Source organism: Dromiciops gliroides, chromosome 1 (assembly GCF_019393635.1).
Source record: "Dromiciops gliroides isolate mDroGli1 chromosome 1, mDroGli1.pri, whole genome shotgun sequence".
Classification (NCBI taxonomy): domain Eukaryota; kingdom Metazoa; phylum Chordata; class Mammalia; order Microbiotheria; family Microbiotheriidae; genus Dromiciops; species Dromiciops gliroides.
Genome location: NC_057861.1, coordinates 454,045,049 through 454,189,227, shown reverse-complemented (window position 1 = coordinate 454,189,227; position 144,179 = coordinate 454,045,049).

Below are 144,179 nucleotides of genomic sequence, written 5' to 3'. Positions count from 1 at the left end.
GATAAACCTCCTAAGGTGACTGAAAGTGATCATTCTAAGAGGTAACAAGAGCCCTACAACAGAGCATCATCACAAAACCTCCAGGAAAAAAATAATAGCTGGAAGGAAAGAATGACCATCACTGAAAAGAGGTCAAGAAGAATGAGAATTGAGAAGCTAAGTACAATCTTACATTCAAATTATGACTGGAACTGAGGAAATAAGATTGAAGGACCAGACCAAATGATAGAGACATTGGGCGTGAGGTTGATGGGGATGCTAAGTGTAGGTTGAGATTTGGGAATTATATGACTAATGGCACAAATTAAATTAAGATAGTAATAAGAGTCAGACTTGACTGAATGACTGAACAAGAAGAAGTGAGATAATGGAAGAAATAACAATACAGAAGCTCCTAAACCATGGCTCATGGCAAAGCTCCCTAGGAGCATAGTATGCTGTCTTTCTTTCAGGATCTTGGATTGAGTAGAAAGCTGAGATTAAGGAATATTGAATATTTAGAAAGAATGGCAGTTTCATCATATTTTCATATATGTGGCATTATCCAATGCTTTATTGAAATATCATTTTTTAAAAACAATTAGGATGGAGGTAGCTAGGTGGCACAGTGGATAGAGCACTGGACCTGGAATCAGGAGGACCTGAGTTCAAATGCAGCCTCAGACACTTAACACTTACCAGCTGTGTGACTCTGGGCAAGTCACTTAACCCCAATTGCCTCGCCAAACAAAACAAAACAAAACAAAACATATTCCTAAAACAATTAGGATGCATAATAATTCTGTATTTGAAGCAAGAGATAGATATTTTTACTTAATGTTTGTGATTCCTCCACATCCTAGTTCAGGCCAACAGAATCTTGAACCTGAAGATGATAAATTCCTTCCTTTTTCTAAGTCTCCACTCTTCCCAGTGTCGTCATTTACTCCAAAGTCCTTCCCTACTCACACATCTCATACCTGCATTATTATGAGCTTCCTAATTGTTCTCCCTCACTAAAGTCTCCAATTTAATCCATCCTACACATTGCTGCCAAAGTGGTTTTCCTTAAGCAGAGGTCTATGTCACTTCCTTAATCCATAAATTTCAGCATTCTCTATTGACATTAAGATAGGTGGTGCAATGGATAGAGCACTGACCCTGAAGTTGGGAAGATCTAAGTTCAAATCTCACCTTAGACACCTGCTAGCTGTATGACCTTGGGCAAGTCACTTAATGCCAATTGCCTTAAACATCTGGGGCCATCTCCAATTATTCTGATATATATCTTGCCACTGGACCCTGATGGCTCTGGAGGAGAAAGTGAGGTTGGTAACTTTGAACAGCCCTTCCTCATCTAAATCCAATTCAGTGCAAGTTATGATATCACCCAGTTGTCATGGTCCTTTCTGAGAATAAAGAACAAACAATAACAGCAACAAAACAAAAACAAAGATAAAATATAGACAAAGAGACTATAAATATATAAAGATATAAAATATATAAATATATAAAGAATATATGTTTAACTTTTAAATACCTTTACAACCTGACCACAAACTTTCTTTCCTGCCTCACTGCACATTCCTCTCCTCTCTTATAATCTGTTACTGTTAATTCTTTCTGTATCCCATACACAATATTTCATTTCCCATATCCTGGCCTTCCCCAGTTCCAGGAAAGCACTCATCTCAGCCTTATGGAATCACTCTCTTCCTTCAAGACATGGCTCAGGCTTCATCTGTTACATAATGGGTTCTCAATCTTTTTATGCCATGGATCCCCTTAACAGTCTAGTGAAACCTATGGATCCCTTCTCAGAATAAATCTCTTATGTACATAAAATAAAATGCATAGGACTATAAAGTTAACTACATTGAACTTCAGTCCATCAATTTTTTTTTAATTTTTAGAGCCCTCCTTAAGTCTTTCTATAGACCCCCTGCAAGTTTATGAACCCCAGGTTATGAATCCCTTTTCTGTACAAAGCCTTTGCTAATCCCCACCCTACAAGCTACCAGTGCCCTCCCTCCCAAATTATCTTGCATTCGACTACTTTGTAGTCAAAGCATTGTCTTTATATTTATTCTATATCTATATTTATATGTACAGGTTGTCTAACCCATTATGCAAGCTCTTTGAGAGTTAAGATTCTTTCTTTTATGTATCTCTAGAGTCTAGTGCATTACCCAATGCATAGTTGTTGCTTTAAAATGCTCATTGATTGAATAAACTCACCTAGCTTCAGTTTTACCTTTTTGTTCTATCTTTGTGGGACTGGGAACAAAATGAAACCATGTCTCCCATCAAGAAGATTGGGGGTGGGAATTAAGAGAGCTTAGAGAATCAGAATGGAGTAATTCTACTTTGTCCTCCTTGTCCCATCCAGGCCAAGCACTGGTCTTATATTTTCTTTATTAAAACTAATTTCCCCGGGGCACAGTGGATAAAGCACCAGCCCTGGATTCAGGAGTAACTGAGTTCAAATCCGGCCTCAGACACTTGACACTTACTAGCTGTGTGACCCTGGGCAAGTCACTTAACCCCGATTGCCCCACCAAAAAAAATACAAAAAACCCAACAACAACAACAACAACAACAACAACAACAAAACTAATTTCCCCAGCATCCAATAGGGAAATCCCTTTTTGTTGTCCCATAGTGATAGCTGACATACACACACACATATACATATATACACATATATGTATACAAACATATATACATATATGTATATGTTGGCATGTGTATATGTATCTATAGATATAGAAATATATCTCCAAGAAATTTAATGACTATTTACATTTTTATCACAACAACCTCTTATAAAGGGAAATGTTAATTTATTATACCATTGGGGAAACAGAGTCACAGAGAAGTGGTAGGAATTTTCCTAGGTTTAGATCTGGCAACACTAATCAAAGGAAGCTAGACTCAGATTGGTCATGTTGTCAAGGAACAGAAATAGTCTTCATGTTAATTGCTAGATGACCAAAGTATTAACTCTCATGTATGCAAGACACCTCAAAATTTAAGGATTATTATTAGCTTAGAGGGGAAAATAATGTTGGTAGTGTTTTCAAAGTATTTTATACTTCAGGAAAGAGTAAAATAAAAGGTTGAAAAATGAAAGAAGATTAAAAAAGGAAAAAATAATAATGATAATAATAGCTAGCATTTTAAAAGTGCTCTCTTTGTGCCAAACACTGGGCTAAACACTTTCCAATTTTCATTTGAACCTTGCAACAACCTTGGGATGGAGTTAGTAGTATAATCCCCATTTTACAGATGAGGAAACTGAAGCAAATAGAGTCTCAGTGATTTTCTCAGGATCATGTAGTAGGGTATGTAAGAAAATTAAATCTGATATTTTAAACAAAATGAAATCAAACACATACAAAAGAACTTTTGAGGTTTTCGTTTCATATTTGGAGCAGAAAAGGAACTGAGTACATGCACAGAGAAGCATGTCCAAGTCTCTCAGTTTTTCCCAGAGCTCTGACACCAGCTGACTTCGATTAAATAGCAGTGAGCTGGAAAAGCATTCTGGGTATTGGTATGCAAATGAACCTACCAAGCATTTCTTCTTATTGCTTTGGAATTCCCACAGCCACTACTACAGTGAAACATATTTTTAAATTGTATTTGTAGCATACGAATATAACACTAAAACTGTCATTTCTATGGACCAGCTATGATTCTAATCCAGCTGAAAAAAAAAAATCTCCAAGAGGAACTCAAATAACTTTTTAAAAAACCCTATTATTTACAAAGAATCTCTGAAGATATTTGGGTCTATATGCATATTTGGGTAATTCTTAATCCGTAATTACTGACACAATGCACTATAATGAGTCTCTTTGAATTAACACATTTCTATTAAGGCATTTTTAAGGAAGACCATAATTGGCATATGTGCAGAGCAGCTAAATCTCAATGATGGCTTAGATAGCAAGAAAATGATGCTCATATTTAGCATCTGCTTCACTTTTAAAAGAAACATTCTCTCTCTCACACACACACACATGCACATACATACACACACACAAAAACGCACACATGTATACTCACAGAGAGGCACACATACAACACACCCCTCCCTTCATCCCTCTCCTTTCCACCCAAGAAACTAATTGTGCTTCAAAATAGACTCTAATTGGAGGGAGAAGGAACGAATGTTCCTATGCCTCTAAGGACGTCCTCACAGGGTCTAGAAATTTTTAATTGACTTAGCTTTGATTAGAGGATAACACTTTGAATAGGGGCATCACTTAGCCATACCCTAAATACAGGAAATTATACATTCAAGCCAATCCAGTAGAGCTGCAGTCACACAGAGGTTTGGCTTCAGTAATGTGTTGAATGTTCTAGGTTTCTCTCATTCTCTGACACATTTTTCCCCCAAATAAGCTATCACATTCCCAAATTATAAAACCCAACTGCAAGACTCATAATGAAAATCATCATTTTACTGAGTAAGCCAAGACCACTTTGCAGCACATCCCTACAGGGGACCTAACAGGGAATTTCCAAAAATATTAATGTATTCAGGAGATCTGTCAAAATAAAAAAAAGGCTGTAAACATTGTCTGCAGGAAGCCTTTTTTTTTTTTTTGGCCTTGCTAAATGTAAAACACACCCTGATCTTTTCACAGAAGTGGGATGTGTTTCTGCCATCTAGTGACAATAAGGCTAATGAGTGTTAAAGTAAAGGATACATTTTCTCAACTCAAGAGATTTGATCAATGAATTTAAAGCTTACAGGGTGATATACGAATACATACACACACAAACACATACACACACACACACATTTGTGCATCTATTGAAACTTTCTGTTTTTGATCCAAACCAGTGATTTCACCAGTATTTCTTATATGGAATCTCCCTTCAATGAACAGTCAGCGACTCATCATGGTCTCAGAAGGTTGCTTCAGAGAATGAGAAATTAAGTGATTTATCCACAGTCTCTCTGGACATGAATCCATATAGTCTGACTCAAATTCTAGCCCTCTATCCACAACAACATACTGCTTCTCACATGCCTACCTATATAAACCAATCATCATACCTTTGTCCCTGGGATATCAGGAAGATCAAATGATACAACTACACTTTTATGCCTCATCTAATTTTACATATATGTATAAAGAAATATATACAGATGTAGAAGATGTTTAATAACTGGTTGGGATGGGGCAGAAATGTACTCTTCATACGCTTTTAAGTTTATTCTGCATTATTAATACTTTCTTAAGTCCAGAAAAGAAACAAAACAATAAATCAAACCCTTATTTGTGGCATTTACAGATTTCTAAAAAGTGAATGTTCACAGTGAAAACTTCACAATCAGCTGTGAGGTAGCTGCAGCACAACTGAGTATATAGGAATGCTACACATCAAAGGTACATAAAGAATTTGTCTTTTCTCCCTGTCATTATACCCAGTACTCATGGTGCCAGCACACTTCTAAATGAAAAAGATCAAATAATAATGTCACTATGAATTCATTTGTATAGTGCTTTATACTTTTTTAAGGAATTTATTTAAACTATGTTTATTCACTTGATGCAAGTCATTGATAAAAATCATAAAAAGCACAGGGCCAACCACAGAGCCTTAGGAATCTATGATATAGACTTTCTGCCACATTGAAATGAACCAATAAAAAGTACTCTTTAAGTCTGTCTATCGAATCAGTCCTGAATCCATCTGATTGCATTATTGTCTATTTCATTGCCCTCCATTTTTTCTGAAAGAATTGTATTTTTAAAAGTTTGAAAGCTTTGCTAAAGTCTAGGCAAACTATATACACGGAATTTCCTTAATTTATTGGTTTAGTAATCCTGTTAGCAATAACAGCTAATAATTATATATTGCTTTAAGGTTTGAAAAGTGCTTTACAAATATTATCTGATTTTAGCCTCACGATAACCCAGGAAGGTTTCACATTTTACAGATGAAGAAACTAAGGCAAACAAAAGTTAACTGACTTATCTAAGGTCACATAGCTAGTAAGTATTTAAGGCTGTATTTATCCTCAGGTCTTCCTGACTACAGTTCTAGCTCCTATCATCTGTGCTATCTAGATGCCTCTTTTAAAAAAGTAAATGAAATTAGTCTATTATTTGTTTTTGATGAAGATGTGCTGGCTCTTTGTAATCACTCATTCCCTTCTATATATTCAACAATCATCTCTTTAATGATTCATTCTGGCATTGTCCAACTAATCAAAGTCAAGTTCATTGTTCTACAGTTTACAGATTTTGTCTACACTGTTTCTTCTATGTTATTTGTACTTTGTCATCTCTGTGTGTCTCCTCATGTGGTACTCATCCTTCAAACAGTATTTCAAAGGTGAAACTTTGGAAGTTATCCATTCAAACTTAGATATCGGGGCAGCTAGGTGGCGCAGTAGATAGAGCACCAGCCCTGGAGTCAGGAGAGCCTGAGTTCAAATCCAGCCTCAGACACTTGACACATACTAGCTGTGTGACCTTGGGCAAGTCACTTAACCCTAATTGCCTCACCGAAAAACCCCCAAAAAACAAAAAAAGATATTCATTCAAACTTAGATATCAGTAGGAATCTTCCTCAAAACCATCACTAATAAGTGCTTCATGAGCCCTTCAAGGCATCCTGTTCCAACTTGGGATAATGCTAATTGATGGAACATTTTCAGAATTCTTGTAGGTAGCATCTTTTAGCACTTATGTGACACCTTTAACATAGTGCCTTGTGGTAAAGCTATTTGCATAGGTATCTTTCTACTCTCCTTGATTAGCTCCTCAAGAGTAGGAGTCCTTTCATTTATCTTTGGATTCCCTATAGTTTCCATCAAAGTAATTATGAATAAAAGGTATTCAACAAGTATGTGTTGGTGAATGAATGAATGAATGAATGAATGGATTATGAGTTACATAGTGATAGGCAGAAAAATCCAAGTTTGGGTCATTCCATTCAATAAAAGAATGAAAAATCCATTTCCTAGCAACTGCATTCTGAGATTATCTGTTAATAATCACAACCTAGTAGTGAGTTCCATGAGAATGAGTTATACACTAGGAAATCTCAGGATGAAAATCTACTTTATAAACCTTACAGGCACACACATACACACACACACACACACACACACACACACACACACACACGCCTGTCCTTTTCAATGTAAACTTACTGTCTCCCTAGTTACTAGCATCCAGATTTGCTCCCCAAACCTGGGAACAAGTTTAATAATGGGTTCACATTTTACTTGTGGATTCCTTATCCTATAAAGGTAAAAACAATGTGTTTTTTTCTTCCCTGAACCATCCTTGCAACAGTAGGCTTTGTGCAATGCTGCTTGATATATGTGGTGGTGGTGTACTATATACTGCAGTATTTTTCAACCATTAGATAAGGATCAATGGGAAGTAATATGGTGTACTAGATAGATAAATCATCCTCAGAGTCAGTAATGAATCAATAAATAAATCTGTAGGCATTTAATAAGTGCCTACTGTGTACTTAGCACTATGCTCATCACTAGGGACAAAATGACCAAAAAAATGAAAGAAAACAGAAAAGAAACAGCAACTTCTCCCTAAGAACCAACATTCTAACCAGTAAGACAATATGTACATCAATATGAATATGAAGGATATGTAAAAATAGATACATATTGAAATATTTGGAGAGACCATGAAGGCAATAATAACTGTGAAAAATCAAGAAAGGCTTTGTGTCAGTGGATAGAATTATGGGCCTGGAGTCAGGAAGACTCATCTTCCCGAATTCAAATCTGACTTCAGATGCTCACTATCTGTGTGACCCTGTGCAAGTCACTTAACCCTGTTTACCCCAGCTTTTCATCTATAAAATGAGCTGGACAATGAAATGGCAAACCACTCTAGTATCTTTGCCAAGAAAACACCAAATGAGGTCAGAAAGAATTAGACACAACTGGAAATGACTGAACAACAACAACAAAAGCACAGAGGACTGGGAAAGAGCAGAGACACCCCTGTTAGTTAAGAAATCATTATCATTTTTAAAAATGGCACTTGGACAGAGTTTTGAAGGAAATAAGGAAACCTTAAAGGGAAAGGTGGAAGGGGACAGACATTATAGTAGCACAGAGAAGGCATATCTTAAGACCATAGATTTAGAGATGGCAGGAATCTGAAAGGACATTGAAAATAATTTCCTCATTTTACAGATGAGAAACCTGAGGCTCAACTAGGTTGTGACTTAGCTCTGTTGACCTAGCTAATCAACATTAGAGGCAAAATTTAAGATATAAGTCCAGCACTTTTATTCTTAGAACCCATTTCTTTATCTAGTATATTAAGAGACTGACATCAAGAAAACCAGTTTCTCTGGATCATAGAAATCTAGAAGCAGCATAAGTGAGAATAAGGTTGAAAGAAGTAGGTTTGAGTCCGGCCTTGGACGATTATTATCTATGGCACCCTCTACATGTTATGGAACTTTTAAGGGTCCTAGGCAACTCTCTTAGACCATAAATTGTAAAAAATGGTCTATATTAATCCCCACCAAGAGTTCCTTAGATGAAGTTATAAGTCAACATTTTTTTTTTAGTGAAGCAATTGGGGTTAAGTGACTTGCTCAGGGTCACACAGCTAGTAAGTGTTAAGTGTCTGTGGCCGGATTTGAACTCAGGTACTCCTGACTCCAGGGCCAGTGCTCTATCCACTGTGCCACCTATCTGCCCCATAAGTCAACATTTTTAAAAACTATTAACTGAGATATTTTGGTCTCTTACCCAAGAGATGTGTAAGTAAAACCAAGAAAAGAATACATACCATAACTACAGGGGGGAAAAAAAAACTACAAAAAGAAAAAAGTGAAAAAACTAAACAGAAGGCAATCAAATATAAATGTGGCAAAATTGCAAAGAATAAATATGGATTCAAAGAAGAAAAACAGAGAAGATACCTTCCTCACCTCCCCCTTCTTTGCAGCAGTGAGAAGTCCATGAGTGTGGATCATTGAATACATTTTTTTATTTTTGTCAATATATTATTGGTTATGGGGAGTTGTTTTTTCTTCTCCATCTTTTTTTTAACCATTCTTTGTCGCATGCAACTGTTCTCTGGAAGTGGGAGAGGTAAAGTTACAGGGCAAATTTTAGGCAATATGAAAACAAAAAATTCAATAAAATACATTTTAAATTTTTTTTTTGGTGGGGCAATGGGGGTTAAGTGACTTGCCCAAGGTCACACAGCTAGTAAGTGTCAAGTGTCTGAGGCCGGATTTGAACTCAGGTACTCCTGAATCCAGGGCTGGTGCTTTATCCACTGCACCACCTAGCCACCCCCAATAAAATACATTTTAAAAAACAATACCCTTGTATTCTAATCCATGAACATATGGAGAAGAAGGAGAAGGGATGGACGAGGCTGATTATTGGAATATCTAAAAGGATGCCTACATCCTATTATGATGTCTACCAGTGAATGGGCCTACTGGAAAAATGCAATTTTGATCCAGGCCCTAGTCAAATCCCAACTGTGAGCAGACTAGATATTTCAACATAATCCTATATAGTACAGGTCTATCTTAAAATAAAACATAATAAAGCAGGATTTCTAATGAGAGATTTTTTTTTAAGTATTATTTAGCTTAAAGAAGGGAAAAGACATAATGAAAGATTATCTCATAGGGAATGCTGAACTGCTGTCCAGGAAATGAGATTAAATATTAACAAAAGTGATTCTGATTAGAATAGAACTTAAGTGCAGTGAGAAACAGTAAGTCTCTCAGCATTTTCATTGTCAGCCAGTCAAGGACATTTATGGAACATTGTTCGAAACACTTCAGAAATTCTTGTTAGTTAGATGTAGTACACAGTTGCCAATCTCAAGAAGCTTCCTTATAATTTAAATGTGCAATGGACTAGATTTCCTGAAGAGTCTAGGGCAGGAGTTTGGGGAGGGGAAAGAAGGTTTTCCAGAAGAAAGGAATCCATTCAACATTTGGTGGGGAGGCCTGAGATAATGCAGAGGAGAAAAGCTAGAAAAATCCAATGCCATTTCTCAAACCATTTCAAGTAAGACATTCTTTAGGAGGGAGGAATAAATAGTCCAGGACCCTTAGCTAGAATTCAAGGATAGATATTGGGTATGTGATGAGAAGTATAGTTCAGGAAACTGAATTTCTTGGTTCAATAGAATTCACTTCCCAAATAAGTTTCTCCTACTTTACTTCTTTTCAAACCCCCTACTTCTCTGGTTAATAAATCTGAGGTTAAATAATCTGAGTTTATTCCCTGCTCAGGGAGCTCACAGAATTCTGGGAAATAGCCACAGACATTCAACCTCTATCACCTGAAATGAAAAAGCTCATTTTGAGCAAAGGCGTTAGTCGAATCATCATCTCCCTCTATTATTGTCCTGAAACCCCTTATGGAAGTCAATTTTCACATTGTGGAAAGGGCTGTGCCATGCTTGCTAATGAGCTAATGTAGATGAACTAGTCTTGGTTCCATCTGCATGACTGTTTGTTTATTTTAAATTCACTTGTTACAGCATGCTGAGTGAACCATTAATGACATTACCTTAAAAACTAGACAAGTAGAAATGACTTATTCCCCATCTCCCTGCCCCCTGCCATGAGACAGCAAAATAAGTGATTCAGTTAGTGGGAATCAGCTAGCCTGGGTTGTGATCCTAGTTCTTCCCTTAATATGCTATGTCACTCCAGAGTCCCTTAATTTTTCTGTTTCCTCCCTTGGTAAGGTAAGGATATTGGGTGAGAAAATCTCTAGGACCCTTTCTAGTTCCAATGCTCTATAATTCCATGATAATCTAACTCTAGAATAAAATTCTACATGTGTCATTTTGAGCGAAGCCCTACCTCTCACTAGATATCAAGTTACGGTAGAAATTTAGCTAAGAAGACTTGAGCATTCTGTATCATATACCAAATTAATTTCCTAATTTATCCAAGTTCATTGCTTATTTAAGCATATACTTGGACTCTTCAAAGGTATGGGATTCTATGCTTCAAGATATAACCTCCACCCACATGGATCAGAATCCTTCCACACCAGGGAGTCAATGGACACACATGTATATACATACATATATACACATATGACTGAATAGGAATATGTATGTTTTTGCAACTCTGGTCCATATGCATACATAAACACATGTACTATGTATCCAAATATTATATATGATATATGTGTGTTCATGGATTCCTGGTACATACATGTATATATACATACTTACACATCTATATTTGTATGTATAACTGTACCTAAATATAATTGGCTTCCTTTGTAATCATTTGGATTTAATAAACATTGCAAAAAGAGGTCCATAGGCTTCACCAAGTTGCCAAAGGAGTCCACAACACCAAAATTATTAAGAACTCTTCACCTTAATAAATAGCTTTTATGAACTGCTCTGGCTCTGGCTAAAAGCCTTCAGCTCCCAGCAGCCCACCTTTCTGTGGTAAGCCTCTCTGAACTTGCTAGGCCGGTTTGAAGATGAGAGTTACACAGTCCTTTGTCTGTTACTTGGGCCTGGTGTATGAGACCTTAGGCAAAACAATTGATACATCAGTTTTCTGAAAGATTGTCACTCAGAGACATCACATGCACTGTTTATACAATTATACTTTCTTTTGCATATTATGCCTGACAAATCACAATTCATTCTGGGTAAATTCCCTCATGTTACTCCTAGTCTCATATTCTTCCAGTCACGGAAATATCGGGATGAAGCAATAACCCCATAATCAATACAGAATGGGAGAAACACTACAACCAAATATTTCTAGAGTCTGATTTATTAATTTATTAATGTTTGAGGACGTGATACATTTCTTAAATATCATGTAATTTATTTTTTCCAATAAACAAAATAGTCTTTTAAAAATCACTTTGAAACACACCTAGATTCAGAGATTAAAAAATATTCAAAAGAGCCTTTATTTACATAAATGCAGAGATTTCCTTGGAAAAGTTAAATTAACAAGCATTTCTTAAATGCCAAACTCTGTATTAAGCATTGGTTTTACAAGAAAAGGCAAAAGACAGTCTTTGCTTTCATACTCACAGTCTAAAAGGGATGATAACATGCAAACAATGCAGTGCAAACAAGATAAAGAAAGGATAAAGAGGCAGTAATAAACCAAAAAGAAGACACTAGAATTAAGGAAGATCAAGAAAGGTCTCTCACAGGAGATGGGATTTTAGCTGGGACTTGAAAGAAGCCACAAGATGGAGTGAGAATAGCCAATAAAAATGAAAGGAGTTGGAAGATGAGATGCTTTTGAGGAACAGGGTCTAGTATTACTGGATAGCAGGTATGGGTTTTTTTGTTGTTGTTTTTGCAGTGCAACAGGGGTTAAGTGACTTGCGAAGGGTCACACAGCTAGTTTCAAGTGTTTGAAGCCAGATTTGAACTCAGGTCTTTTGAATCCAGGGCCGGTGCTTTATCCACTGCAACACCTAGCTGCCCCTGGATAGCAGATATGTGAAGGAAAATATAACAAGCTTTGAAAGGTAAGAAGGAGCCATGTTACGGAAGATTTCAAATGCCAAACAGAGGAATGTGTGTGTGTGTGTGTGTGTGTGTGTGTGTGTGTGTGTGTGTGTGTGTGTGTATAATTTATTTTGATTTTTGATTGATTGATTGATTGATTTTGGTAGGGCAATGAGGGTTAAGTGATTTGCCCAGGGTCACACAGCTAGTAAAAGTCAAGTGTCTGAGACCAGATTTGAACTTTGAACTCAGGTCCTCCTGAATCCAGGGCCAGTGCTCTATCCACTGTGCTACTTAGCTGCCCCTATATTTTCTTTTCAAGGTGTTAATGAGCCACAGAAATTTATTTTGGGATGGGGGTGATATGGTTAGACGTACATTTTAGGAAAATGAATTTTTTATCATTGTTTTATTATATTTGTATTTTTTATTAAACATTTCCCATTTACATTTTAATCTCTTAGGGGGAGTGTTGAGGGTCTCATTATCTTCCCTCTCAGAGCTGCTTCTTCCTGGATTCCTCATTACATCCTATTGGCCCAGTGGGAGTGAACGACAAGATACATGATACTGTTTTGTAGAAGTGACGATGAATCTTATGAAGTTTTTAACCTCCACTACCCCCATCCACCACCCACCCAGCCCAGCAGCCTTCATTCAAGTCCGTTCTTCTCACAATAACAGTTTGTTATTGTTTAGGAAAATCAAGTTAGTAGCTTAGTGGAAGATGGACTAGAGAAATAAGATGACGATGATAGAAAAAAAAATTATGCAACAAGGTTCAACTGAACATGGAAAGAATTTCCAAGCATATAATCATACCAAATTTTATAACATGAGGCATAAAGACAATATTTTAGTTTCAGTAATTTCATGAAGTTCTGAAACCAAGGTTCTAATAAACAGCAGTGCAACCAATAACTTTGAACTCAGAATTCTAATTTCATAATGATGATCTCAGCACATAGGACAGAAATCAGAGAAACACTTCTATCATTGCATCCAATCACCTTGGATTTATATTGATCAATTTCCTTATTACCAATTTGGCTGGATCAACATTTATAAGAGGGCTTTGTAGAAAAGGAAACCATAGAATGATAATTTGCTGCTTTGTCATCTCCACCTCAACCCCCTTTCTGGATGGGAAAACAATAAGCAGAACTCCTCTAAGCATCAAAAGATCACTTGAAGATAATAGAGGTTAACATAAACACTTCAGAAATGGCATTCCTATTTATAGCCAATGACATGGAGAAATAATTAACAATATGTTCTAAATCATTTGATGTGGGACTTAAGCAGTTCTGAACATATGGGAAACAGACATTTATATAAAAGTACTTTGTGTGTCATGAAAAGTTAGCATCGATATAATTCTCTGAATGACTTCTTTTTTTAAATTATGCTCATCATGAATTGTTACACTTTTGATAAACACCTACCTCTATAACCACAACATGTGTCTTGGAATATAAATTCCAGATCAGATACTAGGATTTTCCTTGATGAGTTCAAAATAATATTGGAAAGACTGTTGTGTCCATGAAGATGTTTCATAAATATTCTTTTCACTTTATTGCTAAATGTAGATGGAGAAAATAATACTAATGACCAATTTATTTCCTATTTAATTTTCATACCTATATTTAAAAAATTAATCTAATTGATATAAACTATTTCTAAAGCTTACAGCAGTTCAGAAAAGATAGTCTCCTTTAGGAGTTTGATGTCATATAAGCAAGTTTTAGATTTTTTTTTAATTGAAGAAATCTCCTAATATTTTAAGTAAGCTGAGTAACTTCCACAATTCCATTTTTAAATTAAGAGGAACACAAAAAAAGATTGATAGCAAATAAATGTCTGACTTTTTATAACCATTCTTTATTCAAGATGTATCATTCAATCCATAAAAAGGTTTTAGAAAGGTACTTTCTCAAGTTTAAACTGAATAGTTGGTAGATTTCCCTTTAATTAACAAATGGAGTGAACAGTTTTAATTAAGACAACTATTACTATCTTCAAAATAATGCTGAAAAGTCGATTTTTTTGATCAACTACAACCGCCAAGAAGAAGAATTTCATGACCTGTATTTTAATATATCATTTTTATGAGCACATGACTTAACCATGTTGCAAACAATCTATTTTCATTCAATCATAATAAATATGAAAAGAATCATAAAGTTTTATTCAATTTTGGTTCACAGACTTTAAATATAAAGCATGATTTAATAACAATTAACAAGGTAAGTTGGTCAAAATATTTTCAGGAAATTTCCACAGTCTAGAACTAAAAGAGGTATAGCCAAGTTACTTATAGTTATTAATGTAATAAATCACATTTATATTGTCATAATAGAAATTGATGATTCTCATTGGTATTTTGCCATAATATTTTATTAATATTAAGTTTTTACTAAATGATGCAACTAAAAGTATATGGATTGAGGCATTTTCAAATGAAAAGGCTACCCAGAGATACCTATGTGTATATATTTCTTTATACTTTTTCCCAAAAAACTTTTTCCCATTTTTATATCTATTAATTCATTTCACTTTCAAAACATATTTATGAAATCGATACAGTAACTATTTTTGCCATTTATATGAACTTTGGTGAAAAATGAAAGAGCACTAGACTTGAAGTTACTAGATTTGAATCTTATCTCAATACTCACTATCTGTCTAACCTTAGACAAATCAGTTAATCTGGCTAAATCTTTGTTTCTTAATCTGAAAAAAAAAGCATGCATCGAGCATGAGCTGGGTATGGCAGAAATAACTGAGCCTCACTCTATGCACATTTTTGGAAGGGAGGTTGATGATAATTGTGCTACTTACTTTTAAGTTTATTTTCAGGAAAATTATATGTAAATGTAAGTAGTTGTTATTATCATCATCCTATAAATAAACTATGTATTCAAAATTTCCTTTATCTACAGTACAGTAACCCTGTCCCAACCAATAAACATTTTTTGTGACCACTATTTGCCATTTACTGTGTTAAGTGATGGGAACAAAAAAGACCAAGATGATATAGTCTTTGGCATGGAGTTTATATCACACTGGAGACAGTATGTGCATACATAAGTGTATAAAAAGGACACCCCCAAGTGGTATTTTGTCTCATGATATGCATATTTTTAAAACATTAATGCAGATTTAATGTACCTCAAATATTTTTTCAGGACACTGAAGAATTTTTGGCCATGGGGAGAAATGTAATACCAACTTCAATAGCTTCTCCTATAGAGAATGCAGATATTGTTATTGTATCTTTAACATACAAGGGAATATTGGACAAGACATCAAATCATTCTATGAGGAATCTGTAGGAGGAAAGTTTTAATTGTCATATACAAAGAAAGATGAGCAAATAATTGTGGGAAAATAGATTTCTCCAGTTTATTGACTAGCATTTGATAATAAATACTATTTAATAATATTTAACAAATTGGGTGGGGCTTAGCTAATTGCTTTATTAATAAGAGAGATGTAATATTAAAAATAAATATGGGAATTTAGAATGTGGAATGGGAATGAATAAGGAAAATTACCTAGTATGAGGTGGACAGAGAGATGATCACCCTATAAAGCCTAAATAGAGAAGTGGGCCACCCACTAAAATCCTGCTATATGAGTTTATGCATCACTTGTACAAAAACAAAAACAACTGGTAGGACTGGAGGAAACATAATAGATGGGCAAATCAAGAAAACTTCCATTTAGAAAATGGTCTTAATTTGAGTTTTGAAAGATATTAGGAATTCTCAAAAGGCAGAAGTGAGGAAGATCTACATTCTAGGCATGGCAGAGGGACATGGAACATTATGTGTGAGAAACATAACAAAAAACCTCATATACAGAATTTATACTTGATCCTAAAACAAACAGGGAGCCACTGAAGTTTACTGAGTAAGGGAGTGACATGGTCACATTTACTTTAGGAAAACTGCTTTTATTCGAAAAAGCAATGAGCTCAGTCTGGAATTCCCTATGCTTCAAATAATGATACTGGCTCTTAATGAGTACAGCTTTCCTTTCTAGATGTCCACAAACCATCTCCTTAATAATTTGTTCTAGGATTTTGCTAGTAATAAAGTTCAAAATCATTGGTTTGTAATTTGTAGTGTCTCTACTCTTTTTCTTTTCTTTTTTGAAAATTGAGACATTTGTCTGGCAGTAATATAGCATATCTCCCATGGTTCACATATGTCTTTATCACTTTATGTAAATTATCTCATCTGATGCTTACAATAGCCCTGTGAAGTAGCACAAGTATTATCATTCCCATTTTAGAGATAAAATGGCAAGATTACAGAGATTAAGTGACTTGTCCAAGGGAATAGTACTAGCTGGTAAATGGCCATGGTAGGATTTGAAACCAATTTTCCTAATTGGTTTCTAGATGGGCAACTGAAGCATAGAGAACAATGTGGACCAAGGCACAGAAACAGGAAAGCATAGTCCTTGAGGGGTCAACAGTCTAATTTATAGGACAGCACACACAACCATGCACAATATACAAAGACATTCATGCACACAAACACACACATGCATACATATACAACAGCAACACAAATGATATGTTGATAATGAGAAATTAATGTATATTAGTACATATTATTTCATTTGTCTTCAGGGCCAAATCATTCATCATTTGGTGACTAATCTGGTAATGAGTCACTTCTTAGTGGTGCAAGCACTCCACTTTTTTTTTTTTTTAAACTTTAACCATATTCTCCCAACAGAAAAATAACCAACATGGCTTGAATATATTCCTTCCAAGTCTGGTAAATCTCATTACTACCTTTACTTTAGAATTTTGTTAGTGGTGGACTAAGGGATATTTGCTGGACTAAATCCCACTGAAGATAAATAGACATTTTTTCTCAAGAGACAGGGAAGGTAATATGGAATAGGCAGGACATGGACTTTTTCAGGGAACATAATATAAATATAAATATTTAAATGTATACAAAAAATATACAAATCTGTAAAAATTACTTCTCCACATTTCAAATATTAGTATCACCCATAAAAAAATAAGAAATGTAAAGGTTTGGTTTGGTTTTTAAGAAGATATAATAGAATTACCTCAATTGAACCCAGTTAGGCCTCTCCTGACTTCAAGGCCATGTGTACTTCCAAATTAATGAAAGAGAAAGAAACTGAGAGATGAAAGAAATTGACAGAGACAATGCTATATGTGGAGTCAGAGAAGCTGAGATGGGGAGAAAGAGGGAGAAGGAAAGAAGAAGAAGACGAGAGTAGAAGGGAAAAAAGAGGAGAAAAAGAGAAAGGGAAAGGACAGCTGGGTGACACAGTGGATAAAGTACTGGCCTTGGAGTCAGGAGGACCTGAGTTCAAATCTAGCCTCAGACACTTGACACTTACAAGCTGTGTGACCCTGGGCAAGTCACTTAACCCTTATTGCTCTGCCAAAAACAGAGAGAGAGAGAGAGAGAGAGAGAGAGAGAGAGAGAGAGAGAGAGAGAGAGAGAGAGAGAGAGAGGGAAAAAAAGGGGGGAGAGACAGAGACAGAGAGACAGACAGAGGGCCATAATGCACCCTGTTCTTCCGTTCATTAGAAGATGAAAAACAAAAGTGTTCATAAAGCAGAACCCTCACAGATCTATTTTCATGTATTTCTCGCTACTTCTAGCCTATTCAGTTCACATGAAAATCTTCATGCTTACTCCTAATTTCTTCCACCTAGTATACTAGATATGACCTTCTGCCTTCTACATCTCAAGATCTGTGTTGGATCTGTGAGACAGTAGAAATGCCCTTTCTTTCAAGTGAGAAGTCAGTTTTTATTCACCCTGTTAATATAGGGTCACTCCCTCCATCCAGTAATGTGTCACTTTCTGTCCCCCTTCACACATGAGGGATAAAAGGATACTCTATTATGCTCCCATCAAATCTCTCCAACAAAGAGATAAGAGGTCATTGAAAGTTAGTTAATAATTTTGGTATCTCCAATGAAGGATGGCTGAGTAGACAATTACCTAACAGCAGGCTGGTCCTTCAACTACATAATCACATACTCTCAGAACTTGAAGGAACTTCAGAGGCCACCTATTCTAATCCACTCTACAACATTAACAATAAATGGCAATTCCACCTTTGCATCAAAACCTGTGGTGAGAGGAGGTTTTTACCTTGTCAAGCAGACCATTTCAGTTTTGGATACCTAAAAGTCAAGGATTCTTAACCTTTTTGTGTATTGAATCCCTTTACAGAATAATGTTTTTAAATGCATAAAATAAAAATATACTTGGATGACAAAGGAAACTAATTATATTGAAATAAAAATCAAAATGTTTCACATCCAAGTTAATGGACATCCTGAAATCTATCCAATATTCATTGCAGGTCCATGGTTCTCAGATGAAGGACCACAGCTCTAAATGTGAGGAAGTGTCTCCTTAGATAATGCTCTCCACAATCTCCACCTGCTGCTTCTATTTCTCACAACTGAGGCAAAACAAAACAGGTCTAATCCCTTGAACAAAAATCATTTTTTTCAGTCACGTCTGACTCTTTGGGACCTCATTTGGTATTTTCTTGGTAAGGATACTGGAATAGTTTGCTATTTCCTTCTACATCTCATTTTACAGATGAAGAAAACTGAGGCAAACAGCATTAAATAACTTTTCCAGGGTCATATTTTAACTCAGGAAGATGTGTCTTCCTGACTCCAGACCCAGCACTATATCTTCTACACTACTGAGATGCCAAAACAAATGGTAGCCCTTCAAATATTTGAGAACAACTATTAGAACTCCTTCAAATCTTCTCAAGGATAAGCATTTTTCAGTTCCTTCAACCAATACTAACATCTTGAGACCCCTCGTAAACCCCAGAAAGGGGTTGTTTTTATGAGAACTGATTGTTAAAACTCCAGTGTGAGCACCAACACCTCAGAAATCTACAAATGAGTAGATGATTTATTGTTTTGTTGATGGTCTAGACTTTAGAAAGCAATAGAGAAAATGTTAATAATGCAAATTAAACTTAAAGCATGACAAGTATACAATTTTTTGAGACAAAGATTAAACAGTTACCAGCACACCCCTGAATTTGGTTATTTTTGTAATGCTATCCAACTGGTCAATGTCCATTTCAAGATCCAAAATATGAAGACAATTGTTCACATTCAGTTTAACCAGAGAAAGCACCATACTTGGTTAAGATCTTGTACAGTTGTCTATTGCACCCTAAGATTATATTAGCTTTCCTGTTTGCTCTTTTGCATTTTAGAATCTGATTGAGTTTATAGGCAACTAAAACACACTCCTGGCTATGTACTCTTTGATGTAGTGACATTAGCCTCTTAGCTGTTCCATGAACAACACACTCCATCTTTGGGTTCCAGGCATTTTCATTGGCTATCCTCCATGTCTGGAATGTTCTCTCTTCTCAACTCAACTTAGTAACTTCCCTGGATTCCCTTAAGTTCCAAATAAAAGGGGGTCATAGAGTGTTAAAGATATCAGGGTTTTTATAGTACCTATAAAGATTAACTTGGCTACAGGGACTCTAAATGGGATATTTTATCCATTAATCATAAAGGAAACATGCTATTTAAAGAACTAAATTGTGTCTATTTAACATTATATTGATGAAAGAATTAAGACCAAAAAAGTTGCTGCTAAACGGAAGGAACACTCAAATATTATAGCAGGTTCAGTTTTATCAATGTGTCTAAAAGCAACAAAAACAGCATTTCATGGGATAGTCACTCATATTTCGGTGCTCATGATTGATAAATATTTTCAAAAAGACCACCATGGAAATAATTGCAGCTTATGTGCCAACATCTGTTGCCAAGGATGAGGAGGCAGATAAATTCTATGGAGAACTCAATAAGATCCTTGAAATGAAATTATCATAAATTGTGATACTTGGGAACTTGAATACAAAGGTGGGCAGACAAGAATAGTGAAAATTGTTGGGAAATATCATAATAAATAAGAAAGATCAAAGGACTGTATGCTGTACAGAACTTTTACCTCTATATATCATGAATAGTTTCTTTGAGGAAATGAATTTGGAGGTGACGAAAATGGCAAGAAGCAAATAATATGTAAAAAAGAAATTGGTTATACTTAACAGCCTGAAAATAACTCATTATTCATGCAGATATTCCAAAACAGCTATATGTTTCCAGTAAGGTCTATGACTAGTTTTTGGTTATTGATTAATATTTGTTAGAACAAATATTAAAATAACTACAAAACTAGAAGAAAAATTATGATTTTTTAGAATATATCCTTCAACTAACATTCAAACCTGATCTTTTGAACCAATCTATGTAACATTGAAAAATGGGACAGCAATCAAACAGTAGCCTTTATTTGAATGTTATCGCTTCTTCTGTAGACTCATTGAACTTATCATCTTCAATACAAACCCAATAGCAGCCAGAGTGACAGGGGATTAGACACGGCTTGTCCTGTTCCTATTTAGTTTTAATATCTTCTGCTTTGTCTTTATGTTTTGAAAGCTTTTCATTTCTTGCACTTTGGATATTATGAGGATTTTGCATGTTGCTATTTATTTTAGAAGGCTTTTTCAAATTATGGATATATTTCCACATAGTTGTGGTCAATGCAAGTTGTGTCTACAATTATGCTCTAGCTTCTATACAATTTACATATTAAATACTTCAGGATATTTTGAGATTTGTATTTATAGTCCAGTAATTTGTCATCTGTTAGGATATAATATATAACAAGCTTCTAGTGTATACTTATAGCTAACTGATTATATCTTTCTAGGTATCCAATAGATCCTAATTTTTTTGCAGCCTATAGTGATATCTAAACAGACTGTCCTTTCATTCCATAATGTGCAACAATCAATAAACATAGTCTCTTGAAGGATAGATAGACTTTATGTATCTTGGAGGTGATAGGGAACCACTGTAGTTTATTGAATAGGTGATGACATATGCTTTAGGAAGATCACTTTGACAGGTGAGTGGAAGACGGAGTAGAATAAGGAGAGAATTATGGCAAGGAGACCAACCAGTAGGCTTAGTAGCCCAAGAGTGAGGTTATAAGGGCTTGTATCAAGGTTGTGGTACTATCAGAGGAGAGAAGGGGCGGTATACAAGAGATATGGATGTAAAATCAATAGGCCTTGAGAAAAAGGGGGGCAGCTAGATGGCACAGTGGATAAAGCACTGGCCTTGGATTCAGGAGTGCCTGAGTTCAAATCCAGGCTCAGACCCTTGACACTAGCTGTGTGACCCTGGGAAAGTCACTTAACCCTCATTGCCTTGTTAAAAAAAAATTAAAAAAAAAATACCAGAGCATATGGAATATGATATTCCAGAGGGCAAAGGAACTGGGACTACAGCCAAGAATCACATACCCAGCATAACTGATTATAATCTTTAAGGGGAAAAATGGGACTTCAATGAAAAAGAGGATTTTCAAGCATTTGTGATAAAAGGACCTGAACTAAATAGAAAATCTGACTTTCAAATACAAGACCCTAGAGAAGCATAAAAAAGGTAAACCTGAAAAAGAAATCATGAGGGATGCTAAAAGATTGAACTGTTTACAATCCTAAATGGGTAGATAATACTCCTAACTCATAAGATCTTTCTCAGTATTAAGGCAGCTTAAAAGAATATAGTTAGAGGGCACAGGCATGAATTGAATATGATGGGATGATACCTATAAAGCATTTATTTTTTTGTTTATCCTTGGTTTTTGTGGAGCAGACAGGGTGGGGTGGCTTATGTCTAGGGACGGATGTGGGCTTGGGGCCTCCTGGGTCCAGGGATGTTGCTTTGTCCACTGTGTCATCTAGTTGATCCATGATGATATCTTCAGAATAAAGTTAAGGGGTAAGAAGAATGCACTGGAAGAAAGAGAAAGGGAGAAGCAAATTGGGGAAAAGTCATTCACATTAAAGATATAAGAAAAAGCTTATGGAGTAGAGGGGAAGATAGGGAAAGAGCAGGGGAGTGAGTCAGCCTAACTCTCATCAGAATTGGCTCAAAGAGGGAATAATTTACACACTCAAGAGGGAAGAGTATTATATCTTGCCCTGTGGGAAGTTGTGAGGGGAAGGGGATGGGGGCAGGGAGAGGCAATGGAAGGAAGAGCAGATTGGGGGAGGGGGCAATAAGAAGCAAAACACTTTCAAGGTGGGAAGGGGGTGAAGGAAGTTCAAATTAGATAACAGAGTAAATATCAAGGGGAGGGATCAAGATGGAGGGTAATATAGTTAACAATAGTAACCGTGAAAGAAATGATGAGCAGGATGCTATCAGAAGGACATATGAAAAATGCAAACCATCAACAGAGATAGAACTGATGTTATCTGAATACAGATTGAAGTATTTGCTAGCTGCTCTTTCTAAAAGTATTTTGTCTATTTTCTTTCACAACCTGACTAATGAGAAGATGTTTTGCATAACTGCACATGTATGACATATTGAATTGCTGGATTTCATAGGGAGGGATGAGGAGGGAGGGAAGAAAATTTAGAACACAAAGTTTTTTAAAAATCAATGTTAAAAATAATAATGAGCAGGGCGAGTTTGGAAGGACTTGGAAGGACTTACATAAACTGATGCTGACTGAGAGGAGCAGAACCAGGAGAACATTGTATACAGTAACAGCAGCATTGTGTGATGAACAGTGGTGACAGACTTGGCTCTTTTTAGCAATGTAATGGTCCAAAACAATTTCAAAGAACTTCATAATAGAAAATGTTCTCAACATCCAGAAAAAAGAACTATGGTTTAGGAATGCAGATTGAACCATGCTGTTTCTGCTTTTTGGCTGTTTTATTGTTGTTCTATATTCTTTTTTGAGGTATTTCCCTTGTGCTCTGACTCTTCTGTCACAATACGACTAATGCAGAAATATGTTTAATGTGATTGCACATATATAACCTATATTAGATTGCTTTCTGTCCTGGGGAGGAGAGAGGGAAGGGAGGGTGGGAGAAAAATTTGGAACTGAAAATCCTATGAAAACAAATGTTGAAAACTATCCTTATATAACTGGAAAATAATAAAATACTGAAAAAAGAATATCAACAGCAAGGCTATTATTGCTTAGCTTGAAAAAAATACTAAACTGTGGGGCAGTCTTTAAAAAAACACATGCATGTCACATTGGATGTCCAATCATTTTTTTTTATTTTGATGGTTATAAATGGTAAAAAAAAAAACTATTCAAAAAGATATGTTGTTTAAAAATGAAAGAAAAATTTCTACAACTTGCTTTACAAGGTAAGAAAGATAGGGTTATCTAAAAGCATCTGGATTCTCTAAGACTTTTTGAGTTAAGCTTCAATTTCAGTCATTTTTCGCCCTAAGATCAATGATTTCTTTGTTAGCTAAGTCAATATCTTTGATATTGTTTATATCAAATGAAAAGGATTTTGAATCTATGGTTCAATTTTAATGCCACCAAGAAAGAAATAATGTTTGAAAGTTCTAAAATATTCTTAGGTGCTTTCAGATTTCTTTTTTCACAGAAATTGTCAGAAATTTTTGGATTTCAACTCCATCTAAGTGAAGCACTTATTTCATCATTGAAAGTTTACAGTGATGCTGACCTCTACTCTCCTCTTCCATATAAGCAGCCTGGCCAAGAAAGTTTAAAATATTTTAGTGGCATTCAACGCGGTAACTTCAGGCCCATGAATTGAAAGATTTATGTTATTCCTATGGTTAAAAAAAATCATCCAAGTAAAATAAACAGTGGATAAAATTCTTTCTTCCAAAGGTATGTTTTCTTTTTCTTAAAAAAAAAAATTCTCCCCCTAGTTTGAATAACTTCAAGACTTGCCCTCTTGAAAGCTAACAAAATTCTGTGTGGTAGAGAAGTACTGATTTCTAGACAAAAATATTTTTAAATTGTGATTACTCAGAGTCCTGATTCTGATAGAGTTGATGACTTCTATGGCTGTTCACAAAACATCTTTAGGACATGGTTGAAGAATGATTGTTTGCCAGTGCATATCTGTGTAAAAAGCAATGAATGATGTCTATTTAAAGAGCTTCCTTTTTCCATTAAAGTTTCAAAACCAGATGCATTACCAAGCATCACAGGAACTCCATCTGTGCAAAGAGAAGGATGCCTTTCTGCCTTTCCAAAGTTTTGTTTGCCAAAAAAAAAATTCTTTTTACAATTATAAAACGCCAATGGCCTTTGTAATATACAAAAGGAACTCACAAAATAAAAATTCTCCTATGGCATCAGCATGCAAGTAGCAAGCAAAATCAGATAGCTGGCTACATTGTAAAGTGTCTGTAAGGGAAGCATGAGGTTGCCAATTCTCAGTGATCTACTTTAAGATGCTAAAAAAATCAACTATTCTAGAGCAAATTACATGGTTTGACAATGAAACTATTTTTTTCTTCTCTTCCACTCAACAAACCAACTCAACCAAGTCCAGCGAACATAGTTTTACTAAAGTTTTTCCAATAGGGTTAGGCTGCTGCTTCTCTTTCTCCTCCTCTTCTTTCTCCTTCTCCTTCTCCAGCCTCTGCTTCTGCTCCTTCAGTCTTCTTTTCATTCTAATAATCAACTTTGATGTTGCTATTGTTGTCCTTCATTCTCAAAGAGGACTGATGACACCACAAAGTTGATGTCCTGACTTGAGCATGAATTGGATTTAAACTGGCAGAGGTGTACAAAGTAATCACCCTCACTCTTTCCTCCAGAGTCACTGAAGTTCAGTAAGACAAAAGTCAAGATGACTGGTAATGGCCCAGGATGCAGTGGCTGACCTTGGCCTTTCTAAGTCAAGGTCTTTTCCCAGGTCTGTATATGTTTGAGGCAATGCTAATTCAATGACTAAGGGCTAGGTAAGAACTGAGACTAAAGATGGCCTAGTTACTTCCACAAAAGTATCAGTCTGAGAGGGGAAGACCCCTAGAGTTTCTGGACAAAACAAAAAACAATTGCTACTTATACTTATTCTAAGCTATTAAAACCTAAACAATGAGCAACAAAGGCTTAGGCTGGAGGGCTATTATTGGTCATTCAATGAAGACCAAAGTGATTTGGGTTTAAAGGCATAGTCAGGTAGCCCCATTTAAATAGCAATAGGCTTTTAAAGACTATTTTTCTAAAGTTTAATTTCAGGAAATCATAAATGAAAACTGCACTGGGCCAAAAGCAAATTGTCCCAGCTTTTCAAGAACAAAAAATAATGAAAAAAAAAATAAATATTGAGCCCCAAATTCTCTTACAAAATAATAGCCACCAAAAATTTTATTCCTATGAACAGAGCACCCACATGTAAGGGGATGGTGTCCCAAGTGGAGAGGGATAGAGTGAGGGAAGAAAAAAGAGGAGAAGGAAGAGGAGGAGGAGAAGGAAGAGAAGGAGGAGGAGGAGAAGAAGGAGGTCAGACAGGGAATAGGGAGGGGGATACATAATAATAATGAGGAGAAGAAGGAGAACATAAACAAGAACAACAAGAAGCAGCACAAGAAGCAGCACAAGAAGGAGGAGGAAGAGAAGGAGGAGGAGGAGGAGGAGGAGGAGGAGGAGGAGGAGGAGGAGGAGGAGGAGGAGAAGAAGAAGAAGAAGAAGAAGAAGAAGAAGAAGAAGAAGAAGAAGAAGAAGAAGAAGAAGAAGAAGAAGAAGAAGAAGAAGAAGATTAGTTAAGTTTGACCTTGGACAATAAACATGCTATAGGAGAAATAGATGGGGGTTTGAGATAGGGATAGGGGTTTGGGGTAGGGGTAAGGGTCCTTATTAATTTCTTTTTAAATAATTACACCCTCTTGCACACAAATCCAATTAGAATAAAATAATAGTTTATTTAGGGTGCTAGGGAAAGGAGACCAAGAGAGAAATCCTTGGACTTCTTCTCATGGGGAGAAGGCATGGCACAGAGCATGGCTCTGAGATACCAATCTCCTGGAGCAGGAGATAGGCAGGTACTTTTATGGAGAACTGATGGGGGTGATCATCTGACTGTGGCATATTCTCTTATTGAGGGAGGATCATCCCCCACTGTTGGTGGCTGGGGGAATTGGGTGAAGGGTGGCTGTGGATTTCTCAAGCCACCTCTTCACCTCCTGCCACAAAGGCAGCAGCTACTCTTAATCTTATCTCCCCAGGGGTGGGGGAGACTGGAATGAAGGTTGGTGGTCCTGGAGCTAGCTCAGTCCTGATCTGGTTCCACTTATCTCTTTAGGTGTGTCTGTCCTCTGTATTAGTTTCTCAAGGAGAAGGTTCTTTGATGTACCCCAGAGAACTTCTGGGGTGCTAGGCCTATAACAAAGATAAATTCCATCAAAGACCCATACTTAAAGCCTTTTCATCTTAGCAGAACCTGCGAAAACATGGGTTCAACTGGTAGAGCCTTTGAAAGTCCAATATCCTTTCCATAACAGGATGAGGCATCAAAGTAGCACTTTAGTGGAGGACTATAATTAAATATAACGTTAATATTTATGCACCCGTACTTACATGGGTATCTAGGTGGCAGATAGAGTGCCAGGTATGAAGTCAGGAAGGCTTATCTTCCTGAGTCCAAAACTTGCCTCATAAACTTACTTAATAGCTCTGTAACCCTGGGCAAGTCACTCAACTCTATTTATCTCAGCTCTCCATCTATAAAATGAACTGGAGAAGAAAGTGGTAAACTACTTCAGTATCTTTGTCTAGAAAACCCCAAATGGGGTCAGGAGGAGTCAGACATGACTGAAACAACTCAACAACAATAACAATAACTTATATGGAGTAATACAAAGGGTTGACCTGTCAACCCTACTTCCATCTTATACACAATACTCCTGAAAATAAGAGAATTGTTAGATTAAAAAAAATATATGTTTATACACACACACACATATATATACACACATATATATGTTTGTGTATTATATATACACATATATATTCAACGATTTTGTTTTTCTGGTTTTTGGGGTTTTTTGCGGCGCAGTGGGGGTTAAGTGACTTGCCCAAGGTCACACAGCTAGTAAGTGTCAAGTGTCTGAGGCCGGATTTGAACTCAGAAACTCCTGAATCCAGGGCTGGTGCTTTATCCACTGCACCACCTAGCCGCCCCTATTCAACGATTTTGTATATATACATGTGTGTGTGTGTGTGTGTGTGTGTGTGTGTGTGTGTGTGTGTATATATATATATACACATATACAGAATATATATATATTCTATATGTATGTGTATATATATATATATATATATAATATATATACACATATATACATATACAGAAAGAGAGAGAACTATTTCAACATAGGAATTCCCCACTTTTGAATTGGCAAATCCAGGTTTGGGAACCATTCTAGATTTTTAAAATTGAAATTTCTTCACAGAAAAAGAATCTACATCTTTATATGTATTTTTATTTATAGACACGCAGAAAGTACTCTCAGTTTTGCTGACTTCATGCAATTCACAAGAATTTATACACATACACACAAACACACACGTCACTTCTTAACTTTTGTGTCCCATCAAGTCTCTTAATGAATGTCAAACCTAACATACATAGTCTTCATCATACTAGTTTCTTCCATATTTCAACTATATTATATATATATATATATATATATATATATATATATATATATATATATATATATATATATATATATATATATATATATATATATCTTGTCATGGGGGGAATTGGGGGGTTCCTTAGGTGTTCTTCTTTAAAGGATTACACTTTCTTGCACACAAATCCAATTAGAATAAAATTGTCTTTTATTTAGGCACTAGAGAAAAGAACTGAGAGAGATCAAACCTCCCAACAGGAGATAGTTCAGAGACATGATTCTCTGAGATTCCTATCTCCCCAAACAGTAGAAAGGCAAAAGCTTTTATAGATGGTAGATGGGGTGATCATGACCTGACAATGGAAAGTTCCCTTTGCCAGGTGAGGGAAGGCTTGACTGAAAAGTGGTGGTGCAGACTTCTGGAGTTTTCTGTCCCCTGGCACCAAGCAGGCATCAGCCATGCCTAATGGGCTTATCTCTCTTACTTCTCAAGGTGTGTTCATCCTTTAGCTTGTAGGCAATTTTAAACCTTAATAGTCCCAAATTCCTTGATATATGTCCCAACCACATAACACACACACACACACACACACACACACACACACACACACACACACACACTAAAATATTTAATTCAACTGATATTTTAAAGCTCAATATTTTATATAGGTTTTTTTAAAGTTATTTGATAAATCTGTATGTGAACAAGTAACTGGTCTGTTAATAAGTGTACAATTTTCGAGAAAAACAAATGGCAAGTAAAACAAGGCAGGTTTTACAATTTATCCAAAGTTTCAACACTTTTGTTGGCTTTTAACTCTCTGATAGACACTCAGATTATAGCAGCAGCTCAGTAGTGTGTCCTTCCTTAAATTGAGCTATTATTGTATGTTGTCACATGGTTTTTGTGCCTTCTTAGAAATAATGGTTCTCATTTCTGATATTTTTCACATTTTTATCACAAAGCTATTTTTAAAATGCAGGGTATTTTTATGGAGCAATAAAACACAAACAGCACTTGTAAAACATATTGTGTGTGCATGTCATATCATAAGTGTATAAAGGTAAAGAAAAAACAAATAAAAGAATCTCTCTTCTCACAGAACTTATAACAATGTGCATGACCTATGTAACTGTGTAATCTGTTAGTAATAATAAATTACTTTAAATAACACACTTCAGCAGTTATCTCAACTGTCAGATGTGTTTGAACTTGCCTGGTCTATACTCATTGCCAATGGAACTATCTTGATTAATGAAAATGACTCACCGCCCTCAGTGTCTTAAACAACAGAGGATTTTAGGTAGGAAATATTGGAAAGCAATGGAAATGACTGGGTCACCACTTTGGGAACACAAAACTTTACCATTTTGTGGCTGAACTAGTAGCAGGCACAGTTCTGGCTCAGTAGTTGGCTCCTATGTCACATGAACATCTGTGGACAAGAACACTATGATCATAGTAAATTTTGGCATTTCTCATAACTATTGTAATTTTGGAGTAGTGGTGAGCATAAATGATAGTTTCAGATGTTTCCGACAGCTGTAATGTAACAAGAAAATATTTGTGATTTCTTTTGGTGACAGAGGCAGCTAGGTGGAAAAGTGGATAGACCAGTATACCTGGATTTGATAAGACTTGAAGTCAAATGTTGCCTCAGATACTTATATATAACTGTGTGATCATGGGAGAGACATTTAACCTTTGCCTCAGTTTCCTCATCTGCAAGAGAGGGTTAATAGCAGTCATTTTCCAAGATTGTTGGGAAAATCAAGAGATATTTGCAAAAAATGCTCTGCAAACATTAAAGCTCTATATAAATATTGTTATTAAAATCATAGGTACTGCTAATACTAGTGATTTATTTGACTACATTGTAATTAAAGTAAATGTTAAATTTCAGTCAGAAGCAAGTGAAAATAAAGTTGTGATTTTTTTTTTCCTTTCCAAGAGTGTAATTTAAAATTCTAAATGTGGGTTCTAATCTGTCCCCCCAGTTTTGGGGGGAAAACTGACTAAAATCACTGATAAATGAGTTTAGGTTTTTTAATGGTTTATTGAAAAAATAGTAAAAGAAAAGAAAGATTGAGAACAGATTTCCTATAACCTAATCTCCCCCTTCTGAAGTTCTCTGCCACCAGGCAATGTCACGCAGCCAAAGAGGAAGAACTCTCTCCCCAGAGTCTGCTTCCAGCTTCATGTTCCCCTCCCAGAAAAGGAAGGTTCTTCAAGCTGATTGGCTAGTGTCATTCAAATTCATTGGTTCACTGGACCTGAAAATGGTCTCGAAGAAAAGTTCAAAGTCTTTAAGCTTCTGAGAACAATGACTTTCTTAAGTACCCTTAAGTACCAGCCATATGTGTTTACAATCTAGTTAAATGGAAGTAAGCCAGTAATCCAGTCACCAGTCAATCACCTTATCCAATTCAATCAGTTTAAACCAATCTCCAGGTGGGCCCCTGAGTATCTGCTAAATCTCATCTATCACATTCCATTATCTTGACACACAAGTTTATGGACTCTTGAAATCAGTCCATGGCACTCAGGCACTAGAGGCACACTTGTCTGGGAGTGGCTGCCCCCAGACTCATGTCAGCTTCTTTGCCCCTATTTCTAGTCACAATTTATGAGGCAACTAGGTGGCACAGTGGATAAAGTGCTGGCCCTAGAGTCAGTAGAACCTGAGCTCAAATCTCACCTCAGACAGTTACTAGCTATGTGACCCTGGGCAAGTCATTCGACCCTTATTGTCTCAAACATCCAGGGCCATCTCCAGTCATTCTGACATATATCTTGCCATTGGATGCAAACAACTCTGGAGGAGAAAGTGAGGTTGGTGACCTTTTACAAGCCTCCCTTACTTAAATCCAATCCACTGCAATTCATGACATCACCTCCTGATGTCATGATCCTCTTTGAGAACAAAGGACAAACAACAACAAGAAGTCACAATGGATAAGGTTTGCTCTCCACTCCTGAATTCTCAGTATCCAACAGGAAAGATGATGCAGCACATAGCTGTGACAAATTATTCATGATCACATGGATTTGTAATTTGCAAAAAATTAATAAACTTCAGAGTAAAAATTGTAACCAATTTGAAAGTAAAAATGTTAACCTACCAGTTCCTTTGTCCTGAAATAAGGGCTAATTTAGTCCAGCTCTAATTTAGGTTAGAATCAGATATTTCCCAAGATCAGTATTGTGATTAGAAATAGAATTATCAAAAAAAACCCCACAACAACAACAGCATGACAGCTTAACAAAGGTCGGAACTCTCCACCTATGGGGAAATGATATATGACTTTTTTTCACTAGAATCAATACCAAAGGTATGTTTTGTAACGATTGCCTTTTACCAACTAGATTTACTTGTGCCTTTGGGCCTTAACTTCAGTAGGACATGTGAGTCTCTGGTGAATGAAAGAATGCTTGAAATTGGAGAACATCATTAGTTCAAACCTTTGAAGATTAGAAAATATCATCTCAAGGGCAATTAAACACAGAGAAGAGGAATCTCATTCAAGTGGCCATCTTCAAATAATGTTTGTGATTGAATTATGGTAGATTACCTAATGCCCTTTAATGTCTTGCTCAGCAGTGCACCCTAACATTGAAAAACAAAACACAGAAATATATAAATCACATTAACTTCACCCATCAAAGAATGAAGAAACTTTTTACCATTATTGCACTTCTGTTCACAAGTGACCAATTTCACAATTCAAGTAGTGTAAATAATGATCTCAAAACCTTAGAGCAACATGCAGAATTTTTAAAACATCTGTTTCAGTGTGCTTAGAAAATATGCATTTTTTAGATTTTAAAAAGTGCCTAAGTGATATGGAAAGGAGCCAGGTGAAATATGAATAGAGAAATCTGTTCTCTTGAACTAACTCTGATGTTCTCTTATCACTAGGGAAGCAATAAATTCTGGGAAATCGAAGGGTTCTTGAATTCTACATACAGCATGATTTCACTGGATCTGATTATAAAGAAAAAAATAGAATAATAGTTTTGAAAAAAAATGTCTCAAGCAAGCTCTCTAATCACTTCTTTTGAGAAATCCTTATACAGGGCCTCTAGAATCAAAAAATGACCTTGAAATTTATACAAATGACATAATTCTTTTCAGCCTCAGTTTGCCAATTTGCTAAATGGAGATTATAAGAAGTACCCTATATTGCTACGCATGTCATCCTGAGGAAAGTACTTGGTAAACTATCAAGTATTTATTATTTTTATCATTATTTTAAATTTATTATTATTATTATTTCATTTTGCCCTGACTAGGCCTTCTCTTTAAGGTGTCTCCCTTTACAAATCAAAGGCATATGCCAAAGGAAGACAAGAACCCCCCTTTATGTAAAACATCTTCTAGTATACTGCTGCTCAGCCAAAAAGATCATGGAGACATGTGACAGAGGAAGGGAGAAACAGAGAAATAACTTGTTTGGGATGAAAATCTAGTTTCTCAATTTATTCCTGATGTTCTCTTCATTGGCTGGTTTTCTTTTTCTTCCTTTAATTACCATCATCTTCTTCCAATTACTGATTTTGTAAATTGTTCTAGGACATCACAGAGGTAAATTATACTGATGACACATCACCTCCACTGAATCCTAGTGGCTATGCAGTCTAATTGTAATAATGAGGCAGCTAGGTGGAATAGTGGATAGGGCATTGGGCCTAGAGTCTGTAAAGCTCATCTTCCTGAGTTCAAATCTGGCCTAAGACACCTAATGACCCTGGGCAGGTCACTGAACCCTGTTTGCCTCAGTCTCCTCATCTATAGAACGAGCTGGAAAAGGAAATGATAAGATTTTAAAGTGCTTAGCACAGTACCTGGTGCATAATAGGTGCTACAGACGTAGCTAGTGGTTCAGTGGATAGAGCACTGGGTCTGGAGTCAGGAAGACAAGTCCAAATGTGGCCTCAGACACTTACTAGCTATGTGACCCTGGGCAAGTCACTCAACCTGTTTGTCTGATCCACTGAACAAGGAAATGGCAAGTCTTTCACATATCCTTGCCAAGATAATCTGATGGGGTCATGAAGAGTTGGACACAACTGAACAACAACAACTACAATTATAAATGCTAGGTTTTATGATTTATTAGTAGCATCCTTATTAAACAATCAGTTATTTAACTTTCAAAGATATAATATGTTTATATAATTGACATAAGATAGTGGGAAGGAGAAAGTTATAGTGGATAAAGGGCCAAGTTTGAACTCAAGAAGATCTGGGATTGCATTTCATGAGACAATGACTCACTTAAACACTTAGTTTCTCCAGTCATTACAGAAGAGTTGCCTTTCTGCACTGGTGGTGTAAAATCTCCCTACTAGGAGTTCCCTATGCCAACAAAATCAAAAGGCTTGAATCCTGCCCACTCCAATCCCTAAAGGTATTAACACTAACTTAATTTTCATTAAATGTAAAATAGAAAAGAAATTATTAAAAAAATTGATATTTATTTCCAAATATACTCTGAATTTTTTGGTGGGGATTTAGATTTTTCATTACCTGAATTTCTGCCAAAAAAGGGGAGTGAGGGACTTCACTACTGACAGATATAGGTAATAAAGCCAAGAATGTGGGCCAGATAGGTGAAAAGTCATGACCTCATCTTCTTACCTTATTTCTTATTTTGGCTCAGCATCATTCAAATGATAGGTTAGTCTAACATTGGTGGGCTCTGTCCCACTATCTGAGGACCAGATCTATTACATTTCTTCTGACCCCCAAACCTACCCTAAAGGAGTTAGGGGGTGGAGGTCATATATTCTCTTTGTGGTTGTTGTTGTTTTTGCAGGGCAATGAGGGTTAAGTGACTTGCCTAGGGTCACACAGCTTATAAGTGTCAAGTGTCTGAGGCCAGATTTGAACTCAGGTCTTCCTGAATTCAGGGCCGGTGCTCTATCTACTGCACCACCTAGCGGCCCCAGTAATATATTCTCTATCATTAACTAGAGCCCTGCCAGTGTTTCCCCAATTTAAGCACCCAATGAGTTGCATTTACAATTCCATGTAACCACTTCATGGTTGTTAGCTCTCAAAAAGAAATATTTGTTTCAAAGAAATACAACTAGCAAAAGCACAAATATTTCCACTCAACGCCTCCAGGCCATAATTCCTTATACAATACCTCTGTCTCTAGAGAAGAATAGGTTTATAGATGAACTTAGTTCCTACATAGCATTAGTCCCACCAAATTCAAGTCCCGGGACTTCTCCTGTGCTTGCCTCCCAGGAGCCAGGCTTCTGAGTTTCCTTGATAGACTGACTACAACAGACAGCCTGGTATTCTGGACTTTAGATTCCCTGAGACTTGAGCTCTGTGTTAAGGATTGTGACAGTTCAGACAGGGACTAGGGTATAGTAGCAGCCCATTGGATGAACATCAAGAATTCAGAGGAACATTGAGAAGACATGAGCTGATGCAGAGTGAACTAAGCAGGACCAGGAAAGCAATTTATACAATGTGTTGCACAAAGTAAGTACATGATAAATGTGTACTGACTGATTGTGATATATTCTCAAACTCAATTAAGATATTGGTTAGTTTTACTGAACTACTTTTTTTGTTTTATTTTTTTTTTCTTCATTTTAAGGGATGGTTATCTAGAGAGGGGATAGGAATATTTTAGGTTGTGAAAGTGATATCATAAGTCTGCTTTTGCTTTTCATTTTAAAGAAAAGGCAATCTTAGCCTGGGAACATTCTACCTAGCTTTTGTTAGCTGAGTATGGTAGTTAAAACTAAAAAGGTGTCAGCAAACTCTAATTAAGAGCTTCCAGTAGACTGGAACCGAGATGTTTGTCAGGGGGCCCTAAAGAGATAAGCCTAGAAGTTCATAGTATAGATGGATGTTCAGCAGAGATGATGTATGTGCTCAGAAGCTAATAAACACCAAATATCATGGGACCAGTGAAGATTAGTGGAATAACTCTCACCATAAGCAGATCCGAGACAAGTATAGCAATTCAGAGCAAAGACTATTCTCAACAGATAACAGCAATCACCATGAGACCAATAGGGACCAGTGGGAAAAGGAGACTACCAGACACATCAAAGCCAGCAAGAAGCAGGCCCAGTGAGAGCAGTGTAATGATATCAGCCGAAGATGGCAATGTTCCTGCAGGATGAGAGGTATGAATTGTCCCTTCCAAACATGAACTTAAGAAGGAAATGGCAAGTCAGTTCAGTGTCTTTGCCTAGAAATCCCAAAAGGGGTCATAAAGAGTCAGACATGACTGAAAACAACTGAACAGCAACAAACAACAAAGTTCATGAAGGAATCAATAAATGAATGTTTACAAGAAAAAGAGTATAAAGATAAAAACCAAGATAGTCCCTGTTCCCAAAGAGCTTATATTCTAATAGGGAAATATAATACATAAAGGGGGCGGTGGCTAAGGAGTAGTGAGTGGACTCATAGGTAACTGATTAATGTGGTCTTTTAGGAATGGTAGTGCTGTTTTGGTTACTGTTCTCAGGTCAAAAAGTAAAATTAAGTATATGGCGGTGGTGCCAGCAAATTGGAAAAGAGGTTGGTGCCCAGTAGCATGAGCATGGAATGCATTGTGGAGAACTGAGTTGGTGGCTGGAAGTGGCAGTGGACTTAGCAAGAGGGGAAGATGGTTTTTCTTATTAACCTGAAATCATACCACAATTTCAACCTATGTTTAATTATAAAATCAATTCTGCATGCAACTGATATATAAGAAGAAATGCAATAAAAATATATAGCAAGGGGCAGCTAGGTGGCACAGTGGATAGAGCACTGGACCTGGATTCAAGAGGACCTGAGTTCAAATCCAGCCTCAGACACTTGACACTAGCTGTGTGACCCTGGGCAAGTCACTTAACCCTAATTGCCTCACCAAAATCAATCAATCAATCTATCTATCTATCTATCTATCTATCTATCTATCTATCTATTTATTTAGCAAGATAAGTCAATCAGAGCCATAGAGAGCGCAATAGCTGAATTCTACATCCTCTGTTGTACCCACTGGCAGAAAGGTTCATAGGGATTTTAATGCATTCTCCATAACTTTTTGGGAAATAATATTCATGTAACATAGTTAAATTACTTTCTAGATGTGTAGTGTAGATAAATATCTACCTTACAAAATTGTTCTGTACATCAAATGAGATATTTGTAAAGTGTTTTGGAAATCTTAAAGCACTATGGTGAATGAGAACTACCATTATCTAGGCCTCTCAGATAGAGTGCTGGACCTGGAGTCAGGAAGAACTAAGTTCAAGTGCAGCCCCAGATACTTACTAGCTATGTGAACCTGCATTAGTCTCTGCCTCATTTTTCTCATCTGTACCTACCTCCCTGGTTTGTTGTGGATATAAAACGATTTCTTTTTAAGTGCTTTGCAAAGTTTAAAGTCTTCTATGAATGACAGCCATTATTATTTTAATTGAACTGATTAGAAATAACTCTGGGAACAATCACATAATCAGCTAAGGTATAATTGATACAATTAATAACTGTAGAAAATACTTTCCATAAAACTATATTTGGAGCCAGAATTGGAGACCACATTAAAATAAAAATTAACCAGGAAATAAACATATATGTAGCATTTGGCTTAACAAAAATAAAGCCATTTCACCAAAATTATGTCAAAAAACCAGTCTCCTGCTTTGCAAACAAATGTTTTGGCTTCCCTTCAACATTTCCAGGGTTTAGCAGCAGGAGACCATTACCCTGTGACAATGTTCAGCTCCGCAGACATTATCTCCAATTAACAAGTTCCAACTCTAACGATTTCTCCTTTCCTGAAATAGGTGTAACTTGTGAATTAAATAAAAACTGAAGTTATTTTTCTAATGTTTTTGAGGGAAGCCTACACTACGTCCAAAAAAGCTTTACAATAAAGCTAGTCAAGAGAATGCTTTATAGCTTGCGAGCCTTTTTTAAACCATGACAGGCAAACTCCAGTCTTTATATATAGTTCTTCTCAGAGACAGCTTTCTTAAACCAAAGAACCTAACTAAATAAAATCCTCCCCAAGTTGACTTCGCCAAGACTGTATGAATGTTTCAAATTTACAAAATAAAGTAAGTACAAATGAAACATTTATCATTTATAATACATGATGTTTTCTGTCTCATTTCAGAAGGTATTATGGTAATAATTTTGGATTTTGGCCAAGTGTTTAGTGCAGGAATTTTTACATCCTCTGAATAGACACATTTATAGCTTTTAACTACACAGTGCATTGGTCTTATCAGTGCATAGCAGGAAAATGATTAAAATATTCCAGGCAAACTTAAACTTGGTCGTCTTTAGGTAGAAATGAAGCATCACTCTGGGCTGAAACCTCCAATTATATAAGATAGGAAGTCACAGAAAGACATCAGATCCTACACTGTCAGTCTACACGACAGATGGTGGTGTCTGGCAATGCCTTTTTTATAACAGAAAAATATTATTATAAAAATATCCACAGAAGACATTTTTAGTTCCTTAACTAAATCCATGGAAGAATTAGAGATTTCTACAGAAATTGGAGGCTTAATATTGAGTAGTATATGGCAGTAGTTTTCTATGAAATCCAATGGTTTAGAATACTGTCATTTCTTAGAGTGTCTCTAGCAAGCTCAGGTCCTTAGCATTCTCGTCTGTCTTTCTTGCTATCTACTTAAATTCAACTAGGATGTATATCTTCTCCTACTAGATTTACTTTCCCCCATACTGTGATGTGATGTGACGAACATCACATTTTAGCCCTTCTACTTCGTTCTTAGAAAGGAATGACAAACATCACAAAGGACATTTTTCCTTATAGATGAAGTTTTTTGAAGGTGGAATCCTCCTGAGAACCACACTTGTGACTGACATGTTCTTACACGTGTCCTATTTTATGTGAGGACAATTAGCATATTCTTCTGATTTGTAAAAAGTAACAATGGCTGACAGGTGAACATGTATGTAAATGGTCTCTAAAAATGACTGTGAGAAAGCCAAACTAGTCCTTGCGTGGAACAAGCTAGAGGAACTGATGGAGTACATGGAAACTCCCGTGTGGTTAGGTCCCATTCTCCACTCCCGCTCAGAAATACCAACATGTTCAGTATTTATTGCTAGAGTGGGGGAGGAAGAATCCCAGGGGTGTGCTGAGGAACAGGAAGAGGAATGGAAATGATCTCCACCTGCTTTTGGGAAAGTCTATACGTGACCTATCAGTACAGCAGCCTTGACAAGGTCCTTAGAAATTTTGTTTTGTTTAGCTTTGTTTTGGTTTGTTTGGTTTGTTTGGGGTTTTTTTGCGGGGCAATGAGGGTTAAGTGACTTGCTCAGGGTCACACAGCTAGCAAGTGTCAAATGTCTGAGGTCACATTTGAACGCAGGTCATCCTGAATCCAGGGCCAGTGCTTTCCCCATTGTACCACCTAGCTGCTCCCAGTCCTCAGAAGTTTTCAAAGTCTCTCTTTGACTCTATGTGCCTTAATTTTGCATAAGCATTCTGTGTATTATGTGAATCTGTAGATCCAACTGATGACATAACTGTGAGCCTACCAGCATTAGCCTCCAGTACTAGAAGTTAGGCTGCTGGGTAGAATGCACATCCAATCTTTAATTCAATTCAAAAAGTATTTATTAAATGCCTACTATGTGTCAGGTGCTATGCTAGGCACCAGAGTACAAACACATTACAAAACATAAAAAGCAAACCCAGTCTCTCTCTTCAAGGAAATTGATTTCTACTGGACAGACATAACACAAATATAAATAAGTAAATACAAGTAATTTGAAAAAAGTAAGAGCACTAGTAATCAAGGTGAGACAGGGAATGAACTAGGAAAAAATTTACCAAGGATGTTACATCTGAGCTGAATCTTTTTTTAAAAATTTTAGTTTATGGAATAAAATAAGCATTTCTACAACATAGTATAATAAAAAGATGATTGCACAAGAAACTTCAGTTCTATTATGTACCTGTTATTCCTTTTAAATATGTAATAAAGTTATCATATCAATTTCTTCTTTTTTCTTCCCTTCCCCCCAACCCTGAATCTTGACAAAGACTATAACAGGAGACATTGAAGGTAAATTCTAGACATGGAGAAGAATCTTAACTTCTTCTCCGTTAAGAGTCTTCAAAGACTCAAAATATAGAAACTGAACATATAGGCAAAGGAGCAAAGAAATAATGTTCACAGGAACAATTTTGTGAAATTTTTGGGCAGTGATATGCTGGTATATGCTTATAAACTATATGTATGAAAACAAAACAAAAATATGTGCCTATGATACACTTTTAATTTTAAGCTCTATTATTCACATTTTCTCTATCACTTTCTTAAGTCTGAATAATCAACAAAACTTTTTAAAGGGTTCTGATGTGTAGTTTTTGTCAATTTCCAAGGTATAAATGCTCACATTAAAAATTTAACTACCAGCTCTCCAGCTGGCTCCAGCACACCATATATGTTGGGGTTCACTGAGGTGTTTAAGATCCTATTAAAGAAGGAGAGAATTAGGAACTCAAAGCTTTGAATATGAATGTTTATTTTTTTAAAGATCCTAGTAAAGGATCCAATAAAGCATTTGCCTCCATCATGGGACAGGAGCATTGCTTTCATTCAGTACCATATCATCTCTTCTTTGACATACAGAAACTTCAATTCAAGTACCAGTAATGGGAATGCTTGAGAGCTTTCCTCTGGTTTCTATAAGTCCTAGCATTTACATTGGTGAAGAGAGATACTGAAGCAATTTCAGGTTACAAAAGTGTAAATTAAATTTTAGTGGTAGTAACTACTGGACATAAGTAAATGATGAAACTGAGAGCTTTCTGTTTTCAAGATAGTGTGAAGAAGACCATAAAATGTTAATTATCTACTTATATATGTTATATCTTTCCTTCCTCAAGAAAAAAGAAAAGAATAAAAGGGTGCCTTATATATTTATAGCCCTAAACTAAGTAAATCAGCCTGTCATGTGATTGTCCTCTATTACTATGTATATAATGGCTAACTGCAAGCTTTCTTTCTATTTACATATCATGCCTATTTTCCAGACCCCAACCCTATCTGTGTTGCAACCAAAATAAAGCCCATGCCTGAAGAAGCTATAGTAAAGACCCTCTGTATTCGCAGCCTGATACTTGAATCGAAATTAAATTTGTACATCAATAAAACAAAAACACAACTCCTATAGCCCTGCAACTTCCTTCTGTGTTCAACACAGTGTTCACTCTCCAAATCCCAACTATGAATTGACTTTAATCACCCTACTGTGATCCTGCTGCTTGAAGTTGAACAGTGACAGGGACTGGGCTAAGCCAGGCAGGTCACTTGTCTACTGGACTCTTTATAGGGTCAGAGTAGCTCTGCAGGATGAGTTAATCTGCTAGGCTCCCTGGACTCATTGTTTGATGCTCATCTACAATCTCCACCACCTCCAGGCTCTTGCTCAGTTGGGTACTGGGGTCTTTTCAGCTGGAGTTTTATAGTATTCTTTTCATTTGGAGAGCTACTGTTCACTTTCAGTATGCCCAGTGACCATTAGCCTAGGACTGACAGAAGCCTCTCCTCTCCTAAGGCCTTGGTTCTGAGGTTTGTCACCTCCATGTAGAGGTCTCCTTTTTTACAATTATTTCTAGTTCAGAGCAGGTTCTCCTTTATAAGAACCTCGTTTATGGTAACCAGATTCATACTGGGATCCTATGCAGATAAGTATCAGGGTACAAAAAAGTATGGAGACATTGTGTGCCCTCTGACAAATTCACTGTCTTTGCTGACCCCTTCATATACATTAGAATTATTCAAGTCTCAGGGGTCTTTCAGAGCACGGAATTTTCCCTTTACATCTGAAAGAAATTTACTTTTCAATGTCTCTCTTTTTGACCCTCATGACCTTCGACTTTGTTGAATTCAACTTTAACTTGTATTTTTTTTTTTTACGGGGCAATTGCGATTGTGACTTGCCCAGGGTCGCACAGCTAGTAAGTGTTAAGAGCCTGAGGCCGGATTTGAACTCAGGTACTCCTGAATCCAGGGCCAGTGCTCTATTCACTGTGCCATCTAGCTGCCCCTTTTAACTTGTATTTTATTCAATTAACAAATATTTTTTTTCTCTCTCTCCTACCTGATACACACATATCAAACAAAAAGAAAAACCTTTTAAAAATATGCATAGTTGGGGCAGCTAGATGGCGCAGTGGTTAAAGCACCGGCCCTGGATTCAGGAGTACCTGAGTTCAAATCCGGCCTCAGACACTTGACACTTACTAGCTGTGTGACTCTGGGCAAGTCACTTAACCCCCATTGCCTAAAAAAAAAATATATATATATATATATATATATATATATGCATAGTCGAGGGGCGGAGCCAAGATGGCGGAGGAGAGGCTGTGACCCCCACAAGCTCCAGATAAACCCATCCATTCACGCCCAAATAATGCGGTAAAAATCAAAACCCAGAACAACCTTATGCACATAAGAACAGAGTGAGACTGTTTCTTTGCAAAAGAGGGCAATTCTGATCACCTACTGATCAGGCTGAACAGCTCAGCTCACGGTCCGGACCCAGCCAGGGACACTGCTTCCAGCGCATGTCAGAGTCTTCAGCACCGGCAGCTTCTGAGGCTCCAATCACAGACTGGTGAGGGGGTTCGGCGGTAGGCCGGGGTGAAGTGGAGGCAGTATCTACTGGAGTTGGAGCAAAGCGCCCTGGGTCTGAACCAGTGGGCTGAATCGAGTGGTGGTGGCCCAGTCAGGGAGGGGTAAAAGCACGCCAAGCTTCTGACCATAGAGAATCAGAGTTCAATCAGACTTCTGTTTCCCGGTCGAAGAGAAAGCGGCTGTGATTACTCACAAGCCAGGCAGGCTGAGAAGAAGCCCAATCACCCCCTGGGCCACACTGTAACACGAAAAGTGTGTCCTGGAAGCAGCGCTACACTTTAAGGAGTAAAAAGCCAAGAAACAGTAAGCCAGGATGAGTAGGCAGAGAAAGCAGAAGACCATCGAAAACTTCTTTGGGGGAAAGGTAGACCACAATACATCCTCAGAAGAAGAAGATAATAATAGGGTCAAAGCTCCAACATCCAAAGCTTCCAAGAAAAATATGAACTGGTCTCAGGCCATGGAAGCTCTCAAAAGGGACTTTGAAGAGAAAGTAGGAGAGATAGAACGAAGATGTAGAGAAAGAGAGGAAGGAATGGAAAGAGAAATGAGAGCAATGCAGGAGAGTCATGAGAAAAAAGTCAACAGTTTGAAAAGCCAAATGGAAAAGGAGATTAAAAAACTATCTGCTGAAAATAATTGCCTAAGAATTAGGATTGAACAAATGGAAGCTAGTGATCTTATGAGAAACCAAGACTCAGTAAAGCAAATCCAATTGAATGAAAAAATAGAGGGCAATGTGAAATATCTCCTTGGAAAAACAGCTGACCTAGAAAATAAATCTAGGAGAGATCATTTGAAAATCATTGGACTACCTGAAAACCATGACCAAAACAAGAGCTTAGACACCATCCTCCAAGAGATTGTGAGGGAAAATTGCCCTGATATTCTAGAAGCAGAAGCTAAAATAGAAATTGAAAGAATACACCGATCACCTCCTGAAAGAGATCCCAAAAGGAAAACATCCAGGAATATTATAGCCAAATTCCAGAACTCCCAGGTCAAGGAGAAAATATTGCAAGCAGCTAGAAAAAAGGAATTTAAATACTGTGGAGCTCCAATAAGGATAAAGCAAGATCTAGCAGCTTCTACATTAAAGGACCAGAGGGCATGGAATATGATATTCCAGAGGGCAAAAGAACTGGGACTACAGCCAAAAATCATGTACCCAGCAAAACTAAGCATCATCTTTCAGAGGCAAACATGGAACTTCAAGGAGAAAGAAGACTTTCAGGCATTTGTTATGAAAAGACCTGAACTGAATAGAAAATTTGACTTTCAAATACAAGGCCCTGGAGAAGCATAAAAAGATAAACAGGAAAAAGACTTCATGAGGGATATTAAAAGATCAAACTATTTATATTCCTACATGGGAAGATAATACTTCAAACTCATAAGAACTATATCAGTAAGGATTTAATAGAGGACACAGGTCTGAACTGAATACGAAGGGATGTTATGTTTTGTTTTGTGTGGGGTGTCTTATGTCTGGGGCCGGATTTGGGCTTGGGGCCTCCTGGGTCCAGGGCTGGTGCATTGTCCACTGTGCCACCTAACTAACCCATAATGACATCCTTAAAATAGGGTTGAGGTGTAGGAGAAATAGACTGGGAGACGGGGAAGGGGAGAGATGGTCTGGGGAGAGGTTGTTCACATAAAGGAAACAAGAAAAAAGCTTATGGAGGGGAGGGGAAGAGGGGGAAGGAATTGGGGAGTGAGTGAACCTTAATATCATCAGAATTGACTCAAAGAAGGACTAACATACATACCCAAGTGGGTATAGTAATATATTTTTGCCCGAAGGGAGGGGAGGGAGATAAGGGGGTGGGGAGGAGGGAAGGGCAGATTCAGGGAGAGAGTAGTAAAAAGCAAAATACTTTCGAGGAAGGTAAAGATGTTCTGCATAACAGCACAAGTATGAAATATTGAATTGCTTGATTTCATAGGGAGGGTCGAGGAGAGAGAGAGGAAGAAAATTTGGAACAAAGAATTAGCTCAAAGACCTTAAACTCATCAGAGTTGGCTCATGGAGGGAATAACATTCACACCCAGTCGGGAGGAGTAATCTATTTAACCCTAAAGGAAAGTATGAGGGGAAGAGGATAAGGAAGGAAGGGTGAAAAAAAAGGGAGTGCAGAGTAGGGGAGGGGACAGTCAGAAGTAAAACACTTTTGAGGAGGAATAGTTTACAAGAAGATAGAAAATAGAGTAAATATCATGGGAAGGGAATAGTATGGAGGGAAATAGTTATGATGACTTTGCTGGGCTAATATGAAGAAAATTCTTTGTCAAGTTTAAGGTACTTTATTTAGGTTATGATGAACAGGATACTATCAGAAAAACCTGGAAAGACCTACATGAACTGAAGCAGAGTGAAATGTACTGTATACAAAATAACAGCAATAGTGTAAGATGATCTGCTGGGAAGCATGTGATTATTTTCAGCAAGGCAATGGTCCAATATAACCCTGAAGGACTTATGAAAATGGCAACCCATCTACAGAGAAAGAAGTGATAGTATCTGAAAATAGATGGAAACATATTTTTTTTCTTTTCTTTCTTTTTTTCTTTTTTGGTGAGGCATTTGGGGTTGGGTGGCTTGCCCAGGGTCGCACGGCTGGTGGGTGTTGGGTGTCTGGGGCCGGATTTGGGCTCGGGTGCTCCTGGTTCCAGGGCTGGTGCTCTGTCCACTGCGCCACCTAGCTGCCCCTAGAAACACATTTAAAAAAAAATTTTTTTTTTTCTCTTTGACAATTCCTGAGTCTGAAGTTTTGGGAGTTTTTTGACTGTTTTCTCTCGCAACCTAGCTAATGTGGAAATGATTTCCATGACTACTCATGTATAACTTATTTTGAAATGCTTGAGTTCTATTGGGTAGGTGGTGGGAATGGAGGAGAAAGAGAAGTTGGAACAATATTTTTTAAAAATTGATGTTAAAATTTGTTTTTACATATATTTTGGAAAATAAAATTCTATTAAAAAAATTAAAAAAAATAAAATTCTATTCAAAAAAAATATGCATAGTCAAGCGAAATAAGTTCCTACTACATCTTGAATCTATCACCAGTGGGGAGATGGGATGCATGTATACTTGTGGCTGCTCCTGAAATGTAGCTGGTCACTGCATTGATCTGAGAACTTTTCCAAAGTCTAAAGGAAGCATCCTCTGATTACCTATCTCTATCTCTGTATCAGTCTCTCCCTTTCTCCATCTCTCTCTTTCTCTCATTTTCCAAGCCCGATTGTTGTCTGGGTAAATAAGTGTTTTATTTTGTTTCATCCAATTTGCTTTTTCAGTGAAAATGGATTGGTTGACCACTTTCTTATTGTGATTCTGCAGAGGAATACTTGTAATATTTAAGGCTTGGTGTTATTTGTAAAAGGGGAGTATTTTGAACATTATCTTATCTTATTTGGACCCTATTTACAATATCTTTCATTATCCTAGCAGACTACTTTGCAGAGCACAATATCTTGCAACTCTTCTGGATTTCTTTTCATTTTCATGTTCCATAGAACCTCAAAACATCCTTTAAAAATCTTATGACTGGTTGTTCAATAGCGCAACAATTTTTCCTAGGAGTTGTGTTTACAAGGGACACACATTTTGGAAGACTAGATTTCAAGGAGTTCAGATAAAGGACAGATATGATCACACTATCTAAACATTCTCCGATATCCAATGATAGGCCTTCTCTCTCCACACTTTCTCCTCTTTTCCTCTCCCAGTTCTGTTTCTGACTTTTTAACAATGCCTCCTCTACTGCCAGTTCATTCTGAAAATTCCCTCAGCACCTGGTGCCTCTTCACTCTGGAACAATCTACCATGGCCCATTCATCATAGAACATCCCTCTGTAAGGCCCTCTCATCTCCTCCCACTGATGATTTCCTCCTGTAACCCCCATTTGGTGAAAGGCCACAGATTGTCCTGTCTTTGATTCTTCTTCTAGATGTCTTATTGACTTCCTCTGGACTTTAAAATTATGATCTACCAGGTACCTTGATCCCCACCCATTTTGTGTGTTATTTTCTGCCATTATAATGTCAGCTCCTGTGTGGGCAAGGACTATTTTTCTTTTGGTTTGTATTTGTATCTCTAGCATTTAGCACAGTGTCTGACAGTAAATATAATTAATGTGTTTCCTTCCTTCCCTTCCTTCCTCCTTCCTTCTGTTGCTGACCTCATCAATTTCTAAGTTTACTTACCCTATGCAGATGACTAAATGACCTATATATTCTGCCACAGTATCTCCCTCAAGCTCTGTATACCCATTACCACCTGCCTTTTAGACATTTTATTTTTTTTTGGTGAGGCAATTGGGGTTAAGTGACTTGCCCAGGGTCACACAGCTAGTAAGTGTCAAGTATCTGAGGCTGAAATTGAACTCAGGTCTTCCTGAATCCAGGGCCAGTGCTTTATCCACTGTGCCATGCAGTTGCCCCCTTAGACATTTTAAATAACATATTTTAGAGACAACTTGAACTCATGCCCAAAAGAGATATCATGATCTTTTTCACCAAACTGTCCCCTCTTCCAAATATTCTTATTACTCTCTAGGGTACCAACATCACAAAGGGAGAATCTTCATGATTATTTCATTAGAAGGCAGTGTTGTATAATTGAAGGAACAGTGATTTGGAGAAAATAAAAACAAGAACCATTAATTCCTGAGGCTACCCATTTGTAAAACTCCAATTGTCAAGAAATTTGTCTTTATATCAATCCAAAATTTATTTCTTTGCAACTTCCATCCATTGCTCCCATTTATATGATCTAGATTAAACAAAAAAAAATTCATGCTTCTAAATTGATAAAGGAGGACCTAAAATCAATAAATATAAGTATTCAATCAGTGATAAGTATTTACCAAACTGTCTTCTTTTTGCTTTGTTGTTCAGTCATGTATGACTCTTCAAGAACCCATTTGGGGTTTCCTTGGCAAAAATAATGAAGTGGTTTGCCATTTCCTTCTCCAGTTCATTTTACAGATGAAGAAACTGAGGCAAATGGGGTTAAGCAGCTTGTCCAGAGTCACATAGCTAGCAAGTGTCTGAGATCAAATTTGAACTCAGGAAAAAGAATCTTCCTGACTCCAGGCCCTGCAGTCTATCCACTGTACTATAGCTGCTCTCATTGCTTAGCACTTGCTAAATTGTATATTCCATGAGAACAGGTATTATGTCTTGTCTATTATTTCTATTTTAATCTCCTAGCATCAAGCATGGTGCTTTTTGTATACAGTAAATACTTAGTAAACTCTTGTCAAAATTTTCCTATTTGTGCTATAAGTTATGAAGAACACACAATAGAAGTATTAGGTGTGGTCCCTGTCCTCTAGGAATTTGAAATCTAGTTGGAGAAGGAAATTATTTGAGTTCAATTAATCAATAAACCACAAAGTAATTACCATAAGCACAAATGTAATTTGGAGAAGGAAAAGATCACTGTGGGTTGGTTTAGTAAGATGAGATACCATGACAAGGGGAAGACTTGAGCTGGATCCTGAGGGAAGAAGATAATTTGACAGCAATGGTGTGGAGGACATCCCAGGGAGGGCATAGAGAACAGAAAGAAACACAAAGAATATAGGTACTGAGGCTGACTCTCTCAACCCAATTTGACAGGCAGGTCTGGTAGGAATCAGCACCCTGTGTGCAGGGGTTGTTAGGGAACAGTTTGGATGGAATGAAAGTCCCATTTTAAAGAATAATTGGGGGGGGCAGCTAGGTGGAGCAGTGGATAGAGTACTGGGTCTGGATTCAGGAGTACCTGAGTTCAAATCCAGCCTCAGACACTTGACACTTACTAGCTGTGTGACCCTGGGCAAGTCACTTAACCCCCATTGCCCCACAAAAAACAAAAACAAACAAACAAACAAAAAAGAATAATGGGAAAAGAAGTTGGGTAGTTATGGTGGGCCCAGATGAAGGATGTCTTTGACTTCAAGAATAGAAAATAAAAATAAAAATATTTAAAAAACAAAGACAAAAAACCCTACCCTTCTCTATCACTTACTGATAAGGTTGGTCCTACTATTTTTATACATGTAGCAGTCACATAAGAGTAAACTTGTGGCAGTTAGGTGCCACAGTGTATAAAGTGCCAGCCCTGGATTCAAGAAGACCTGAGTCCAAATTCGGCCTCAGACACTTGACACCTACTAGTAGTGTGACCTTGGGCAATTAACTTAGCCTTCATTGCCTCAAAAAAAATTGATTAACAAGTAAGACATTTTGAAACCCTCCCCAAAATTGTTTTTCCTAAGATAATACTATTTAGGCTACAGATAGATAGAATATTAGTCTGGTACCCCCTCTCTAAAGAAAACAGAACTGCCAGCCTTGTAACACCAATTTCCTGCTCCCCTTCAGACAAGAATCCAAGTCTCCCTTAGAGAGGCGTGGGCAAAATTCCAAAGATAACTATTCATGCCTGCTCAAGAGGCACATTTAGACAATCCATGCAGACATACACGAAACCTAAAGGGGCCACACACTCACACAACCTACATATAAATGTTATTGTTATTAAAATGTCTGTTTAATTAATGGATAGGAGAACAAACAGTAATGTTGATAAACAACAATGCTAAAAATCATTTTTACAAATATTTCCAGCTTCCCTACTGGGGCTGCTAGATTGTTTCATTGTCTCATCCACACCTGTAAAAAAATAAAAAATTTTAAAAATTAAAAAAAAAAACACCCTGGTCCCTGATTTCCATCTGCTGTTTGTCTGAGGCTCCAACTCTGTTTCCCTTGTGAGTATATTCCCAGGCTTTGTCTGCCTGTCCAGTTGATTAAGTCCATTGTTCAATTGGGCCCCAACTGAGCAAGGAATCAGTCCTGTGTCCCCCAGCACATTTTTGGTGCACGACGATCATAAATAATTATTAACAGAAAAATAAGGAGACACAAAAGACAAGAGGATGCTTTTCACCTGAACCATTTCCTAGTCCTATTATAAACCTTTGTTTTTCCTCTGCTTTTCCACATGGCATATGTGATTTTTTCACACTCTGGTAAAAGCAACTTGACAGTTGGTGGCTGTCTGGCTGTTTACACAACATATGTACCACTTAATGCACAGGTCTCAGTGATACAGTCCCTAAAGTCAGTCCAACTGGGATGAAAGTCAACACAAATAGAGCTTTACAAGGGGTATGTAGACTTGGTGGGGGAGAATTAAATATTTGAATTGAATTTAGCAGCTAAAATTTAAACTTAATGTCAAAAGCATTTAAAGGGTCAGTGTCTTCCCCAGAGTGGAATTCTGTCCTGATTCCACATAGGAGCTCCATATGTTAGGAAATCACCTCTTTAATTAGATCTCTGTAGCCTGATTCTAAGCTACCATGGTTTCAGATCTTGGATAAAGTCCTATTCTCAGGAAACCTCTCAGTAAACAGCTGTAGGTTCTTAGAGGAGAATATTGAGACAGATTCTTCCAGATTGCAAACAATTTAAAGTTAGGTCCTCTGGAAAGTACATTTATTCAATCATCTATAGTAGGTGAGATGTCATTTCGGCATCTTTACAGAGTAGGAAATCACTCCAAAGATATTTTTACCCTTGCAAATGGGTCCATCTCAGTCGTCCAGAGCTAAAAAGAAGACCATATTTTTCAAGCCATCCTTCATTATTCTGGAGTTGATTGGGGGCAGGGGGAAGAGAGGGACTAGACAATAGGAGAAAATTCTGAATGGGGGCAGCTAAAGAGCAAATTACTCATCCAGTCTAATTCTTCTCTTCACGTCCCCTAAAAGGTCTGGAGGATGTCTGATACAAGGATTGAGAGGCCTAGTGTTCCTCAAGATTGGATTAGACTACTTGAAGGGGCTTGAAGGAATGAGGACTACTTGGCTCTGTTCCTAGTGGACATTTAGATTGGGGTGTCCAGTAGGAATTTCAAAATCAATGTGTCCAAAACCAACTGGTTATCTTGCACCCTGAACCCAACTTTATTCTGAATTTTCTTATTTTTGTCAAGAGGAACACCATCCTTCCAGTCACCCAAGATCACAACTTTGACATTATCCTCAATTATTCCTTCTCCCTCAGTTAGCTTTGGAATTTAATTCCATATTAAAATTTCCCCATCCTCAATATTAAAATATGAAATAATCCATCTCTCCTACTTCTCCCCTCCATTAAACAACAACAACAATATTTTAATAGAATCAAATAAACACAAAAACCAAATCCTTCAATACATTTCTATGTACATAGTCTGGGGAAAGAAATTCCTACATTTGCCATGATTGGAGATGTATGTGAATAAATCATACTTTGTTATAAGTGCTTTATAAATACTATCTCATTTGATCCTCACAACAATCCTGGAAGGTAGACACTATCATGATCCTCATTTTAGAGTTGAAGAATCTGACGCAGACAGAGATTGAATATTTTTCCCAGGGTCACACAACTCGCTAAGTTTCTAAAGTAAGATTTGAACTCAGGTCTTCCTGACTCTAGGGCCAGTACTCTATTCACTTTACCACCTGGCTATCTCTGAACTAAGGGTTCATATCAGGAGACCAGCCACATAAGTAAAACTGGTGACCAACACCAGGAAGTTGTACTCAACAGAAATCTGTGAATATCTTTCTTTCTTTCTTTCTTTCTTTCTTTCTTTCTTTCTTTCTTTCTTTCTTTCTTTCTTTCTTTCTTTCTTTCTTTCTTTCTTTCTTTCTTTCTTTCTTTCTTTTCTTCCTTCCTTCCTTCCTTCCTTCCTTCCTTCCTTCCTTCCTTCCTTCCTTCCTTCCTTCCTTCCTTCCTTTCTTTCTTCTCTTTTTTTGCTCTGAATAGCCTAAATAAACCTTTTGCTAAGAGTTCAATAGACTTCCAAGGTTCCCATTTCATTTCAGTAACAAACCTGGACAAATGGACCAGCATGGTCAGCTTTGCCCTATCACATCATCATCCCTCTCCCACCCAATTAGAGTAAGTTTGACCTAGGACTTTATTCTAAATATATTTCTCTTCTCTGTCTGTCTCTGTCTCTGTTTCTTTCTTTCTCTCTCTCTCTCTCTCTCTCTCTCTCTCTCTCTCTCTCTCTCTCTCTCTCTCTCTCTCTCTCTCTCTCTCTTGCTCTCTCGCTCTCTGTCTCTCTCTCATATTGATCCCATTTCTATGGACAATTCCTAATCTCACTTGTGATTTCCAGTCATGCATTATTTACTACAAGATGTCAGTCTCTTCCTGGATGTCCCAGAGATGTTAAACTCAACATGTCCAATCTTGTCCCTGCAACACCTCAAACAACCTGTCCTTTAAATTTCCCTATTTCTACTGAGACTACCATCATTCTCTTAGTCACCCAGGTTTGTAACCTTAGCATCATATTGCACTCTTCCATTTCTTCCACCCCACCTTATCCTATGAAGTTCCCAGCTTTATGGATTCTACTTCTATATCATCATTCTACTTCCATATCATCATTCACAGAGCCTAGTCTAAGCCCGCATTACTTCTTATATGGATTAGTTAAATGGTTTCCCACTGGTCTCCTTACTTTCATTCTCTACCTACTCCAGTTCATCCTCCCAATATGATCTCACCATAACCTTTTTTATTTCATTTTTTTATTAAGAAGCATTTATTTGCTTCCCTTATCTCCCCACTCTTTATAATAAAAATGTCTAGTTAAGCAAAATAAATTCTCATATTAGTCATGTCTAAAATTATATGTCTCATTCTTCACCTTGACTCCACAGCCTTTCTGTGAGGAAGTAAGTAGCATTCTTCATCATTGGTCCAATGAAATTATGGTTCTTAAATCAGAGTTCTTAAATATTTCAATTTTTGTTTCTTTACAAATTTTCCTGGTTCTGTTCCCTGGTATCTGAATCATTTCATAATTAATAACTTCACTTTGAATCAGTTCATACAAATGTTTCCAATTTTCTCTGAAACTGTGCCTTTCAACATTTCTTTTTTTAAAAATTTTTCTTTCCAACTTCCCTCCCAAAGCGGGGGGGAAACTTTATAAACTCTCACAATATGTGTACTCCAGCAAAACAAATTCCTACAAAGGCTCTCTCCAACTACATATCTCATTCTAGATTTTAAATACATCACCTGTCTGGCAGAAGGTGGGTAGTATGATTCAACATGACAAAATTCTTTAGGCAAATGACTGACCATCTCACTGCCCTACTAAAAAACATTCACTGGTTCCCCATTGACTATATAACCTAGCTTCTTAAACTGTGGTTCATAACCCCATATGAGGTCATGTAAATGAATGTGGGAGTCATGAAAAATTTGGCAAAAGAAAAAGATTCTGTATATCTATTTTATATACCCAGGGTTGCATAAAAATTTCTCTGAAAAAAAGGGGTCATGAATGGGGAAAGTTTAAGAAGCCCTGAACTGTAAAACAACAAAAACTAAATGCCTTAAAAGTCAACTATACCATACTAGTAGCTTTGTACCAAACTCAAAACTCTATTTCCTCACTCTGTGAGTTCATACAAGCCACACACTCTTCTTCATTTTTGCCTTTCAGAATCCTTGCCTTCAAGACAAAGGTCAGGCATCCCCAACTCCCTGAAGTGTTCTCTGATTCACCCAGTTGTTAGTGAGTTCTCCCTCTTAAAATTTTTCTAGTGCCACACTATACTAAGCTATATACTATACTATATTTGTGTTCCTATTATATCCCTCCTGTAGAATGTAAACTTCTTGAGGACAGTGATTCTTTTGTGTCCTAGTATCCCCAGGGCCTATCTACTAGAGGGTGTATGCAATCAGAGCAATGTTTATTGAATTGAAAGGAATCTCTTCAAAACATCTACTCTATCATCCTTAAGGGGGAATAACAGATTGTAAGGGGAAAGTCACTCTTGCAGGAACTGAGGAATCTTCCTTCTGTCAATGAAAGCATCAAACAATAATGTTCAAATGAATATTAAAGAAGGAGATTGAAAGTTTCAGACACAGTTCTTCAGTGGTGATTAGGACTGGGGACTCCTAATTGTCAGCTTTCTTTCCAGAGTTAGAAAAAGGTGTATTTTAATGAAAAATGTCAGCTGATTGTCCTCTAATTGATAAGCAGTGGAGGAGAGTGCATGCCTGAAATACAACAATGGTTCTTCTCAATGCAGACCATTCCCTTTTAAGTACCTGATCAATAAAGGACCCCTTTGATCAGAGAACACACTGAAACCACCTCCATGTTTTGCTTGTTTCTTTCATTTTTCCCTCTGAAATAGATGAAGCCACTTAAGGAGGAGACCATAAAAGCCGTATGACACTTTCATCCCAGTAAAGAGTTCAAAAGGTAAACAACAGTTTCTGAAACTTATTCTTGAGAACAAAGGTACCACCAAATAACTCAATACCCCTTTGGGGTTAGAAGTAGATTCAGAAACTCAGGAATGAGTATTTCCATCTAGACAGACAAGTGATCTAAATAGCATTTAAAGCACTTTAAAGGATTCTTTGAAATAGAAAGTAGAACAAACTACAAAAGTACAAATTTCAGGTTTTCCGACATCTCTCCTACTTTGTAGAACATTTGGTCAGATTGAGGGGTTTGAGGGCATAACATATCAATCAGCTTCAGAAGAGAGCTCTGGTTCCTATGACCAAGGTACAGGCTAGACTAATGAGAAGCAAGCAGCGGGCTTCTCCTCTTCAATTAGCTTTCTGTTGGATTGTTACAATCCAACAGAAAGCTAATTACATTGGTGAGGAAGCTCTGGGTGTACATTTTGCTGCAGGCATCTATGCTCTCTTACTCCAGTGCAGGGGTTTTGAACCTGGGTCCCATGAACTTTAAAAAAAATATTTTTTCAAAAACTGCAGTTCAGTATAATTGGTTTCCTTTGTAATTCTATTTTATTTTATGCATTTAAAAACATTCTTCTGAGAAGGAGTCCAGAAGCTTTACCAGACTGCCTAATGCTTCCAAAGAATAAACAAAAAACAACAACAAAGATGAAGAATTCCTGCTTTAATGGAATGGAGGGCAGTTAAACCCAAAATGCACCAAAAAAGATAAACATGAACCAGGTGAATGTGGATGGGGACAAAAACAAATCTTCCACCAAAATTCCATTTTGGTGGACTGACTGACCATCTGCAAAACTGACATTTGTTTTAGCTTACAAGGTAATGTGGAGCATGCAATAGGTAATGAGATGAAAAGGCTTGGGATTGAGTACTCTCACATTCATCCCACAGTGGATTCTGATTTACATGACACAAAAAATATTTTTTAAAAAATACATAAATAAATATGTATATGTATATATCAAACTTGATGCACAAAGTTACCATCCTAAAAATACTAAAGATAACTTATATAACGAAAAATAGTGGTATAGTAGAAAGAGCCCTGAGCTGAGCGACAGAAACTGGGGCTCTAATCTTGTCTTTCTAGGCTATAACCTATGTGACCTTGCATAACTCAGCCTCTGTAGGTCTCAGTTTATCTAAATACAAATTGAGAGGGTTGGACCAGACAGACTTCTAGACTGAAAAGATCAGAGAAACCTGGACAATTCATGCATTGACTTTGTACACGTTCTATCTGGTTGTATGTGTAAATATTGATTCCTCTGATAGAAAGTAAGTTCTCTGAGGGCACAAAACTGTTTTGTTTTTGTCTTTGTATCTCTAGTGGGTAGCACAGCGTCTGCTAGATACTATATGTTTAAGAACTGGTGGGTCCCTTAGCAAGTCTACTGTTATGATGAATAATAGTATAAAATATTAATAATAAAATCCACTTACACAAAAGGAAGAGAAGCAAAAAAATGAAATAGAATTTGAATTTTTAAATTAACAGGTGCTTTTGTATTGATTTTGATGTAGTGGGAAAAGAGCAGTATTTGGAGTCAGGGAACTTGGGTTCAAATCCTACCTTTTCACTTATTCTCTCTGAGTGACTTTGGACAAGTATCTCTATGCATCACAGTTTTCTCAAAAGTAGAATGAGCTCCGTCTCTAAATTCTATGATCTAATGATCCTTTCCCTGAGCAAATACACTAATTATTGAGGAAAATGAGCTTTCCATCACAGTGGGTATTTGCAAAACTATTCAAGTGTTTTTGTTCCAGTTGCACTCAGGTGGTTCTTACCTGCTAAATCTGAGGTTTCCTTTGAGTCTGAGGCTCTGGCCAAATGGCCTCCCTGCACATCCTTCTGTTTGGTTACAAGATTATTTCTTCCAGCTGTAGCATTCTATTGACAAAATGTAAGAGACGCTCATCCCATGCATGATTTGGTAGGCACTAGCTGTATTAGAGAATAAGCAGGACTGCAGGGAATACATCCAGGATGATCAAATGCTGAATTTTGATTACTTGTTATTTTTGCCCTCCTAGCCCTAAGCAGATCCACGAGCTATCCTGCTCTCCATCACCCCCCTCAAAACTCCAAACTCACACACAGATGTACCCAAACATTGGGTGCTGAAATCTAGATAGAAAAAAATGCATGGATATTTATATCCAGTTATGTACCCTGAGGAAAAAGCCACTGTAATGTCAGGATTGAAAAATGGAAAGCTTGCATTTGAGCATTTCTTATTGAAAATGTTAATTGCTAAATATGCCAACTAAGATTTGCTGTATCATTACCAGTTTGAGTACGTCTCATTTGGTCTTTTGTCTCACATTATGTCCACATCACAGTCTGCATGAGTGATGTTCTCCTGAAACACTCCTTCCAAACAATTTCCTTCACTCCACTACATTCCTTGGCTTGCTACTTCACAAGTTTCAGTCTCTATTGTTCCCCTTGTCTGCTACTCCTTCTGGAATTCTAGCTTTAGAAAATGCTATAGTGAAGGGTTGAAGGATTTTTTCCCTCCCACTTGTACACTGCCAAGGGACTCTTTTTGAAGACCTCACTTTCACCATCAAGAACTAGGGAGGCAGACCCAGTAGCCTTATGGGATTTAATTAGAGTTCACCAAGTTAGAATCTCCAAGCTCTCAAAGCCCTCATTTAAATACAGGTTCACTCACTTTTCAACTGTTCCTTAGGTCCTTATTAAAATTTCAAGTTATTAAAGGGAACATTCTAAGTTTTGCAATACATAGAAAATAAACCTGGGATATACAGACATTGAAATATCCACTGGATGCCAATGCAAAATCCTGTCAATTGCCAGGAAAATAAAAATAAAGAAAAACATAACCTACAAATTAACAAGAAAAACACTGTGAGGCATCTATGATCACGAATAGCCATAGGTCACACTGGTGTTGGCAGAGGGGACATATCAGCAGTGGCGTACTAGGGTTGTGAAATAATATATCTTTGGGCAATTGACCAAATAGTGTCTTGTATACAAATTATGATTATTACAACTACTCTTATCTCTAGGTGGTGTAATATTCCTTTTGTTAGGCTGTCAGTCAGAACTCTTGTTATACACTGATGACGCATCAGATCCATTTATAACAAACTTTCTTGTCAATCAAAAGCTCTGTTACACATGGATATGATAAGAGATCTGCGTATAACAAGGTATCTGATTGACAACATAGCAATTTGAGAGGGAAAAACATGCTGTTTCGTTTCTTTCCTTTTTTTTCTCCTTTCCTTTAAAAAAAAAAAACAAAACAACTCTGTTTTTAAAAAATGGAACTGTTGGCTGGAATATTGACCGAAAGGGTATTCTGGCTTCACTAAAAAATGGGACGTTAAAAAGATGGCATTATTGAAATATACTTGGCCCCTTTGCCAGACCAGAAGGCAAGACTGACTTAGCAGTGTTTCCTCACCCTGACTACTGTTCACAGGATGTTTTTTACTTACTCAGTTTTAAAGTTCTTCCAGTAAAACTCATTGAAATAATAACTAATAAATGGAGGAAGAAAGGGAAATCATGTCAAATCCACAATCATTTATCAAGTATCTGTTTGGTAAAAGGCACAGTGCTAAGGGCTGGACCTACAAAGAAGAGCAAAAAGATAGTCCCTGATCTCAAAGAGACAACATGTAAACACAAAAGTGAGGAGGAAGAAGCAAGTGATATGGGGGAGGGGGCGGTGAGGGGGAAGATAAACTATGACCTTCCAGTTTATATATTAGAAAATAATTACAAACAACAACATTGCTTTTTAGGGTGTTGTGTGTTGTTTTTTTGTCACCAGCAAAAACATTGTTTCTTTGATTCAGCAGCTGCCTGCTATAGCTATTTTTTCCAAGTACAGCTCAGCTCCCATCCCAGTGTTGTTATTACATAATTACCATATTAGTTTCCTCAAAGTTAATATGCTATATTTTTGAGCTAAAGATTCCAGGTTACTCAGAGAGGTAACTGGGAAGATTCAGAAAGAATTTAAGGTCATCTATATATTTTAGCCTTTATATTATTTATATGTTCTTGATAGGCATAAAATCCTTTTTACTTCTATAGCTAGTATTTTATTCATTTAATACTTTAATATATGTATGCATATATATATGTATATAACACTAGGGGTAGAAACACGAACTACTTTATGCCAATTTATGCTTTAAGTCAGGTCATATTTTAAACTTGATTAGCTTTTGCATCACCACACAGAAAAATAGTAAAGGTATCGTTTTATAAAAGCACATTAATTCTCAGTTACAACATTCCAAGATTAGTTTATTGGTATCAATTCACATAAACTTCCCAAGGCAAGATATTTTTCATAATTTAAAATTTTTAACTCACTGTTTATAATGATCGCTTGGGAGCTCAAAAGTAAAATCTGTTTCCTTAGTAGATGTGTTAAAAAATCCTTTCCACTTGCCACACACCAAAAGATCATGTTTAAGTAGTTTTATTAAGATGTAAAATATTTTGCAGGTTCGTCTCATTTTTTTAATGAAATTCAAAAGCAGTTTTGAAAGGCAACCACCCCATTCCTCAAACCCTCCCAAAAAAATCTGTCATTTCATGACAAACATAGATTTCCTGAGAAATGGAAAACATTCACTGTGAAAATTGCTATATTTATCCCTGAGACATATTTGGTAAAATTCACTAATTTGCCCAATGTATAATTTCAGTATGTTCATAGAAAAACAAACTGCCTCCACTGATGGCTATAAAACAGAATCCCTTAGCACTAGGAGATCCATGGAAGAAAGGTGCAATGTAAACACTAATGATTGGGGCTGATCCTACCATGGAGGAGGAAGGAAACTGTTTGTTGACGGTCAATGTAACTCTTTCAAGTTATATATGGAGGACAAAATATCATGACCACAGTATCTAACCAAAAGGGGGAAAAACTCAGTCAGCCACTTGTTCTGTCAACCAGATGCCAAAGAGACCCCACCTCCCAACAGGTTGTTTAGGTGTTGTATAACATAGCTTCAGCCACTTGGTGTCATCATAGTTAATCTTTCTCTTAATCATGGCAGGTCATATGCTATTTTGCTGCAAAATTTCTGACACCACTAGTGGAGCTTTGTTTAGTTTAATTATGATACTGCTAAATTTTCTGGAGTTATGTTTCAAAAATCAGAAGGAAGTCTATCTTTGGTTCCTTGCAAGATCATTTTTAGTCTGGTGTTATCTTCTTTTTGAATAGTAAGTATGTTTCTTCCAATTTGAAGGTGAACACAAACTAGGATATCATTCATTTCCTGCTCTGCTTAAAGAGATCCTTGCACCTGAGTCAAGGAATGCCCTTCAATGACTCATCTCAACCTGTTGAAATGCCCTACCCATGGGTCAGGGCTATAGGTGTACATAGATCTTGATTTATGTATGTAGCATTTTCTGGAGTGATCTTTGCCATTGCCCTTTCCCCTGAAGGTAAACCCAGTCCATGCTTGGTGCTAGCTTACCCTTATGATCCAAGTGGCACTGCCTCTTCCAAGAAGCCTTCTTTACCTAACCTCTTTCTCCCCAGTTCAAATCCAACCAGAAGTGACCTCACTTTCCTCTGAACTCTCACAGGGTTCTGTGCTTCTCAGCAAATCGCAGAATTTTAGAAGTGAAAAGTACTTTAATGATCATTTCATCCAACCTCATGATTTTATAAATGATGACATTGATACTCAGAGACCATAAGCTATGATTCTAGGAACCTCTCATCAGTCATCAATGAGTTGAGATAGCAGGAGCTAAAATCCCCAAAGTCTAAATTTCAGTCCATTGTGTTTCTTACATTACTGCTCTCTTACTCACTTGTCCCACTTTCTTTTACATTTATATAGTTTTTTCTCTCCCCTAGTAGATCATGCACTAATACATAGTAGGCACTCAATAAATGGTTCATTTTATTTAGAATGATAAGTAGATTGTTCTTTTTTTTCATGGTAGGATAGCCATTCTGTGATACCTTATTTATATTTAAAATATGCACACCTATACCTGCATTATATCTACTGTTCCTCCACAATAAAGTTTAGGCCCATACCTCCTTTCTGCTCCCTACAACAAAAATTGGTTTGCCCTAAAAGAAGATAAAGCTCTGCTGGGGATCTGACTGGGCCCCGAATCCCTTAACACAGATTTCCAGACATCTAAATTAATAAAATGCCACCTTCATGTGAAGTCAGGGCTGGTAACACCCATGTGCCTGGGTACCTGAGACTATGTGAGTTGCCATAAACTTCCCTGCTGACCAGACATGTTTCCATAAGGTCATATCTATCAAAACTGAATATAAATGCCACCATATCCTTTCTGTACATCATTGCTGTGTTTGGACAAAATAAACAGCCTTTTGTTACCTGTCCAATGACTGGTGGATGATTCGTTTTATCCCCAAACTAAATATGAACTAACAGGATAATGTCATTAGGCTGACCCCTAACACCGCCCTCCCACACACACACACACACACACACACACACACACACACAAACACACATGATTATACATCTCACTCTTGGTAATGAATACACTAATAGGCTTTTATTTCTAAATCATCATATGAGTATCAAAACAGTACAGGTATCATGAAGCTCTTTTTTTAAAAGAACTTATATGTACTCCACAAGGAAGAAAAAAAAAATAATGGCATCATCAGTTGTCCCCTTAAAGATCAGTCTTATTAAAATGATCAAGTAGTCTCTCAGCCATGTAGACTACTAAATTCCTCCCTATTATGTCACTTCTACTGATTGTTCTATAATCAGAAACAAAGGCAAATGAATTTAAATAGAGGGAATTTCAAACTCCATTTAGTTCCTCACATACAGAAATAGTAACAACAGAAATGAGGCCAGGTAGTCAGAGAGAGTTTATCTGTTTCTCTGTGGCATTTGCTGTAATGGAGAAGGAGAGTTCATTTGTACACTACTGATTCTTTTATCATTTCTTTCCCTTATCTGACCTCATTCAGCAGTTCCCAGGACTCTTATTTATATTCAAAATTTACTTTGGTATTGAAGACATCTATGAACTCACTGGTAATGGTAGTCTTTTTACCTCAGTTTCCTCATCTGTGAGGAATAAAATGAGATATTTGCAAAGCCTTTTGCAATCTTAAGACACTAAACAAATGCTAGTTATTAATATTACTACCACCACTATTATTATGACTACATCCCGTGATGTAGATAACAAATATATTATTCTATGATACTCTTGTTATGACCTCCTTTACATATTCCACAAAAAATCCACTCAGCCTTCTAGAGGACTTATCATTGCACATAAGCCAGTGGAGCCTCATTCCTCCTTTTTTCAACATAGCTTAAAACTCAGACACTAATATATCATACAGAAATTCAGACAGTTTCAGTAAATTCAGGAAAAAAATGTGACATGCAAGATATACTCTCATTTCTTCAGATCCTTAGAATCTGTGAAGCTATAAGTACAAGAAGAGGCACACACACACACACAAACACACACACACACACACACACACACACACTTAAATGCCCTATGCCCAACCCTTCAGTGATGAGCTGTTCAATAAATCACCAACAATCATTTATTATTTGACAGACACTGTGGTGGGCATTGGGGATATAAAGATAAAAGATGAAATAAAATTTCAAGAAACACCAGGGAGTGGTAGAGGCTGGACTTCGAGTTGGGGAGACCTGGGTTTAAATCCAGCCTCAGATTTACTGACTAACTATCTGACCCTAGGCAAGTAATTCACTCTCTTTGAATTTTAGTTTTCTTATCTGAAAATCCAAATAAAATCATTACCTACTTCACTGGATTGTCAAGACATTCAATGAAAGAATGAACAAACGAACAAAAAAATGAATGAACAAATGAATGAATGAATGAATGAATTAATGAATGAATGAATGAAAAACATTTATTAAGCATTGACTATGTTCAAAGCATTGCACTAAGTGCTTGGGGTACAAATAGAAAATAGGTTTGATTAAAATAATATATGAGGGGCAGCTAGGTGGTGAAGTGGATAGATAGAGCACTGGCCCTGGATTCAGGAGGACCTGAATTCAAATTTGGCCTCAGACCCTTGGCACTTACTAGCTGTGTGACCCTGGGCAAGTCACTTAACCCCAATTGCCTCATCAAAAAAAAAAAACAAAGAAACAAACCAAAACAAAATAATATATGTAAGGTACTTTGTAAACAGTAAAGCACTATATAAATATAAGCTATTATTGAGTAGAAACAAACTATTTAAAGCATAAATACATGCTACAAAAGTTAAGCCACAAACTACCCCATGACATTATGCATTAAGCATCTTGAACAGTATTTGGGAGAAGAAAGGTACCTTATGTAGTTCATAACACTTTATATTTTTTAATTTTAGGTTACCTCTTCCCCTTCATCTTCACTCTAGTCCAGACTTTCATCATCTTACATCTAATTATTGAAAAAGTGTCCTCTCTGGTATCTTTGCTACTGGTCTCTCTCTAATCCATATTGTTTTATTTATATCTTTGCTTCTTCAGTACTTGGTACACTGCCCAGCACAAAGTAAATACTTAATAAATGCTTATTGATTGATTTATTATATGATTAGTGTGTATAAAAGTCTTCCCAAAATACCTCTTGATGTCAATACCACTGATGATGTCAGTTTCTTCAAGGACCCATTACTGTTTGTTTTTACGAAGCAAGTCCCAATACCTCTGCCTTGCTATAGTATCTGGAATATTGTTATTGTTCAGTTGTTTAGTCATGTCCCACTCTTCCCAACCATGTGGACCATAGCACACCAGGCACTTCTATCTTCCACTATCTCTTGAAGTCTGTCCAAGTTCATGTTCCTTGTTTCCATGATATTATCTATCTCATTCTCTGCCATCCTCTTTTCCTTTTGCCTTCAATCTTTCCCAACATTAGGATATTTTCTAATGAGTTCTGTCTTTTCATTTAAAAGATTAGCCTTTAACTACTGAATGGGCATTGCCTCAGACAAGGTGAGACCTGAGAAAGACCTTACCTTAAAACGATCAACATCTCTCACTGCATCTGGGGCCATCACTGTTCATTTTGATCTCTGTTTTGCCACTGGACTCTGATGACTCTGGAGGAGAGAGAAGCTGATGATTTTGAACAGCTCTGCCTCACTTAAATCCAATTCACTCACAAGTCAGAACATCATTCTGCTGGTGTCATTGATCCTCTATGAGAATGAAAGACCACCACCAACAACAGCCCAATTATTTAAGCTTCAGTTTTAGAATCTGTCCTTCCAATGAATAGTCTCAATAATTTCTTTAAATTATCCATTGATTTGATCTCCTTGCTGTCCAAGGGACTTTCAGAAGTCTTCTCTAGCACCACTATTTGAAAGCTTTGTTTCTGTTGTCCTCAACTTTCCTCATAGTCCAACTCTCACAGCCATAGATTGCTACTGGAAAAAAACCTTAGATTTGACTATATGGACCTTTGTCAGCAAAGTCATGTTTCTAGTTTTTAGTATGTTGTCCATCCATAATCTGGTCCCTCCTATCTATCTAAATTTATTTCCCACTACCACCCAACATGCCCTATCCCCAAACAGGTCTGTCTCTTCACGGCTTCTTTCATCAAATTAAGTCAAATCAAGTCAATAAGTACTTATTAAACACCTACTGTGTGCCAATACTCTGTTAAGCACTGGGGATACAAAGAAAGATAAAAACAGTCACTGCCCTCAAGGAGTGGGCTATAATACAAGAGACGACATGCAAACACCCATGCACAAATAGGATATATCAATATACAGAATTCATTGGAGATAATCTCAGAGAGAAGGCAATCACATTAAAAGATGGCTAGGAAAGGCTTCTTGCAGAAAATGGGACTTTAAATAAGACTTAAAGAAGCCAGGAGATAGATTTGAAAAGGAAAAAATTGTCTGTCATTGTCCTCCTTGTTGTCCCATGAAAAAGACATTTTGTTTCTTAGTACCATGCATTTTCTCTCACTGTCCCCTACGTCTGAAAAGTTTTCCAGCTTCATCTCTGCCTCCAGGCTCCCCTGGCCTCCTTCAAGTCCCAGCTCAAATCCCACAGGAAGGCTTCCCCATCCCTCTTAATTCTGGTGCCTTTCCTCTGTGGATTATTTCCAATATATCCTGTTGATATCTTATATCTAGTTGTTTGATGTTGTCTTCCCATTAGAATGTGAACTCCTCAAGAACAGGAAATTTTGTCTTCCCTTGTATGCCCAGCTTTTATCACAATGGATGGCACAGAGTAAGTGCTTAATAAATGTTTATTGATTGACTGATAGACAGTGAAAATACACAGAGTCAAGTGATAGAATCACCCACACAGCTCATCCTTCTTTCCACCCTACCACATACATACCATGTTCATTCCTACCCCAATTTCTTTGAACTTGCACTTCCTCCTACCTGGAATTTTTCTTCTTTCCTCACACCATCTAAAGGTATTCCTTTTTATCAAGACCCAATTCATTAACTAGCTCCACTATATATCCTTCTCTAATTCTTCTAACCTACAATAACCAATTTTTTCTTTATTTCTATTGCATACACTACTGATTTCTCATGTGAGTATTCCTCTCATTTAAAAAATATATTATTGGGGCAGCTAAGTGGCACAGTGGATAGAGCACTGGCCCTGGAGTCAGGAGGACCTGAGTTCAAATCCAGGCTCAGACACATAACACTTACCAGCTGTGTGACCCTAGGCAAGTCACTTAACCCCAATTTCCTTGCCAAAAAAAAAGAAAAGAAAAGAAAAGAAAAAATATATTATCATGACCCCATTTGGGGTTTCTTGGCAAAGATACTGGAGTGGTTTGCCATTTCATTCTCCAACTTATTTTATGGATGAGGAAACTGCCCCAAAATGTCCTCATAGATTATATTACAAATTTCTTGAAGACAGATGTGGCATGCTTATCATATACCCCTCCATATCAAATGCAAGACAATCAAGAAAGCATATGGTCTAGGCAGCTAGGTGGCTCAGTGGATAAAGCACTGGCCCTGGATTCAGGAGGACCTGAGTTCAAATCCAGCATGCTATTTTTGACTTTCTTTAATTTTTTTCTTTTATTCCAATTTTCTTACACAAAATGACTCATATGGTAATGTTTTATATAATTGCATATGTATAACTTATATCTGATTGCTTACCACCTCTGGGAGGGGGAAGATGAGGGAGGGAAGAAGGGATAAAATTGGAACTCAAAACTATAAATAAAATTTTTATTAATTAAGAAAGAATTTGTCATTTTTCAGTGTGAGAACTCTTTCTACCAACCAAATTCAACCATAGTCTTATGGAGTTGCCATAAGACTTGGAGAGATTACCAAAGATCAGATGAGAGTAAATCTTGTAGGCTCCAAGTTCAGCACACTACTATGCCACAAGACTTCTCTTTCATCAATATTTATTTTGGGGGCCCCTTAATATATTTTATACAGGTTAATATATGCATGCTAACTTATAGACATTTTTTTTATCATTCCATCTCAGGCCTTAATAAGACAGAAAATGTAGTGAGAATTATATGAATTGGTTCCTCAAGTTAGCTATTCTGAATATTAGTGGCACATATATGATAATCAAATTGAGATCTATTAATGATACTGCCATGAAACACATATAAATATAAAAATAAAGGGACAAGAATAGAGCCCTGGGGGCCCACATATTTTACAGTACCTTTTTCTGATTAGTGCTTCCCAATATAGTATGCTGTGTCAACTGACAAAGGTAATTATATTTTAAACCATTCTTAAGCTGTCTCGGAAATTCCAACTCACAATCCTAAGAGATCCAATATATGATTGTCTACTATGTCAAAGATAGGTGATACATAATAGCTTCAAGAACAAAAATTAATCCTTTATCAGTCATTATTCGAAGATCATTGGAATAATTCAAATGGACAAACTCCATGTGACACAATGATCCCTTAAAAATACAAGTAAAATTTTTTTTGCCTAATTTCATTGAGAAATAGATAAGTCTATCTAGAGGTAGGACACAAAATGTATCTGCTTTTCAAGTAAAAAATATCAAATCTAGTATGGGACTTTGGGCAAGTCACTTCACCCTGTTTGCCTCAGTATCTTCATCTATAAAATGGGCTAGAGAAGGAAAAGGCAAACCACTCCAGCATTTTTGCCAAGAAAACCCCAAATGGGATCACAAAGAGACAAACGCAACTGAACAATAAAATCTATGATTTATGTTTGTTTTACTTCTCAGAGGTTAAAAATTGAGAAGGAATCTATGCATCCAAAATGTGGTTTCATGGTGGTACTGGTGGTGGTTGTTTAGCTACCAATATTAAACAAAAACAATAACTTGTAGGTAAGGCTAACCTTACACAGAGATGAAATCATTAGCAGTGATCTGAGAAATGAAAGGAAGCTGATGCCCAGGAGATTCATGTCAACCTCTGAATCTCAAATATTGATATGCATTAGTTTCAGTTAAAAGATTATACTTCAATACACCTTCTATTGAGATTCAAATATAACTGAGTAGGGTAAGGAATTGGTCATCTACACGTTAGTGTGAATTAATTTATTATCACCCTTTCTTTCTTTTGGCTGCAAACCAGACACTAGGTTAAAAGGGATTTTTATAAGGGAAAAAATAAAGATGGTTTTAGAGTTTGGAGTACTACAGGTCTGGTTAGGATACCATTACGAAAGGTGAGAGTAGCCACAAATCAGTTGTAGATAACAGTTTTACTCAGTCTCAAATCCATTGACTTGCACTGATAAGTTTCATAAGTAGAATTGATGGTATAGAGGACAGTAAGAAAAAGTAGGTTCAAGTCCTGATTCTGACACTGTGTGCATCATCCTGAACAAGTCATTTAATCTTTCTGATCTTCGTTGACTTTATCTAAAGACATAATGAGTAATATTTGAACTAGCTCCCTCACACTTATTTTTATTTTTGTAAGAAAATAATTTTGTCAGCATGTGTTATTCCTACCAGGTAAGAATAGGCAAAATGCTGTTCATAGGTACTTCTTTAGCAACATAGGTGAAGGTCACATAAGGAGAGAAGAGGGTACCAGTGTCAACAGACATAGTCTGAGGAAACAAGTCTAGGTCAGTAAAAGAAGCTTCAGAGATGGGTTGGGAATGCTGTCAGGAAAGGTAGTCAGGGACCATTGTTACAGACTCCATCTCAGTCAGTGAGCATAACTACATCACAAGGACCCCAAACATGGAAGTTTGTAAATTTTCCACACCTTCTTCTAAAACAACAAAAACCTGACATCAGAATCTTTTTAAAAATATGGGGCAGCTAGATGGCACAGTGGTTAAAGCACCAGCCCTGGATTCAGGAGTACCTGAGTTCAAATCCGGCCTCAGACACTTGACACTTACTAGTTGTGTGACCCTGGGCAAATCACTTAACCCCCATTGCCTGCAAAAAAAATTATAATTAAGTATTTTGTACCACTAAAAATATGGTTCTAAGAATTCATAAGACACCATTAGTAGCTAAACCAATATAAGAGAAATTACCGTGAGGAATTAATGAAATTACTTCCCTGTTGAAGGAAATGGCCTTCTAAGTTTAATCTCCTTTATTTACTATGCTTTATTTCTCATACTTTCCTTTGGAGAAATGTACATCTTGTGCTTTTCTTCCTTTCCATTTTCTTAAATCAAAGTCAGAGGTCCAAAGTAATTTTAATGACTCAATAAGAAAGTCAAAAAAATAAGAGTTTTTCCATTTCTATCAAGTATTATATGAATTCACCTAAATAGTTTTATCTAAATAATTTGCTAATTATAAAGATTTACTATTCCATCAACCAAAATACTACAAAATCTTTCAATCCAAAATAATAAATACATTACAGATTTTATCTTGATTATCCTCCAGGAAAATATGTTACAACATGGCAGAAATCCTTTTCACTTCATGCATCCTTAACATCCAGATAGAAATAAGGCAAGCCCAGTTGATAAACTAACTCTCAGAAAGCTAAGTACATGAAAGACAAAATGTGACTCATCTTCCTTTCCCTTCCACTAGGACTCTTCTCCCCATCCCTTAGACAAAATGAGTTTCACTGTCAGTGAGTTTCAGACTCTAATTACTCTAGTTCTGTCATTCTCTCCTCACATTTTTGCACCATTTGATGATGTCTGTGTTTTAGTTGAGATGCTTCTGTTTGCTGAATTTAGATATTTCCTATATAAGCTTCTCCTACCTATTCACAGAGTTTAATTCTCCTGAACTGACATGAAGTCTGACTAAAAGTTTAGTTCCTAAATACAATTCCACATTACCCATATACAATAGAACTAAATACTCCATTCACATGGCAACCAACAACATTTACAAAGACCTCAGAGTTCATTTTGTTCCAACTCCTTACTTTATAAATCTCCATACCTCCACTGAATTTTGTCCTGCAAGTGAAAGGTCAATTTACCAATAGTTACCCCCATGAGACAACCTTTTCTTTTCTTTCCTTTTGACTTTCTTTTTGTTGTTTTGTTTTGTTTTTTAGCGAGGCAATTGGGGTTAAGTGACTTGCCCAGGGTCACACAGCTAGTAAGTGTTAAGTGTCTGAGGCCGGATTTGAACTCAGGTACTCCTGACTCCAGGGCCGGTGCTCTATCCACTGCGCCACTAGCTGGCCCTGACTTTCTTTTTTTTAAATAACTTTAAAAATTTTTTTTTTTTCCAATTACATGTAAAGATTTTTTTTTAGTTCCAAATTTTTCTCCCACCAATCCTTCCCTCCCCTCTCCCAAGGCCAGCAAGCAATCTGATATAGGTTATATAATTACAATCATGTTAAACATATTTCCACATTAGTCATGTTGTAAGAGAAGAGTCAGAATAAAAGGGGAAATGTAAGGAAGAATAAGTAAGAATAACGAAAAAAAGCAACAACAAAAAGTGAAAATATGTATGCTTCAATCTTCATTCAGACTCCATAGTTCTTTTTTTAAATGTGGAGAGCACTTTCCACCACAAGTCATTTGGCATTGTTTTAGTCATTGTATTGCTGAGAAGAGGTAAGTCAGTAGCAGTTAATCATCACACAATGTTGTTGATAACAGTATGTACAACATTCTCTTGGTTCTGCTCGTTTCATTCAGCATCAATGCATGTAAGACTTTCCAGGTTTTTCTGAAATCCATCTGCTTATCATTTCTTACAGCACAATAGTATTCCATTATATTCATATACCACAACATGTTTAGCCATTCCCCAATTGATGGGCATTCCCTCGATTTCCGATTTTCTGGTACCACAAAAGGAGCAACTAACAATATTTTTGAACATGTGGGTCGTTTTCCCTTTTTATGATCTCTTTGGGATATAGACCTACTAATGATAATGCTTAATCAAAGGCTATGCACAGAACAACCTTTTCTTCTAAATAGGTGATTATGGCTTTGCTTCTATTGTCTTCCTGATAATAAATTGAAAGGTTTGTTTTTGTTTCTCGTTTTGATTTTGCATGAAAGAATCATCCTCCTCTTCCATGTATTTTACTTTAGAGGCAATATTTTGAAAATAATAATAAATATTTTATTTAATCTTTTGAGTTCCAAATTATATCCTTCCTTTCCTTCCTCCCCTCCCTCCCCTGTGCAATTATGTAAAACATTACCATGTTAGTCATTTTATATAAGAAAATTGGAATAAAAGAAGAAAATGAAAGAAAGTGACAAATAGCATGCTATTTGAAGCCTGCTTCAGTCTGTGTTCAATCAATATCAATTCTTTCTTTGTAGGTGGATAATGTGCTTCATTATTAGTCCTTTGGGATTGTCTTGGATCATGGTATTGCTGAGAATAGTTAAGTCATCCACAGTTCTTCATCAAACAATATTGCTGTCACTGTGTACAATGTTTTTCTGGTTCTTATCACTTCACCATGCATAAGTTCAGGCCTTTCTGAAATCAGCTTGTCATATCTTATAGCACAATAATATTCTATCACCATAATACACCAGAGCTTGTTTAGCCATTCCCCAATTGATGGGTCTCCTTTGATTTCCAATTCTTGGCCACCATAAAATGAGCTGCTATAAATATTTTTGTAAAAATAGTTTCTTTTCTTTAGATGCAATATTGAACAATATGTCTGGTAGCAGGTTTTTCCCCTTTATTTTATCATTTCATTTTGAAAGTCATAAAATATGTCAAAAACATAGTGAAAAGAAAGTAGTGAGGAGCTTAGAAACTTTTAGAAGGCTTTGAATACAAGACTCTTGCCAAGTGCCTTCTAAAAAGTCAGATAATTGTCTATTCACACCTTAATGACTACAAATATAGTTGTATTTTATGGATTGGTTTTGACAAATTTCACACAATGAGGATCATTTTGACTTTAAAAAATAAAGTTGAGCCCATTTATCTGACAGTTATGAACAAAGGTCGCAAAAATTTTAAGCATTTCATCACTATTGTAAAAGATGAAGTAATCACGTGTAGTGTTCAACTTCCTTTGAAAAGTATACTCCGTGGGGCAGCTAGGTGGCACAGTGGATAGAGCACTGGCCCTGGAGTCAGGAGTACCTGAGTTCAAATGCAGCCTCAGACACTTAACACACACTTACTAGCTGTGTGACCCTGGGCAAGTCACTTAACCCCAATTGCCTCACTAAAAAAAAAAAGAAAGAAAAGAAAAAAGAAAAAAAAGTATATTCCAGGAATGGAAGAAAAAGAAGGGATTTGACCATTTCTTCCCCAAGGCACAATATGGGTAAGTGACTGAATGTAATTTTTTAAAAAATTAATGTTTGAGTAGGATATTTTACATGTAAACAGGTACTAGGTAGCTCAGTGGATAGAGTGACCTGCCTAGATTCAAGAAGACCTGAGTTCAAATATGGTCCTCAATCACTTATTAGCTGTGTGACCCTGGGGAAAGTCACTTAACCTCTGTTCTTCTCAGTTTTCTTTATCTATAAATGAGAAATGATAATATTAACTACCTCCCAGAGTTGTTATGAGGATCAAATAAGATAATAAATATAACACACTTAGCACAGTGGCTGGAACATGGTAAGTTCTACATAAATGTTAGGTACTATTATTATGTATGCTAACTTCAGAGCTTTATACTGGAGTGAGAAAGGTATGGGAAGGAAGCATGTTTAAAGAGATCATAGGGGGCAGCTAGGTGGCACAGTGGATAGAGCACCAGCCCTGGAGTCAGGATTACCTGAGTTCAAATCTGGCCTCAGACACTTAACACTTACTAGCTGTGTGACCCTGGGCAAGTCACTTAACCCCAATTGCCTCACTAAAAAAAAAAAGAGATAGAGAGAGAGAGAGATCATAGGAAGATCGTTTAGACTTGGATGTTGTTGTTGTTCAGTTATTTTCAGTTGTCTCTAATTCTTCCTGTCCCTATTTGGAGTTTTCTTGGCAGACATACTAGAGTAGCTTGCCATTTCCTTTTCCAGCTCATTCTGCAGATGAGGAAACAGGCAAACATGGTTAAGTGACTTGTCCAGGGTCACACAGCTAGTAATTTTCTGAGATTAGAGTTGAACTCTGGAAGATGAGTCTTTCTTGACTCCAAGCCTGGCACTCTACACACTGTGCCACCTAGCTGTCCCTGGAATATACCCTAGAAATCATTTAGTCCAATCCCCTCATCTTACAGATAAGGAAACTAACACCCACAGATTAAGTGACTTGCTCAAGATCACACAGTCAGTAAGTGGCAGGGCAAAGATTTGAACCCATGGCTTCTGTTTCTGAATCTCACATTCATCCCATTGCACCTCCATAAGGTTTAATGTGTTAGTTTTCTAAAGGATGCTTCTGTCTCACATGATCCTAAAACAATAAATGACACAGAAACTCAGAAATGTCAGAAGACTCCAATATAGTTATCCCTCTCCAATCAAGGGGGCTAGGGCATGGTTCCCCCTACCCCCCAGGTTTAGAGAATCTGTATAACATTTTTGGCCCTCAATTTGTACCAGAGAAGTCTGAATTATTATGGTATCCAAGGTAAAATGTTGATATAATATGATACTATACATATATTTTATACATTTTTGAGTTTCCAAACTTCTTATGTGTCATCTGCTGGCCTTCCTGCGTTGTCTATGTCTTCCACAAAACTAGTTTACTGCTATTTTGTGAATCAGCCTCAGGGCTATTTGATCTTTTTGTGAATCAGATCTATACCTAGCTGCAGACCAGAGCCCCTCAGGTTAAGCCAGTATTTTAGTATATTTTGCTTCCCCTTAGGCAGGATTTCATATAGCTGAATCTAATGTTTGCTTTGGGAGGAGTTAATTACTTTCAAATCCCAGCATGTCTCGTTTGTTAGTGCCAGAGACATGCATACTGTACCCCCATTCCTGAAGGCCAGGTGTGTTACATTCATGCCTCCTCAGGATTCTCCAGTACGTTCAAAGAAGGTTTTGGAATATCCCATCTCTCTATCATTGGCTTCAGTCCCCACCAATGGTGTTCCCTCGATTTTATGGGTCTCATATGCTCGTTTCATTTAACTACTTAACACCCAGATTAGCTTTGTTCAAAGGGAATATTTCCCTCAGAGATATAATAATAACAAATATATAAAAGTCCCCTACCATTCAGGGCATAATACCCACCCCTCTAAACCACTTAAGTCTCTGTTGAGGGTAGGAGGAATCACATTCACGGCTTTGCTCATTTACTATATATCTTGGTGCCACCAAGGTCCACGTCTAAAGCTCTTCGTGGGCTTGAAGGCTGATCACTCTAGCTTCTCGGAGCTTCCCACTGAGTCAGCTTCCCCCACCTTCTGCTCACAAAACTGAAAAGGACAAGCAAAACAGATAACCCAAGTTTGATTCTTGAGGGCCACAGAATCTAAAAGGGCTTAGGGGAAGGTAGTCCTTCTCCTTACACAACTCAGTTAATGTTCCCTATATCATGGGTGAATATGACCTGCTCTGGTCATAAACCCTGCTCTGGTTGAAGTCAGATAGTTAGCAAGATTGTCCCAGTTTCATAGTTTTAAAAACACTTTCACTATGATATATTTTCTGATATGCTTCTCCCTTCCCCAATCAAGTACACAACACACAAGAAACAGTATGCACACACATTCACATACACACAAACATCCATTAGAATGTAATCGCCTAGAGGACAGCAACTGTCTCATTTTTGTCTTTGTATCTCTAGCCCCAAAACATGACCTTATATATAGTAGGCACATAATAAACATACGCTTAATCAACCTGAATTACAATGAAGTAAACTCTTTAGCAACAGAAGGATGCACTGGTGGTTCTTCATTGCTAATCTATTGGCATCCCAATAGCTACATCCAAAGCTAGAATCCTAAAGAGTTATGGAAAACTTAGTGCAGTAGGGGCAGAGCCAAGATGGTGGAGAGAAAACTAGGAATTTACCTGAGTTTTCCCATATTTCCCTCAAAAATAACATTAAATCAGGCTTCTAAACAGATTCTGGAACTACAGAAACCTACAAAAATAGAGACATAATCCTGCTGCTTGAGATAATTTAGAAGACTTCAGGAAAGGTCTGTCTCACCTGGGTGAAAGGGGAGGGTGGCTTTAGCACTACTCGTCTCAGCTGGCAGCTAAGCTCCAGCAAAGCTTGGCTCAGTGGGCAGGCTTGACAGTGCTATAACTTGACACAGCTGAGAGTGGGCAGCTGAGAGCAGTAAGAAGCTTGCAACAATGAACCCTGTGCCCCAGGAGCAGATTTCAACTTAATAAGTTTAAAAATAGGCTACAACATGAGCAAGAAACAAAAAGGGACCCTTACATTGACAACTTCTATGGTGAAAGGGAAGACCAAAACTCAAACTGAGATGAGTTGGTCGAAACACCTACAAGTGAAGACTCAAGTGGGAAGATGATCTTGTCTCAAGATCAAAAAGTCTTCTTTGAAGAGCTCAAAAAGGCTTTAAAAAAACAAATAGAGAGGTAGAAGAAAAAAATAGAAAAAGAAATGAGAGAAAGGAGAGTTTACACTGCAAAAAGAAGCACAAAAATTGATTGAGGAAAACAATTCCTTAAAAAATATAATTCTGCCAAATAAGAGAAAAAAATGGGCCAAATGGAAAACAGAAGTGCAAAAGCTTACTGAAGAAATAAGGCCTTAACAATTAAAATTGAGCAGATGCAAGCTGATAACTCCATTAGACACCAAGAATTTTCCAAGCTTAATCAAAAGACTGGAAAAAAAATAGAGGAAAATGTGAAATATCTCATTGGAAAAACAACTAACCTGGAAAATAGATCCAGGACAGATAATCTGAGAATTATTGGACTACCTGAGAGCCATGAACAAGAAAAGAATCTAGACACTATATTCCAGGAAATTATTAAGGAGAACTGCCCTGAAATTGTAGAATCAGAAGATAAAATCATCATTGAAAGAATTCACCAATTACCTCCTAAAAGAGACCCCAAAAGGACACTTCAAGGAATATTGTAGCCAAACTGCAGAATTATCAGATGAAGGAGAAAATACTCCAAGCAGCCAGAAAGAAATCATTTAAATATCATGGAGGCACAGTCAGGATTTCACAGGACCTGGCAGCTTCAACATTAAAGGATCACGGGGCCTAGAATATGATTTTCAGGAAGGCAAAGGAGCTTGGAATACAACCCATGATCAACTACCCAGCAAAACTGATCAATCTCTTTCAGAGGAAAAGATGGACATTCAACGAATTAGGAGACTTCCAAGGCTTCCTGAGGAAAAGACCAGAACTGAACAGAAAATTTGATCGCCAAATACAAGACTCTAGAGAAAATATAAAGAGGTAAATGGGTGTGGAGGGTGGGGGCGGGGGATTGTTCAATGATGTTAAACCTGCTTGCATCCCTATGAGGGAGGATTAATACTTTTAACTCTTGGGATCTGTATCTCTGTTAAGGTATTGTTATTAAATCAACTTGATGTGATGATATAAAGAAAACTTAAGGGGCAGAATAAAAGAAGACTAGGGGGAGGAGAGGAAGGGGGAGGTATGAATGGGGTTAATTACATCATATGAAGAGGCACAAAAAGAACCCATTACAATAGAGGGAAGAAGGGAGGGATGGCATTGTTGCAACCTTATTTCTCATCAGATTTTGATTCTGGGAGGGAATAAAATACTCTTCCATTTGGTTTTGTTTGTTTGGTTTTGGTTTTTCTGTGAGGCAATGAGGGTTAAATGACTTGCCCAGGGTCACACAGGTAGTAAGTGTCAAGTGTCTGAGGCCAGATTTGAACTCAGGTCCTCCTGAATCCAAGACCAGTGCTTTATCCACTGCACCACCTAGCTTCCACTACACATTCCCATTTGTATAAAGAAACTTATCTTACTCTTTAAGGAAACAAAAGGGGAAAGGGGAAAAGAGTGGTATTGATAGAAGGGAGGGCACAAGTGGGGGGGGGGGAGGGAGGGGCAAGAAAGAGAAGGGCAGCTGATAAAAGGGAGGGCAGATTGAGGGAGTCAGTGGTCAGAAGGAAAACACTGGTAAATTGGAATAGGGTGAAAGAAGGGGAAAAAAGAGTACAAAGGGGAAAAGAAGATGGAGGGAAATAAACATTTAATAATTTTAACCATGAATGTGAATGGGATGAACTCTCCCATAAAATGGAAGCAAATAGCAGAGTGGATTAAAAATCAGAATCCTACAATATGTTGTTTACAAAAAAACATATTTGAAGCAGAGAAATACACAAAGATTAAAGGTAAAAGGTTGGAGCAAAATATATTGTGCTTCAGCTGACATCAAAAAAGCAGGGTTAGCAATTCTTATCTCAGACAAAGCAAAAGCAAAAATAGATCTAATTAAAAGAGATAAAGAAGGAAATTACATCTTACTAAAAGGTACTATAGATAATGAAGTAATATTAATACTAAACATGTATGCACCAAGTGTATAGCATCCAAATTCTTAGAGAAGAAGTTAAATGAGTTACAAGAGGAAATTGAAAGTAAAGCTATATAGTTGGGGATCTGAACCTTCCCCTCTCAGAATGAGAGTAAATCTAACTGCAAAAAAAAATAAAGAAGTTAAAGATATGAATAGAATATTAGAAAAGTTAGATATGATAGACATATGGAGAAAACTGAATGGGGATAGAAAGGAATATTACCTTCTCAGCAGTACATGGCACATACTCAAAAATTGATCATGTATTAGAGCACAAAAACCTCATAGTCAAATGTAGAAAGGCAGAAATAGCAAATGCATCCTTCTCAGATCATGATGCAATAAAAATTACATGTAATAAAGAGCCATGGAAAGGTAGACTGAAAATTAATTGGAAACTAAATAATATCATCCTAAAGAATAAGTGGTCAACAACAAATCATAGAACAATCAATAACTTAATCCAAGAGACTGACAATAATGAGACACCATACAAAAATACAGGGGATGCAGCCAAAGCAATGTTTAGGGGAAATTTCATATCTCTAAATGCTTACATCAATAAAAAAGACAAAGATCAATGAATTGGGTATGCAACTAAAAAAGCTAGAAAAAGAACAAATTAAAAATCCCCAACTAAATACTAAATTAGAAATCCTGAAAATCAAAGGAAAAATGTATGATTGCAGCAAGTGATCACCAGGATAACACATTTGACCAGGTAGGATTTACACCAGAAATGCAGGCCTGGTTCAACATTAGGAAAACTTAACATAATCAACCACATCAATAACAAACTAACCAAAATCATACGATTATCTCAATAGATGCAGAGAAAGCATTTGACAAAATACAACTCTCATTCCTATTAAAAAACACTAGAGAGCACAGGAATAGGTGGAGGCTTTCCTTAAAATAATAAAGCAGTATCTACCTAAAACCATCAGCAAGCATTATATGTAATGGAGATAAGTTAGAGGCCTTCCCAATAAGATCAGGGGTGAAACAGGGATGTCCATTATCACCTCTATTATTTAATATTGTAATTAGAAATGTTAGCTATAGAAATAAGAGAAGAAAAAAGGAATTAAAGAAATTAGAATTGGCAAGGAGGAAACAAAACTTTCACTCTTTGCAGATGATATGATGGATAGAGAATCCTAAACAATCAACTAAAAAACTGCTTGAAACAATTAACAAACTTTAGCAAAGTAGCAGAATATAAACAAACCACATAAATCATTAGTATTTCTATACATGACCAACAAAGCTCAGCAACAAGAGATAGAAAGAGAAATGGCCATTTAAAGTAACAATAGGACAATATAAAATACTCAGGAGTCTACTTGCTAAGACAAACCCAGGAACTCTATGAACACAATTACAGAACACTTTCACACAAATAAAATCAGATCTATGTAATTGGAAAATATAAATTGTTCATGGGTAGGCCGAGCTAATATAATAAAAAATGACAAGTCTACCTAAATAATTTACCAATTCAGTGTCACACCAACCAGACTACCAAAAAATTATTTTAAAGAGCTAGAAAAAATAATAAAATTCATCTGGAAGCACAAAAGGTCAAGAATATCAAGGGAATTAATGAAAAAAATGCACAAGAAGGTAGGCTAGCCATACTAAATTTGAAGCTATACTATAAAGCAGCAGTCATCAAAACTATGTGGTGCTGCTAAGAAATAGAGTGGTGGATCAATGGAATAGGTTAGGCACAGGAGAAACAGTTGTAAATGACTATAGTAATCTACTGTTTGATAAACCCAAAGACTCCAACCTTGGGGATAGGAACTCAGTATTTGACAAAAACTGCTGGGAAAACTGAAAGATAGTATGGCAGAAACTGGGGATAGACCAACATCTTACACCTTATACAAAAATAAGGTTAAAATTGGTTCAAAGTTTAGACGTAAAGGGTGATACCATAGATAAATTAGGAGAGGAAATAATAGTTTACCTCTCAGATCTATGGAGAGGAAAACAATTTATGTCCAAACAAGAGATCGAGAATATTATGAAAAGCAAGATGGAAGATTTTGACTACATTAAATTGAAAACCTTTTGTACAAACAGAAGCATGCAGCCAAAATTAAAAGGAGGCCCAAAACTGGGAAACTATTTTTACAGGCAGCATTTCTGATAAAGGCCTCATTTCTAAATTATTTTGGTAACTAAATCAAATTTATAAGAATTCAAGTCATTGCCCAGTGAGAAATGGTCAAAGGATTTGAGCAGGCAGTTTTCTGATGAAGAAGTCAAAGCTATCTATTGCCATATGAAAAATGCTCTAAATCACTATTGATCAGAAAAACACAAATTAAAACAACTTTGAAATACCACCTCACACCTATCAGATTGGCTAATTTGACAAAAAAGGAAATAATAAATGTTGGAGAAACTGTGGAAAAATTGGAACACTAATGCATTTTTGGTGGAGCTGTGAACTGATCCAACCTCATTCTGGAGAGCAATTTGGAACTATGCCTAAAGTGCTATGGGACTGTTCATACCTTTGACCCAGTGGTACCACTGCTAGATCTGTATCCCAAGAGACTACAGACAAGGGAAAAGGACCCATATGTACAAAAATATTTATAGCAGCTCTCTTTGTGTTGGCAAAGAATTGGAAATCGAGGGAATGCTCATCAATAAAGGAATGCCTAAACAAGTTGTGGTATATGAATGTAATGGAATACTATTGTGCTGTAAGAAACAATGAGCAGGAGGAGTTCAGAGAAACCTGGAAGCACTTAAACTGATGCTGACTGAGAGGAGCAGAACCAGGAGAACATTGTACAGAGTAACAGCAACATTGTGTGATGAACAAGTGTGATAGACTTGGCTCTTTCTCAGCAGTGCAACAATCCAAAAGTGTTTACAAAGAACATGTGATAGACAATGTTTTCAACATCCAGAAAAAAGAACTGTGAATTATGAATGCAGATTGAATCATACTGTTTCTACTTTTGGACTTCTTGTTTTAGGTCTTTCCTTTGTGCTCTGGTTCTTCTTTCACAAGATGACTAATGTAGAAATATGTTTGATGTGACTGTACATATACAACCGATATCAGACTGCTTTCCATCTTGGAGAGGAGGGAAGGAAGGTGGGGGGTAGAAAAGAAAAATTTGGAACTAAAAATACAGTGAAAACAAATGTTGAAAACTATCCTTATATGTAATATGTAATGGGAAAATAATAAAATAAAAATTAAAAAGAGTTATGGAAAACTAATTAAAATACAAGAAATAGAATATTGTTTCCATCTGATTTCCCACAAATTTAAAGAAATGAGCAGAAGTTGATGACAGACATAGAAGTAAGAACAATAACATCTTCTATAGCTGAACTTTTTCTAGGATACTTAACTGAACCACCCATGAAGGCCAAAGCTATTATTTTGGTCCTTGGGGTGTTCAAATTGTCAATTATCTCCTAGCTACTTTATGTCGAGCCCTGGCCTTGGTATTGTCACAGTCACAAAAAGTAAAGAGAGTAAGCCAAAGAGCATCACTAGTAGTGGGGCTGCAAAGCCATGATGTCTACATGTTTCTAATTTATTTTGAATTATGGATCTAGACTTTGAGGATTAAATTGACAGAGTCACTCCATAGACCTTAGAAATGGAGCCAATCAAAACCAAAACAAATGAACAAAAAAATTTGCTTTCCTAGACATCTTTCCACTATTTTTACTCTGTTCAGTTCATGATTTCATAAACTAAATAGTTATGATTTTTGGCAGTTTTGCTATCTCGTCATTCTCTCCCATATCACCTCCTCCTCCTCCACCATCCCTTTGTCCTATATTGAATAAGTAAAATAAAGTTGAAAGGAAGGAGAGATTATTTTCTACTTTTGCTCTTTTTTTTCCGTTTTTCACTAATTCTGCTATTCTGCCAAAAGACAAAGTATGTGGCATGCTACTTTTCTGTTTTATTTATTTTCAAAAGGTATCTTGACATCTCTGAAAATTTTAATTGAATTTGTACTTCAAATATGGAGATCAACTCCACTAGAAAAACCATAACAGCCTAATCATCATTTGTTATTGTTACAGAAAATCTTTTTCATTTCATATGAGATTTCAGATATACTTAGTTCTGGGACAAGTAGCTATCCTATTTTTTATATTTAATGTTCTGAAGTTTATTGCATAGATAGATGAAATGACTGCTTTTTATAATGGAACAAGATAACTGAGATATAAACTCATCTCAAATAGAGTCCTTGAAAAAATCTTATGGATAACTTCAGAAGCCAGGACAATATGGATGACATTATCTAGTTTATGTAGTTTTAATTTCTTTTTGGTTCTGTTTACATTGAAAATGTTTCATTTCGGGTAATTTGAAGATTATGAGCATTTGCTATGGTAACAGTTATTCTAAATTCATTCTTTTTATTTTTATACATCAATATAACATCCATATGATTTGGGGCAGTAGTTCCATCTTTAATGCTTCTCTGAGTCAAGTACAATGTATTTGTTGAATTCTCAAAAGTATTTAAGGTTTTGTTTGGTTGGTTTTTTGTTTTTGTTTTTTGTAGTGAGGATTTGTCATCTGTGAGTTTGCCATAATTCTGATGTATGTAGTTTCCTGGTCAGATCTTTCTAGGTATCCAGTAGATACTGTATTTTTGTAACCTACATGACATGTATAGTTTATATGAATTGATTGCAATAAGTATAAGTCTGAACTCCTATTAAGTCTGGAATCTTTAAAGCTTAACTTTCTGTGATTCCAGTAGTGATGAACTGAATTTGAATCCCTGATCTAAACCAATCCATGTCTACAATGCATCTGCATAACTAAACCATTTGGTCAAACTTTCTTTGATTATAGCTTGACTGAACTCATGCAGATTAACCCATGAAACACCTTTTGATTCCACTTTGGATAGAAGTAGTTTCATAATTCTGTCTCAAAGAAAAAAAAAAGCATTTTCAGTTATATTCAGCAAATCCAGTGATGAATACTTGTTGTCAGGTGAGTGAAATCCATTTGTTCCAAATGTAATTCTTTGAATTTTTTTTTTGGTGAGGCAATTGGGGTTAAGTGACTTGCCTAGGGTCACACAGCTAGTAAGTGTTAAGTGTCTGAGGTTGGATTTGAACTCAGGTCCTCCTGACTCCAGGGCTGGTGCACTATCCACTGTGCCACCTAGCTGCCCCTATTCTTTGAAATTTTAACCTGTTTATCATTTACTCTGAACACATCAATCAATCTTCTTCCTCTTTTTGATGGGAAGTGCTCATCTTTCTCCAGATATCTTGTGCTAAGGAGGCTGTGTTTCATTAACATTATGTGGGTTTTTGTTTGGATACCTTCTAAATCTATTACTATCTCTTTTACTAATCCAAAAATATACTTTAATACTGACTGGTGTTAATTCCTCTAAATATGATCCTCCCATTAAGCTTTGGCTTCAGGATAGCAATCAATGTCATAACATAAACAGCCTCATCTTTCTTCTTGAAAATCTTATACTTGCCATAGTTTGTCTGGAGAAGAGTAAGGTGTCTATGAGTATTGTCTTGATCTTTTCGTTCAGTTTTATCTCTGAATTCAAGCTCTAGCCTTCAGATTCTTGTCTTCCTTGGCATACACAATGAACAAACACACTTACTAAATCCAAATTTTGTTTTGATGTGATTAAGGAAAATTACCACAGATGAATTATCTAATGTGTTTTGTTGAGGAGACATATAACTTTATTATATTATTGTATGATGTTTTGGCATCACTCTACTATTATTGTTATCATTGTCATCATCATCATCTGAGAGGCTTCACTGTATAGTGAATAAAGAAGTGATCTTGGAATCAGAAAGACATAGATAGGTTCAAGCCCTGCCCCTGACACATCATCTATGTGATTCTGGACATATCATTCAACAACTTGGATCCTACAGTCAATTCCCTAAGATTAAAAGTTAGAGGGGGCAGCTAGGTGGTGCAGTGGATAAAGCCCCGGCCCTGGATTCAGGAGGACCTGAGTTCAAATCCAGCCTCAGACACTTGACACTCACTAGCTGTGTGACCCTGGGCAAGTCACTTAACCCTCATTGCCCTGCCAGAAAAAAAATTATAATAAAAAAAAGTTAAAGACAACTTGCCAATTTGAAACAAGATAGATTCTACACTGATGAAATTTCAGGTGAGGATCCTCAAGAAAATTATTATTACTATCATCATTATAATTATTATAATTCATAATTATAACTCATGTTTTAATAGTTTTTGAAATTAAAAAGTTCTTTCCTCACAATAACCCTGTGTGAGTATCCCCATTTTACTGATGAATAAACTGAGACTCAAAAAGGTTAACTATTTGCACAAGAAAAGACATTACTTATTTTGCATGGAGTCACAAGGATAGGAGGAATATTTTTATGATTTCATTGGCAAAGAGAATTCCCAGATAAGGAAGCTCTTTCTCTTACTCTCTCAATTCAGGTCAGGGGAGTTGCAGTTTTTTGGGACCCATTCTTAGATAGTAGCTTGGAGTAGTGGTGTCAAACTCAAATAGAAACGTGGGCCATTAAATTGTACATAAGGATTCCTGTGGCTCACATATTAGCTTAGAAAACAACATTCATATTAGTTGTGGGGTTCTTTTTGGTTAAATATTTTCCACTTACATTTTCATCTGCTGCAGACCCATAGGAGTACTGTGGTCTCTATGCAGCCCAGTGGCCTCATGTTTGACACTTCTGGCACTTAGAGCACTGAGAGGTTAAATGACTGGCTCAGGGTCACGTAGATATGATCACCATTATCATCACACCATCATCTTGCATTTTCATAGGATTTTTTGTTTTTTGGTGAGGCAATTGGGGTTAAGTGACTTGCCCAGAGTCACACAGTTAGTAAGTGTTAAGTTTCTGAGGCCAGATTTGAACTCAGGTCTTCCTGAATCCAGGGCCGGTGCTCTATCCACTGCACCACCTAGCTGCCCCATTTTCATAGGATTTTTAAGGACCGCAAAGCATTTTACAAGTGACCTCAATTTGTCATCATAACAACCCTGCATGGTAGGTTTTATTATTATCAGCTCCATTTTACAAACTAGAAAACTGAAGCAGAAATTAAGTGACTTGTTCAGTGACACACAGCTAGTAAGTATTTCAGTTCAAATTGAACTCAGGTCTTCACAACTCCAGGTCCAGCATTCTATGCCACCTATGCATGTCAGAGGCAGGAGCTGAATCCAAATCTTCTGACCTCAAGTCTCTCCATCCATTATACCAGGTTGCCTCTATCCATATAGTGCATACTAAAGTTGTTAGTTTCAAATAGCCTCTCTGTGGGCTTTTTTCCCCCTGAGTCTCAATGTCTTTTCTTTTTCTTTCATAGTTTATCTGATGTAGTGACAAGATTCCTGGGCTAGGAATCAAAAGATGTGGTTTGGCATTTGACTCTACTAATAACTCACCCTAAAATCCTGGACAGGTCACTTAACTTCACTCTGTCTCAGTCTCTGTCTCTGTTATCTTTAAAATGGGTATAACAATGTCTGTCCTCTCTATCTTATAGGTATGTTGTAATGATCATTTTTTATAAAGGTTACAAAAATTCATTGAAAAATTTTAATTACTTTGGAAATACAAGATGTGATTGCTGTGAATACATTTATTACATTCCTCTAGAGAAAAATATAAACATATTAAGAGAGGGGGGATTTTTCCCTTCTTCCAAAAAGCACTTATGGTTCTTCTACCAATTTTGATAGCAGTAGAATTTATATATGTACATAGATTAATGTTGTTGTTGTTCCTCCTTTGTTCTCAAAGAGGACCAATGACATCTGTAGGGTGATGTCTTGACTTGCAAATAAATTAAATTTAAGTAAGACAAAGCTGTGCAAAATCACTAACCACACTCTCTCTTTCAGAATCCTTGGAGTCCAGTGGCAAGCTATAGGTCAAGAAGACTGGCAATGGCCCCAGATGCAATGAGAGACCTTGGCCTTTTTAAACTAAGGTCTTTTCCAGATCACAGTTTGTCTGCAGCAATGTCTATTCAGGAATTAAAGGCTAGCTAAGGATTGAGGCAAAAGATGGCTTAGTTTGCCTTCATAAAAGAATCAATTTGGGAGGGGAAGACCCTCAGAGTTTCTGGCTAGAATAGAAGCAATGTTATTTACACTCACTCTGAGCAATAAAAATCCAAACAATAAACAAGTGAGACTTGGACTAGGGCCTAATATTGGCCAATCAGTAAGAACCAGAGTGATTTGGATTTAAAGGTATAGTCAAGTAGTTCCATTTGAATCTCAATGGGATTTAACAAAGCTTCGTTATCAAAGCTTCATTTCAAGAAATCACAATTGAAAACTACATGAGACAAAAGAGTTAATTGTACCAGTTTTCCAGAGTAAAAAAAAAATACACCTATGATAGAATAAATAAATAGGGGAAAAAATCTAGACCTCAAACCCTAAGACAACTTGAAAATATAAGTGATCAAAATTTATATTCCTTTAGACAGAACACCCAAATGTACAGATATGACTCCCCATATTGACAAAGGGGAAAGAGGAAGAGAAGGAGAAAAAGGAGAGAGAGGAAGAGAATGAAAAGGAAGAAGAGGAGGAGATAGATTAATATATATAGAATGTCTATGTCCATGTCTATGTCTTTCCTCTTCAAAGACCATCTATGCATGCGTTTAAAAAAAGTATTATGTGATAAATACTAGACGATCACAAGAAGTAAGAGGACTCTCACTTCTCTTTTGAGGGTCCTATACTTCACTTCACATACCCTCATTCTTTTTCCTTTGCAATGATATACCATTGCCACTGGCCTTTTAAATGTTCCTTTAATATCTTTTCCCTGTTATATGGTGTGAGTTTTATGAGAGCAAGCAAAGAATGACTAATCCTTTTCGGTCAGCAGTAAATCTCCTTTTTGCCCTTGTTGCTTCATAATGGTACTTTCAGTCTTATTGTCTGAAAAATGATGAATTTAAGTGGAAAAATACTGCATCCTAGGGTTGTACTTCTTATCCTCACCACTTCCTTTACTGTGTTAGATGGAACCTATTTGATCATTTCACTGACTGTGGCAGGTTTAAAACCTTTGATGCAGGTACAGAGAGAGGCAGGCTAAGCAAGTTAATATGGAACCTCATCTCATTTCCATCTTTGTTTTGGAGTAATATGGTATGTCATTGCAAAGTCATATAATTGTTCTTGTAGCTAGGTTTATCTACTAAGAGAGTCAAGGAAGGACTAGTATTTTTTTATTAAACATATTGCTTCCAACTTACATATAAGGCAAAGTTGCCCCATATTCAAAATATTATCTGGATCCGTATCCCTTAACATCATTTCTTATAATCCACATCAATTTGTTTATTTTTACTAGTCAGAGGAATGAAGTTGTTCAAAGTATTTAGTGAAATTGTATACTAATAAAAATATCAATAAAACAATTCATATATAAACCTAAGGTTCACTTTCCCACAAATACATCTAATATGGATGAGAAAAGTAGACATGTGGTGAAAACACATGCCCAGGCAGGAGACACGTGTTGACAGGTAAGTCAAAACTCAGATATTCCAGACCTTCCTGATATCTTTTGTTGATGTCATTGAATGACTCCCACTAATTTCTTATGGCAAGCAATCTCATCCTGGCATGTAGTATCTATCAGATATGTATTTTCTACTTAGGTTTGCTCCACATTGATCTTATGAGATCCATGCCTAATGGTGTTCCTCTGGTCCTGTAGTCCTTATTCATTGCCAGGTATATTTTACTGAGCAGAAGTTATGGGGATTCTCTTTGCTTCCAGTTTCAGGCTTCAGCTAGTGGAATTAATTAAAGTGTTAGTTTATTACCATAAGAGAAGGATGTGTCTCTCTGCCTTTGCTCTTTTTGATTAAACTCAGAGACTTTAACCCATTTTAGATAGGCAAGACATTCTCACACCCAGTCATCAGTGGAAAACAGTGGGAAAACTCATAGCAGCTTTTCCTCCAATGAGAACAGAATTATATTCTTAGAGTGTCGAATATAAAAGGGTGGTTCTCCTCTACAATGATAGTCATTGCCCAGGAGTCAAGCTTTTTAGAAGAAAAGATAGTCCAAGCTAATTATTTAACATAAGCTTAGGTCTATTTATTTTTTGGTGAGGCAACTGGGGTTAAGTGACTTTCCTAGGGTCACACAGCTAGCAAGTGTTAAGTGTCTGAGGCTGGATTTGAAGTCAGGTCCTAGCTTAGGTCTATTTTTAACCTCAATTTCCTGCTGACCAAGGGCAGAGTCACTGTTAGAAGACTTTTTTTTAAATTTAGGTTAAGAAATTAGTTAGTGTCTACTTAAATTCTGATTCATATTTCAATATTTTTAGGAATAGCAGATTTAAAGCTAGGCAAAACCACGTCTCCATCGAAATTTCAGGTTTTATATCTATTTTCCTTGACATTTGTTTGAATGACCATGGAATGAATCAATCAACCAAATCACCTGACCCCTCCTTAAAGAACTGGTGATTCCATATGTTGATATGTCCAGTGAGAATACACTATTATTGAATCAACCATAGTGTTTTGATTCAGTATGGAAAAAAGTAATTAGGTGTCCCTGAAAACTATTAGATAAGCTCAAGTATCATTGTATAGAAAGTGTGTTTCTGTTATTTGAATAAATTTGGCAATAACTTGTGGGTAATTTATAAAACAGTAGACCAGTTTGGTGCCAGGATGATTTGAACTTCTAGATGCTGAGTAGTTGAAGACTCTACCCAAGCCCTTTGAGAAGGAATTGCTTGGTCTATAGAGGAGTAGGAAGGAAGAGAGCACCTTAACTTCAGGATCTTTCTCTTGCCTTATCCCTGACCAGAGAAAGACCTTGTAAACTTCAAGGAACAGAGGATTTTTACTTTTCATATATATCTAGCAGTGTCCCCAGGTTGTCCCATAACTACTATTAAGTTTCTAGGATAGATGCAGTGAAGAAAGGCAGATTCAAGGCTTTACTAGGAGTCCAGCAGAAAATCCCCTCTTTCACCCTATTCCTCCTCACCAAAGTTTTGCTTCTTACCCCTGCCTTCCCCAATCTGCCCTCCCTTTTATCAGCCCCCCTCCCTTTTCTTTACCCTTTTCTCCACTGCTTCTGCCCTCCCTTCTGTCAGTGCCCCCTTTTTCCCCTTGCCATTTTATTTCCCTAAAGAATAACCTAAATTTCTTTATCCAAATGAACATATATGTTATTCCCTCTTTGAACCAAATCTGATGAGAGTAAGGTTGAAACAATGCTCACCCCTCCCTTCTTTCCCTCTTTTGCATGTTTTTTGTACCTCTTCATTATGATGTAATTCACCCCATTCTAACTCCCCTTTCCTCTTCTCCCCATAAACTCCTTTTTTCATCCCTTAATTTTCTTTTATTGTCACATCAAAGACAATTCATATTTATACACTCTGTATAGTCGTTCTGTCTGCCCAAATAGATATACAGTTCTCAAGAGTTATAAATATTATCTTCCCATGTAGGGATATAAACAGTTTAACCTTATTGAATAACATCCCCCTCCACCCTACCCCCACCCCTAGTTACCTTTTTTTAACATCTCTTGAGTCTTTTATGTAAAGATCAAATTTTCTATTCAGTTCTGGTCTTTTCATCAGGAAACCTTGAATGTCCCCTATTTCATTGAATGTCCATCTTTTCCCCTGAAAGAGAATAATCTGTTTTGTTGGGTAGTTGATTCTTGGTTGCAGTCCAAGCTCCTTTGCCTTATGGAATATCATATTCCAAGCCTTGCATTCCTTTAATGTTGAAACTGCAAGTTCCTGTGCAATCCTGACTGTGACACCATGATATTTAAATTGCTTCTTTCTGGCTACTTGGAGTATTTTCTCCACCTGATAATTCTGGAATTTGGCTACAATATTCCTTGGAGTTTTCCTTTTGGGATTTCTTTCAGGAGGTGATCGGTGGATTCTTTCAATGATGATTTTATCCTCTGCTGCTATAATATCAGGGCAGTTCTCCTTGATAATTTCCTGGAATATGGTATCTAGATTCTTTTTCTTATCATGGCTTTCAGGCAGTCCAATAATTCTCCTGGATCTACTTTCCAGGTCAGTTGTTTTTTCCAATGAGGCATTTCATATTTTCTTCTATTTTTTAATTCTTTTGATTCTATTTAACTGATTCCTGCTGTCTCATGGAGTCATTAGCTTTCATCTTTCCAACTCGAATTTTTAAGGCATTCTTTCCTTCAGTAAGCTTTTGCACCTCCTTTTCCATTTGGCCAAATGAATTTTTAAGGAATTGTTTTCTTCAGTCAATCTCTGTGCTTCCTTTTCCAAGCTGCTGATTCTTTTTTCATAATTTTCTTGTGTTACTTTCATTTCTCTCCCTATTTTTTCTTATACCTCTCTCAAATAATTTTTAAATCCTTTTTGAGCTCTTCCAAGAAGGCTTTTTGTTCTTGAGACCAATTCATCTTCCCTCTTGAGGCTTCACATGTAGGCAATTTGAGAGTATTGTCCTCATCTGAGTTTGTATTTAGCTCTTCTCTGTCAATGTAGAAGCTCTCAATGCTAAGAGCTCTTTTTTGTTTCTTGCTCATATTGCAGCTTATTTTTTAATAAAGTATTTTTATTTTTTCCAGTTACATGTAAAGATAGTTCTCAACATTTGCTTATACAATCTTTCCAATTTCAGATTTTTCTCCCTCCCTCCACCTCCCTCCCCCTTACCCTAGACAGCAGGTAATCTGATATAGGTTATATATGCATATATGTATGTGTGTGTGTGTGTGTGTGTATATACACATATATATAATAACATTAAACATATTTCTGCATTAGTCATATTATAAGAGAAAAATCAGAGCAATGAGGAAAAACCTCAAAATAGAAAAACAACAGCACCAAAAACAAAAGAAATAGTATGGTTCAATCAGCATGTATACTCCACAGTTCTTTTTTTCTTGGATTTGGAGATCCTCTTCCATCATGAGTCCCCTGGAACTCTTCTGTATCATTGCATTGGTGAGAAGAATATAGTCCATCACAATAGATCAACACACAATGTTGATGATACTGTGTACAATGTTCTTCTGGTTCTGCTCATCTCACTCATCATCGGCCCACATAAGACCCTCCAGGTTTCTCTGAACTCCTCCTGCTCATCATTTCTTACAGCACAATAGTATTCCATTACATTTATATACCACAACTTGTCCAGCCATTCCCCAGTTGATGGGCATCCCCTCAACTTTCAATTCCTTGCCACCACATAAAGAGCAGCTATAAATATTTTTGTTCATGTGGATCCTTTTCCCTTTTCCATGATCTCTTTGGGGAAAAGACCCAAAAGTGGTATTGCTGGGTCAAATGGTACGCACAGCTTTATCGCCCTTTGGACAAAATTCCAAATTGCTCTCCAGAATGGTTGGATCAGTTCACAGCTCCACAAACAATGCATTAGTGTTCCAATTTTTCACAGCTTCTCCAACATTTATTATTTTCCTTTTTTGTCATTTAGTCAATCTGATAGGTGTCAGGTGGTATCTCAGAGTTGTTTTAATTTGCATCTCTCTAATCACTAGTGATTTAGAGCATTTTTTCATATGGGAATAGATAGCTTTGGTTTCTTCATCAGAAAACTGCCTGTTCATATCCTTTGACCATTTCTCAATTGGGGAATGACTTGGATTCTTATAAATTTGATTTAGTTCCCTATATATTTTAGAAATGAGGCCTTTAGGGCAGCTAGATGGTGCAGTGGATAAGCACCTGCCCTGGATTCAGGAGTACCTGAGTTCAAATCCGGCCTCAGACACTTACTAGCTGTGTGACCCTGGGCAAGTCACTTAACCCAAATTGCCTCACCAAAAAAATAAAGGAGGCCTTTATCAGAAGTACTGGCCATAAAAATTATTTCCCAGCTTTCTGCCTCCCTTCTAATTGTGGATGCATTACTTCTGTTTGTACAAAACCTTTTAAATTTAATGTAATCAAAATCATCCATTTTGCATTTTATAATATTCTCTATCTCTTGTTTGGTCATAAACTGTTCTCCTTTCCAAAGATCTGAAAGGTAGACGATTCCTTTCTCTCCTAATTTACCTATGATATCATCTCTTATGTCTAAATCATGTATCCATTTTGACCTTATTTTAGTACAAGGTGTAAAATGTTGGTCTATGCCTAATTTCTGCCCTACTGTCTTGCAGTTTTTGTCAAATACTGAGTTCCTATCCCAGAAGCCGGAGTCTTTGAGTTTATCAAACACTACATTACTAGTGTCATTTACTACTGTGTTTCCTGTGCCTAACCTATTCCATTGATCCTCCACTCTATTTCTTAGCCAGTACCAGATAGTTTTGATGACTGCTGCTTTATAGTAAAGCTCCAGGTTTGGTACAGCTAACCCACATTCCTATGCATTTTTTCATTATTTCCCTTGATATTCTTGACTTTTTGTTTTTCCAGATGAATTTTGTTATTATTTTTTCTAGCTCTATAAAATATTTTTAGGTGGTCTGATTGGTATGGTACTGAATAAGTAAATTTATTTAGGTAGAATTGTCATTTTTATTATATTAGCTCCGCCTATCCATGAGCAATTGATATCTTTCCAATTATTTAGATCTGATTTGATTTGTATGAAGAGTGTTTGGTAGAGGTCTGCTCCTGGGGCACAAGGGTCACTGTTTCAAGCTTCTTGTACTGGGGAATAGGAGCTGTGTCATTGGCTTTATACTCTGAGGCCTCTATGGCTTGTGGATTTCTCACTGCCCAGGGCTTGCTCCCTGCACTTGCTCCACGCACTGGGGATGGCCAGGTCCAGTCATGTCTGTCAGGTGGATGGCCCTCCAGCTGGCAGCTTTCCCTCTACTCTGCTGCTGGTGGATCTCACAACTGGCCCATTGTGCCACCAACTTGCTGAGCCAGGATCAAGGAGCCTCAGTTGCCCAGCTGTGTCCAAGAGCTTCCTGCTGACTTGCTCAGAACCCCTCCATGCTATGCTGTGCTGTCTGAGCTGCACTGAGCTCCCCTTTTGCCCTAGTGAGACCAACCTGAAGTCTTCTAAATTATCTCAAGTTGGAAGATTGTGTCTCTCCATCTTTTTGTAGGTTCTGTAGTTTCATAATCTGTTTAGAGGCTTGATTTAATGTTCTTTTTGAGGAATCTTGAGAGAGCTCAAGCAACTTCCTGGCTTCTCTCTGTCATCTTGGCTCTACCCCTAGAAAATCTATATAATACCTAAGGGGTATACCTTGAGGATTTCATCAAAAGGACTTTCTAGAACTTCAAATTATCCCCTTTCCTCATATTCTTTCTGTTTTGTTTGTTTGTTTGTTTTTAGTAAGGCAATTGGGGTTAAATGACTTGCCCAGGGTCACACACCTAGTAAATGTTAAGTGTTTGAGGCCCAATTTGAACTCAGGTACTCCTGACTCCAGGGCCGGTGCTCTATCCATTGTGCCACTTAGCTTCCCCCCCATATATTTTCTAACACTGAGCTCTATTTTCCTTAGACTTTGTAGCATTACTGGAGGAAGAGTAAATCACAACAAGAGTAGGGAAGTTATATTTTGTATTAACTATGCCATTGCAGCAAATACCCATTTCTTTTTTTTTTTTTTTTTTTTTTTTTTTTTGCGGGGCAATGGGGGTTAAGTGACTTGCCCAGGGTCACACAGCTAGTAAGTGTCAAGTGTCTGAGGCCGGCTTTGAACTCAGGTACTCCTGAATCCAGGGCCAGTGCTTTAACCACTGCGCCATCTAGCTGCCCCCCAAATACCCATTTCTAAAAGTTATTTAAGTCTTACTGACTAGTTGATACCAACTGAAAATCATGGGGAAAGCAACAGACAGGGGCTCATTAGTTAATAATTTTAAAGAAAAGTAACATGTGACTACCCATAAAATCCTGAGGAGAAATGTAGTGACCTAGTTCTGTGAGAATAAGTGAGGGTTTACACAGTACCTGCAGAGCTTCACTATACAATATCATGATAGGAGCATGTTTTCAACTGAGGACTGTTTTTCCATGTGCACTTCAAGCGTCTATCCTATATATTTGCAATAAATGAGGAAGCCATGAGTATAGAACACGAACAAAGACTTTCTGTTCATCAATAATGGCAGAAAAATATCATGGTGCAATTAATAATAAGTTTTTATTTATACCTGGACCTATTTTGGCACATTCTTTTTATTCCTTGGTCAACATATTGCTTTCTTGTATATATGTAATATGTAAGTTTTGAATACCTTTGAAAGTCTAAAAATTTTGAATAGTTTTAAAAGTATATAAAGTACATAAAATGTAATTAGTCTAAATTTGGAGGAATTGTTTGTATCCTTATCTTTTGGAAGCAGGTATATAGTGCCTTCTGTCAAGACAGATAGAATTGGGTTTTTCTCTGAGAGGAATCTGATAAAATATTTTTTTCTCAGTACCACTCTGAAACATTTGAGGCCAATAATTATGATCATTTAATACAATTTTAATTTTGATTCTATTGGATTTCTTATGGAAATTTTCCACATCCTTTATTCAAGGATCCCATCTCTTCTGAGTGCCTTATTTTGTAGCCTCTATCACAGTCGGTCAGTCAATAATCATTTATTATGCACTTACTATGTGCCAGACACAATACTCTCATAACAGTTTTTTTAAAAAAGAGGAGGGAGGAAATGACCTCTACCCTCGAGAATCTCTTGTTTTACTGGAAAAGATAACATGTAAATAAATATTCACATATAATATAAAAGCAGTACAAATGGAACATGATTTCAAAGGAAAGAAACCAGCATTTGAGAGGTCCAAAAGAAGCCTCATCCAAGTAGGCTTTGAGATGAGCTTGAAAAAAAGTCAGGGAGATCAGGAGGCAGAGATTGAAGAGTAAATATTCTAGGCATGGAGGGCAAAGACAAAGAGCTGGATAGTGGAATGTCATGAGTGGAAAACAATAAAAAGAGTGTTGTAGAGTGAAGAGCAAAGTGGAAGAAGATGGGGAAAGTAAGGAGTGGGCCAGGTTGTGAAGGATTTTAAATTAAATGCCAGGGGGCAGCTAGGTGGCACAGTGGATAGAGCACCAGCCCTGGATTCAGGAGGACCTGAGTTCAAATCCAGCCTCAGACACTTAACACCTACTAGCCGTGTGACCCTGGGCAAGTCGCTTAACCCCAATTGCCTAACAAAGAAACAAGCAAACAAATACATTAAATGCCAGATGATCTTGAAGGCAATAGAGAGCTACTGGAATTTTTCAGAAAAGGGGAATGGGCAAAACAGGGAAGACTCTTTTTTGTTCATTTACAGCCACTAATAGTAGGAATTTGTATGCAAAGAGAAATGATCAACAATCCTGAGAAATGTATATTTCCAAACCTGGGCATTCCCTTATGGGTGATCCCGAGTCTGTTTTCCAACAGCAGCTCAGTTTAGTTTCAACTCCATGGAACATCATATACCCTGGTATTTCCCCCTTTTGATCATTGTTGTTCAATTGTTCAGTCATGTCTGACTCTATGTGAGCTTGTGGAAATTGTCCGTGGTGGTTTCTTAGTCAAGATAGTGGAGTAGTTTTCCATTTCCTTCTTTAGTGTGTTCCCATTTTATATATGAGGAACTGAGGCAGAATTGCACAGCTAGTGATTGAGGCCAAATTTCGAATCAGATCTTCCTGCCTCCAGGAATGACTAATTTTCCCTTTTACCCTGACCCATTTTTCAACTTCCATTTGTGTATTATCTTCCCCTTTTAGATCATAAGCCCTTTGAAGACAGGAAGAGCCTTTATTTTTCTTATTTGTATCAGCCCTTTACACGGTGCCTGGAACATAATAAATGGCACTTAAATGTTTATTGAATTGAATTGAATTGAATTGAATTGAATTGAATTGAATTGAATTGAATTGAAAATAAAACTGAAAGGGACCTTGGAGCTCAGTGGCATTTCCCAGGAGTTTTGTTCTGAGGGGGGGATTAAAAAGCTTATTAGCTACTGGAAATGTGTTAAGTATAGAACACTTGTTAGCACACAAACATGTCCACCCTGCTATACTCATCACTCATTCAAGGAAAATGTATATGCCCTCCAACTTAACCCAGTGGTGAAGTATAATAACTTCAAGCTAGAGAGCTTCCAGGTCAAGGTTGGCAAGATTTTTGCAGCAAAGATTCTGTCTTTTTATACTGAGTTGTCCACAGTTCCTTCAGTATAGCACATTGATTTTTATTAATTTTCAGAAAGCAAAGTATTTTGTTCTGTCTCCTTCTAAGTCTGCCTAGATGCCATTTAGAATCTGTTTTCTTTCTTCTTTTAAATAGCTAACTAGTTAGTTAATTATCTAGCCATCATCTATCTATAACTTGTCATCAACTATATTTATTTTCCATCTATCTATCTATCTATATGCCTGTCCATACACCATCCATCCATCCAACCATCAATCCATCCATCCATCCAACAAAAATAGTGCACATATGATAGAGCTCACCTTAAAACCAGAAAGACGTGATTTCAAGTCTTTCATTTAATACATATAGTATGTGACCCTGGGCAAGTCACTTAACCCCTCAGTGATGTGTTCAACACTCTAAGATTTTAAGTTTTACTTTTATCAAATTGCTTTTCTTCTCAATGAGGGGAGAAGGAAAGGAGGTTAGAGAGGATTTAAAACTCAAATTTTTTTTAAAAAGTTAAAAATTGTTTTTACATGCCATTGGAAAAAATAAAATATTAATTTAAAAATTTAACTTTTAAAAAGGTACAGCTTATATTGGTAGAGAGGAGGTTTCCTGACCTAGGAGTCTCCTACTGTAATGAGACTATGAGAGCAGCCCTTATGCCTATTGCATATATAGTTGTAGTCAGTTCTGGATCTGCTGATTTTACACTATTATCACCTTGTTCTGGTGTTATCGTTATCCTTATATGCTTCGTATTTATTGTGTTTGGTTGTTATTTTTCTTGTTTGTTTTTACAGTACCTTAATGTTCCATTATATCAGGGATTTTTGATGTCCTAACCCCCTCTGACAGTCTTTTGAACCCTTTGGACCTCTTCTCAGACTAATATTTTTAAATACATAAAATAGAGAGGGATGACCAAAGAATCCAAAAGTTAATGAAAATAAAGATATATGTGTGTGTGTGTAAGTATATCTATATCTATCTATATATGTATAGATATATATGATTTTCCCATCCAAGTTCACAAATTACCTAGAAATCTATTCATGGGCCTCATATGGGTTTATAAAACCCCAGTTAAGAGCCCCTGGATTACATGAATATTCCATAATTTATTTAACCATCCTCCAATTATGAAAGTGTGTACACTAGGTCTGAAGACTTCACAAAGCCTTTGTGCCCTCAGCCTCCCAGTGCACATCTGGGAAATGGGACCAGCCTAGCAGTTCTCTATGGGCAGCCAAGTAAAAACCTAGGAGAATCTAGGAGCTCAACAGGAAAGGTTTCTCCCAAAGGAAGACTGAAGAAGTATTCTGTGTCCTGAATGATATACAGCAAAGGTTGGATTTCTTTCCAAAGGCTAGGTCCCCCAGGTGGCTAAATACTCAAAGTTTAAATGCTAATAAGGATTGGGGAGTGAGGGCAGGAAGAGAGGGAAGGGGAATTGGGAAATGAAATTGGCTAAGGAATACAATCATATCACTGGTCCTCCTGTGTCTTCCCTTATAAATAGAAAATAAAATAATTTTTGTAATATTCTTTTTTTTTTTGCTCTTAAAATTTCTGGTTTTCTGAAAAGGCCTTATCAGAGGGTCACCCATAATTCTACTCTATTGCCTAGAAATTCAGACAGTGGCTTTCCCGAGATAGGCAGCAGATGTCTGCATATGTGGTACTCAGATACATTAAGCTTTTAAAACACAGTGTAGCCAACACAGTATAATGGATGGGCTGCCCAAAGAAATGGGACAATGGCCTTTAAAACAATCCAGTATGTTATGAGAAGGTGTCTGGGTAGCATTTGTTAATTGGCAATTGGACTGCTGGAAGATAGCTGTAGAAGGGGACAATAGGGTGAGAAAATGTCAACTTAGAAGGGGAGGGAGAACATATTTGGCAAAACTACCCTGCTCAGCAACATGGGACATTTTATAGACAGGACAGATGAAATACTTCTAAAGCATCTTCTACTGAAGATTAAACAAATCCCAAATTCTCAAAAATAAGCCTTACATTATGCATCATGGGTGAAAACTCACAATATCTTTTTTTTCTTAAATATTGAAACAGTCTATGAGAACTGGGAATTTTTTTTCCTTACTCATTGTGGAGTAAGAAAAGTTTCAGACTAAAACAAAACCAATAAGGATTAAAAATAGCCCCCCCCCAAATTTTCCTTCTCTTCCTTAAAATATACTCATGACTGACAAATTCCCAAAAACAACAGATAGATTCTAATTCTGGGAACTTTCTGACTTTGCCATTCATCTGAAATAGAGAGAGAAGTGTAACTAACACAGTATTGACTATCCTTTGAAATAACTCAATTGAGAAATAATGATTAGCATCAGACATTTTATCACAAGGTCAGAAACCTTTCAACCCAAAGGGCAATATTTTACTGAAAATGCCCTCAGAAATCAGTTACAATAGACTCTATCATTTGTCACATATATCATTTGGATTTTCTGAATATAGCAATAGTTGACCTTCATTCTTCCATAACTACTAAGAGTTGAAGGTCATATCATATGTCATTGAAAAGAGAATTTTTCCTGAGTTAGCAGTAAGGTCTTGGATTTGACCTCTGACTTTGATGTTATGAGTTATAATTAATTTCCATATAGGCCATTTACAGGGAAAATCCAAATGTCCTTTGCCATTGGTCTGTTCTTTTACATTTTTTACAATGATCTTGTCCACTTAGAAAGAAGTATTCAAGCAGTAAGACTCACTTATTGCCAAAATGTAACTTGCTTATAGAGACTACAGTTCTTCACATGGGTAATTCAACTTATTTTCTATAGTGCCTGTTTGATAGCCCAAGAAACATAGAGAGATAGATCCACAATGCTCATATGTGCTAGCATCTATAAAATGCAATGTAAGAGATCGAATGTGTCTACATATCTATAATTTGGAAACACCCAAAATATCCATATTTTTACATAGCTGAGAACCTGCACTTGAGTCTATGTGTCCTTCTATGGGAGTGAAATAATGTCAGATAAACATTTAGCTAAGTATTTTATGGTATTTAAATATTTATTTATTAATTATCTTATTTATGTATAAATATTAATAACATAGCATTTAGCAACCATAATACAATATATTCAATTTTTGTGAAATTTGTTAAATGAGCTGACCCTAATTCATAGACCATATAATTTCAAATCTATGAAAATCCCAAATAAATATATTTTCTCATTTTAAATATTATAGACCTTTTTTTTTTTCATTTACCATACCACAAAGAATTGGACCTAAGTGTATGTGTGTTTGAGAAAGAGAACGATAAGACTTCCCTAATTAAAAATGGAGAGGATGAAGGCTTCCTAGCTCCCTTTGACCCAGAGTCAGTCTTCAAGCATCAAGCTAAGTTGATTTACGTTCTCTCCCAGGACTCAGGGAGTGACTTCCAGTCAACTGAGCCCCTAAATCCCTTCAAGCTAAGCTCTGTAGGGATTTTGTTTCCTTCTAGGTTAGGAAGGCAATTGTATTTGCCTTTTCTTTTTTTGCTATTGGATTTAGGAAGGCAGCAAGTCAGGTATTTGTGGAGTACTAAGCAAGCAATAATATTTGGTCAACAAGAAATATTCCTTGCTTGTTGAATCTGCATTGCTTTTTGGTTTAGGGGCAATTGTGCTATTGCCTATGTAGATGGAAGTATATAAGATTTACCATACTATTTTAGGAATCCTAAGTTGGCAAACAAGGAAACAAGCAAAAGGAAAATATTTATGCTTTGCCAGATACACCAGAGGACTGCTCTGGACTAAGGATTTGGACAATGTGTACAAAATGCACCTCTGCCTCTTGACAAAAGATAGCAAATTTTTCAAAGGGATGGCAGAGTACAATGGGTGTCTGGCACCTGCACAGAATTCCTCAGATGGCATCTCTCCGAAAGGAGAAGCTGAGGAGCTTGTAAACACAAGAGTCATGATAATATGTAACGTAAGTGCCTAGGAGATCTTTTGGAGTATGCATAGCCATTCTGTAATTATTTCTAACTAGGTGACGAATAGAAGGCCCTTGGATTGGCTAGAGAGGCATTCAAAAGGTCTACTAAGGCAACCTGCATAGTTCTCTCTTCCCTCCTTGTCTTCAGCCTTTCTCATCTTCACTATTTGACCTTTCAGCAAATAGTCTGAATTCATTTCTTTAGCATTGACTAATTGGATCTCCCTGATGACCTAGAGTCTCTCAAAAGTCTTCTCCAACACCCAATTTGAAAGCATTGATTGTACAGTGCACAATTTTCCTTATAGTAGAATTGAGTGCTACTGGAAAAATCACACCTTTGACTATACAAACCTTTGGTGGCTGGCAGGATTATATCTCTGCTTTTTGTACTGTCCAAATTTCCACAGCTTTCCTCCCAAGGAACAAGTGTCAATTTCACAGCTTCAGAAACTATCTATAGTTATCTTTGAATTCAAGAATATACCATCTGGGGGGGAGGGAAGCTAGGTGGTGCAGCGGATGGAGCACCAGCCCTGGATTTAGGAGGACCTGAGTTCAAATCCGGCCTCAGACACACTTACTATCTGTGTGACCCTGAGCAAGTCAGTTAACCCTCATTGCCCTGCAATACATATATATATATATATGTGTGTGTGTGTGTATATATATATATATATATATATATATATATATATATATATATATACATCATCTGACACTGCTTCCATTTCTTCTCTCTCTCCTAATCAGGAAGTCATAGGACCAGTTGCTAAGATCTATGGGATTTTATGTTAAACTTCAAGCCAGCTTTTACACTCTGCTCTTTCACTCCCATCAAGAGGCTCCTCAATTCCTCTTTACCTACTGCGTTCAAGATGATATCCTCTGCATAACTGAGATTGTTGATATCTTTCCAGAAACATTAATTCCAGCTTTTGATTCATCCAGCCTGGCATTTCACATATAAGGTATAAATAAGGTGACATTATATACCCCTGTCATACACCTTTTCCTATCTTAAACTCATCAGTTATTCCATGTTCAGTTCTAACTGTTGCTTCTTGCCCTACATATGGGTCTCTCAGGATACAAATAAGATGATCTGGTACTCCCATCTCTTTGAGGACTTTGCACCTTTATTTTTGATCCACATAGTCAAAAGCTTTGGTCAATGAAGCAGAAACAGATGGTTTTGTGTTCGGTGTTGTTGTAGCTGTGTGTGTGTGTGTGTGTGTGTGTGTGTGTGTTTTCTAGAACTCGCTTGGTTTCTTCATAATCCATTGAATGTTGGGAATTTGCTTTCTAATACCTTTGCCTCTTCAAAAACTAGCCTGCTCTTCTGGTATTTTGTGGTTCACATATTGCTGAAGCCTAACTTGCAGGATCTTAAGCATAACCTTAATGGTATGTGTGAAATGAGTGCAATTGTTTGGTAATTTGAATATTCTTTGGTATCGCCCTCCTTTAGCACTGTGACATAAACCAATCTTTTCCAATCCAATGGTCACTGTTATGTTTTCCAAATATGCTAGCATAATGAATGCAGCATTTTAGCAGCAGCATCTTTTAGGATTTTAAGTGGCTCATTGGAATTCCATCTCCCCACTAGTCTTATTTTTAATAATGCTTCCTAAGTCCACTTGACTTCATTCTCCAGGATTTCTTGGCTATGGATTAGTAACCATATCCTCATGGTTATTGGTGACGTTAAGATCTTTTGTGTGTAGTTCTTCTAGATATTCTTGCCACCTCCTCTTAATTTCTTCTACTTTGATTAAGTACCTACCTTTTTTGCCTTTTATCATGCCCATTTCTGCATGAAATGTTCCCTTGATATCTTTAATTTTCTTGGAGATCTCTTGTCTTTCCCATTCTATTGTTTTCTTCTATTTCATTGCATTGCTTATTTAAGAAAACTTTCTTCTTAGTATACTCTGGAATTCTGCTTTCAGTTGGGTATATCTTTCCATTTTTTCATTTACCTTTCACTTTCCTTCTTTCCTCAGCTATTCATAAAACTTCATCAGACAGCCATTTTGCTTTCTTCCTCTTCTTTTTCTTTTAAAATATTTTTTGTTGATGCTTCCTGTACATTACTGTAAATCTCAGTCCATAATTCTTCAGGCACTCTAGCTACCATACCTAATCCCTTAAATCTATTTATCACTTCTACTTCAAATTCATGTGATATTATTTAAATCATATTTATAAGATCTGGTGATTTCCCTACTTTCTTCAATTTAAGTCTGAATTTTGTAATAAGAAGCTCATGATCTGAGCTGAAGTAAGCTTCAGGTAATTTTAACTGAGGAGCTTATCAACCTTTGGCTTCAGAGTATATAATCAATCTAACTTAAACATTTTTTTTTGCTTTGAATAGAAATTTATTTTGCAAAATAAATGTAAAAACAGATTTTAACATCAATTTTTTTAAACTTTGTATTCCAACTTCTCTTCCTCCCTCCCACAAGAACTCAAGCAATTCAAAATAAGTTATACATGAGTAGTCATGGAAAATTTCCCATATTAGCTAGTTGTGAGAGAAAATAGTATAAAAAAACAAACTTCATATTAAGGAATTGTCAAAGAGGAAAAGAAAAAAGATGTAAATGTGTTTCCATCTGTTTTCAGATACTATCAGTTCTTTCTCTGCAGATGGGCTGCAATCTTCATAAATCCTTCAGGATTATATTGGATCATTGCCTTGCTGAAAATAACCACATGCTTCCCAGCAGATCATCCCCCCCACTATTGCTGCTATTTTGTATACAGTACATTTCACTCTGTTTCAATTCATGTAGGTCTTTCCAGGTTTTACTGATAGTATTTTGTTCATCATAACCTGTACATAGTACCTTAAGCTTGACAGAGAATTGTCTTCATAAAAGCCCAGCAAAATAGTTACCATACATTTTGCCATTATAATCAATCATCATAACTATTTCCCTCCATCCCACTCCCTTCCCATGACATTTACTCTATCTTCTTTTTACCTATTCCTCCTCAAAGGTGTTTTATGTCTGACTATCCTCTCCCCTTGCTCAACACTCCCTTTTTTCATCCTTCCTTCCTTATTCTCCTTCCCTCCTATTTTCCCGCAGGGTTAAATAGATTACTCCTCCCAATTGCTCATGAATTCTATTCCCTCCATGAGCCCACTCCAATGAGATCAAGGTCCCTGAACTAATTCTGTCTTCTAGATTTTTCTTCCTCCCTCCCTCCTCAACCCTCCCTATGAGATCAAGCAATTCAAGATGTCATACTTGTGCAGTAATGCAGAACATCTTCATCTTCTTTGAAAGTGTTTTGCTTTTGACTGCTCTTTCCCCAAATCTGCCCTTCCCTCCTTCCCTTCTTCCTCCTCCCCTTATCTCCCTCAGGGCAAAAATATATTACTATACCTACTTGAGTGTGTATGTTAGTCCTTCTTTGAGCCAATTCTGATGATATTAAGGTTCACTCACTCCTCAACTACTTCTCCCTCTTCTCCTCCCCTCCATAACCTTTTTTCTTGTTTCCTTCATGTGAACTACCTCTCCCCAGACCATCTCTCCCCCTCTCCCTCCCCCAGTCTATTCCTCCTACACCTCAACCCTGTTTTAATGATGTCATCATGGGTTAGTTAAGTGGTACATTGTACAAAGCAGCAGCCCTGGACCCAGGAGGCCCCAAGCCCAAATCCAGCCCCAGACATAAGACACCCCACCCTGTCTGCCCCACAAAGAACAAAACATAAATGCTTTACAGATATCATCTCTTCAAATTCAGTTCAGACCTGAGGTCTTCTGTGAATTCCTTACTGAGATAGTTCTTATGAGTTCAAAGTATTATCTTCCAATGTAGGAATGTAAACAGTTTGATCTTTTAATATACCTCATGGAGTCTTTTTCCTGTTTACCTTTTTATGCTTCTCCAGGGTCTTGTATTTGAAAGTCAAATTGTGTATTCAGTTCAGGTCTTTTCATCACAAATGCCTAAAAGACCTCTTTCTCATTTTTTTCCTCTGAAAGATTATGATTAATTTTGCTGGGTATGTGATTTTTGTCTGTAGTCCCAGTTCCTTTGCCCTCTGGAATATCATATTCCATGCCCTTTTTTTTTGTTTTGTTTTGTTTTGTTTGCGGGGCAATGGGGGTTAAGTGACTTGCCCAGGGTCACACAGCTAGCATGCCCTTTTGATATTAACCATCTTGTGATGTCCATATGAAGAGTCACGTTTTGGGTTGTTGAAGAGGAGCGTTTGCTATGACCAGAGGGTTATTTTGACAAAATTCTATTAGTCTTGGGCAGCTAGGTGGTACAGTGGATAAAGCACTGGCCCTGGATTCAGAAGGACCTGAGTTCAAATCTGACCTCAGATACTTGACCCTCACTAGCTGTGTTACCCTGGGTAAGTCACTTAACCCTCATTGGCCCACAAAAAAAAAATTCTATTAGTCTCTGCCTTGCTTTATTTTGTACTTCAAGGTCAAATTTACCTATTATTTGATTTGCTACTTTAATATTCCAATCCCCTAAGAAGAATGTCACATCTTTAGAAGATGTTGTAAGTCTTCATAGAACTGATCATCTTTGGATTCTTCCACATCAGTGGTTGGAGTATAGACTTGTATTATTGTGATAATGAACTGTTTCACTTGGATTCAAACAAATATCATTCTGTTGCTTTTTTGAGATTAGACCACAGTATTGCTTTTCTCATTCTAGTAATAACTATATTAAAGTTACTCATTCCTGTTCATTTAAGTTCACCAACCCCCAAAATGTCAATGTTTTGTCTTTCCATCTTCTATTTGACCACATACAGCTTACCTTGCTTCATTGATCTTACATCCCAAGTTCCTAAGTAATGTTGATCTCTTTACATCATTGGACTTTTCTTTTCATCACCAGAAACATCACATCTGAGCTTCCTTTCAGCTTTGACCCAACAATTTAATTAGTACTGGATCTACTTGTTGTTGTCCCCTGGTCTTTGCCAATAGTATATTGGATAACTTGTGACCTGAGAGGTTCATATTCTGGTGTGCCAGTTGATCATTTTAATACTGTCCTTTGTGTTTTATTGGCAATCATACTGGAGTTGTTTGCCATTTCTTTTCCAGTATATCATCTTTTCTCAAAACTCTCCACTATGAACTGTCTTCATAGTTTTATCGAACTACATAAGCCCCTCTGCCAAAACAAGGCAATAATCCATGGGAATATATTTTTGCTTAGAATTTAACAAATAATTTGTTTTCTGTGGCAGATTTGAGCCCAAAAGAAGCAAATAAAAGAAACAAGTTTTTTTCAATTAAATTAGATACTCTTTTATTAGGTATCAAGTAGGTGAAGAACAGTGTGGGGTGCTAGGAGTCCTTCCCAAAGATTCAATTTTCTAGTAGGGAGCATGGGCATGTAAAGCCTGTAATTTTTCCATTTCTTGATTTAGTTCTCAGTGGAAAAATTATCCAAAATGAACTCACACACATAAGCACCTACTTAAATTCTATCCAAGAAGTTATAATATCAATTAGAAAATTAAAAATTCATGTCATGGCAAATTTAAATATCATTAAACCTTATTCTTTAGGAATTCAAACTTTTGGACAGTGCTCAACATCTTTAATGAGAACAGATTCTTCCATTCCACTCAACCACAGAATACCAGAGTTGGAACCTCAGGGACATCTAGTCCAAATTGTACTTTAACAGGAATTCCTTTTGTATAGATGATCCCTTGAGATATAACCAATTTTCCCAGCCTATTGAAATAATCTCCTTATCCACAATCATTTCACTTCATCCAATAGCTTTTGAAGACTTTTCACACTTAATCTAAGTTCATTTGATTGATTGAGAAGTAGTCTTCCCTAATTAAGATATCAAAGTCAAAATGGAGTGGGCTGGTTCCAATATCATCCTTAAATCTACTTTTATTCTTCCTACATTACACTCACTCTCTATAATACCTATTTTGGTGGAGATACATAGGCAGATCTCTCCTTCTCCCTTCCGTTGTAGTTTAAAGTCTTTTATGATTAGATTTATAAGTCTTCAGCCAAATATATATTTACCTTTCCATTTGGAGTACACTATACTAATGGCCAAGAGCCATTACTTCTATATTTTAAGCCACTCTCCTAAAATCCAAACACTTTTTGCAGGCACTACCTTCTTATCCTAGAGGAGTAAATTGACTTGCCTAAGATCTCAGCCAGTAAGCAGAAATGCTGAACTTTACATCTTAATCCTCTGTTTCTAGTGGCCAAAGACTTAGATTTAAATAAAATTTCAATTTTCTTTTACCTTATAATTTCTATAGCTATAATAGGTCATTTCTTAGAGGACAAGCAACTACACCCTCATTGGATCCTCCAGCTCTTTCCAACATCTGTCCTCCTTTATTTGACATAAATCAAATTTTAGCTCCTCCAGCTCAAATCCTTTAATTTCTCTGCTTAAAATTCAGCTAATTCATTTAGGAACCCATCAATTCAATTGTTTTTCAGTTTTGTCTGACTCCTTGTGACCCTACTTGGGGTTATCTTAGCAAAGATACTAGAGTGGTTTCCCATTTCCTCCTCCAACTCATTTTACAGATGAGGAAACTGAGGTAAACAAAATTAAGTGATTTGCCCTGGGTCACACTACTTCTAATTGCCTGAAGTTAAATGTGAACTCAGGTCATCCTGACCACAAGTTTGGTACTCTATCCACCATGCCACCTAGCTTCCCCTGGGTTCTGTGTCTCTTACCTGAAGGGTAGAGAGGTGTTCCTTAAGAATCATTAATCTTGGGGCAGCTAGGTGGTGCAGTGGATAGAGCACTGGCCCTGGATTCAGGAGTAGCTGAGTTCAAATCCAGCCTCAGACACTTGACACTTATCAACTGTGTGACCCTGGGCAGGTCACTTAATCCCAATTGCCTCACCAAAAAAAAAAAAAAAAAAGAATTAAGAATCATTAATCTTCTCTTTTAGAAAGGATGGCAGCCTCAAAAGTCAAAATCCTGCCCATCCCAGTTCTAACTCTGTGTTCTTATGTGTTATGTTTTCATCAGAGTCATTATTAAAAATATTAAACAGAACATGACTAGATTCAATAACCTGTTGCCTGAGTAATCCACCTTCTTCCAATTTTTTTTGAAAATTTGGACAACTGTCTTTCCTCCATTATCTATTGTCATCATCATATTCATCCAGATCATATTTCTTTATTTTATTTGATCTTCCTTTGTATTTTATTACATGTATTGCCTTTTAATCTCCTATTCGAACAGAAGACATGAAGTTATTCTATCATGACCTGGTTTTGATAAAACCATGTTAATTCTTTGTGGTCATGGTTTCCCTTTAAATATATTCACTAATCATCCTTTTAATCATGTATTATATAATTTTTCCGTGAATTGATATCAAGGTCATATAATTTGTAGACTCCATTCTCTCCCCATGCCCTTTCTAAAAAATTATAGTAATATTTGTCTTTCCCCAATATTGGAGTATTTTTGTGAGTTATCTATGATCTCCCATAGATAAAAGTTGTTTAGTAATTGTATCTGACAGTTCTAGGGAAGTTAACTTAAACGAAGAATCAATGTGACCTGAGAGAAAGCCAGGAGGCACAATGCCAGGCTGGTGAAACTATAGCCACTACATGGACCACCAACTCCTCATACTCTGGTAGAGGAAATCCATGACCCACCAACAGCCCCAGAGAATAGTGGCACCCCCTGAGCAGGCCACCACCACTTCCAGACCTTTGTCCATGGGAACAATAGCTCTGCAAATAGATCCCCCATAACTACAGTCACCAACACCAACTGCCCATAAACTGGCACCTTGAAGAAAACTAAGATATTCTAAGAGGTAAAAATGAGGAGAAAATTCATTCAAGGCTTGAGGTCTAGGAGGATGGGGAGAATATAGAGCTATGAAAAGGCATGGTGGTAACAAAAGGAAAGTTCAGGACAGAGTAAGTAAACCAGTGTGTATGGAATGATCTCCTCCCCACCCTCCCCACCTCCTCCATGTAAATCCCTTAGTGGAGCTATTTTAAAAATAAATTTCAGATTTACCTCATTCGTTTCTCATAATGTCTATAGCTAGTTGCTCAAGTTTGTTTAATCTATAATTAGTGATTCCTAGAGATATGGATTGTAAACTTGAGTTACTATCAACTATTGCCTATGAAAAGATCTTTTATACAAATCCAACTTCCAGTCAAGTCACTTCTATCTCTTCTGTTCTCTTACTGTTAGTCAGACATCATATGCTATCTGCTTCTAATCCAAAATGAATTCATTACAATCCAACAAGCATTATTAAGTGCCTACTTGAAACTTGCCTCTGCTTGTCCCACTTCTGTCCTGACCAGTCCCTGTTTGAAATTTTCACTGTATAACAGGTTTCCCTCCCCTACTTTTCCCCCCGGATATCTGGCATTAATTATTTAGGTGAGATTGACCTGTAATTAACAGATTTCTGACAATTTCCTAATGCAAACACTAGCCTCCAAGTAGAACTTTTTTTCTAAATAGGAGAGACCTAGAATTGTAGTTCTTTAAGATTAAGAGGAACCTTTAAATATATTCCCTTCATTTCGAAGATGGAAAAAGTAAAGCCTAGAGAGTTTTGGTTTCTTTTTTTTTTTTTTTTCGGGGCAATGAGGGTTAAGTGACTTGCCCAGGGTCACACAACTAGTAAGTGTCACGTGTCTGAGGTTGGATTTGAACTCAGGTACTCCTGAATCCAGGGCCGGTGCTTTATCCACTGTGCCACCTAGCTGCCCCAAGCCTAGAGAGTTTTAAAAGTGTCTTGCCTTTGTCACACGGCTAGTTAGTGATACAACTGGGACCACAGCCCAGGCCTCCTAAGTATTAGGACTGTATAGTCAAAGGAAAAAATGGCATAGATAATAGAAAATCTTTCTGTGTCTATTGTTTGTTGATTTCAGAAAAGCCATAGGCTTGTTAGGATAAACTTCCATAGTTACAGTCTTTCCTCAAATAAGGTCCATGTGTACTAAAATTGTATAAGATTCTATGATGTTATCACAAAGTTAAATGAAAATGATACACTGAGTATTAACATTCATAGGGCACCCAACAAGATATTCATGAGTGTCATGGAGAGCGTGCTACACAGATACTAAACAAAAGAATTCCCTAATAATTGCCAGGTTTTCCAAAGCATTCCTATTTACAAACAACATTGCTTTAATTGCATTGAGTCCCATTACATTATAATGTCTCCTCAAATGAAATACGTAGACTCTATAGAAAGAGACCAACACAGTCATCCACATTGGAAAAATAAAGTGGATGAAAATACTAATTGCCCAGATGACATACAGTTAGTGATATTCTATCAGTATATGTGTTAGGCAAGGCAGATGGCCTCAGATTTAAATAGGAAATAAAGAGAGAGTTGATTCACAGTAGGCAAACTGTGTTGTGCTTTCCGTGTTTATTGCTGTAAAAGTCCATCTTCTTAATACCAACATTCTCCTGGTATTAGCAGCAATCAGGTAGCCCAGGGGATAGAACACTATGCCTAGAGTAACAAAGAGTTGAGTTCATATCTGGCCTCAGACTTAGCTGTATAACCCCAGACAAGTCACTTAACTTATCTGCCCCAGTTTCCTCCACTATAAATGGGGGAAATAATAGTGGCTACTTCCCAGGGTTACTGTGAGAATCAACAAGGGAATGTTTATTCATTACTTGGCACAGCACCTGGCACATAGTAGGTCCATAATAAATGTCTGTTCCCTTTCTCTAAGCAGTATAGATTATAAATCTTGAATGACTTCTCATGCTCTGATTACCATTCATATCTTTCTGGAAATTCTTCACTGAGGTTCCAGCTAATATGCTCAACTAATTGAACATTTTAACATTGTAGTGATACTCTTGAATCATCCACCTTTTGTCTCACATTCTTTCTTTTTGATTGGTCTACCTCCTTTTTCAGATGTATATGTTCCATATGCTCTTGAAAATAGCTTATATGCCATTGTTTATACACACCATCATTGGCATTATAGTGCTGGCTACTAGTATTTTTCATAGAACTTTCCATTGCCTTTTAGACACTGATAATTTTTATTTTTTTCCCTGAGATAATGGTGTCCTATGATTCATAGACATGTAGTATAAGTATGTGTTTATGTGTAGTATCATTAGCAAGGAAGGAAAGAAGGCATGAAACAAGTACCAGTTGGAGGAAGTAAGTAAACCTTCCTAATAACTGTTTTACTTTCCCCTTTTTCTATCAGATGTGATTCTTTTCAACAAGGTGTAATCATCCATTCCCATATTCCAGTCATGAGTCTCATTTTACCAAATCATGTCACCATTACTTTTGGAATAGAATTACATCAACACTTCAAGTTCTTTTTACTTTTTGCCCATACTTACTAGTTTATAGGCATTAAAGGCTATAAAAGATGAAAGAGTTGTGATTCCATGATCTGTTTTTAAGTCTGGTGTTCTTTTTTGCATATTTGAAGAGTTCTTTTTAAAGAGAATTCAGATAATCAATCAACAAGGATTGATTAAGTGCCTACAAAGGGCCTGGTATAATTCTAACTGTGGGGGAATAAAAAGACAGAAATTAAACAGCCTTCCCCTCCAAGAGCTTACATTCAATCAAGAAAAAAAAAACATTATTCAGAAACTGCCTGGATTTTAAAATTTTTTTATCTCATAACTTAGATGGTTTTGAAAGTAAATGTGATTATTCTTTTATGTTTTGACTTTTTTCTATTTTATTTTTTAGTACTCAAGAGAGAATGGCTACAAAATACATAATCTGTTAGACATGAAAACATTTTTAAAAAGAATAACCTTTAAAGAGTAGTTTCTACATGAATGAATTTTTAAAATATATTGTCTTTACTGATAGCAGTAATTTTTCTAATAGCTGTGGGCACATTATTGTTTAAGAAAACAAAACAGTTAAGCTATATATTGCCTACCATATTTTTTAATTGAGAATTGATGCGCACAAAAATTTAAGAGAAAAAAAAAAACCTTTAAGAATTGTTGGACCAGCAGGATCTATGGTTGAGATCCATAGATGTGATGAAATGCAGTGGCCCTTGCTATTGATTATCTTGCCACATGGTAACTGAAGTTCCCAAATATACCAGTTTGTAGTTATTCTTTAAAAATTACAATTGGGGAGCAGCTAGGTGGTGCAGTAGATAAAGCACCGGCCCTGAATTCGGGAGGACCTGAGTTCAAATCCTGCTTCAGAAACTTGACACTTACTAGCTCTGTAACCCTGGACAAGTCACTTAAAACTTATTGCCCCACAAAAAAAAAATTAAAATTAGGAAGTAAACAACTGCTTTTCTTTAAAGAGGATGGTTCTCTTTCTACAAGGAAGCTTCTACTATAGAAGCTCTACCTACTTATTCGAAATATATCCTCTTCTGGCCTACTGTAGACATGGTTCTTTAGAATTCTAGCCATAACTAGCCTTTTAGACTTGCTTCCATTAAAGTCACACACATGTCATGAATACCTCATAAGGACATTACTCAAAACATTTTTTTTGTTTTTTAAATTATAAAATTCTGTTGTGAAATCAGGGCAATTTCAGGTCAGACCAATTGACTGCACAATAGAAATTTCATGTTATCCAAAATCAAACGATTTACCAAAATTTGCCTGTAGGTATGAGCAACATCCTCATTCAGATATCTTTTATTTACCCTCCTATAACAATAAAAGCAAATAGGCACCTGAATTCCCTCAAGATGTATATGAAATATGACCATTCCAAAAACACATCTCATTTTATTTCAATCATTTCGATCGATAACTAGAAAAAGTTAATGCTTCTATATCTGCTACATTTGTGAATGAACTATAGAAAGTAACCCTTATATTTTAAAGTCTATCATTTTTTTCCTCATAGAAATAGGGATATAATTACTCCAGTGAAGATGATGATTTGAATTAACTAATGTTTAATTAGATGCTATAAGAAAGAAAATAAAAAATCACACTTCAGGATAGGACATGGACATATATAACATTTAGGTTATTACTCACAACTGATTCTCAATGAACAAATACCACTTAATAAAAGTGAATTCTGAGTGTTTTTGGTTCTTTGTTCCTCTTTAACTCCCCAACTCAAATTGGTTGGCTTATAAGGTCAAAAGCTTTGTTTTCTTTTTTTTCTTCTTAAAAGCACTGCATAACATAGTCACTACAAGAATGTCTGACTGCATTCACCAGAATCTCTGGGACTATATTGTCTATATCCCTCTTCTTTCAATCCTAGATAATCCTTGAGGGATTTCTCTAATTTGTTTGGTTATCAATGCCCAGGCATAGAGAGACTATCTTCTTGTTTCAGTTAATCTGACAGAAACTGACATCATTAGTTAGGAGGAAAACAATTCTATCATTAGAAATAGCTTGTTTTTGTTTTTGTTTTTAATTTTCCTACCTGGTGATATTATATCACATGTGACAACTGTAAATATGTTATTTTGCAACCTGAAAAGTCACAGTTACATACATTCAAAAGATAATTTAATTTGTTCTTAATGGCTCAAATCGCTCTTAGGGTCAAAGGCATCTTTTACATCAACTTGCTTTCACAAATTAATGTTTTGAAGGAAATGTAAAAGTCAAGTTGCTTGGGAGTACATTAAATTACATGCTAGTTAATGGTGTTAGAGAGATGGTTTAAAATAAATTGCCCATAATACCTTTTAATAAAGGAGTTAAATGCATTTTTTGTTCTCTTCTAAAAGCAGATGCCTATTTGGCACTGTTTGGAATCCCATTTGCCATGTATATTTTGATTAATACTATGCTGTGTAATCTGTACTACGTGGTCTAGGTTCAGTAACCTCACTGTAAAATAATGAGCCTTCAAGAATAAAAAATATGCTCACTATAAAGTTGCATATTCGGAGAAGCAGTGAACATATTCAAATGAAATGAAAAAATGAGGCTTTCACCCAGTAAATTTGCTCGAAAGTGAAACTTACATTTCTCAATTTGTATTTAGCTGTCAGTCTGTGCACTAAAAAACTGGACGAGCCATCAACCTTTTGCATATGTTTTCTATAAATACCCTTTATTCTCTGATTCAACTGCCATAGTACTATGTAGGAGTAAGAATCTTAAGGGAGCTTACAGCAACTGGGATGCAGCCAATAGCAGTGAGTTCACTCGCTAAGTGGTATCTTCAGAAAAAGACCAGTACTCATATTTTATAAAATATGTAACATGATTTACCCAGAGTTGTCAGAAGAGATGAATTTCAGCCAATGCAAGGTAATAAATAGTAATATGTGCTGCATATATTTGACTTATAACCCTTGGCATTTCGAAACAAAATTCTTTTGAAGAATTCATTTTATACGTCATAAACTTTCCTATTGTTTTTCCTGTTTGGGCTGCCTTTGTCATAAGATTTCTTATGAAAAGTATTATTCAAAATTGTAAATGAAGCAATATTTTTTGAAAATATTCACCTAGGATTTTATTTCTATGCTGTACTTGAAAAAGAACAGTTAGTAGTATAGAAAAATGACTTATTTCATTGAATCAGATACTAGCAAAAAAAAAAAGCAATAAGTTGCTTTTCCCCCCGTGATTATGGGAATGACTTTATTAAAGTTGAATATTATTTGCTCTCCTGAAACAGTTATTTTGAACTATAGAAAAATATATCTTTGTTATATTTATTTTTCCACATCGAAGTGAAATGTAAAGATCTAGCTATGGGGGTGGCTAGGTGGCGCAGTGGATAAAGCACCGGCCCTGGATTCAGAAGTTCTGGGTTCAAATCTGGCCTCAGACACTTGACACTTACTAGCTGTGTGACCCTGGGCAAGTCACTTAACCCCCATTACCCTGCAAAAAAAAAGATCTAGCTAATGCACTAGTTCAATTACTTATTCAACAGAGAAAACTTTCCATTCAAAACAAATGTCCAGAAACCCCTCCTTCCTCCAGTTTAAAAGAGGTTTCATCTTGGTTTGATTTGGTTTGGTTTGGTTTAAAGGGCATAATATAAGATCCAACCAATTCTTTAGGCTAGGGATCCCAGTAAGCATTAATTCATTTTCACTTCTAAGATAACTTGTGTGTATTCTTTTTGCATATGCATCATACAGGATATGCTCCCCGTCCTTGACATCTTATTATCTTCTGATTGCTTGGTTTGAATCCATGATATCTTAATACCATCTCTAAATTATACCTATAGGAATATTATGACTTCATATTATATCATATATACATATATATATGTATGATTATCAGATTACAGTTGTCTGAAATTATCCGTCCATAACTTGTATCTATATGACTCCTTATTCTTTTACATTTTCTATAGAAGTATCAAGCCCATGGCTACATTTTAAAAAGACAAATATGCACAGATAATAAAACCTAGCTCACGACCCTGACCTAAATAAATATGGTTACTTCATGTAATTTGTGTATACTGTTGGCACCCTCCCCCACCAAAAATAAAACCTTTATTTGCACATTCACTGGTGACTGTTGGTCTCCTATTCCAGAGTTTCTTCTGATATATTCTTTAGAGTTTACCATGGAATTGAAGGGCTGGCCCCTGTAACAAGGCCCCAGGGACCCTGCATTTTCAGTAGCTCCTTATATCTCAATAATAAAAAACAAGACTTGGGAAATAGCTATATCCCAGCAATCTCCTCCAGAGTTTGAAGGCTGATATCTGAATTATTCATGGAATGAAGATTACGTAATCACAACCAACCTTTGCAACTGAATATTTTTACATAACAATATCTGTGCCTTATTTTTGCCCAGGATCAAGGTACCTGCATCACTTCCTATTCATCTCTATACCATGCCACCTACTGTATCCTTTTTCCAGATACCTTTTGTCTATTTCCCCTAGAATGTAGGCTTCTTGAAGGAAAGGACTGCTTTGCTTGTGTTTGTATCCCAAGGCATAGTGCCTGTCACATAATAAGGGTTTAACTAATGCTTTAATCTTCTATCTATTTATCTATCCATCAACTGTCTGTCTATCATCCTCACCAAAAACATAGATTCATGGTTTACTTGTGATAGGCTTTTGTTGGATATCATAGAAACTGAATTTGTAATCCTCACCCTTTCAAGGTTTACACTGATTCAAGCAAGCAAGCAACAAATATTTATTAAATACCACTATATGTAAGAGAGAGGGAGGGAGGGAAGAGAAGAGATAGAGAGAAGGAAGAAAGGGAGGAAAGAAGGAAGGGAAGGAGGAAGAAATGAAAGAAAGGAAGGAAGGAAGAAAAGAGAAGGAAAAAAAGCAATTCTTACTCAAGAAGCTTATATTAATTGAAGACAGAGCAAACAGAAGCAAACAGAAAAAGGACAAACAGAAAATAGATAAATGAACAGATATTGCATGAATACATTAAGTAATTCATGAATTAAATAGGAGTATAGCATACTTAAGGTGGAACATTGGACAAGATCAGTCAATCTCTACCTTCCTTAAGTTTACTTTTCTAGACTAAGCAGTGATTAAACCCAGAGAGATGGTAGCTGAATGGGCTGGTACAGATGATAATAAAGTTCTGTGATCTCCCAGCCCAATCAGTTTTCAAATCACAGGGCTACAATGTTTAACAGTAAATGATTTCCACTCTCACCATTGGCACTGACCAACTGTTAGGATGGCAATTTTATTTCCATTACATTTCTTGGGGATCAGGACAGAGACTACAGAAAATGAGTATGCAATGTTTGAGTTGATGTGTATGTTCTCAATCTGATGCCTTAGATGATTTCTTTCTTTTTCTGATGGTTTAGATGAGAAGGCAGACTAAGTCAATCAGTAAATATTTATTAAACACCTACTATGTTCCAGACACCATTTTCAGCTCTGGAGAATACAAAGAAAGGAAAAGACAATCACTGCTTTCAAGAATCCCACAATCTAATGGAGGAAATAACAATGTAAACAACTATGAACAAACAAAATATATGCAAGATAAATTGGAGATAATCAACAGAGGAAAGACACTAGCCTTATGAGAGATCAGGAAAGGGCTTCTTGTATCTGGGACTTAAAGCCAGAGAAGCAACTTAAGTTCTGCCTCAGTTTCCTCATTTGGACTGGGGCAAAAGAGGAGATAGCAGCAGAAGGCACGTGGGTGATGTGAGAAGAGGAGGAAGTTCTTGGTGAATGGCTTTGATTTTTTCAATGAAACATGAGACAAGATTCTCAGCAGAGAGGCTGAGACTGGGGGTAACTATGAAAGGTTTTAGTTGGACAAAAATATTTAGAAAATCCCCCATGGTAAGTGAGAGAGTGAGTCAGGGAGGTGAAAAGGACTGTTGTACTATGGGGGAGGGGGATTGAGGGGTTCAGTTGAGATGATGTGACATACATTTGTACAGACCTGATTCATGGCTGCCTACTGCTAGTATCGGTTGCATGTTGGACTGAAATTCTACACTTCATTCTTTTTTGGTCTCTGCTCCTGTCTCTCTGGCCTTCCTCCATCATGAATCCAGCAGCTTTTTCATCTTAGAAGATCATACTTCCCTGAAGTCCTTTCCTCTGATTGATTAGTTTCTCCCTAAATCTCCATTTTTAGTAAAGTGCCCAGGCTGTTCATGTTCCTACTACATCCCTCTCTAGGCTTTGCACATGACTCTCTAGACTTCTTTCTCCACCAAGCTTCAGAAGGTACTTTCCCCCCCCCCAATTATCGAATCCCTTTTCAGCTTTCTTTTGGGTGTTATCTTCCCCCCATTAGAAAGTAAGCTTTCTGAAGAAAGAAACTATCTTTCTTTTTCTTTGTATTTTACTATTAAAACTTAGCACATTGCCAGGAACATTTTGTTGTTGTTGTTGTCATTGTTGATTTGTTTTCAGTTGTGTCTGACTCTTTGTGACCCCTTTTGGGGGTTTTCTTGACAAAGATACTGAACTAATTTACCATTTCCTTCTCCAGCACATTTTACAGATGAGGAAACAGAGTCAAGTGATTTGCCCAGGGTCACATAGCTAGGAAGTGTCTGAAGTCAGATTTGAACTTGGGTCTTCCTGACTCTAGGCTTCTGCTATACCCACTGTCATATCTACCTGCCCCCATGAATATAATAGGTCTTAAATAAATGCTGAATTTTTGAACAAAAATAGGTTTACTTAACCATAGGATAGAAAAAAATATTGAACAAGGGTCCCATAATACTTAGCTAGGGGAAGGGGGTGACCTCAAGTTAAAAAAAACTGTGAATCCACTCCTGGTGGATCAGCCTTTTTATGCAATTGAGAGGTCACTTCAATCAGGCAATTTTATGAAATTAGGAGGTTGAAAGACAGTAGAAAGCTACTTCAAGAGAAGCACATCTTCAGGATTAGTCCCCTAGGACTAGATAGGGCCTTGTGACAATTTTATTGCCTTTTAGGGGGCAGTGGGAGGGGGGGGGAGAACTACCCTAACCCATGTGAAAGAGAGAGTAGAAGAGTAGGGGCAAAATAAGGGTAGGGAGCCCTTATAGATGACTCTACTACAGGTAGCATGGCCTTTACCTTTAAATGAAATTCAATGAATACTTTGTTAAGTTATCATTTGAAATCATATCAGAAAATATTTCCATATTCTTTTTCCATCTAAAGAGTACTGAGAAATGTTTCTTCAGTTAATTAATTCATCAATGAACATTTATTAACTACCTACTATTTGTCCACTCTGTCCTAGGTACTGGTGATATGCAGACAAAAATTAAAGTCCCTGTCCACAAGAAGTTTACTTTCTATGGGAAGTGATCACCTATGGGGTGGGGCTGAGATGGGTGATCAGAGTAAGATAACCTGATTGGTCTGAGAGATAACAGAGCTTCATTATTCTCTGTAGTTCGCCATTCAAGTATAAGCTTTCCAGTTCATGTATTAGGTGGCACTTGAGCCTATATTTGAAGGAAATGGCATTCTAAGAGGTAGAGATAAGGAGAGGTACAATGCAGACATGGAGGAAACCCTATCCAAAAACATGGAGAAGAGAGACCAGAGCTCAAATAGATGTTAAACATTTTGTAAACCTTAAAGTCTTATATAAATGGCAGGTATTATTATTAGCCTATGATAACTTGATTTCATGAGCTTTTTTTACTGCACTCCCACTAAATCCAAGCAATATTTATGAAGTAATACAGGGTTGTGCTGGTAAATGTTTAAAAACCAGGCTCTCCAGGAAAAAAATAGATACACTTTTAGCTTTAATCTACATTATTAACTCATTCTAAAGTCAAGACAATAAACAAAACAATAAATCAAACCCTGTTCTCTAGTAATTGCCAGTTTTAAGGTGTAAACACTCATGGAAAATTTAACAATTGGCTCTCAGAAGTCAGTTAGAACTGATTCCAGCTCACCCTAGGGGGAATGGGACACTGTGAGGAGCAATAGAAAGTCCAATTCATCCAGGAATATCACGCACAGAGGGGAATGATGTACAATAAACCTGAAAAGGTCCATTGAAACCAGGTTGTGAATAACTTTACATGTGTTAAATCCCAGGGAGTCAATGTAAAGTCCCCATGGCATAGGACTTCACTGCTTGGAAGAGTAAATTTGTGCAGCTTTTAAATAAATATACATGTTCATATGAATCAACTTTCCTTAAATGAGTTATATAGGAAAATTAAATATATCTTTGTAGAATGCACCTCGACCAAGGTCAAGAGGGTTCTTTGATGTCGGTCTCCCAAAATTCAACTACTTTAATGATGATGGTGATGATGATGGTGGTGGTGGTGATGATATCACCATCAAAGACATACATGCATCTGAATAGTGTGCTTAATATTTAAAACATCTTTCACAGACATTATCTCCATCTGTTAATGGGTCAAAGACTAAGTTTTAACACTCACCATAATTTGGAAAAGTACATTAATTAAGACAGATATGGGCACCATTCTGCATGTATTGGTTTTTATGTTGAATGAGTGCAACACTCTCACTCAAAACTTGTTTCCACCAAAATATGAGTGTACTATACAATGAGTCACCCATGTCCATTTGAAACAACACAAGAGGCTAATGCTATGCAAAATCACAAAGTAGGCACCCAACGCAATTTCCCTTTCTGCTATTTTCTCCCTTTTTCAGCCCTCTCTTGTCCAGACATTCGCTTCCTCCACTCTAATCATCATCTTCTCCTCCTCCTCCTCCTCCTCCTCTTCCTCCTCCTCCTCCTCCTCCTCCTCCTCCTCCTTCTCCTTCTCCTTCTCCTTCTTCTTCACAATTGGGGTTAAGTGACTTGTCGAGGGTCACACAGCTAGTAAGTGTCAAGCGTCTGAGGTTGGATTTGAACTCAGGTATTCCTGAATCCAGGTCCAGTGCTTTATCCACTGCGCCACCTACCTGCCCCTTCCACTCTACTCTTTTAAGGAGAAAAGCTGTTCTATCTTCCAAAATGTGAAATAGTTTAATATCCCCTCCTAGAAGTATTGGTTTGTTTAAAAGAACCACTGGGTTAATCCAGTGGATGAATTGACAGAGGTTTCATAGAAGGGGAAGAAACCCTTCCTGGCACAGCACAAATCAAATCACAACAGGTAGGCATGCATATGTGTAAGCTCAGCCTTAGAATGTACAATATTATCACAGTTACAAAATAATTGAGTTATAGAGTCATAAATGCAAGAACTGGAAAGGACTTTGAAGATAATCTGTCTTTGTGTGTGTGTGTGTGGCAATGAGGGTTAAGTGAGTTGCCCAGGGTCTCACAGCTAGTAAATGTCAAGTATCTGAGGTCGAATTTGAACTCAGGTCCTCCTGAATCCAAGGCCAGTGCTTTATCCACTGTGCCACCTAGCTGCCCCTGGAGATAATCTTTCTTGACTATCTCATTTCTCCAGATGAGGAAATTGAGTCCCAGAAAGGCTGTCAAGTTAGACATACAAGGTCACACAATTAGATGAAGATTCAGGACTAAACCCTAGTTCTTTTGACTCCTAGTCTAGTGATATTGACCTATCTAGATGAATTTTGTGCATCAGGACATAAAGTTGTTGAAAATATAAATAAAAGAGAGAGATAATAAAGTTAGAATTAGAGAAAATAGGGGTGACAATAAGACACTCAGAAAGAGTGAGTGGGAGGGAGGGATGGAGGGGGCCATTGTCTTAATTGTCTTGTTTAGTATTTCACAGCACTTGTTTACCCAAACTCCCATAGTAAGAATACATATCTTATATTTATTTTGTACTCTATAGTGCCTAGCATAAAGTATACTCAATAAACAATTGTTGCTTGATTGACCTTAGGCTTTCATTCAATTAAACTGATAAGGATACATTTATCCTCTGCTCAAAAAAAAAATAGGCATAAAGTAAATGATAACTTGCTTTACGTTTATACAATTGAAATTTTAAATTATATGTGTTAACGTTTTTAATCCTCTCTTTGTACTAGCTATTATTTTTACTTGGGCAACTTCTTACTTTAATAAATGTTATCATATAAACAACTCCCTCCCCCCAAATTATGGTGTCCTGCATATAACCACAGAAGCCCTAAGTAATTAACTTACTATGGGGCTAAGTATGGTAGTGGGTTAGTCAATTCCCTCTAAAGAGTCAGGGACCCAGGAGTACTTCTTTTTACAATGTGTTGAGGTATAACAAAGCTTTTATCTTAGCTTATTAAAAAAATTGGAGCTTTGCTAAAATAATTACATATTTAACCCTTATTACCACTACCACATAGCATAGCATTTTGATGTTTTCCTTCTCTTTTCCTTTCATCTTCAATGAAAAAGTCTCAAAAATGGTTTTATCTTTTATAAATTCATAAACCATTAATAAGAGTTCACATGTTATAGATTTTACTTCTCTAGTATGAAAGGACTAGAAAGTCTATAAATTGTTTAAATCCTGCTATCAAATGAAATAAAATTCTTCTATCATATAAATATATTTTAAATAGTCTAAAATTAAGTTTAAGAAGATTTTTAAGGCAATCTAATTTTTGCCTGTTTTTAAATATTTCTCTATAAATTCATAGGTCATAGGTCATGTACCTAGCTCTGGCAAGGACTTTAGAAACCATGACCTTTTTCAGAGAAATTTGCTATAAATATTTTCCCAGTAAATCATTTCCCAACAAATTCTAACTGCATTGATTTTGTTTGTGAAATACTTTAAAATTTTATGTAATCAAAATTGTCTATTTTTTTAATGATCACCTCTATCCATTTTTTGGTCAAAAACTATCCCCTTATCCAAAGTTGTATAACAGATCTCCTTCCCCTTCATTTTTTGTTTATGACATCATATAGTCATGTATGAACTTATTTGGAACTTGATATGGTATGTGACATGTTATTCTAAATCCAGTGTGTCTCAAACCACTTTCCCATTTTTCCAGTAGTTTTGTAAAATTGTGAGTCTTTACCTCAATTATTGGTGTCTTTGGTATCTTTATAGTTATCAAATACTATGCTACTATTGGCACTTAACCAATACAAAATTGTTTTGATTATTGCTGCCTTTTAATTTACTTTGCTATCTGGAACTGCTAGGTTCTCTTCCCACTTTTATTTATTATTTCCTTTTAGATACTTTATCTTCTATTTCATCAGAAGAATTTTTTATATTGCCTATTTGCATTGAGTTTGTAAATTAATTTAAGTAGTATTTTTATTAGATTGGCATTGCTTAATCATAAACAATTGATGGTTGATAGGGATAGCAACAGAATACACACACACACACACACATACATACACAATGCACACTTTTTGTGATAACAAATAACTTTAAAACAAATTTAATGCCAATCAATCATGGAGTAGTCAAACAAGTTGTGATGTAATAATGAAAATGGAATATTATTGTGTTACAAAAAAAAAATTATCCACACAGAGAAATATGGAAATACTTAAATGAATTGATTTTTTTTTCTTTTTGGTCTTTTTCTTGATTTAAAAAATATGCTGGAAGAAAAGGAAGGATATTGGAGGAAATTTAAGTTATGTAACAATAAAATATATTACTAAAATGCATTTTTAAAATAAATGCATTTTAAGAGAGGACTTTGTAGTTACTTTAATATAATTTCTATGAATGTCTTGATTGCTGGATTCTCAGATATTTTATATATTCTGCTGTTATTTTGAATGAAATTTATTTTTCTATCTTTTTCTGTTAGCCTTTGTTGGTAATCTATGAAAAGTTTGATTTTCATTTGTTTTATATCATTCTTTACTAAAGTTGTGCTTTCAATTAATTTTATTAGGATATCTAGGGTTCTTCTCTAAATAAGTCATCATATCATCTACAAAAAAGCAATAATTTTATTTCCTTTTTGCCTATATTTATTCCATTGATTCCTTTTTGTCTTACTGCTATAGTCAACATTTCTAGAAATATATCTAGTAATAGTAATAATAATTGTCATCCTTTCTTTACTCTGATCTTATTGAAAAGGCCTCTAGTATTTCTCCATTACAAATAATGCTAATTTTTTGGTTATAGATAGATTCTGTTTAATCTATTAAGGAAAGGTCCATCATCACTATGCTTTTTAGCATTTTAAAGAACATATATGAATAGGAAACATATTGCCTTCATCTTGACTGTCTACATTCCTAATAGTCTAGAAGCTTTTACTTACTTTTTTTATGAATAGTGGATCTGTTTTATTTTTTACAGATGCCCACACTTAAGAAAGTAAAAGTTTACATAAATTTCACCTTTTTTAAAACATTTTTTTAAAATTTTTTGCAGGGCAATGGGGGTTAAGTGGCTTGCCCAGGGTCACACAGCTAGTAAGTGTCAAGTGTCTGAGGCTGGATTTAAACTCAGGTCCTCCTGAATCCAGGACTGGTGCTTTATCTACTGTGCCACCTAACTGCCCCAGAATTTCACCATTGTTACAGATTTTATGAGTCATCTTCAACTGGTCATTTGAGTCTTCTATATCTGTTTCTTTTTAAATACTCTGAGTCCAAATGTATTTGTAATCTCATATATTGTAGGTATTTTTTACAGCAGTACAGATAGTAACTCAACCATATTCACACATCCTGTGAATTCTTACCCATATCCTTCCATAAATTCAAGAGAAGGGATTCATACAATGTTCAGAAGACTTCCTTTCCTTTCTCCTATAATGTGAGGATAAAAACAGTTTACCCACTTAAACAGTATGCATTTCTCCATTACAAAGAATGCTAGTTCTTTGGTTGTCCTTAGATTCAGTTTAATATATTAAGGAAAGATCCTTAAGCTCCTCATATGCACTTCTTTATACAAATACAAAGACATGAAGACTAGTCCTTGGTTTTTTTGTTTTTTTGTTTTTTAGTGAGGCAATTGGGGTTAAGTGACTTGCCCAGGGTCACACAGCTAGTAAGTGTTAAGTGTCGGAGGCCGGATTTGATATTCCTTGTTTTTGTAAGGAAAAACTATTTTTTTTCCTTTTGGTATAGATTTAATTGGTTTAATTGGTGTAAGGAATTCAAATTGTGGAAATTCCCTCCATTGATGCAGATCAATAACTCATTGGTAATGATAGTATTAAAGAGGTGTGTGAGGAACAGAAAGGTTAAATGACTTGCCTAAAGCAACACATCTTGTATTTTGTTCAGAAGCAGGACTTAACTCCCAGACTACACCTCTATTCACTATCTCATATACCCCCTCAATTATTTCTTTAATATGCCCCAATAGTTTAAACACTAGTAACCATGAAAGCTCCTTTTAATTAATAAATATTGAAATCTAGGTATCAGCCACCAATAAGCTACTGTAATGGCTTAGAGTTAGACACTGCCTTAGGAGATTTCTGGTGATAAAGCACCAGACCTGAAGTCAGGGATACAAATTCAGACATTTACAAGCTCTGTTACCCTTGGCAAGTCACTTAAACCTGATTACCTCAATTTCCCCATCTGTAAAATGAGCTGGAGAAGGTAATGACAAGTTACTCTAGTATCTTTGCCAAGAAATCCCAAATGGCATCCCAAAGAATCAGACACCATTGAAAAACAACCGAACAACACCCCAGAGATAATAATTTTATATAGCATCCCTGACAAGTGGTCAGCCAGCCTCTGTTTGGATACATCTGATGGCAGAGAATGCAGTAAGTTCATGAATGTTCAGGTAACACATTGTCAGGAAGTTCTTTCTTTAAGTTGAAATGTAACTTGCTTCACTCTCAATTTCAGTTATCTGGCAGAATATTGACTACATGAATCAATATTTGCCAATATGTCAATAATTCTCACAATAAGGTGTTTAAGTGTAGTAAGAACACTTTTCGTCTCCTCAGATAGTATGAGAAAGAGCTTATCTAGCCCAATCTCTTCAGTTTAAGTAAGGCCCAGAAAGGTTAAGTGACTCACCCAGTCATATATGTAAGCACGTGAAAGAACCCTGAGTGTGTGCATTGCACTGGGAGGAAGCACTCTTTTTCTTGCACTATTCTTCCTCCCAATGCAAATAAAAATAAAAGAAAACAGGAAACTCCCTGAAGTAATAGACACACAACAAGCTAATGTCACTTTTTAAGACTGTATTATTACAGAGATCCTCCACAAGAGTCTACTCCATGGAATCTTCTTCGTGTGGATGTGACTTTGGATCCTCTAAGGCGCTTGGAGGCTCTACCAAGCTGGGACAGAGTGGGAAGAGGACTAGCCTTTCAAAACTGAGAGAGGCTCATCACCAGAAGGTTGGACTGGGATATGTTGTCCAGGTTAGAAAAAAAGTATTACTCTTTTTTTTGTTTAACACATCCTTGCCTAGAGATTAAACACAACGATAATAAATATTCTTGCTACACCTCTAATCTCACAGGCTTATCTTTCTATTTCTTTGAATGGCAAAGAGGAGATATATCTAATTTAGGAGTTCTTAACCATTTTGTGCATCATGGACCCCATTAGAAGTATAGTGAAACCTATGGACTCTCAGAATGTTTTTAACTTCACAAAATAAACTACATATTATTATGAAGAAAATTAATTAAAAGACAGATAAATTTTAAGCAAGTTCATGGACCTAAGGTTGAGATCAATGATTATAACTAAGGATAATTAGACCATCTTCAATTCATAATTTGGATTTGAATTCAAAATTTGGTAACCAAAAATCATCACTGCTAGTCTCTAAGGTACATAATCAAACAGGGGGAAATCACCTAATAATTAACTCATCTGGATTCTAAGGATAACGCTACTATTCAAAAGCTTTGTGAGCTTTGGCAAGACACAGTGGCCTCATTTTTAAAATGAGCGAACAGGAGTAAATATCTTCCATGGTCACTGTAAGGTTAACGTTTTGTGAGTCCTAAATAACTACCAAAAAAAAGATGCTAAGTACCTGGTCCTTCAAAGGAGGAACAGGACTGTCATCTCCATGTCTCCCTTGGCATGAAGCACAATGCAATATATAGTGTAGGCACTTAATAAATGTTTACAGGATTGAATTAAACAAGGACTATTCCAATATATCTTTAAAATATTGGTTATGGGAACAGTTTCTAGTGGATGAGTTTATCACTCAATCTAGTTCACTAATTATAAAACTTTCAGATTCAGAGAATTACACACATATGCACGTGTGTGTGTGCATGTGTGTGTGCATATTTTAAGGGCAAGATCAATACTTGTACCGAAATGTCTCTTAGATCTTCTCCCCTAATAACTAATGGATATATAGCTTCCTCAGAGTAGCAACCTCTGTATTTCTAGTGTAGTTTTCCATGGTGGTATTAAGGTTTTGTGGCAGGCTAGCTCCTTTGGTTAGCACAGGAAGCTAATGAGACAAAGGTCATGGGTTCAATCCCCAAATGGGGCTGTTAACTTCACTCCATTGTGGCCAAAGACTGAAACCTAAGCCCTGGACATCTACCTCACAAATGCATATCCTTGGTCAAAGGGGAGGGGGGAGGGAGAGGTAGGTGAAAGGATACATGTGGATAAGTACAAATCCATAACCACAAATAGAAAAAGAGATTGTAGTGAATGGGTTAGGCGAATCATCTTCAGCAACAAGACAATACATGTGGACTACAATGGGAAGTAATTTCTCTCTTCCCTGAGCTCCTATTGTGCTTTCTCATTTTCTTCCTTGACTGTTCCCTCTTTCCTTATGTGCATATAGCTGATTCCTATCTCCCAACTAAATTGTAAGTTCCTTGAAAGCAGGAATCAGGACTTAAACTTTTTTTTTTTGTCTTTCCCAAGTGCTCTGTACATAGATAGCACTTAATAAATACCAGTGTCTTGAAGATAAAAATATATTTGCCAAGCTACCAATCAATATACTGTAAGCAATACCATATTGCTGAGCATAATCATTTTTTTTGGCGAGGCAATGAGGGTTAAGTGACTTACCCAGGGTCACACAACTAATTAGTGTCAAGTGTCTGAGACAGGATTTGAACTCAGGTCCTCCTGAATCCAGGGCCGGTGTTTTATCTACTGCACCACCTAGCTGCCCCACACATAATCATTTTCGTCACTGATTTCCTCCTCTCATGTTTGTGCTCAATTAAACACGCTAACTACAAAAATAGCTAGCATTTATAGAGTGCTTTAAGAAACTGCTACATGGCACAGTGAACAGAGTGCTAAACCTTGAGACATAGAGACTCATCATCCTGAGTTCAAATTTGTTCTCAAACACTTACTGGCTGTATGACCCTGGGCAAGTCACTGAACCATTTTTACCTCAGTTTCCTCACTTGTAAAATGAGCTGGAGAAGAAAATGACAAACCACTCCAGTATCTTTGCCAACAAAACCCCAAGTGGGGTCTCAAAGAGTCATATGCAACTGAAATGACCAGACAACAACACTAACATCTGCCAAATGTTTTACAAATATTAACTAATTTGATCCCTCATGACAGACCCGGGAAGTAGATGTTATTATGATCTGCATTTCACATTTGAGATAGCTGTTTAGTGACTTGCCCGAGGTCACATAGCTTCTAAGTGTGTAAGGTCAGAATTGAAGTCAAGACGTCCTAATTGCAAGCCTGGTGCTCTATCCACTCTACTCATGGACCACCCTCAAGTCCAGTAAACCAATAAATTTGAATGATACTAGCCAATTAGCTTTGAGCAGTGAGTAAGGGCTGCCTCTCCTGCAGACCGGGAGGTAGGGAGACACACTCCTACAAGAAGGAAGCCAGGCTGAGCTTTATCTCTCCTCTAGGCTAGATAGGCCATCTGAACTTTCTGAGCCATATTTTCTCTCTTTACTAATATTTGGTATGCTTTAATAAATGCTTAATGCCCAAAACTGGTGCTAAAGCTTCTAATTTATAAATAGCAATATATTAGAAATCCCAGCTAATTTTCCCCAAACTGGGGGCAGAAATAAGGCAAATTAAAACATATGATTTTAAAGACCACAAGAGGAACGTAATCCGTCTCCCATGTGACAGTATTTCAGGTAAGTAGAAACAACCATCATGACCCTGCTTTTGTCTTTTCTCTTCTGGACTAAATAGCCCCCATTTCTTTCCAAAAAATTCATATATCATGAACTTGGTGACATTTATCATTCTTTTCTCCTCTTCTATATATTTTCCATATTATTGACATGTTTCTTTATATGCTCAGAAATGAGCACAATATTCCAAACATGATCTGACCAGAGCAAGATTCCCAGCAGCTCTTTGCTGCCTCATGCTATGACTATCTTAATACTATCACTTTGGCCTTTTTTAACTTGTAGTATCACATTTTTAACTTATGTGAAGCTTACAAATAGTTTTCAGAGGAACTCTTGACTAGACATAACTCCCTGTTTTAGAATTCAATAATTGGAAATACTCTGATACGCTTCCTTCACATCCAAGTTGAGCTACTTGGGTTGTATGAAAAAACCTAACTTTGCTGTTGTGTATGTATTAAAGATTCATTTTGTCAGAATTTTATTTTCAATGCTAAAGTGCAGTCTTCAATTCATCATTTCTTGGTAATTAGCTTCATATTGGAAAGATATGGAAGAAATTTTAAGGAATACTAAACTCAAACACTTCTTAAACCAGATCTATAAACTTTTTAAAAATCATGCTATAATGATGTTTGGTGACTTAAGTAATATAATTGGTCTAAGTTTTCATGTAAACATTCTTTTGAGGTAAGAGTGAATTTATATCCAAGTTCTTTAGAAATCTCAATTTCCAATACTTAGAAAAATGCATCTAGAGAACCCAAAATTCAGTATAAAGCCTAATTTTACTATAATCTTCATAAAACTCATTGAATTTAAAATATAGGATTCAGGCTTTTTTAAAAATCACAGTTTTCAGGAATTCTGATGATTCTTCTATTATTGGCTGATTTTCCAAGTCACTTGTTTCTGCTAGCTGATATCACATTTTTTTCCTTTTTTCAATCCTTTGATTGTGTTCTAATATATCTTAGTCTCTTATGGACACTTCTTTTTGGTCCATTCTAATTTTCAGGGATGTCATTACTTGAAAGAGGATTACCACTTTCTTTTCCAAGATATTTATATCCTTTCTAATTTATTCCTCCGATATTTTTTATTTTATCTCTTCATTTCATTTAGGTATTCATCACTTGTAAAAAAAATTGTTTTTTCCCCTTGAGTTTCTATTTACAGTAACTGTAGAGTTCCTTGTCTTATGATTTAGATTTTTTTTTGCTAACTCAGGGTCTATTACAATTCTCAACAGTGGTCTATATATTCCTGTTTTTACTCATCTCTCAAGCCTTAGCTCCTGAATAGGGTCTTTGTGTAAAAGCCAGTCTCTGCACCTTGCTGTGATTTTGGCTGAGGTGATCAGCCCTGTTTGGACTTGGTCATTTGGTTACCTGGGTTCCTGCATCGACTTCTACCTCCCAGAGTTAGGTCTTCCAAATCTTTGAGGTTGAGAATGTTGTATCTTCAGGGTCTTCCATGGCATCTCAGGACAGAGAGATAAAGACTGGAACTCATGGACTTAGTGACAGGAGGATCTCAGGTATGAGTGCTGCCAAAACCACACAGGTTGCTGCTCCCCCATCACTTCTAAGGTCCTCACTGTGTTTTCAACTATCCTGTGGGTTTCTCAAAGAATACTCTGCCCTCTTGACCTCTGTATACAGAGAGCTGAAAGACTACATATGTCTCCAGTCACATTGGGAGGGTATGGTCTTGCTTGTCTTCATCTAGTACTGGCTTTGCTGGTGGTAGCCCTTTTCCTTGTACCTATAGACTTCTGATTGTCATTTTGTGCAAGTCTGGGGTGGATAAAATCACTTACTACAATGTCTCACTGGACTTATTCATCATTTGGTCTAGTGTTTGGTAAAATAGGAATATGGAAGCTGCGATCCTTGATTCCCTTAAAGCATTCATTTTGGCCAAAAGTCTACATTCAAGTTTAGATACACCAAACACTTCATATGTGTTAACATATTAGCCTGGTACCCACCATTTCTACCATGTGATCCATCCTTAAGGATCTTTGAACTCAAGACTAGAATAACTGACACATAGGCAAACTAATAAAATAATGGTGATCAGCTTATGTAATTTAACCCATTCCCATTTGTTACCTAATAGAGTATATAATTCCCTGGTGGTGCAGTGTATAGAGTGCTGGAAGATCTGAGTTCAAATCTGATGCCAGAGACTAAATGGGTCACCCTGGGAAAGTCACTTAACCTCTGCCTTAGTTGCCTCATCTGTAAAATGTGAAGAATTTTAGCACTTACCTTCCAGGGTTGTTGTGAAGATCAAATGATATAATGTATGTCAAATGCTTAACACAATACCTCACACATAGCAGGCACTTAATAAATGCTTGTCTCTTGCCCCCAGCCTTGCAGAATAGGAAAAAAGACAAGGAAATTGCATAGGATAGAGCGATAGGGAAAAGTATCCAAATAGGGTTAAGCACTATTTGTTGAGCACTTGGAACTAAAGATTTCTCCAGTAGAAAAGGGAGTTGTCCAAAGCAAGGGTACAAAAAGGCATCAGGCAAATCTGGCTTCCTTCCCCTTTCTGCTCTGACCGCTGGGTCACATTGCCATACCATCTTGCTAAGTTTCATGTGATGTTGGAAATAATGGTCATCTTTTTAGGAACTCCCTTATTGCAAGGACATTTTTTTTCAACTTAATTGCAATCTATAGGCCCTATAACTGCAGAAAATCCAACTCCAAATCCAGAGCTGTGTGTGAACAGGAGGTCATTAGGGAACTTTGAGGGAGCACTTTCAATAGGTCAGTGAAACTAGACACCAAAGTATAAAGGACTGAAGAGTAATAGGTGGTGATAAAGTGAAAGCAAGTCAGGTGTGGTGGCCCAGAGTATCATTCCTGTTACTAGGGGGAGGCTAAGGCTGCTGAGGGGCTCAAATTTGGGGTTCTGAGCTAGGATAGGTCTAAAACCAGTTGAGTGCCCATGGAAAGTCTGGTACCTGTATTCCAAGTTCCCAGGAACAGAACCACTAGGCTGCCATGAAGTAGAAAACCAGCCCAGGTAGGAGATGGAAGATAGCAGATTATAAATTCAAGAAATTTTTTAATTAAGGAGAGATAAGTGATGACATGAAGGGAGGAAGGGAACAGCACCAAGTATGTACCAAGCACTGTGCTAAGCCCTTTACTATTAATATCTCATTTGATTTTCACAACAACCCTGGGAAGTATGTGCTAATACTATCCAGTTGAGAAAACTGAGGCAGAGATTAAGTGACACAGCTGGTAAGTATCAGGCTAGATTTGAACTCATGTTTTCCTTATGCAAGGAGCATAAGAAGGAGCTTTTGTTTGTTTCATTTAATGTGATCGCTATTATGATATCATTGACATTGATTTTTTTTTTCAATGTTAAAAAGTATGAAGAGGTTGAAAGTGTCTGTTTTCTATGGAAACGGCAGCTAGCTGACAAAGTGGATACAGTACCAGACCTGGAGTCAGAAAGACTTGAATGCAAAACCAGCCTCAGATACTTACTACCTATGCGACCCTGGGTAAGTCAGTTAACCCTTTGGCCTCAATTTCCTCATCTGTAAAATAAGCTGGAAAAGAAAATGGCAAACCACTCCAGTATCTTTGCCAATAACACCCCAAAGCAGTCACAAAGAGTCAGACACAACTGAAAAATGACAAAACAAATGTTAGATGGGAACATGTAACTTTGGATTCTGTTTTATATGCTAATTCACTTACAGTCAATCTGTTGCTATTTTTCTAGTCTGTACATGTGACTCCATCTGTATAGGGAACTCCCAGGCTTGAACATGCCCTCCACCCAAGCAGATCAACAATTCAGCCTTAATTTTAAGTTATAGAGTTTCAGGGGTCATGAAGAACTTAAGTGACTTGCCCAGGGTCACACAGCCTTGCTATTTTCAGAATTAAGCCAGAGTTCCTATATAGGCACCAGAAATAAAACAGTGCTCTCCACAATTAAAAAGCATCCTAAAAAGATTAAATGGCATAAAGATAAATTTATAGACAACTCTGGTCATGCAAATACAAAGGGGTGACATTTTGTATTTTCCCCAGAAATCCCATCCTCCCACATTCTTCTTTGGTCTGCATGCTTTACTGGGTTTAGGATTTGGTTGTTTCCTTTTTTTTTTTTGCATTAGGGCAAAGAAAGTTAGGAAAATAGGCAGAAATTATGTTCATAATAAGAAGGAGATATTAATATAAGAGGAATCCATTTATAAACCTAAAATTTATTCTGTTTTACTCTAACTGCAATTGTTTTCCCCTGCCTAACACCACACTGAAATTTTATTACTCCTTTATAAAAATCATAACAAACATAAACTGGTTCCTGTCAAACTATGTTAAATAATTTACTTATAAAGATTACTTAGTAGTGCCATTATTTAGTGGATGCAGTGCTCAGTACTTCCTTTACCTAGTAAAGCAAATAATGATTCAATTACCAAAATTAATACCAAGTAAATGAATTATGTAGTCTTTAATTACTGTTACAAAACATTGGTACCAATTCCTAGTAGACTATACAACATCTTTTGTTGCTATTGAGGAATTAATTTAATAATGCGAAGTAATTGTCAGTAATATATATCTTTGAGTCTTGTACAGACATCTCTGTACCCAATGCACTGCAGCATGCAGGAATTGAAAAAAATCATGTATGGAAGGAGGGATCCCTATGATGCTAAGCAAAACTGCTACTGCACACAGCAGGAAATATCAGCGCAGGTACATGTCGATCATTACAAATGTAGGAGAGCATTTACTATTGGCAAGAAAGCCTGGTATTCTGTCATAAAGAATAACATACAACATTAGAGGCTAATCAGAGGTGTTCAGGCAGATGTCATCACCTCATACATTTCCACTTAGAAAGGAATCTGAACATATTCCCTATTTCTAAATAGTAGCCACACATTATGTTAAATTGGATCATTTTTGCCATTGAGTTTTTGTTTTGTTGTTTTGTTTTCCTTCTTTAGTCTTCATTCTGAAATGCTTGCAACTGCATAAATAAAAGTATTTTTAAAAGAAATAAAGTTGACTGCTGTTAGAGATTCATAGAGAGTTTGTGTATATGTTTGTTTGTTTTTTGTAGGACAATGAGAGTTAAGTGACTTGCCCAGGGTCACACAGCTAGTAAGTGTCTGAGACTGGATTTGAACTCAGGTCCTTATGAATCCAGGGCCAGTGCTTCATCCACTGTACCACCTAGCTGCCCCCGATTCCTAGAGTTTTAGCTTTGGAAAGGGACTCAGAGTCAACAGGCTACTTGCAAGCCTGTGTATCTCTAGAAGGAGTTTGTTGTTCAATAACTTCAGTTATGCCCAACTCTACATGAACACATTTGGGGTTTCCTTGGCAATGATATTGGAGTGATTTAGGCAAAAAAAATGAAGTGATTTGCCCAGGGCAAATATGTGTCAGAGCCTGGATTTGAACTTGAGTCTTCCTAATTCCAGGCCCTGCTCTATCCACTGTACTACCTAGACCTTGTCAGTCAGAAATTCCCCACATGAATAAAATTATAGCTTCAGAATAATGTACACACACACACACACACACACACACACACAATCAATAGAGTATGGACATGAAAGATGTGTCATATTTTCTGGTAGAAAATGGTCTTTTCCATGTTGTCACATTACTCTAAAGAAAATATACTTTAAACTACTCACTTGAGAGGCAATGTTTATTAGGCATTGAGCTCTGGACTTCAGAAGACCTGTAGTCTAACTGTGCCTTTGCCACTTTACCACTGCAAGATCCTGGCCAAGGCACTTCATTTGCTTGGACCTCAGTTTCCCCATCTATGAAATATGCATAAGTATGTGCAATAAAGATTTTAAATGACAATTGCAAGGTGTGGTGGAAATAAAATTCTAATTCCCTGCCTTCCATGCAAGTTAGTCTGTTTTTCCCTTAAGAAGTATTGAGATCATGCTTGAAATTTGACATCAAGGGACTAAAGACTTAGGCTACTAACCTCATTTCTTGGTACAGAGCAGCCACAAAGAGTATCACCATGCCTAATCCTACCTTCTGACACTCTGACCATAATGGTTATATCTGAATCTGAAGAACTTCATTCAAATGAATCATTTCAAGGTGTTCTCCTTGCATATCCTTGCCGGATATGCTCCTGCTATTTGCTAAGTAAATCTCCTTTGTTTTTTAAGTGTCAAATGACCTACAAGTGTCTCATTTCATTCCAATATTGAACATAAATTATGAGGGGCATGGTCTGTGTCTGGCCCCAGCCCAGAACGCAAGAAAAGCACTTTGTAAACTAAGTCAGTTATTTTGTCCCCTGCCCCACTCTGTGGACAAGAGACAAAGTCATAATTTCTATATTACTTTTTTTGTATTTTTTTCTGGGGCAATGGGGGTTAAGTGACTTGTCCAGGGTCACACAGCTAGTGTCAAGTGTCTGAGGCTGGACTTGAACTCAGGTCCTCTTGAATCCAGGACTGGTGCTTCATCCACTGCACCACCTAGCTGCCCTTCTATATTATTTTAAGTCTTTGGGAAAGGAAATTTCTTATTTTGGGTTCATAGACAGTGTTTTAGTTTGGATCTAATTCATTTAAGGGAGAAATATAATGTGAAAACTTTGCAATTAAACTGTACTTCCAGATTCACAAGACACTTGCATTATTAGGCCTACACAAGAATTAGAGTAAACACAATGCTACAAACTATGCTAAAGACTATATTTGTTTTTTTGGGTTTTTTTTTTTTTGTGGGGCAATGGCAGTTAAGTGACTTGCCCAGGGTCACACAGCTAGTAAGTGTCAAGTGTCTGAGGCCGGATTTGAACTCAGGTACTCCTGAATCCAAGGCCGGTGCTTTATCCACTGAGCCACCTAGCTGCCCCCTAAAGACTATATTTGTAATCTTGGTAATATCATAGAATGAATGTACCATAGTATCAAGATGCAAACACCAAATTACTCAGTAATGATATTGTTGATGATGATGCCAGTGGTGATGATGTCAACCAAAACCAGCATGCCACTTTTAAGGCTTACAAAGCAGATTATCTACATCATCTCATCTGATAAAATATAATTATTTTTAATGCACTCTAGAAGAAAGAAAAATATTGTTTGATTTTTGCATTCCTAGTCTCTGTTATCCCTAAAACTGGAAACTTAGATCATGTGAACAAATTTCAAAAGGAATAAAATATTTTGAGATATGTCCCCAGAACATAATCATAAAACTCAACAAAGGCCACATTGATCAAGAAAAAGATATTTGTATCCATGTCACAGTCTTCCTACCTAAATGATTTATTAAAGGTATAGATCATTGATGTTTATTTGTGATTAAAAAATCATAGGTTCATGGGTTCAGAGCCAGAAAAGTACTTTAGTGTTCATTTTATTCTAATCCCCTTGTACAGATTAGGAAAGAGAGGCCTAGAAAGATTAAGTGACTCACTCAAAGTCACACAACTATTAAGTAGGATATCAAGTATTTTAACACAGGCCCTTTGACTCAAAATCCAAAACTTTTTCCAGAAAAAAAGGTAAACTCCAAACATTTATTTTTTTTTCTTTTTTCATGAAAGGAAAAGATCTACTTTTGTTTGGTATTATGAAGAAAAAAAAATATCGTGAGAATTTAACTAAAGTTGGTACATTAACAAGCCTCTTCAGTGACTAAACTAAAAGCAGAGACAAGTGTAAAAAAAAAAAAACTATTGAAAAGAACTTCAGAAACAAAGATTCAAAAACTACCAAAATCATGGAACTAGTGAGGTGCCATTTTCTCCCCATAGTTATCCAAGTATTCATTTTTAAAGAGCAAACGTCTTCCTTCTGATCCTGTTTGTTCACATCGGTTAAAACTTAAGTTGCACAAAACTCTTTCCAAGGGAAGATTTACAAGGACAAATTAAGAGAACTGGCAGATGTTCCTTGATTCCTTCACTTAGAGGGAAGGGCATTTGGAAATGGCATTGGCACCAAATGACATTTGGAATAATGGCCTGCGATTCTGTTGGCACTTTTAGTGTTAAGCAAGTGATCTGCAAAGTAAAGTGGATTCACAGTTAGAGTCAGCGCCAGTGCACAGGTCGCCCATAAAAATAGAAGATTCCATTATTCTTCAGGCTCCCTAGAGGGAGCAAGGTCTCTAGCATCATTACCAGGACTAAATCTGACTTTTCTACCTCCCCTAATTTCCTCCTAGTAATTATAGGTCAAGCACTCTTTTGTAAATTATAAAACCTTTGTTCTTATCAAAAATGAATAGCTGAGGAAAAAATTATAAAAAGAGTCCTAGGAAAAAAATTTCAATTAGAAAACCAAGCTAATTTGGTATGACCAAAGACTGTCAGGCATACTGACAGAGCTCTATTATGCAGTCATTTGGGCTCTTTCAAATTAGTTATGTTAATGTCCTGTGAGTGAATGTAACACTTGGATGGGACAAGATTTCTGCAATTAATTTCTGCAGTCAGTGGAGAGACAAGCAAATTTATTTTCCCCCTCTCTGGGAATTGGTAGTGGAGGGTGTGAGGTAGAGAAAGTGCATTTAGGAACAGAGTACAAGCTAAACACAAGCCCTAAATAAAGCAGAAACAATGGGAGCCAATGCCTCCTCATTCATTCAATTGACAATGTTTTGCAGCTTAAACCTGTTTTATTAATTATGTTTGACATTTCCTTAATTAGTTTCATTTACACCAAATCAATCCCTACTGCTGTATGGCATCATTTATCATTTTGAAAAATTTGCATACTGAGTGCTGACTTTTTCTACTTAATTATACATTAAAAGTGTCAAGCGTGCTTGCTGGCTGGCATTATCTGCGGCAGAAAGGTTTGTGGCTGGACTGTGATGGTATTAATCATTAAGAGCCCCCAAGTGCTGCTGGGTAATATCTGGGGACTAGAGTGGCTCTCATTTTAACGCTAGAGAGCAGAAGTGCTTTTGTAAAATGACCCAAAGCAAAAACAAAATAAATGACCTAAAACATCCGGTCTACTGTAATGCTTTGCTCTTTCAATAAAAATATGCTTTGGAGAGAATGTTTACTGTTAACCATTGACTTCCTGAAGATGCAAATACTTTTCACAGACGCCATACACAGAACATTGGTGATCTTTGGCTTGAACTTGAAAACAAGACATTTCAGTCAAATGTATGTTGATACTTTAGGAAAGGGTTAATCACAGAACCTATATACATACCTGTACACATGCCTGCATATACACACCTATACATATGCATACATATACACACTAGACTGTACATGTACATATAAAGCACATATGTGTATTGTGCACGTTGCATATATATATATATCTTCCAGCTTAACTGTAATTCAAATGATTTACTTTTAAAATGATACTATATGTCATTACTTCATGATTTGTTATCCTTTTTCATCTCTACTGACATTTTTCAGTCTCTTTTTTTTACCCTGAGCAAAAATACACCAGACCCAAAATTGTCTATAGTTGAAAATCTACCAGTACTATGAAACACCTCTCCTGTTTATTTTTTATCTTAGACAAACATCATGAAGTTCTCAATGACAAAAGAATTGCATTTCTCCACATACATCTTCATGCTCATCATACTCATGTCAGCAGCAGAAATGAAAAAGTTAAAAAAAAAAACTGTTTTTTAGATTACATAGCAACTATGCCTTCCTTCATGTTAGAACCCAAACTAAGTGTGTTTAATATTCAAATTCATTTCCAAATGCTTGCCCATTAACATAATATATGCCACTTTTGCAAGCCTGGTCAGAGAATTCTGTAACTAAATAATTTTCAAGTTTCCTTCATATCAGATGCATTATATGCAGTGTGAAATTATTTCCCCTACTCTGTCCCTTAGCTGAGCAGCTGAAAGGCAACAGACAATATCCTGGATCTTGCTGCAAATGTACTACATTCCCTAAGATACCCTATAAGTGCATACATGCTTATAATTGCTCATTTTAAGTGAGCATTTATATTTATATTTAGCTTGTATATAATTGTAAAGTTACTTAAAACTTGAAAGAGAAGAAGAAATACGGTGCAAACACTCAGGCTAAATTTTAAATAACTTCATTTGTTCAGTAATACAATATTCTGTTTCTAATGATACAAACATTTGTTATTAAGGTTATAAGTTCTTTCCTTGAATATAAATAACCCCATACAAAAAATAATATTTCAATATATGCAAGATCCCTGATTTCCTTTATGTGAGTATTCTCTTCACCCCTTGGTAGATTAAGTTCATAGCCAAAAAGAAATTTATCACTATTCAGTAGACAACATAAATACATGTATTTAACTTCTCAATAGAATCTCATCAATTTGGATGCTCCCTTCAGTGATGCAGATCTCAACTCACCCATGCCTGTCCATCTTGTATGATAGTCATCTAGTCTCCTTCCTCCCAGAAGTTTGGTCCAGACAGTCCATCCAACATCCTGGAAGTCTTCCTCACTTCCTCCTAACATTGTGAACATAACATTGGAGTAGCTGGACCATATCTCATTCCCATGGCATGGCCAGGCCATTTGTTTTTGATAAGGTATTTCTTTGATGACATCCTTTACTCTACTTTTTATTTTATTTCCTTATTAAGTAAGGGCTACAGCCTTCTTCTAAACTTAACCTGTGCCTCACTAGTGACCTCCGAATTATATTTTATTTTAATTCCTTAGAGACCATAGTGTTCAACACTGCAAGCCATGCAAAACCTAAAGTATTATATAAGTATTAAAAAGTCTTTAAAGAGCTCTATAATTCCCCATAGTCTATCTAACCCACTCTTCTCTTCCTGTTTTAGGCCCAAGCCAGAAATAATATTTCTTTTAAATATGAAAATCTGGAAAACACAATTATTTTTATTTTAAAGAGAATTAAGTTTGGTTTCAAGAAACAAGAAAAAGAAATTATTTACATGGCAAATATGCATATTATGAAGTTTCTTCTCTATTTTTCTTCTTTAAAATCATCTTTACTTTTTTTCGTAGTCTTCCCATAGATCTCCTCATTTCTAACTATTTTTGCAAAAGCTGTCCTCACAATAACTTCCATAGTTTTGTTCGAGGAAGGTGAATTGACACATTCCTTTGAAATTTCAAGAATCCTTATGGGTATGAGAAACTATGACTCTAAGCCAATATACCCAATAGTAGTCACAGTCGTGAAACATGAATTCTAACAGCAGCAGCACAGTGACATGAGAGAGGGACGGAAAGGCCTTAAGGATTTGCTTATGGCTTCTGTTGTTACAACAGTTTCAAGGCTGAAAACGGGGCACGGTGGGGTTGAACCACATAAGAGAGAGCAGGAAAATCAGAGCCATCCTTACTTTGTATTCACATACTAATGTTCATTGACATATAAAAAGCCATGAGTTTAATATAAAGTCAACTTTCAGATCAGGCATCCTTACTTATAGGAGGAATATAGTAAAGATGGCTCTCCTAAACGTGGTGACATTATGAAGATTTTTACCAGCCAGTAGCCTACAAACCAGCCACATTGAGCCAACAGGTTTCCAGGCTGATGAATACCCTTTAGCTTCTAATTATAAAGGCTAATATAATACTATCAGCTGTGATGGGCCTTATAACCACCCATTTCTAAGATGACTTGAGTTGTCTCCTACAATAGCAGCTAAATTCTTTTTCTGAAAAGTTGAGTCACCTGGGAACCTCCTTTACTTTCTTCTTTGAGCGCATCTTTGAACTCTTCTTTGTTCTCTTCTTCTCTCTTTGTTCCCATGTGGATATAGACATGTTTATCTCAAACCCTTTTCTGTCTGGTATCAATGCATTCAGCCTTATGTCACTATGGCGATGAGATAGTTTGTAAGAAAGTACTTTGCAAATCATAAAGTGCCTTCCAAATATTGTTATCATTGTTGGTGTTACTATTAAGTAGTTGTAGGAACAGGAATCTTACTAGTACTAACACTAGATATATATTAGTGGTAGGAAGCAGGAAGGAGAAGATATGCAATCTGCCAAATACAGTCTGTCTAAGACTTTTGGAACACTATATTTGATTCACAGTCAAGTCACAAAAAATACTATCCACAGGGAAAAAAAACTAAGAGTTTATTGTAGGGTGGTATTTTTTTTTGGCTTTTATTTGTTTTTGGTTTTTTTAGGTATATAAATAGTTGTACTCTGACAAAACACTTCTTTGATGTCTCATCATGGTGTAGAGGCAGGCTTGGGTTTTCAAGCAGTATGACTTTACCTCTAATAGAAAGGTGGAATGATTTAGTGGAAAGAAAACTATATTTTGGAGTCATGGGTGCTAGCTTTAAATACTGACTCAGTAACTTTCTTCCTGTGCTATCTTGGACAGTTTACTTAACTCCATTTGACTCAGTCTCCTCATCTGTAAAATGGGGCTGGAGGATGAAGGGGGAATGGTGGGAATATATTATATGATCAGAATGGTCATTTATAGCTATAAATAAATCTTTAAGAATAATCATCTGCAAAATGGAGAAAATAATATTTGTACTAACTACCAATAACAGTGTGAGGAGGGACAGCTAGGTGGCACAATGGATAGAGCACTGGCCCTGGAGTCAGGAGGAGCTGAGTTCAAATTCAGCCTGGGTAAGCCACTTAACCCTGTTTTCCTCACCCTTAAAATGATCTGGAAAAAGCAAATCACTCCAGTATCTTTGCCAGGAAAACCCCAAATGGGATCATAAAGGGTCAAACATGACGGAAAAAAAAAAATTGAATACATGCTCCATAACATGCTCCCTATTTCCAAAAAGATGACATAAACAAAGTTAAAAAATATGACTTAAATCAGCAGCAAGATTTACCCAAAATGCTTATTTAACTTCCAGTGTCCAAATTATGAGTTATTTGAAATCTCAACAGAAAATTGTAGCAGTGCAGTCTTGGCACCGGATTTCATTGCATTTTTTTTTCAAGAAAAAACATGCAAAGTGTGAATTGAAATTCACATATCACACATTGGAATAAACATATGTATGTGTGATTCAAGTAAACATGATATAATTATATTGACACACACCTACACAACTTCATTTCCTTTATTCTGTATAGCTCCAGATGTATGTGGCCTCTCAAAAGCATACACACATAAATATATACATACATATATATGTAGATTATGTAGATGTATATGTATATGTACACACATCTATGTATATTGATATAGGTATATATGTTCATATTGCACTGAACATGTTGGTATAACTATAAGAGGCCACATATAACTCAAGCTTGTGTGCATGTATAGAAACATTTGTGTATATGTACATATATGTGTATAAATGCAAGTATATTTTATGTATCTTTATATGTGTACTTATGTGTGTGTGTATATATATATATATCTTTGCAAGAAGTATGTGCCCATTCAAAGGTATTTATACATATATATATATATACATATTATATACATAGGTTTAAATATATATATAATTTTTAAGCTGCATCTATACATATACAGATAAAAAATTCTCAGCATTGTTAAAATTTCATATCTATATATACATATAGATATGGGTATAGATATATACTTCTCAGAACCTCTCTACATTGTTCAAAAAAATTAGCAAAACTCATTTACTTGGTACTAGCAGAATTCATTAACCTTTGTCTTCTTTTGTGAAATCAGAAACTATTCTTAAATAGACATTGGCAATAAAAGCCAATGGCAAATCAGAACTTTTAAATGAAAATCATTAGATGAGTTTTTCAAGAGTTAAAAAAAGATTGAAAAAAAATTTAAAGTGAGAAATATAATTTTGCTTAGGGTCCAAAAACATCCCAAGAGGAATTCGCCAACTTTCTTGGAAAGTTCTCTTTTAAAATAAGAAAAAAAAAAGGAATTTCAACCCAAAAAGCAATTTTTTAAAATGTTAATCCTTTTAATCTGACATCTGGAATGGAAGCATCCTCTCAATAATAATGCTAATGTGAGAAGAGCACTGCAATTGAGCTCAGAAGACATGAGTTAAAACCTAACTCTTCCACTTACTAACCATATGATCCTGGAGCAAAAAACTCTCTGAACCTCAGTTTCCTTCGTTGTAAAATGAAGGGATTGGATTATATTACCTGAGAGGCACCTTCCAGCTCAAAATCCCATATCTTCCCTGTATATCTCACAATGCTTTGTTATAGAATGATAGATTTAGGCCTAGAAAGGACTATAGGGCTCATTTAGCTATAGGCCTATTTCATCTGCATTCAATTTTTGTAAAAATAATCAACAACAACTCAAAGGCATCCTCTATGAGGGTAAGGAATAGGCAAGTTTTCACAAGCAAAATTCCACTGTAGATCACATTTTTACCATTTCTGAACTGACCAAAAAATGTAGAAAATACTGGATCACAGAGTGATTCTTATTTGTTCTTTTTTAAGAATTTGACTTGATTTTTTTTTTTTTTTAGTGAGGCAATTGGGGTTAAGTGACTTGCCCAGGGTCACACAGCTAGTAAGTGTTAAGTGTCTCAGGCCGGATTTGAACTCAGGTACTCCTGACTCCAGGGCCGGTGCTCTATCCACTGTGCCACCTAGCCGCCCCTTGACTTGATTTTTAAGAAGAAAATAATGTTGCTTTAAAGACCCTCACAGGATTTTTTCCATTCATTCATTCAAGTCATTCCAGATTCTTTGAGAAACATTTATAACCTAGTTGAACAATTTCTAAGTTGTCGGGAGAAGCATAAAATAGGGAGACATTTACCAAAGGTATTTACCATTGTGGTAGAGGAATCCAGATCCAAGTTGAAGAGAGATTTCCTATGATTAGTATGGTTTTCTAGATGTCTTTGGTCTGGTAAGGACACCACTGAGTTTGCATCAACCCCTGACCATTGCAGAATTTCCCAGAAGAGATCCAACATCACTCAAAGGAATTTTCCCCAACCATTCACACAGGCAAAACAGGGGGTAGGAGATGGGACAAAAGTCAGTCCATAAGCTTTCATTAAACACCTACTATGTGCCAGGCAATGTGCAAAGTGCTGAATATACAAAAAAAATAAATAAAAGACAGTCTTTGCTCTCAGGGAGCTCACAATTAAATGAAGTGTTGTCTTCTTAATTCATGGTCTCAGCTGGATTTTCTACTATCTGGGCAACACAGAGGCCTGATATATTTATTAGTAGGGGATTGCCACTTCCCCAGATTGTTCACATAACATGATAGCACCACTAAATGGGCGGTGAGGAGATACCTGGATGAATAAACAATAGCAAAATAAAGCTAACTAGCGTTTTTTAATATAGAAATAGTTCCCTCTCTGGCAAATGTCTATGATATTTCACTTTTCTAGTTCCAAGGAGTTCTGAAAAACAGACTGGATAGATGGGAAGATGAGAAGCCAAGCAAAGAATCAGAAAGTACATCTTTCTTATATTCCCTTAGGCTGTAGAAATCTGGCATCTATAGGAACTAGACTGTTACCAAAAACAACAATAATAAAAACAAAACCCTTTGTTTAGGCCAAGATGAGAATTATTTGTAATAATGTAATTTTTGGACATGAAAAAGTCTTCTTACTTTACAGTTTAGGAATGTAAACTAAATATAGTGGAAAACACACTTCGTGTTAGCTGGAAAAAAGGAATAATCAGCATATGTGTATACCTATGGAGTTCTATTTATCTCTAAATAGACTTTGACATTGTGAACGATTCTAATTTTAGGGAGTAATGGTCTTAACTTTTTAATATAGCTGAATATATACACATTATATATACATGCACATATTTTCTAGCAAGCAAAAATAATTTATTTGCATTCACAACAGAAGAATGGCCCTTGCAATTACAAAATCCCTAAATAGTAAAAATATACATACATAAACACACATACACATACACACATACATATATACAATCAAAAGTGGCATAGAAAGTAAGTTATGGGGCAGCTAGGTGGGGCAGTGGATAGAATACCAGCCCTGGATTCAGGAGGACCTGAGTTCAAATCCGACCTCAGACACTTAAACACTTACTAGCTGTGTGACCCTGGACAAGTCACTTAACCCCAACTGCCCCGCAAAAAATTAAATAAATAAATAAGTTATATTTTTTATCACTTCTCACCTACATTATTACAACAGTCTCCAAATAGGGGTGTCTGCCTTGAGGTGACATGATGTCACAGATTTCTAATTACCAGCTGACCGGCTACACCATCCCACTTAAAATTCTGCCTCCAAAGTGATTGGAGGCTCAAAGTCCATGTCCAGTGGGGATTGCCAGGAGCAATTTTCTCTGAGCTAGGGTAAAAGAGGAAGCAGGGGAAGGAAGTCCTACCCAGACATTGTGGGATATATTTTGGCAGTCAGAAGACAGCTAATTGTGCATTGCTTTCCTTCAGACATTCTAATTCCACCAAATCGAGCTATTTAATGTTCCCCATACACTATATTCCATAGTACATCTTTTGTATCTGTGCCTTTGGATATCTCGCCTTCTGGCCCCCATGTATAGAACAAGCAAATTCCTCAACTCTACCAATGATAATACCCAGCTTCCTTTTAGAACAAATTAAAGTTCCTCCCCTGCAATTAATCAGTCAATCCAGTGTAAATTGGGTTTGTCTGGGCATTCCCAGATTGTCAAATATGGCAGCACCCTGAGTGGCCTTTGGAAAATATCCAGATTGCCTAACATGGAGGCCTCCATGTTCTACTCTGTGTGTGTGGCCTTCTTTGTTTGCCTGTCTACATCTTTAAAACTGGTGAGGGTGGAGAAGTTGTTCTCTTTCTGCTGTGCATTTATTCACCCATAACAGGGCATGATGAACTGAACCAGTGAGAAGAGAAGCGCTTTCATCCCCTGCTCTCTCTTGTAACTCAGCAAAAAAGGGAGGGGGGCAGAGATTTTGGTTTGTTTTTTTTGGTGAGGCAGTTGGGGTTAAGTCACTTGCCCAGGGTCACACAGCTAGTAATTGTTAAGTGTCTGAGGCCGGTGCTTTATCCACTGCGCCACCTAGCTGCCCTGAGGTATTTGTTTTTCTTCTGTTTTGTTCATTCCTTTCAGTTTCAGGTGTCTATAAGCACTTGAAATCACTGGAACCAAGAGTTCAAGGCATGGTAACAACCATGGAGCCAGGATTATAGATGGGATGGTATAGCCAGCCAGCCCAGCATGACTAAGATCTAGAAAACTGAGAAATCATGAAGCCTTGAGGAAGGTGGACCTATTAAAAAGTTGTTGCAATAATGTATGTGAGGATTGATGAGGGACCAAGCTAAGGTAGTAGATGAGTGTGCAGTTGGATGCAAGAAATGTTGTAAAAGTAGAAATGGAAAAATATGGCAACTGATTAGATAATTTAGGTAAGATATTTTAGGTATTAGATATTTTAGGTATTCTTGACCACAGTGAGTGGTCAAGAATAATGCAATCTATAAAGTTGGGAGACTAGAAGGATAGTGGTATCTTCAATAGAAATAAGGATCCTTTTGGATCATTCATAGTTAAGGGCCATGATATGGATGACGAGCCAGCAAATGAGATTGAGAAAGAGTGGTGGGATAGAGTTGTATGGGGGGAGGTGGGGTGGAGAGAGAGAGACACAGAGACAGAGACAAACAAACAGACAGAGACAGAGATAGAGACAGAGAGATACAGAGACAGAGAGACAGACGGAGAGAGACAGAAAGAGTGGGACATGACATCAAAAAACTTTGAAAATGAGAGATAGGGAAAAGAGGAAACTCATATAAGAGAAGACGGAGCTCCATTGAATGGTCTCAGTTTTCACAGTAGAGTAAGAAGTGAGTTCCTCAGGTGAGAGAGAAGGAGAAGGATGAAGTCTGGAAGGCTTGAGGAGAAGAGGTGTAGAATAGCTTCTGTGGGACATGATTTAGGGAATCAATTATGGAGGAATAAGGTGACTGCCTTGCTGCAGTGAGGGACCAAGTAATTTCTAATTAAAAATTTTTCAGGCACCCAGTCAGCATTGTTTGAGACTCTCTACACCTGTGTTCTGTGGCTACTGAGTAAGAACAAAAGAGTAATTATCCAAGACTAGCTGAGGTTTAAGAAGAGAATGTACAAAGGTACAAGTGATTCAAAGCAGACAACAGTGTAGAGCACTTAGCACAGTGCCTGCCTGGTACAGAGTAGGCATTAAATAAATCCTTATTCCCTTCCCCTTCCTTGATAGAAAGTATAGTCAGATAGGGGAAGACTGGAGCTTCTTATTATTGAAATAGAATATTCTGAAATAATGGTGAGCTCTTATGTGTGACTGTGATGGATTAAGGGAACAATTTACAATCTGAAATTGCTTAAAGAGAATTTCCTCATTGGAAGTTTCTTTATGTTGACAAAATCGCAGGTCTTGATGATAGATAAAAATATGTATATTTATTATTACACATGCATGCATATATGTTATATGTCTGCATATAAATATACATATAAAGACATGTGTGTAAATTATTTACCATGTAGCAGAGAATGAATATGAGTATTATATGGTCCTGTAAAAATAGCATCAGAAGTATTAAAGTTCATAATGAATGGAGGCAACAACAAAAGGGCTTTAAAAAATCTAGGGAATGTTAGCTCCTTGAAAGCAAGACAAAAATTATTTTTCTTATCTATGGATAGGGAAAGCATTTATGACCAAACAAAAGTTAGAGAGTATCACATAAAAGAAAATGAACAGTTTCTATTACATAAAATTAACAAGGTTTTGCACAAACAAAACCAATGTGGCTAAAATTAGAAGGGAAGCAGTTAAATGGGTAAAAATCTCTACAAAATGTTTTTTTTTCCCTGAGAAAGGTTTTATTCCTAACATGTATGAAGACCAGACATAAATGTTTCATTTGGAAGAATAAGCCATTTCCCAATTAATAAATGAGTAAAGTATATGAAGAGACAGTTTTATAAGAAAGTAACCCAAGCTATCACTAACTTGACATAGGAAAAAATGCAGGGCCAGCTACGTGGCACATTGGATAGAGCACTGGACTTGGAATCAGGAATATTCATCTTCATGAGTTTAAATCCAGCCTCAGACACTTACTAGAGGTGTGATCCTGTTCAAGTCACTTAACCCTTCTTGCCTCATCTCTTTGCTCATCTGTAAAATGAGCACTGGAGAAAGCAATGGCAAACCAATCCTGTGTTTTCCAAGAAAACCCCCAAAAGGGGTGACAGTCAGACATGACTGAAAATGACAAAACAGTAACAAGGAAAAAATACTCCCAAATCATTAATAACTAGAGAAAGGAAAAATAAAGCAAATCTGAGTTCCTACTTCTCACTCAATAGATTGGTAATGACCAAAAAAAAATGGAAATTGACAAATGCTGGAGGGGCTTTGGGAATACAAGCACATCAATGTTCTATTGGTGGAATTGTGGATTGATCCTGCAATTCTGGAAAACAGAAATTAGTAAATTTTGCACACCCTTAACTCAGTAATATTACTACTGGGTCTATAATATAGAGAACAAGGAAATAGGAAAAGGATGCCTATGTTAAAAAAAAATTTATAGCAGCTTTTTTGTGTGTGGCAAAGGAGTGTAAACTAAGGAAGTGCTCACCGATGCAGGAAAATGGCTACATACATTATTTCATGTTGATATAATGGAATACTATGGAGCTGTAAGAAATAGTGAAAGGAATGGTTTCAGAAAAAACTGGGAAGACTTGTATGAA